The sequence below is a fragment of the Plecotus auritus genome (assembly GCF_963455305.1).
Source record: "Plecotus auritus genome assembly, chromosome: 2".
NCBI lineage: Eukaryota > Metazoa > Chordata > Mammalia > Chiroptera > Vespertilionidae > Plecotus > Plecotus auritus.
The window spans coordinates 15,595,288-15,736,669 of NC_137771.1; the positions used below are offsets into that span (position 1 = coordinate 15,595,288).

Consider the following 141,382-nt stretch of genomic DNA (forward strand, 5'->3'; position numbering starts at 1 on the left):
AGAGTCAACACGGCCCCTTGGGCTAGGCCGTGAAGGGGCCCTGCGCCCCTGCCACGTGAAGGCAAACGGCCCGGCTCCCCTCTGCTGTTGGGAATCATGAAGAAAGTCTTCGCCAAATCAAGAGCTGATACCAAATTCCAGACACTCTGTTGACTCGCCCAGTAAAGATACCACGTTTAGCCCAGTAACTGGGACTGGGCTGCTCCTGGCTAAGCTCCTGGGGATCTGCAATCCCCTCTCAGAGGGACCTTCCCTGATCACCTAGTGTCACTTGGTAACTCCCAGGCTTCCTCCATCATATTCTCCCATTTTATTTTTATTACCAGAGGCCCAGAGCACGAAATTCATGCATGGGTACAGTCCCTGGGCCTGGCCTGCGATCAGGGCCATCTTCCCTGGCTGCTGGCAGCTGGCCCCGCCTCTGCCACCACCCACCACCACCCACCACCACCCACCACCACCCACCCCCGGTTCCCCATTCACCATCAGGCAATTGGAGCCGGCAGGGTCGGGGTGGGGGGGCGGAGGAGTGGACCAAGAGGTTGGCTGTTCTTGCCCGCTCGCCAGCCCTGTCCCCCAACTCCAGTTGCCTCTGTGTGTGGGGCAACCAGCGGGGTGGGGGCCTTGGCCTGGTGCTGCCCGCGTCTGCCACCAGCCCCCTTTTCCCTGTTCACCATCAGGTGATCAGAGCCTGCAGCCAGGGGAAGGGACTGAGAGGTTGGCCGGCAGGCTCCGATCAGGCGATTGGGGCCTGTGGGCTAGGGGCAGCTCCTGCGTTGAGCATCTGCCCCCTGGTGGACAGTGCATATCATAGCAACCGGTCGTTCTGCCATTTGGTCGATTTGCATATTACCCTTTTATTATATAGGATTATTTTAAATTATTTTTAATTTTTTATATATTTTTTTATTGATTTCAGAGAGGAAAGTAGAAGGAGAGATAGAAACATCAATGATGAGAGAGAATCATTGGTTGGCTGTCTCCTGCACGCCCCCTACTGGGGATTAAGCCTGCAACCAGACATGTGCCCTTGACTGGAATTGAATCGGGACCCTTCAGTCTGTAGGCCACACTCTATCCACTGAGCCAAACCGGCCAGGGCTCCCATTTTATTTCTTATAGCTCTGATTACCATCTGACATCATGTCACATATTTATTTGTTTGTTTATGGTCTTTCTCCAATGGGGGTGGAAGCTCCATGGGCTGAAGACTTTGACATAATTACAGCTGCACCCCATGCCCCAACACTGTAGAAAGCGCTTCACCGGTCTGTGTCAGATGAATAAAGGAGCAGGCCAAGGTTCTTTCTCTGGAAGTAGACAGACAGGCATAAGAGTGCTTTCTGCAGAGATTCTAAAGTGGAGGCCATTGCTGAGGGTCACTGGGTGGGAGAGAGCAGGTCAAGGTGGGCTGTCTTCCAGGTGCTGAAAATCCCCTCGGCCCCTCCCAGCCCCTCACTGGCCTTTTTTTTTTTTTTTTTTTTTTTTTTTTTTTTTTGGTTGGGTCTGGCGCAGACCTCAAGGAAACATAACATTTTTAATAAAACCTCAGAGTCAACAAAGCTGAATGGTCTCGGGTGACCCTCCCTCCCGCCCCAGCTGTTGACTTTAGAAGTCAAGAGGTTGGGGTGTTGCCCAATTCCTGTGTAGTTCTGGGAGATATAAGCTAAAAGGGCCTGGCCCATTTTATATGAAAAAAACAAAACAAAACAAAATCGCTGGGTCCTGGAAAGATTCCACCGCCAGCCAGAATCAAAGGTCCATTCAGAGCGACAGAACTCTTCACATTCGCTGCTAATGAAAACCAAATTTCTCGTCCCTCGGAGCATTTCCAGGGGCTGCAACTGGAGGGGGCTGCCGCAGAGCTCTGGGCCACCCCTCCGCCACCCGGAGGGCCCCACTGTGCTAAAATAGTTTTATGATAATATGGGGCTCGTATTTTTCTAATTTCAGGCGTCGGTGATTTAGGACTGAGTTGTTTTCATGGAAAAAGAACTGGAACTTGTGCGAGACGGGGAAAGCCTGCCACCTCGGCAGATATCCCCACGGTGTGCGTTTCCAGGCTGCGGGCGCCCTGCCGCACAGAGGCCGGGCCTCATTCACGGGGCGTCCCCAGGAGGGGCCCAGAGACAGTGATTTCTGTATTTTGACTTCAAAATGTGTGAAATCTTAGAATCACAACTCAGAAAGGCAAACATCACTCTCAGAAGCAGAGAAAGAGCCATAAAGACTTGTGTCTTTTCTGCTTCCGCTTAAAAAAACATTTTCTTATTTCTCTCTCCTTTCTTGCTTTTTCCCCTTGATGATTTGTCTTTATAGCAAATTAGAGGCCCAGTGCATGAATTCATGCATGGGTGGGGTCCACCAGCCTGCCCTGATTGGGGTGGGAGGGGCCGATGGGGGGGGGGCTGGGCCAGCTGGGGGGAGGGGCCATGGTCGAACTCCCAGTGGAGGGGACAATTTGCATATTAGTCTTTTATTATATAGGATATAAGTCATGGGAAACAAACTCAGGTGTGCAAGAAATATCACCTTTTTCCTAAAGTTAACTTAATTTTTACTTTAAGCCTCTAATACCTTTAGCTAATGAGAAACTTAAACTCAACTTCTTCAGGTATTGCTCTGCCCTTGTTAGGATTGAGAGAAGATTCTGTTGTTATTCCTCAGTTTTCTCATCTGTAAAATGGGGATAATGATAGCCCTTAATGGGCTGAGTTTAGAATGGTAAAATTTTCAACATGGGTTATCTGGGAAGGCTACCTGTAAGAGGTGACATATCAGCTAGTGAGTTGGCCAAGCATGCTCTTGAACTCCTCTGCTTGGATATTTATCAAGATCTAGTAGTTTAATATACTATACCTCTAACAAATGTGCTGATTTTAGACAATTTGGAAAATACCAGGAAATATACTGTAAAGGACAAAACAACTATAACCCATCTTCCTAGTGATTTCATTCTAGATTACTTTTATTTCTATTTTTAAATTATATTAATTGAGATATAGTATATGCAATGTGTACCTCGCTAGAAAAAAATGTTTATTCCTATGAAAATATTTATATATGTATAGAAAATAAAGGTCTGGATGGGAAATAAAACATACCCCAAAATACTAACAATTTTTATTTTTAGAGGGGTGGGATTATGGGTAATTCTTCTTGTTCGCTTGTTGGCAATCTGTATTATCTACTTTTTATTCCATACTAATGTATTAGTATCGTTTTAACATGTAATATGTAAACTTGGGCACCTCAGACTCAGAGTCTTACCATCATTATGTCTTTGGGTCCCGGGGGAGAGTTGGAGGCTGGACCGGACTAGGAGCCCTGGACCTTTTAGACGAGATCGGGCGCGTTCAGGGTGGTATGGCCGTAGACGAGCCCTGGACCTTTTAGTCCAAGAGGCTGCACGTGGCCTCAGGTGTGTTCGGGGGTTGCCATGAAGCAGGACACGAAGCTTCACTACCAACCTGTGGGGTAAGGGAGCCAGGGAGAGGGCAGGGCTGTTGTTACTGCACAGTCAGAAAGAGCAAAAAATATTATCAAGACCTTGTCCACATGGTTCCATCAGATGCCAGGAACTCTGAGGAACGGAGAGATGCAAACCTGAGGTGGGGGGCACAGGGTCCTTCCTGTAAAATCAGTGCTAAAGGTGCCTTAGGAACGCTTAGCTCCTCTCCACGTCGTTTGCACAAGCTTCATCCTCCTTTGCTTGGACCATTGCAGTAGCCTGTGAACAGGTCTCAGCTCTGCCGAGCGGCCCACGCTCCACAGTGCCACGCAACCCCTCGGACACATACCCATCAGAACGTGCCTCCACTCCACAGCTGGGCTCCGCAGCGCCCCCGGACCAAATCCAAGTCCCTCAGCTTGGCCTCAGCCCCCATGACCCGAGCCTGCTCGCCTCCCTATCCCATCGCCATTATTCCACCTTCCCCACCGTCCTCTCCAGCTCAGCCACACTCCGTCCCTCCAGGCCCTGAGGTTCCCTCTACTGAGAAGGCCTTCCTGCTGCCTCTCTGTGGGGTGACTGTCTACTCACCTGTCCACCTTGTCTCTCCCACCCCGTGTATCCCGGCTGAGCATTGTTTTCCTGTCTGTCCCCCTGTGGGCTCCTCAAGGGGAAGGCTTTGACTTCTGCGCCTTTTCTCCTGCGATCTGGCACCTGGGGGTGGGGCGCGGCTTGGGTCTCTGTTTGGTGAATGAGTGGATGAACTCTGGCCAAGGCCTCGCAGACACCAGGCCCACAGAGCAGAGTGGGGTGGGGTGGCTCAAACAGCTGCCACCCATCAGGACATCCACGAGGCACACCGTTCCCAGCAGCAGGCATGGGCACGGAGGGAGGGTGGCTCCAGAGAGCTGGCCCTCGGCCGGCCCCTCCCTCCGCCCAGGGCTTCCTCCGAGCCGGCTCAGGGCGGGCTCTCTCTGCGGGCAAATATAAATATATAAAACAAACAGTGCGTTAGCTGCAGAACTAAAAATAGGAAGCCTGGAATCCGGCCGGCTCCGCCAGCCACTGGACCACACAGTGCGGGTGCGAACGGTGGGGGGATATGGCCCCTCACCTCCTCCCGGCTCCCCTGCCCTCGTGGGGGGAGGTTGGGGCACCCTGGGTTTCCATAAGGCACAGTTCATTTGTTATCTCTGGCTCCCCTCACTCTTGTCCGTCTGACAGCTCATTTCATGAATGACCCCAAAATGAACCAACCACGGAGGCGCGTTCCCTGCTCACATGGCCAAGCTGGGTGTCTGGTGGGGGCGGACAGCTGCCCCCCTGCCGGCCATGCTGGGGGGATCCGGTGACTGTGTTTATGGGGTGCATTCTGGGGCAGAGGAGGAGTGAGGCAGGCCAGGGTCTGGCCCCGCACTGGGACAGCCCACAGCCGTCTCCTCGGCCCTCACAGTTTCCTCTCAGAGTCCAGGCCGAAGCCGTCTCCATGGGAGAAGCCTAGCAGTGCAGGGCTGCTCTCTGAGGTTGGGGGTGAGGGGGCAGGTCCATCTGGGGGCCACTTCACTCCTCAGGAGTGGAGGCCCCCCTGGGAGCCCCAGGGCCTGTACCACCTCTCCCAGTCTGTCTCCAGCCAGTCATGGGCTGTGGGGTGTTGGGGGCTGTGGGGGGCTGTGGGGCTGTGGGGGTGTGGGGGCTGTGGGGGTGTGGGGGCTCAGGGGGCTGTGGAAGCTGTGGGGGTTATGGGGGCTGTGGGGGCTGTGGGGGCTGGAGAAACTTCAGTCACTGCCCAAATCGAAGCGACTCCTAGAGCCGCTGAAATGGAGAGCTGGGTCCGAGGGCCCCTGGGCGCTGGAACAAGTGGCCTCCTCACCTGCCCGGCCGCTTCATGTCTAAGCTCCTTCCTGCTGGTGGCTCCGGGAGGCTGGGGTTGCTGGGCCAGGATGTGAACCTTCCCTTCAAGTGGAGTAAACCCCTGCCTGAAGCAGGACCTTGAGGGAGCATGGGACCGGGCTGCAATTCTGCTACACCCGTGGCACACAGTAGGTGCTCATGTAAGATCTGAATAAAAACGAGTCTGGGAGAGGGACAGGCCCCACAGCCACACAGCTAAGGAGGAAAGAAAACCCTTCTTCCACACTAAGACCTTTCCCCAGCCCTTCCAGGGGCTGGGAAGTTCTAACACCTAGGCTGAATTCTGGCTGAATTCTGGCAGCCCCTTCTCACCCTTGTCTGGAGGGGAATCCACTCTCTCCACCTGCTGCCACCTGCAGGCTGCTGTGGTTACTGCAGTGCTTCCCCCCCGAGAGCCTCAAACTGTGTGACCTGGGGTGGGGGTGGGCGTGGGGGGTCGGGGGAGAGTCCCCGTCTTCTCTGGGCCAGTTTCCCTGAGGAAGCTGGGTGGGCTGGTCTGCGCCTGGTGGGGTGAAGGTGATGGAGCTTTGAGGCAGGGGCTCTGGAGAACACACCTCCTCTCCCATCAGCTGTGGCATCAAAGTGTGGCTGGGGGAGGGGCTTGAACGGTGGTCTCCTCATAATCTCCATCATCCCTACAAAGTGCCCGCAGATAAGCACATAGATGGAAGCAGAGTGTCAGCCTGCAGACGCGGCTCCAGGATCAGCCCTCTCACCCAGGCAGACGCTGCTCAGAGCACATCCCAGAGAGGAATTCTGCAGCCATGGCTGGTCCCTTGGGCAGAGGGGTGGGGCGGGGGGGGGGAGGGGGGGGCGGGGCGGTATTCAGCTGGGGAAAGGGAACTTCCTGTTGGGTGTTAGGTTTCAGGCAGAACAACCTAGGGATGAGCTTTTGAAGTGGGTACTTTCAGTGGAAAATAAGGTCTGTTTTATGACAATTCCCCTCCACAAGTCCCGCTGAGCCAGGCAGGGTGGCAAGGCCTCCTGCTGGCAGGGTTGTGGGGGGCTGCCAAGGCAGGTCCCCACACCACACACCCACAGCCCCCATCAGCAGGCTGCGGTCCTAGCCCAGCCACAAGCAACTCCAGGGAGCTGTGAAGCCAGATGACACCCTCTCTTTGCACCTCAGTCTCTTCATCTGCAAAATGGGGGAGCTGACCCAGCTGCTCGCTGTGCAGTTGATTGCTGCCAAGTCGCCGCTGTTCCAGCCAGCGCGGGCCCCACCAAGCCTGCTTTAGGCTCCACCTGCCTCTGCCCTCTCCCCAGCTTTGATTGTGGGAACACACTGTGAGGGGTGGTTTCTTCCATTCCCTCGTGAAAAACCACGGGCCACTCGAGAGGGAGAAGGGGTGGTGGCACCCGAAGACCTGACATTCCCCTGGCACCCCAGCCACACCAGGAGGCCTCACTGGCCGCACCTGCCCGGGGCGGGCTCAGTGGCCATACCCAATGGAGCGGACGCAGGGAGGCCAAGGCGCTGGGGGTCTCCTCAGCAGGGAGCTTAGTCCTATTCCTGCCCAGGATGAGGCCCTGCCCCATTCCTCCTTGGCCACAGTGCGGGGGTGGGGGCGGGAGGGGCAGGGGGAAAGGTCTCCATCCTCCCTCACCCCCTGCACACAGCCCTAGGAGCCTGGCATTGGATCCTTCAACACACCTCAGTTATATTATAACAAATCAGTCAAAATTCCATCTTACAGTTAAATAGTACAGAAGACAGACAGTTTACTGTACAAGCAATTTGTGCATTAAAAACAAACACACCAAGCAAATTATAGTGCAAAGCATTTTCCACCCCTCCCACCCTCTCCCAGCTCTGGGCGGTTTGACGGGAGATGTGAGTGTCGCAGGTACCAACACCTCAGCATGACAATATGTCACAATGGATCCACACCCAACAACAGGCTACAGCGAGATGGTGTCCGACCTCGGTCTCCTTGCGCTTCCTACGTCCGTGTGTCCGCCGAGCATCACTTTAAAGTAGCCTCGTCAACAAGGACCCACGTCTACAAGCCCAGGCTGTCTGTACCCACTGTGGGCCTTAAGACTCAGCATAGCTGCTGTCACTTTAAGCCAGGGGGTGGGGGAAGGGCCCATTTATTTCCTGTCCCGGCCTTTACCAGGGCTTGGAGGTCAGGAAGGGGTAGTAATCTGGGGTGGGACTACAAAGTGCTGGGCACTGGGAACCCGGGGGCCAGACAACCACCACAGAGAACGGGAGTGAAGATACGAAGACAATGGATTTGTAGCTGCTTCCTGAGAAGGGATGGGAGCGCCCCTGGGTGGAGGGAGTCAGCAGGACACCCCAGCAGCTAATTTGAAGAGATGGAGACTGCTTTTTCCAGTGAGGGCAGGACAGAGGAACCACAGCAGGAGGGGTCTGAATAGTGAGCTCACCAGGACTTCCTAACCTGCCACAGGGTGTGTGTGTGTGTGGGGCGGGGGTGGATGGGCAGGCCAGGTGCTATGACAGAGACACATAAGGAGCCTCTAGTAGGGGAGAGTTCCCATCCACAGAGGATGTGGCTGAAACAATGGCGGAAAACAACATGCTGCCGACTCCTTGAGTTTTCTTGCCCTTTCCCACGTCGCCTTTCTAGATCTAAAGAACTCAGGAGCGGAGTCCATGCAGCCTGCACCCTGGGGCAAGGCTCGCTTCCCCACCTGTGAACTGAAGGGGCAGCCCGGGGAGGGCAGGGCGTGCTGAGCTGAGGCTGGGAGCCCTTCCCCCTCTCTGTTCCGCCTTCACCTGGCCACGGCTCGCCCCCCTCACAGTCCACTCACCGGGACGGAACACCCAGAGCATCCTCTTGGACAAACGTCCAAGAGCCACGGATGTGAGACCCCAGCATCTCAGCGTGTTTCCCTCGGTCCCCACCAGGGCCCGCCGTTGGGGGATGTGGTGGGGCGTGGCCGAAGGAATGTGGTGACCGCCTGAGGAGGTGCTGGGTTCACACCACAGGCTTCACCTGTAAGAGGCCGCATGTCTGAAAATGCTGGGAGCTTTTCTAAAATCACTTTAAAAACTAGCCTTTGAAGATGGCTGTGGACCAGGGTTGGTTAAGCGGAGAGCTGTGTGGCAGAGGCCTTCCCAGGAGGCGGGGGTAGGTGGGGGTGTGCACAGCTGGGCCAGCTGAACCGAGTGGGACAGGAACGCTGCTCTCTGAGCCCACCCCAGTGCTTTCTGTTAGAACCGATCTGGCCTCTGTGCTCTCTCCAAAAACTGCAATTCTGAGACCAGCCTCGGGCGAAGGAGGACCCATGGCCCCACCCAGAGCGCGGTGGGTGGGTGCCCTGGGCTGGGAAAGTGCACAGAGCAGGTGCCTTCACTGGTTTCAGGAACCTGCTGCCACAGGCTGTCACACTGGGCCTGGGACCCACAGGCAGCTGGATGGGGACGGGGCTGCTTAGCTGTTAGGAATTGTGGGGGGACTGGCTAGGGGGTGCTCTCATCCCATTTGTGCCAGTGATCTTTTGGAACTCTGGACGGGCCCTTTCCCTAGAACCAGAGAACTCAGACACGGGAGTCCATGCAGCCTGTACCCTTGGGCGAGGGTACAATGAGGGGTACCCCTCTGAGGGTGGGGGACCTTCCAGTTCTGCCTCAATTTGTGTAAATGCGGAGGAAGGGCTGGGCCCATGAGGTGCAGGGTCTCTGAGGGGGGTGGGGGTCGTGGGGAGGCCTTTCCAGGGCCCTGCGGGTAAGAGGCCAAACTGTGTGGGCAAACGCTGCCCCTCTGGAGCAGAGATGGTCTCTGTCCTCGGAGACCCGGGTCCTGTGACAACACTGGGTGCAGCCAGGTCACTGGGGCAGGAGACAGCGGAGGGTGCCTTTCCCACAGGACAGTGGGATGAGATGACTAGGATCTGGGCTCGGGGTAGAGGTCCAGGGGCTGGTCCTGACCCCTCTGTACAAAGACACGGCTGGACTAGGCGCTCTTGGAGCCACCCACCAGCTCTTGGCCCGGGACCTGTGGACCCTGGGCCCATAACTGCCATGGGCATGGGCCTCGTTCCTCCTGAGCCTCGGAGCTGGGCCAGCCCCTGGCCGGGAAGGTTCCTGGGTCCCTGCCTCCACTGGGAGCAGTCCACTTAGACCCAGGAGGTCAGTAGGGCCTCCACACAGCCTCGTCCATGCGGCCCGGCGTGCTCAAGGCAGTGGGCGAGTTGCTGTGGCTGCCATCGGCCTCCACGCCGTCGCTCTGGCCGCCCAGGCTGGGGTTCATGAGGTTGCCCGCGGCCACGGAGGCGGCACTGCTGGTGCAGGAGGCCAGCATGCGGGTGGGCGAGCGGTCGCCCCCGCCGCTGCTGCCGGCCACCATGGAGAACTGGTAGGAGCCAGAGGACGCACCGTAGTAGAGGTGGTAAGGGGACGGGTTGGTCTGGAAGGGCCCGCTCTGGTTCTGTGGGGCCCCAGGGTATGGTGGCGGGAGGTAGGTGGGGTGGAAGCGGCTGGTGGCTGGCATGCTGGCCACGCTGAGGCTGCTGATGCTCGTGCCTGAGGGCGTGGCACTGTAGGGGAAGGCCGCTGACATGGTCCCCGGGTAATGCATCCTGGGGTCCGGGAAGCGGCTGTCCGTGAGGGTCTGTAGCGCTGGGAAGGAGCGGTCGAACTGGCGGGGGTCGGAGAAAGGGTTCAGGTCCGAGGTGCCTGGGGGACAGCAAAAAGGATGATCAGTCGCAGCTTGACACCACCCCAGCAGACTTCTTCTTTTTTTTTTTTTTAATAGATATTTTTAATTGATTTCAGAGAGGAAGGGAGAGGGAGAGAGAGAGAGAAACATCAGTGATGAGAGAGAATCACTGACTGGCTGCCTCCTGCACATCCCACACTGGGGATTGAGCCTGCAACCCAGGCATGTGCCCTGACCGGGAATTGAACCGTGACCTCCTGGTTCATAGGTCAACGCTCAACCACTGAGCTAAGCAGGTGGGCCCTAGCAGAATTCCTTAAGAATGTCCTTGATTAAGGGGGTCAAATACAGGGTGACAGAAGAAGACTGGGTTTTGGGTAGTGAGCACACAATAGAGTATATAGATGTATTATAAACTTGTATGCCTGAAATGTATCGATCTTATTAACTAATTAGAGGCCTGGTGCATGAAATTCGTGCAAAAAGGGGGGCCCTCAGCCCAGCCTGCACCCTTTCCAATCCCGGACCCCTTGGGGGATGTCCAATTGCCGGTTTAGGCCCGATCCCGGGGATCAGGCCTAAACCGGAAGTCGGACATCCCTCTCACAATCCTGGACTGCTGGCTCCTAACTGCTCACCTGCCTGCCTGCCTGATTGCCCCTAATTGACCCCCCTGCCGGCTTGATCGCCCCTCACTGCCCGCCCTGCCGGCCTGGTCGCCCTAACTGCTCCCCCCGCCAGCCTGGTTGCCTCTTATTGCCCCCCCCTGTTGGCCTGGTCACCCCCAACTGCCCCCCTCTGCTGGCCTGGTTGCCCCTAACTGCCCCCCTCTGCTGGCCTGGTCGCCCCCAACTGCCCCCCTCCCCCCACCGCCAGCCTGGTCACCCCTCACGGCCCCCCCGCCAGCCTGGTCACCCCTCACAGCCCCCCCGCCAGCCTGGTCACCCCACGCAGCCTGCTGTTCAGTTGTTTGGTCGTCCCTCACTAACCCCCGTGCCAGCCTGGTTGTAGATAGCCATCTTGTGAGGGCGTGAGGGTCAATTTGCATATTACCTCTTTATTATATAGGATGTTATCCCAATAAATTTAATTTAAAAAGCAGCTCTGGCTCTGCTCTTACTGCCTTGGCTGCTTGGGGGGTGGGAGCCCTCCTGACCTGATAATGGTCCTGCCTGGGAAGCAGGTGGGCAGGTGCCCGGGGCCGAAGGCAGCCACAGGCGCCTCCCAGGCTGATAGAGAAGGGGGAGGCTCTTCTCTATCTTCTGGAATCCTCTTCACAGCCTGGCAGTGCAGAGGCCTGTCGAGGGGGTGAAGGTGGGCCCCCAGCAGGGACAGTATTGGCCTGACCTGGCAGCTTCTGCCTCCCTCCCTCCTGTTAAGAGCTGGCAAGACTGTGGGTATGGAGAGGGTCTGCAATGGCTGTGAGAGAGGGATTTGGAGCCTACTTTACAGAAAGGGAAACTGAGGCACAGAGAAAGATTAATTTTCTGGATGCTGCAGAAAGGACTCAGAGTATTCATGAGACCTCTGCTTTCTGCTTTGCTGGGCTGCTGTGCATGCCCGCACCTCTCCTGCCCGGTGGGGCTTGGTGAGGTTATGTGAGCTTCTCCCTGTGTGGTGGGGTTAGGCCCAGAGGAGATCTGTGTGCCCCCCACACATCCCCCCCTGGGCCTGTATCTCCAGGGCTGCCTGCACCTGCCTTGGCAGCAAAGTGAGATGGCAGCCAGAGCGGTTTGGTGGCCTACACCCTGCCCTTGCCAAAGAGACACCAGTGTCCAGCCCAGGTCCTGCCCCTGCTCCTCCAGTTTGCCTCCTCACTGGACTCCAAGACAAGCGCATCTGAGCCTCTGCCCTCTACGTTTGCATTCACAGGCCCCCAAAACTTCAGCATTCAAAGGGGCTCTGGGATTGAGTCTAACTGCCTCGGCAGGAAACCTGAGGCCCAGAGAAGGTGAGGTACTTGCCTAAGGGTCGCACAGAGCACTGGATCTGGCACAAAATCCTAGGGTTCCAGTCCTGACCCCCAATATGGATCTGAGAGGCAGCTGTCCCATCTGTGAGGCAGCACAGCACAAAGGTTACCTGTGTGGTCTCTGCAGCTGGGTATCTAATTGGCTTCTGACACTTACTTGCTGTGTGTCCTTGGGCAAGTCACTTAACCTCTCTGTGTTTCAATCTTCCCACATAAAAAGTGGAGACAGTAACAGATCCTAGGAATTAAATTAATGTGTGCAAAGTGCTCAGACTGGGCACAGAGTGGACGCCTGACGAGGGCTGGCGCTGCTGTAGTGGCTGTGACACTCTTGCTCTGGGCTCCCAGGACACCTGGTCCATTCAGGGCCCTGCAGAGATGATCCCCTGACCCTGAGCCTTCCTTACATCCTGGCCAAGGGGTGACTCTGGCAGCAGTGGGGAGGTAGGTGAGCCCCTGGCAGTGTCCCGAGGAAAAGTCTGTCTGGCCCTAACCCCTCTATGCCACCCCACCAAAGAGGATTCAGGGAGACCAGCCTCTGCCCCTGGGCAGCTCCAGGTTGGCACTGCCCACTGTGACTGGGGCTGGGCTGAGGACAGACAGCTGCAGGTGCCCTCAGGTCTCCTGCTTCCCAGATCTGCCTGAGGTGCTGTGACCTCAGGTGAGACCTGTAGGTTCTCTGGGCTCTGGGGTCCTCCCGACTCAGCTGGCGAGTGCTTCCTCAGCAGTGGGCTCGCTCTGGTCCTCGCTGTGGATCACAATGGAATGATGGTCCCTGCTCAAGGTGGGGGGCTTGCGGGGGGACAAGGGTCCTTCTGGAATGTCTGGTACCCTCCCTACTGGGTTCCTTGGCTGGTCAGTGCTGCCTTGAAACCTAAGGGGCCAGAGGTGCCTGGCTCCCCACCCTCAGGACCCCAGAGGTCTCGTTGGCATTGCCTGGCACCCCAAACATAGCCAAGCACGAGGCTGACCCTTCAGCTCTGAGCCCAGGAAGTGAGTGCTGTCCACTGACAGGAACCCCACTCTCAAAGTGAAAGACCCCAAACAGGGACCCCAGGATGAGACAGCAGGGCTGCAGCCCAGGAAACTCAGGCTGGGCAAGGTGGACCTGGTCTGGTGTGTGTGGCCCTTGGCGTTCACATGGGCTCCAGGCTCTGAGCAGGGCCTGCCCAGATGGCCTCTGTCCCCTCCGCCCCCCCCCCCCGCCCCGCCCCAGGGTGGTGGGGAAGTGTCTGCCCTTAGGACCCCTGAGGCTCCTGCCCCCCAGCCCCTCCCAGCCCAGTAGCCCCAGGAAACGGGAGCTGGATGGCTGTCGAGCAGCCAATCCCAACACTGGAAGGAAATGTTTATTTTCTTCTCCAAATTGCCCCAGCTGCTGCGTGGTGGCTGAATGAGCCCTTTGAGCTGTTAGAAGCCCCCATTGTGGGCGGCCACAGCTGGGGGGGGTGGGGGAGCGCCTGGGGCTGGGGTATGGAGGGGATGGGGCCTCGGCACTGCCTGCCAGTGACCAAAGCCGGGGGTCAAAGCTATTAACAGGCACCAAGAGAAGTGGTGGTGGGGTGTCTTGAGGGGATCCCAGGATGGAGTCTGAAGGCAGAGGCTGGCCCTACCAGAAGGGGAGGGCCAGTGAGAGGGCCCCAAACCCAGCCCTGCCAACACCCCTCTGAGGCAGGTACCTCCTTCTTCCCATTTTGCAGGTGAGAAAACTGAGCTCAGAGAGGTGAAGTGACCAGCCTGGAAACACACAGCCCGTGCCTGGCAGAGGCAGAGTTCCAAGCCCGGCCCATCTGATTCAAAGTTCACACTCCTTCCCTGTCCTGGTGTCAGGAGCCCTTCCGCTCACACCAAAGGGGCCAGGCCTGGGAGAGGGCGGCCTGGCTGGGTTGGAGGGCCACAAGGCGGCCTGAGCCCAGGGCTGTGGGTGGTCAGGGAGGGGCTGGGGAGCCCTGCCTAGGGTGCAGCAGCAGGGGAAGGACCGGGTCAGCTGCGTCTACACAGGCCCCACCTCTCCTCCCAGCCTCAGAGTGGAGGCAGGGTCTCTACCTGCTGCCTGGCGAGACCCGGCCCTTTGGGGCTGGACAGAGGGTGGGGAGCCTAAGGCACTGATTCCCCAGCCATGTCGTCACAACTGTGGGAGGGAGAGGTGGGCTCTCCTTCCATGGGAGCTGCTGAACAGGAAGGCACTATTCACCCCCACCTGTTGGATTCCGGGGCTCCCTGGCTGGGCCCCATCACCCCACTGGGCCCCAGCTCTGCCCCTGGCAGGGTAAGGCCTGGAGTGTTAGGCTACTGCACCCTGACAGACGCTGGCCTGAGGGAGACAGGAGCACAGCTTCCGGGCAGGGGTGGGCATGAGCCCCAGTGCAGAGCACCTCCCACTGCCTCTTGAGGTCAGGCCTCCGCCCTGCAGTGCCACACCCCGCCCTTCCTTCCCCGGCCCCAGAGCTGCCGAGTATCTCAAACTTGCTAGCCCAGAGGCTCGGAGCAGCTGGACCCGGGGCCCCTCCCCACCTCACCGAGGCCCAGCTTCTCAGGCCGGACGAGAGGGCCTTCTCTTTATGCTATGGGGCTACGTCAAGTCTGCTACCATCACCAAATGGGTTCTAACCAGGCCCTGGAGGACCGAGAAAGAACGACACCCTCAGTGCCTGGCGACAGCCAGCCCTCCCGCCTCTGTTCAGTACTGCCGACGCGTGCAGCTGTGCACACAGCCTCCTGTGGCCAGGCCATGGCTGACAGAGCCCGGGAAGAGTGACTATTCATCATCCAGGCATTCACTGAGCACTTGCTCTGTGCCAGGCACCTGTCTCTCCGGAAGGCCTGCCTGAGATCTAGCTCTGATTGTGCCTGCTGCACCCGTCAGGCGATGGGGATAGAGACCCCTTTTGGGGCCTCGGCCCAGCGGCCTTTCTCCCGTTTGGTAGGGACCCTGGGCCACGGGACCTTTCCTAGGAGAGGCTGTGTATCTCTCCGGGGCTGCAACATCCTTTACAGTTCACAAACTTTGAGGGCAGTAACAGCACTTGAACGTCACCCCAGCCTGGGCAGAGGCACCCCACTCTCAAATGAGAAAGCCGAAGCTTGGAGGGAGGTGTCTTCAGCAGGGACACGTCTGCCACAGGTTCCCTGGACAAGTCATACCCCAATTTCAATGGCTGCACTAGGAGATTAAGCCCCATTTCCCCGGGGAGACTGAGCTGGTCCTGGGGCCAGGCACCGGCATGGCACGTGGTGGGTGTCAATAGAGGCTGGCTGTGCGAACGAAGGCAGGGCCTCGGCCGGGCCAGGCCAGAGCATCACACACAGTGAATGGCCTCCGGATGGGCTTTTGGCCGGAGCCCCAGGACCATGTCCAGGTCCTGGTTCCCCCCCACCCCACCACTGTGCTGTACCTTGGATGGGGGTCTGGGCCTGGCTGTTGAAGTGGCTTGTGGTGCTGAGCGAGCCGCGGGGGCTGGGCATGCTCGGTGTCACCCGCATGCGCACCCGTTCCAGGTCCCCGAAGCGGTCGGGGAACGCCTTGGTCTGGTCCTCCAGCTTCTGCCGGTGCCCTGCAGAGCAAGGGGAGCCCATCAGCAGCTGGTTCCCAAGAGTCTCGGGGAGACAGACATGCCTCCTCCCCCGGGATGTTCTCCCCGAGGTCTAAGCTCTGGCTTCTGCACGGAGACCCTTAGCCACTAGCAACCTCTCCCTCGGGTTCTCCACAGACTTCCTGACAGAAAACGGCCGGGGGCGGCCACAGTTACCTCACCCCTGCCTTCTTGAGCAGGGCTACCCACTCTCATACAGCACACTGTTTGGCAGACGGGGAAACTGAGGCCACAGGCATGGGCAAGTGACTCCAGGAGGCTCCCATGGGGGATCAGGGAGAGAACCCCGGAGTGCTGCCATCTCCGGCCTCCCAGCGCCCCAGGCCCCACCCCCACCCCTGGGAGGCGGCCCTGGAATGAGACGGTCACTCCATCCCGCCCTGAGTCACTCGAGACCCACAGGCCTTCTCCTGTCAGGGCCTCAGGCAGAAGGAAATGATCGCCAGGTCACGGAGCAAAGGCCGTGGGTGCTTCGCCGAGGGCTGGCCTCCCACCTCTGACGGGAAGGTGGGGACAGGGCCCAGTGCACCTGGCCGCTGCACCTGGAGGAACTGCCAGCGTCACCTTCCGCCACGGCCCGTACAGGAGGGGCCCGGCCTCTGCTCCCAGGCCTCAGGGTGCTGCAGGCTCAAGGTGGCCACGCCCTGCTCCGTGCAGCCAACAGAGCCTCCCTCAGGGTCCTCGGAAGACATGGAGCTCACAGGGACCCCCCCCCACACACACACACACAGCCCGTTCTTCAGTGACCCACTTTACATTTCACAAGCAGGTCACAAACATCTACAAAGATAAACGCGTTGCAGACAGGGCCGTGGCTCCTGGGAGCCGCCCCAAGCCCCGTCCCGGAAGTCCTGTGTGGGGTCTTTCCTTCCAGCCTTCCGTTTCACACGCATGGAAACACAGAGCAAGTTTCTCACAGAACGTTCCGGAAGGGGCTCAGCCTGGCTGTGTCATTCTGTAATGTGCCTTTCTAGTAGTGCACCCCGGAGCGCCGCCTCAGTTTTCTCACCCGTAAAACGGGGAGGATAAGCCAGCCCCGAGAAAACAACAGACTTCCCACAAGGAGCCCGAGGAGGACTGCCCGCTATGCCGGGGGGTGTCCCTCGCTCCCGCGCTCACATTCACTGGGCACTGAGTTCACTCAGCCCATCTCCTCGGGTGGACGCTCGGGCTGTTTCCCACTTTCCTGCATTAGCCCCTCACGTGCGTCCCTGCTCACACCGCGTTCCCGGGTTTGTCCAGGCAGAGGGCTGAGCATTCCTGCGCTCTGCTGCTCAGCCCCGAGGAGGCTGGCCCTCCTGCTCCAGCGGCCCCCGCGGGAGGGGCCAGGCAGGCTGGTGCCCTTTCCCCTTTTACAGGCAAGAGAAACCGCGGCTCGGAGAGGTCACAGAGCGAGGAAGGGGGAAGGAGGCCCTGGACCCGAGATCCCTTGGAAAAGATTGCGGGGAGGATCCCAGGGAGAGGGCAAGGCCTGCCTGAGTTCTTAGGTCTGCAGTGATGCGCGGAACTTTCTAGACAGGGAGAGAAGAAGAGAGAAGTAGGTGGGAGTTAAAACAGAATCCTCATCGTCCTTCCTGAGGCCTGGAAAATGGCATCTTTGGGGAAAAGTGTCGACCACCACTGGGGATGAGGGGAGAGAGTCAGAGGCCTAGCAATGGGCCTCACTTCTGGTTTTCAAAATGGGGACCCCAGACCCCATGCTCTCCACACCCCTGCCGCACGCTCACATGGGCCTCCGAGAGCCCTCAGACACGGAGCCGGAGGCCTGGGAGCCACACTGGGCTCAGCAAGACGCCAAGAGCCAGGAAACCCACTTCCTCCTCCTCCGAGGCCCCAGGCCTGGAGCCCAGGGGACACTCGACAGCTGGAATGAAACCACGAGGCCTCCAGGCAGGGCCCCGCTGCTGCCTCCGAGGACCCTTGGTAACAACGGGGACAATATGGGTTCGGGGTGAGCTCAGCTGGTGCTGGCGCCTATGGGGGCTGCCTACGGGGGCTGGCAAGTCAAGTGACTGCGGCACATGGGATGGGTGCGGACTGGGGCAGACCAGAGGGGATGGGCCTTGTAAGGGGGTAGTTACCATCGAGTACAGCGACTGGTGCTCTGACGGAGCTGTGGGGGATATGGGCTCAGTGTTGCCAGAGCTTCTGAAACCATAAACCTGTTTTTATAAGAAATCTCCCATATTTTATATGTTGGCAATTAATCCAAATACTGAACAAAAAACAAACAAAAAAAGCTCCAAACTGGTCACTTTGTAGGATGTGTCCCGCCCAGGGGCTGCCAGTGTGTACACTCCAAGTGCAAAACTTCATTATCTGGTCAGTTGAGTAGGCTCAGCCACCGAGAACTGGTTAACGTGGTTTCCAGGGGGGTGCCGGCCTCAGCCCTGGGGGAAACACTGCTCTTGCTGCGGAGGCCACCGAAGATGGCAGCCGCGAAGTGGACAACTGGGGGGCGCGAATGGATTCAGAACAATCTCAAGGCAGGAAGCGGCGGGTGGACCTGGAGGCCGCAGGCTGACCTGACAGCAGTTGGGTGCAAAGGATCCGGGTGTCTTAGCCACACGCTTGACGTGAGCCAATGGGGCTACACAAAAGCTGGTGCAAAGCCTCAGGCCTTGTTATGATCCTCACGGCGAATAAAGTCCCGCTTCTGAGTCACACTGTGTACCAGGTGTTTACAGTGACTCTGTGGCCCAGCAGGAGGGGGGCGGGGTTCACAGCAGGCCGGGGGTCGAGGATGGGCCCTGCTGCTTGCAGCCTGGTGGCCTCACTAAAGTCACACTCCCTTTCCCCCACCCCAAGCTGCCGTGTCCCCATCATGGCACCCTCACAGGCTGTGGCGCTGGCCAAACAAGTTCTGTGAACGCGCTCCACCCACTCGGGTTCCTACCCCCGCTCACCCCAAGGGAGACAGGGTGATCATCCGCACGTGAGACCAGGACATGAAGGCCCAGGTAAGTCGTGTCTCTCTGTGTCTGGGACACAAAGCCAGGACAGCAGAGCCAGCACTATCACCCAGAACCCAAGAACTCCAAGTGTTCTTTCTCTCGACACTTTCCCTTTTGCTCCCATTGTACAGATGGGGCCACTGAGACCTCAAGGTGAGACCTACGCTCAGTGCTTGGTCTGGGATATAATCAGGTACTCTGCCCCTGAGCACATGTTTCCACCATGCGTGTCCTGCCTTCACACCGGGCAGACTTCCTGGAGGAGGGGTGTTAGCAGCACGTTGGGAATTGCTTCCTTGTTGCTGTGGAAGGCTGCAGGGAGGGGCAATGGGAAGCCACGGCGGCTCCACGTGGCCAGGGTGCCAGGGAGTCTCAGCGCCACGGGGCCCGGGCCTTCCTGTCGGGAGCAGAAGGAACTTCCTGTGCCCGAGGGAAGGAGATGGGGCTGCAGAATAGACGTCTTTCATGTGGCTGCCCACAGTGGGAGTGGGAGGGGATCTCTCGCGGTGCCTCTGTTTCCCCCTGCACAGGCTGCTCACAGAGCCCCTCTGGCTCGGGAAGTCTCTGATTTAAGATTGCAGGAATCAGCCGCCAGCCAGACTGGGACCCCAGAATGGAGAAGGCAGGGCTGCTTGCTCCAGGGCCCACCTACCACCACCTCCTGCTGCTGCCCCCGTGCCAGGGTTTCTCGAGTCTTCTCTGCCTCCACACTTCAGAGCCACAGCTCAGGCACAGCCCCGACCAGGAATGCTTTCCTGTCCTTTGGGGCTCAGCCTAGGAGCTTCTCCTCCAGGAAGCGCCCTCCTCCCGGCATGGAGCCCCAGCCCCTCTGCCGGCCCGAAGCAGTAGCCAGCAGTGGAAGGCAAGAGCAGCCGCGTTTACTGGGCGCTTCCCGACTCCCGTGTCTGAGCAGGTGACACCGCATCGTCCCACCTGGGAGGTCTGCCCCGTCCTATTTAAGGTGAGACACAGCCTGGAGATGGTCAGTGACACACTTCAGGTCCCCGGGAAGCACCTCCACCTTCTCTTCCTGGAGCCCATCCTGCAGGAAAGGAGCCTGGGCTATGAAACCAGGGGCTCCAGACCCAGTATTAGGGCCCAGCCCAGGCTCAGGCCAGAGGGGTTCTCTGCAGGCCCGGGAGGTTGGGCTTGGGGAGAAGATGACAGCATCAGTGACTCTCTCAGGAGCCCTGCCCTGCTCTGGAGCTCAGCGCGGACAGGCCGACTCCAATCACGCCCTGCTCTATCCCTCCTAGTCCCTCCTCTCCTCTGGCACTCAGTTTCCACACCTATAAAATGGTTATCAACTCCTGAGAGTGAGGAGGAGCTGAGGACAGAGCCCAGTACCGAGAAGCAGAGCACTTGGTGGGGGGACAGGGAGCACCTTGGCGCCCAGGACCTGGCTCAGGCTGCCTGTCTGCCCCCTGAAGCTGGGCTCAAACCACTGATAGCCCCTGCAGCGTCTCCAAGCCTGTGATGCTGCTATGCAAGACTGCTACGGTCACCCCATTTTGCAGATGGGAAAGTGGAGGCACGTCAAGGTCAAACCTAGAAAGGTCAGCACATGGCACGTAACTTGGCTGATAAGGTCTTGGGAGGCCAAGGCCTCCAAGAGAGGAGAGCTGGGCTGCCTGGCATTGAGGTGTGACTGGCAAGAGGCCAGCTCAGTGACCCGTCTCGGCTGCGTGGAGGGGGCCAGGAGGCCAACACAGGCAGAGGGCAGGGAGCAGAGGAGCTAGGCAGGGCCACAGGAACGGGGTCATCTGTGGGGAACAATGTGGGCACCCAGATGAAGCCACTCGGCTGCCTGGCCAGGCTCTGGTGCGGCCACAACCCAGACACAGCAGTCACTGTCTGCCCAGCTGAAGGGTGGGGCACCCAGGCCCTAGGCCCGCTCTGCGGCCTGTCAGGAGATTTACACCCGACTCTTAACAACCGCATGGAATCACAGGCGGGTGCTGGGCCCCGGGTGGTCTGCCGTGAATCGGCCCCCTGTGAGCAGATGAAAGCCGGTCGGTGGCTGGCGGGGGGCCAGCGGGCAGGGAGGCAAGCTTCTCCTTCCCAGGCCTGCCACTGGGGTTTCCAGCGGCCTGGGCTTGATTAGGGAGCCAGGGAGGTCTCAGGTTAACCCCTTCCCTTCTGCTGGCACGCTCCCCTGGGGATCGTGGGGTCTAGGGGGCTGGGGCCAGGAGCAGTTGGCTCTCCTCAACTGGGGCATCCCTCTGCCTCCCCTCACCTGGAGCTGAGGACGAAACCGGCAGCTTTAGCGCAGGCTGTGGGTGCTTTTCCTGCCCATGCCGCCTGGAGCCTCCAGCAGCCACAGTGGCTGCTCACTTCCTTCGGGCCCCTGCTCAAATAGCACCCCTTCAGGAGGTCTCCCCTGACCTCCACCCCTGCCATGTCTCATCCCCTACACGCTGCCCGCTCACCCCAGATTTTCTTTTCTTCATAGGACTTTATATTATCTGAAATTAAATCAGCTAATCATTTGTTTACTTCACTTATTCCAGGTATTTATCAAGCACCTACTAAGTGTTCATGTCTGTAGTCCAGGGTCTATACCAGTGCCTGACAAAGCAGAGAAACATCTTCACCCTGTGGAACGTATGTACGAGTGGGGGAGATGAGAAAGAAAGAAAAGAAATGAGTGAACTACACAGCATCTTAGATGGTGCTCGAGGTCAAGTGAAAGCCGGGAGGTATAAAGGGATTTGGGGGGATTGCTGTGCCTGTGATTTGAAACAGGGTGATCAGCAAAGGGCTCACTGCAAAGTTTGCGGAAAGACTTCAGGGAGGGAAGGAGTGAGCCATGAATCTGGGGGTTCCTGGGGGGGGGTGGTGGGGTTCCAGGTAGACAGGATAGCAGTGCAAAGGCCCCAAGGCAGGAGTATGACTGCCCACTTCAAAGACCGGCCAGCAGGCCAGCGTGGGGAGATGAGGAGGAAGGCGTTTGAGAGGAAGACAGAGGAGTAATGGGCACAGATCTGGTGGGGCCTTGTTGCCATGGTGATAACAGAACTGTTTACCATCTCTCCCCACCCCTGTGTGTGAGACCCATCTGCTGGGTTCACTGCGTGTCTAGCTTCCAGAACAGTGCCTGCCTCATGGTAGATGCCTAGGAAAATATTTGTTGAAATCCTCCCATGTACGTTTTTGGGAAGGGCCCACAGGCAAGCTGCCAGGGCTGCCCTCTCTCGGCCTCGGGCAGGATTAAGAACCTGGGCCCGACCCTTTCAGGGACCAGCACCTGCTAAGCCTGGAGGACGTGGAGCGCGCAGTCCCCAAACTGTGGTCCACGACAGAGTCGCCAGGCGCTGTCCTGCCTCCTGCCCAGATCCTGGATCCCGCTCAGCCACCTGCTTTGTAACAAGCCCCCAGTGACTGTGAGGGACACCAGTATCGAGAACCTCAGAAACCGAGGCCACACAGGCAGGAAGCCACCAAGCCAGCCTTCAAACCCAGCCGGCCACCTGGCTGCAGATGGGGCAGGCTCTGCAGGGCACTGGAGGGGAACGACCCGGCCACAGAACCCACAGCGGCCTCCGAGAGCTGCAGGCTCCACTCCGTGGCTCCCTGGACCAGCGCCTACTCCCATCCCACTCCACAAAAGGCTCAGCCTCACACGGGGTCACAAAGCAGGAAAAGGCCCAGAAAGAAAATCCTGACATAAGCCATGAGGGTTCCTGAACACTTCCTGCAGGAGGGCAGCTGTAAGCTGGATTAATGCCCCCAAGAACTCCCCAGAGGAGATGCTAATATCGTTCCCATTTTACAGATGAGCACATGAAGGTGGGAAGGCCCTTCTAAGCGGCTTGCTAGCCTGAGCCCCAGGCTGGAGCCCTGGGCGCACGGAAGCTCACCCTTGAGCAAGTGGCTTTGCCGCTTGGCCTGTCTCTTTCTGGGGCCATTAAGGGTCAGCTAACCAAGGCTTTGCACAGGGCCTGGCACTCGGGAGGGCTGGATGACCAGCAGTGGGGAAACTGAGGCCCAGAAGGTCACAGGCAGAAGGCCAGGCTGGGACTGGAACCCAGGGTGCTGGGGAGACCTGACCTGAGGGCTGGGTCATGGCCAAGGGCAGGGGTAGGGGCAGGGGAGGTGGCCAGCAGGTCCTCAGGGTGGAAGACCTGGAGAACTAACTGCCTGCCTTGCCATGCTCATGGCTGCTCTTTTCTATAAATGAGCTTTTGCTAAGGTTTTATTTGAACAAGTCACTTTAAAACCACTGATCTGGCCTGTGCCAAGGCCCAGAGAGGGGCACCATGTGCCTCAGGTCACGCAGCAAGCCTGGCCTCTGACTCCAGCTTATCTGCAGGCCTGGCTTTCCCTGCTTGCTGCCTCTTCCTGTGCCACCCACTCCGCCACCAGCTCACTCCAAGGGGCTGTCTCAGGTGTGGGGTACCCCGGGAGAGACGAGCAGGCAGGGGGAGGCCAAGTCTTCACCCTCATCCAGGGCCTCAGTGGGGGCCGGTGAGCAGCTCTGGGCCGGGCGGGCTGAACACGGAGGGCTCTCAGGGACTCCAGGGAACCTTCCCACCAGGCTCTAAGCCCGGCTAACATGCCTCTCCACCCTGGGTGCTCACTGTTTTGTGCCGTCAATTGTGGCTCCCGTCCATCCTGATTCTGCCCCTGGAGGCTCAGAAGAGAATATCACCTCCTTCAACAGAAACTTAGACCTCTATTACCATGGCCTGGGGTTCTCAGCAGCCACCCTCATGGTGGTGGTGATGGGAGCCAGGGAGATGGCCAAGTGCCAGAGATAACACAACACAATCCAATGACTCACATGAAGCCTCCCTCTCTGCAGCCAGAGGCTAGCCACCTGTGGGCACTGACCTCCAGGCCTGCAGGGTGGGGGGCATTATCCTGCTTCCTGGAGGGGGCAGCTGATGCCCAGAGAGGTCTGCAGCCTGTCCAAGGTCCCCCTGCCAGGCAGACTGGCGTGGACTCCGCTGCCTGCACAATGGCCGGTGACACACAAGGGCGTGCCCGCCTCTACCACCTGGAGATGCTGGGGAAGCACTGACCCAGTTCACCGATGACAAAGCTGAGGCCAAAAAAGAGACATGACTTGTTGGCGCTATGAAGCCCAAGGCCAGGGCATGGACACATCCATGTCCAATCCTAGCAGGAATCTGACCAGACGACGTGTCTGCTGGGAGCTGCCTGCCTTTGGGCCTGATAACCATGTGCAACAGCTCAGGGGAGGCCGCAGGAGGTAGTCCTGAGGGGCTGGAGAGGACTCCTCCAGGGCCAGCTCGGAGCCTTCCCTGGATGGGCCGTGCCTGATTCCCAGTGAGGGCACCCACGCACGGGGCCAGGCCTGGGTGCCCTCACTGACCACGCCCTGGTAGTCACACTCGTTGTGAGCCTCCTGGGCACTTGTTCTCCTGCCCCAGGCTTACTCCCTCCTGAGTTGGGATCAAAGGCTGTCTCTACGACCCTGGACGCCTCCCTGAAGCTAAGACAGTGTAAGGCCCCAGCCAGGATCTCAATGTCCCCAGGCCTGAATTCTCTCCTCACTGGGACTGGGTGACCCTTTGGCTCTGCTGTCATGAGGATCTCACATGAGACAATAAATGCAAGAGGACTGTCTAACCTGCAAGGGGCCACAATTACAAAGAAAGACAAGGACAGGGCAGCCCTCAGGGCACCAGCGAGTGTGTGTGAGGGGCAGTCCAGACAAGAGCTCTGCTCAGAGCTCAGGAGCAGCCAGTCCAGAGATGGCCAGCTGGTTCTCTGTTTCATTCATTCATTCATTCATTCATTCATTCCTCACTCACTCTTTCATCCAGTGTACAGAGGCCTCTGGCCCACTCTGTGGCAGCTGCCCCTCCAGTTCCCTAATCTGAATCTGCAAACCCCAGATCCTTCAGCAGGCAAAAGCAATGAAACACAAACTCTCTTTGATGCTAAAATGCATGGACAAGGGCTCCCTGCACACAGCAGGTGCTCAATAAAGATCTGCAGAATCAAATTTGCATTCCTGATCTTGACACTGGGCCCTGGGGTCAGCATGCCCGGCCTCTGGGCGCCTTGAGTAAGTCACATACTTAGATTCAAAGAGTTTCCAAGGAGGGGACCTGGCCTCCTTCAGCCACTGGTGGAGGGAGCTGGGGTGGAGCAGAGCACACCGGGCCGGCCTCCAGGTCCGAACACACACATATTCTCTCTCTCTCTCTCTTCCTCTCTCTCTCTCTCTCTCTCTCGCCTTTTCCAGCCTCTTCCTTTCTTTAAGGATGCAAGTCCATACTCCCCAGCAGGCTCCCAACTGCGGTCATCCCACGGGAGCGGGTCCGCTGACCCTGTTATCTCCCTGTCCCAGCCTCCTCACCGGCCTCCTGAAGTCCAGGCCCAGCACAGAGGGTTTGGGGCTTTGTTGGCAGGCACACAGTGTGTGGGGGTGCAGAGCAGAGGACCACACTCCCCCAACCCCCCAGGAGTGCTCCCAGAACCCAGTGCCATCTGTCTGGCCTCGGCTGCTGCCCTTCTCCCTTTGGACCCTCCCTCCCCCACCCAGGGGACTCAGTGGCTCTGGCACTTACGTCTGGGCTCCCGGGGTCCATCCACAGTCACCTTGATGGCTCGGTGGTAGGTGGCCACTTGGGTGGGGTTGGTGAACACGGTGATGGTCAGTGTGAAACTCTTCCCTGGGGGGAGCGGAGAAAAGGCAGGAGGTTGGTACCTGGAGCCACTCACAACGCGTTGGTCTCCCCAAGAAGCCCCCTAACCTTCCAGAAGGGGCAGGTCACTCTCTTTGGAACCCGGGCAGAAGATGGGGCTCTGGGTGAAGTTCAAGCTGCTGGGGTTGGCATTCAAGGCTCCAGGAGGTCTGGCACCAGCTTTATTTTGCCTCCACCTCCCCACTCTGCTCTGGCTTCCCTGGCTTCTCCCTCTCTGTTTCTTATCCTGTTTGTGTTCCTTCTATGCAGAGACCCCTGTGATTCTGGGGTGGGGAGCAAGGATGGAGATATATATATTTTCCCCTGAAAGTAATTAATGATTTTTATAGAGAATTATGAGAACATAAGATATAAAAAAGAAGAAAATGCCCATAATCCCACTAGCCAGAGATAAACACTGTTACTAGTTGGTATTTTCTCCTCCGATCCTTTTCGTGTGGGTATGCACTTTTAAAAAGTTGCAGTGATTCCAATATATACTAATAAAAGGGTAATATACTAATTAGACCGGGAGACCTTCCGGACAAAGCTATGGTGGCGGGGCTGAGGCAGAGGTGGTTAGGGGTGATCAGGCCGGGAGGGGAGGGCAATTGGGGGTGATCAGGCCAGCAGGGGGGTCAGTTGGGGGCAAGCAGGCCAGCAGGGGGGCCCAGTTGAGGGCGAGCAGGCCGGCGGGGGGGGGGGGCAGTTGGGGGTGAGCAGGCCAGCAGTGGGTGGCAGTTGGGGGTGATCAGGCCAGCGGGGGGACAGATGGGGGTGAGCAGGCTGGCAAGGGGGAGGGCAGTTGGGGGCGAGAAGGCCGGCGGGGCGGGGGGGCAGTTGATCAGGCTAGCGGGGGGGCAATTGGGGTGAGCAGGCTGGTGGGGGGGCAGCTGGGGGAGAGTAGGCCAGCAGGCAGAGTGGTTGGGGCGATCAGGCAGGCAGGCAGGTGAGTGGTTAGGAGCCAGCAGTCCCGGATTGCAAGGAGGATGTCCAACTGCCGGTTTAGGCCCGATCCCACAGAGATCGAGCCTAAACCAGCAGTTGGACATCCCCCAAGGGGTCCCAGATTAGAGAGGGTGCAGGCCAGGCTGAGGGACACCTGCCCTGTGCACGAATTTTGTGCACCAGGCCACTAGTGTGTGTGTGTGTGTGTGTGTGTGTGTGTGTGTGTGTGTGTGTATTTTGTACCCTGCTTTGTTTTTCATCTAACATCACATCATAAGCACTTTCCCATGTCATTAAAAATTCTTCATAAACTTCATTTTTAATGGCTGCAAAATATTTCAACTCATAGGAGCCTCATCTTTTATTCATTCATCTCCCTGCTGCTGATTTCTTATGGTGTGTGTGGCTGGGGCTGGAAAAGGGCTGATTTGGGAGATGCAGACATTTCATTTGTAGACACAACTGTTATTTCCAGGACTCTGTTCTATTTTTAAATAGACATTTGGCTCCAAAGTCTCCATTCAAAATTCCTTAGAGGGGAAAAAACTTTTAAAATAATTTATTTTTTTACCATTTGAAATAAAACGAAAATGACCTTCTGCTTATAAGAGTCTTTGTCTGCATCTCTGCTTACTTCCTCAGCATGGTTTCCAAGAAGTGGTGCATGAGTTCATCGCAGCAGAGGGCTGGGACGTACTTAGGGGCCCCGATCTCTCTTGAGAGATGGGATGGCTCTCCAGAGAGCCATCGTGATTGGCGTGAGGCTGCGTGTCACCCTGGCGCCATCGGCATCGTCTATTGAGGTGGAAGATCTTTTAAATGCTCCTGACTGAACTAGTCTTTTTTGTAATACTAGTGAGAATGAAACTTTTTATATGTTTATTATCCGTCCTAACCCAACACAAATTATGGCTTCATGTTCTTTTATAATTTCGTATTAAGGTTTCAGTGCCTTTAAAACATCATTCTGTAGCCCTAGCCAGTTTGGCTCAGTGGATAGAGTGTTGGCTTGGGGACCGAAGGGTTCCGGGTTCGATTCCGGTCAAGGGCATGTACCTCGGTTGCAGGCCCAGGCCCTGGTTGGGGCTCAAGCAGGAGGCAACCAATTGATGAGTTTCTCTCACATCGATATTTCTCTCTGTCTTTCCCTCCCTTTTCCACTCTTTCTAAAAATCAATGGGAAAATATCCCCGGGGTGGGGCGGGGGGGTGGGATAAAACAAAAAACCATCCTCCGTAAGAAGCTTGCTACACCTCCCTGTCCTATCTGTGGCGATCAGCTGCCCAGTTCGCTGGTCTTTACATTTCGCTTCCTGGCTCTGAGCGGGATGGCATTTTCACTTCTTTCTCTGGTTTGTGATTTCTCCTATCGTTTTTCTGTTTAGGCAGGTTGCCCTGGGTAACAAGGCCGATAAAGGTTTGCCTCTGATAAACTGTCCTCTTTACTTTCTACATCTAATTCTTTGATTCTTCGGGGGATGACTGCTCCGTATGGTATAAGGGAAGGATTTTTCCTCAAAGGGCAACCCCAGTTTTCCCAGCACCTCCCTGGAATGTGAGCACCCCCTGCCTGCCTGTTCTCCGTTACCATCAAAGCCTCCACACAAATGAGATTGGGAGGATGTGGGGGAGCTTCGCTGATCCCCGAAGTCAAACTTGGCCTCTGTCTGAGCACCCCTATCTCTGGATCCCAGTTATAAGCTTGGAGACTCCCAGGGGGCAGGGTCATTGGCCCGGGGCACCTGTGTCCCCCAGGGCGGGCTCAGGGTGGGCCCGAATGGACCCCTCTGCTGACCCTGTGCCCCCAACGACTCTCCAAGGCCGGCGGGTGGGTTTGATAGCCCCACCTCACAGGTATGAGATGAAAACTTGGCGAGACTGACAGCATGCAGTCCTCTTTGCATGGTCCTTTCTGAGTGCTGTTGGTTCAGTGCTTCTAGTCCCAGACACAGGAGACTCCAGAACCAAGGTCACCTGCCAGGCCGCTGGGGCCACACCCAGGGACCCATGGGCTCTGAGACATCCGGGCTGGGAGGATGTGGCTCAAGGATAAGTGACTGGAACTGGAAAGGGTGGGTTCCTCTGGGAGAATTTTCCTGAGCCAGCCAGCTAAAGGCAGGGATGCAAATGCCCCAAACGGTCCCTGTCCTGGAGGCCCAGGTCAGAGGGACACATACGGTCCCTCACTCTCAGACCACAGGGGCACTTCCCGTGATCTCTGAAAACAGGACGTGCAGAGGGCTAGGGAAATGCCAGGCAGGTGGGCTCAGGCTCCCGGCTCACCCTTTCCAGGGGACCCTCCTACTGTCTCCCTCACTCTGAAGTCACTTCCCTCCTGGGCACCCCTGGCCCCAACCAGTCAGGCACTCTTGGGGGTCTCTGGGCCTCTCTGTCCATCACTTCCTTGGTCCACAGGGCACCAAGTGCTGAGGAATTTAGGTGTACAGTAGCCAGAGGGCTGCCAGGCGGGTGGGGCCCAAGCCCCTGAACCCCCCTTAATCAGCTCACCTCCCTCAGGTCTCCACTGAAAAGTCATTCTCAGTGAGGCCTGCCCTGGTCACTTTCTCTAAAGGAGGAGTCTTTCACTTGACATTTGCAGCTTCCTCTAGAAATGAGCGTGCCCGAGAACTGGGGTAGGAAAGAAAAAAACAGGCAATTGTACTGTCCCTAACCTCTAAATGAAATTTAGCATCTCTCTCGAGTCTGAACATAGGCAACAAGCCGCAAAGCGTTACAGAGGTCCCTGTGACCTTGTCACACAGACGTCACAGGTATTTGCGTATCACATTACAGACACTGCAGATTTCTCTAAATATCTTCTATGCTCGTCACAACTTCAAAACCATGGTCGTCATTGCTAGATCTTATTATTTAATATGCTAACTAAGTGGGCACATTTATCACAATTTTAAAAGACAGCCTGCTAATTATGTTTTAATATAATTGGTTCCCAATGTAATCTTTTATATTTTATTTTGTTCCTTGAAAAACATTATCCTGAGGCTGTCAAAGGGGTCCACGGGGTGAAAAAAGATGCAAGCAGCTCACCCAGAAGGGTCATAAACCTTCCCTCGCTCCCCGCTTGAATTTCCCCCAAATGCTTATTACTTCTAATAATTCATCTACTTATTTATCTTGTCTCCCAGTATTAGACTGTAAGCTCCCTAGAGACCAGAATTTTTTGTGTTTTTCATTGCTGTTTCCTAAGCCCGTAGGACAGCATCTGGCATGTAGTAGGTGCTCAACAAATGTTTGTTAAATGAATTAAGGGCAGAGATTACTGCTCCCATTTTATAGATGAGAAAACTGAGACAGAAGGGCAATGAGTAGACCAGGTCACATAGCATCCAGGCAGACCCCAGGAAGGTTAGAATGTGATGGAGACAGCCCCTCTACACAGATACTAAGGGCCTGCTGTGGGAAGCCCCTGTCCCCATCAGGCAGCAAACCACAGGACACCCGAGGTCACCAGCCCTCCTCTACAGCTTCCTCTCAGTTTCCAGGCCTGGCACTAGCCCTCCCTGGCACTCCCAGAGAGGCGGGAGCGGGCAGGAAGAAAGGGAGAGGCTGGGACCTGGGAGCAGGAGTGGGAGGGCGGAACAGGTAACAAGAGACAGGGACTCCTTGAACCAGGGGTGAGGAAAAGCTGCCCCTCTCTCTGCCTAGCAGCAAACCCATCCATCATCTCTCTTCTCCTCTTGGAGGAGGAAGCTGAGAAAACAAAGGAGGTGGACAGCTTTGTGCAGGACCGCCGCCCCTCCCCCCGCCCCCCCCCCCCCCCCCCCCGGGAAACTTGCAACCAGCCAGGAGTCTGGGAATTGTAAATCGAGGCACTCCAAGGGCTGGCAATTGGAGGGGGAGAAGTCCTAGTGTGGAAATAGCTGTCCCCTGAGGCTCTGAGTGGCCCCAGACATTCCAGAAGCACCTGGGGCCCTGAACCAATCAGCACACACAACTGGGGCCCGGCAGTGTGACCTTGGGCAAGTCCCTGTCCCGTCCCTCTCAGCCAGGGCTCCTGTGTGAGATGCCCCTACCATAGGGCTCACGGGTAGCAGGAGGGGACCTGTCTCGGGAACCTCTGGGTCTTCTCAACTTTGGCCAAGAAGCCATCTATCTCTTCCCCACCAGTGGTCCCCCTATGCCTGCAGCTCACACCTTTCACCCCAAATCTCTCTCTACACACTACGGCAGGATTGGGAACGGAAGCTCTTTTCACTTTCACCTAGGCCCGCGGCCGCCTCCTAGGGGGCTTTTGGGGGATTGTGGTTTGTGATTCTCAAGAGGTGAGGTTGTGGGGGGGCGGGGGGAATGTCCAGCATTGCACAGGGCCATGAAATAGTCATTCTCTCTGTGCATGAAAAACTTGCTGATAAAGATGATCTGAGCCATGAACTTAACTAAATTTTGCATAAAACAAGGTAACTTTTTTTGTACACTTTTAACGTCTCTTGAATTTTCCAGGAGGAAAGACAGTCTTAAAAAAATTTGTTCAGAACTTTACCAAGAATTGCTCACAAGTTCAGAAAATCACGTCATTGACGGCAGTGCGGGGTTCAGACTTTGAGTCATGTACACCTCACCTGCCGCCTATCAGTGGTGGAAGCACCCACCCATCAGACGCTGTGGTCTCGCCCAATATTTACATATTCAAATAGATATTTTACTATAAATCACTTTCCCCATTTTTCATTAGGGCTATGGAATTATATAGGCTTTGAAACTGCTTACGTAGGTGGGCTACGTTATCTGCATTTCACTGTGAGATGGGAAAGGGCGTTACAAATTACTGAAGGGGGTGCTGTGTCTGGGAGGGTGTGGAGCTGGCTGGGCCTTAATCACTGCAAGAGACACCAATGACTTGGTTTCCTTCCCTTCCTTTTCCTGTTTCACACCTTCAGGCTCATCCTGAGAGCTCGGTGCTGGTGGTGTGTGCATGTCTTTCCTGGAAAGGCATCTTCCTGGAATTAAGAGCAAATCATGGAGTGAAAGGCAAGGAAACAAGCAGAAGTTTACATCTGGTTCCTTGGACCCGGCAGAGGTCCGGAGAGCCAGGGGAAGGCTCTGGGTCCCAAATCCCAACCTGTCCCCACTCCTGAAATGGCCCACACTGTCTGTGTCAATCACTGACTCGTTCTCTCCGAGGGAATTTCCCACTGGGCAGGATGGGCAGAGCCAACGCAAGGCTGCTCGCCACCGGAGCCCTTCGGCCTCCTTCCTCACAGCCACCGCCTCCACTTCTCCCACTCAAGAATTCACACCTTCTGGGTTTCCCCCGCCCCCGCCCAAACCGCACCAGAATCAGAGAATCAGTGACTGTCACCACTCAAAGGGACTTCAAAGATCTCTTCTGGTCCCAGGCATCTGAAGTAACAAAATCTCTAACAGGTATCCAGCTCTCGGTATTTGCCAACGGAGGCACTTGTACCAAGTTCCTTAGCCCTGACAAAATCCCATGAGGTAGGTACCACATGATCCCCATTTTACAGACGAGGAAACGGAGGCACAGAGACATTGAGCCATTTGCCCAATGCCATCCAGCAAGTCACCGGTGGAGCTGGGACTGAAACCCAGGTCGAATGTTTCAGAGCCCAGGCTGTTGAATACCATGAGCCTCCCAGGCCTAGAAGTCCCGTCGACTTCCACAGGCATCAGAACCCCAACTGAGGCCTCTTCCTGCTTCCCAGGACCGCTGAGACTGGTGAGAGGAGCTCAGGCTCCTGCATCTATTTTCCAGAGCCACAAGGCAGCCTCCGCTGTGCCTGCTCTAAGAGCGTGCTGCCCAACGGTGCTTTGGAAATCCATCTCCCTCCCAGCAGGCCCTGCGGGTGGGCACAGCTCTGTGGGCATACATGCCACAAGGAAATCATTTTCAGCAGCAGAGTGGCCAGGCAAGGTCTCAGGTAACTCAGAGAATCATCATCTCTTCTCTGTCTATATTGCACCTCCCAGAAGAGAGGGTACCATGCCATGTTCCTGATGCCGTGCTGGGCCCCAGGGACTGAGCTTCCCTCCTGCCCGGCCCCGAGGGGATGCAGCTACAGTGGGCCCCCCTCTCTGCCACCGCCACCTGGGCTGACAGGCTGGGCCACCGCCCCACAGCCGAGCTGCATCTGAGCAAGCCACCGCCAGGCAGTGGCAGCGAGCGACTCTCCACTCAGGGCTGGGGCTGGGATTAAGTTGCAAAAGGCTTGAGATATTGGGGATGACAAAAGGGGCTTGGAGACTAATTAGGAGCAGCAATGAAAGCTTAATTCATAAAAGCAAACATTTTCCATCCATCAACCTGCAACCAGTTAAGGGCAACGTTTGAAAGAAATCTGTGCATGGGGAAGGGAGCCAACAGGAACAGGAAATGTTTGAAAGAATGTAAACTATTTCAGTTTCATAAAAAGTAACAAGTAAACAGTTATTACATGCAAATAATGCCCTGGTTTTAATTAATGCTGAAAAGTCAAAATATGTTTGACATTTGTATGTATACATTGAACGGTTGAAGAGGAAAAAATGGTGCCCAGATGCCCACTTCCGAGCGGGGCTGGCAGCTCAGAGGGAGCTAAAACCTTGAGAAGGTCTTGTTTATTGGTGATGAAAAGTACAATTCTGCCTCGGCCTCTGTGGAGACTGGGACCAGAGGGAACCTAGCTTCCTTTCTTAACAAAGCTGGATGGGAAGGCCAGGTGCTCAGGGAAGGGCACTCCCCAATTTTCAGCAGGCTGGTCTTAAAGGGCCAGCGAGCCCTCAAGTCTCCATCCCCCCCTGCCCGTGCCCCTCCCCCCCAATGGCAGGGTTTCTAGGACTTTTGCATCCAGAAGTGATGGGTTTCAGGTCCTCCTACTCAACGCCCCTGGTGGCAGCCGCAGCTGTGCCTGATCCTGCCTTCCTTTATACTGCCCCCCAGGTAGGTCAGGCAGGTAGGGTGGCACATCGGCCTGACTCTGGGGTGGGAGATGGCAGCCTCTGAGCTGCGCTTTCCAGTACTCAGCATCCTGTACTGCATTCATTTCTTTTCTAAACCACGTTAAGGCTCAAAGGGCTGGGGAAATTGTGGCTTTGGGAGACCACAGCCGCGGAGAGGCAGCCCCAAAGTGTGGGGGAGATTCTGCCCCAGTGGGGAGAGTGGCTGGGGTGCTGGGTCCCTGAAGACCAAGGATTTGGCCTCTAAACCGCCTGCCGAAAGACCAAAAAGGCCCTTTTGTGAGCCTGTTCATCTTCCCCCAGCATCTTTTGTGAGATCAGTGCACTTAATCAGGAAAGGGGATGCATGGTGGGCTCGAGGAGTTAGGAAGCCCCAGAGACTGGGGGGAAATTACAGCTTTTCTCCTCACATCTTCAAGGGGGTCTGTAACACCCTAAGGGGTTGCAAACCGCTGTTTTAGACAGAACTGGGCATGGACCTGTTTCTGGGGCTCCCACTGGGACCCCTCATTCTCAGCTTCCTTCTCCCCAACCTTTGCTACGGCCAATGCTGGGCTGGCGCAGTCTCCCTCCCACTCACCTCGCCCACTGCGGCCCACGAAGCGAAGGTCGTTGAACCTGGCCACCTGGTTCTTCATGACGGCAGAGGCATTGCGCAGTTCGGCAGAGTAGTTCTCATCGTTGCCTGCCATCACCGTCACCACCGTGCCATCTGGCACATCCCCCAGTGCCACCACCTGAGGGCATGGGGCAAGGGGACAGCTTAGAAAGGTAGCGGGAGGCAAGGGAAAGGGGGGAGGGGCTGGGGCAAGCAGCTCCCCTAGGTCCCAGGCGCACTGCGGATTTCTCAAATGTGGAGTGGAGCGGAGGTTTACAAACAATAGAGACACCCCCCCCCCGCCAAAACACACACACACACACACACACAGACACACACACACACCTCTACCTTCCGTACCAAAATCCTAGATACATCGGTTAAGCCATGCCCTGGGAAATCACCCCTTCCATTCAACTAAATCTAAGGGAGAGCTGGGCGCGAGCTCAGTCACTACGATATAGGGTGCCGTTTCCTTCTTCCCTTTGCTTGTGAGCAAAAGAGGAATCAACATTGCCTCTAGCAACCAAGTCTCTACGTTAAAAAAATACCATCAACCACAATAATTAGGGGACTCAAATAATGCAAGAGCCGTTTGGGGTATGATATTTGGCCCCGAAATGTGGCCTCAGCCCAGTGTGTCGGCCTCTGCATAGCCTGAATTCGTTATGCAGGGAAAATGCAAAATGCAAAACAAACTGTCGTTTTGAGAGGGTTTGTCCAGAAAACCCCTTTAAAGTGCCAGAGGGGCTTTTGATAGCAGGAGGATGCACCTGCTGGGAATTGCGGGATGGGGGTGGCGGTGCCCCCTAGTATCATCTCCCCCCAAGCCTCACTCCATGGCACAGCACGGAGAGACACATGCCTTTTGAAAAGGAATCAGCCTGCAAACACAGTCACAGCCATTTATTTGAACGTGGCCACCGCGTGCAGGGACGAGAGATCCAGATGGTAAAAATTTCAAGGAGAAAATGTTTGGGGTCTGATTAAAAAGGCCAGATTTCCTGTCAACATCCTGTCTTCTTTTAATTTCAAAGATTCCTTTTAAGCTCCAAGTGACAGTAAAACCTCCGATCTGAGGATTAAAGTCACACGGGCCTCCGCCTGCCCCTCCCCAGGAGATTCTCCCCACTGGTGTTTTAAGATGTCACCCGGGAGACCTCAAAGAGCCACTCATCCTTTTTTTTTTTTCTTTCTTTCTTTCTTTCAATTTGGAGTCGTCTTAATGGGAGCAAGGACGGCCTCCGCTGCCAGAAGCCGCTGCTCCCAGCCACCTCGGGCACCGCCACCCCCCGCGCCGGCCCTTCCTGCCCGGCCCTTTCTCACGGCAGCTGCGAGAGGTTTAGGGGAAAACCAAGTCGTTTTCGTTTCATCTCGCTGCCCCCTTAAAAAAATGAAAATGAAACAGTCGCCTACTCCCTGGCAAAGAGAGGATCCTCTGAATGACTGGGGGCTGCCAGGGGTGGGAGCACCCCCAATCTTTGCCCAACATTTGGGATCCCCGCAGCAACCGGTTAGGGACAGTGTCTCTGATCCCGGCCCAGAGCCGCGCGGCGTAAAATTTCTGAAGCGGGAGGTTGAGGGTGTGAGCAGGAAGTGTTTCTGAAGCTGTGCAGAGGAGGGGTGCCGGCAGTGCAGGGGAGGCCTATCCGCCCTCCGCACCCCACCTCCGTGTCCTCGCCCGGGTCCCTGGGCTCCTCTTCTCCCCTCCCCACAGGGCTGTGTCCGAAGGATCCGGGTTGGAGGGGAGCCCCATCGGCCCGCTTCCCTCTCAACGTTTCTCCGAACGGCTCCCCGAAGGTGGAGGGGGCATGCCTCCCTAAAAGTCACCAGTGCGGGGTGCACCCAAAAGGAAACGCCTGAGTCTCCGGGTGGAGCGCGCCCTGAGACCGACAGGGTTGGTGGCCCAGTTGCCTGGCTCTGGCTTCGGGGTCGCGGGCACGTCCCCTCCCCTCCGTTCCCCGGCCCTGGCTCCGGCAGCTGAGACGCCCGGCGCCCCAGGGGCCGTGTCCTCCCTCCCCGGGCCCCGAGCTCACCTTAAAGGCGACCGGCAGCGTCTTGTTGCAGCGCCAGTGCGATGGCAGCACCGAGCAGAGGAAGTTGGGGCTGTCGGTGCGCACGAGCTCGCCCGCGTGGTCCGCCAGCACGTCCACCATCGAGCGCACCTCGGGCCGGGCGCGCCCGCCGGGCCCCACGGCCGCCTGCACGCTCAGCGTGCCGCTGTTCTCGCCCATCTTGCCGCCGCCGCCGCCGCCGCCGCCGCCGCCGGGGAAGGCCGTGGAGGGAGGTGTGAAGCGGCGGCTGGTGCTCGGGTCTACAGGAATACGCATAACAGCGGCCGTCAGGGCGCCGGCCGGGCGGCGGCGGCGGCGCGGCTCCCCCGGGGCAGCCGGCGCGGGCGCCTCCTCCGCCGCCGCTGCCGCCGCTAGAAGCGGGAAAGCAGAAGCGCCCGACCCGGGCCTCGGGGCCCAGGGGGCGGCGCCCGGGGACGCCCCGCCGGGCCCGCCCGCAGCGAAGCCTCGCAGCCCCGACGGCCGCGCAGCCAGCCCGCTAGTCCCGCATCCTGGGCGCGCGGCCCCGGTGCGGCCGCCCTGAGCGCCGGTCCCGGCAGCTTCAGCCGCGGCGGGGCCCGCGCCGACTGTGCCGCCGCAGTCTTCCGCCCCCGCAGCCCGCTCGCGGCCGCAGCCCCACAACAAATCCTCAAGAATCAAGTGGCGGTGCCGCGGCCGCCCGCGCGCGGGGTTAGTACCCCGGGCCCGTGGGGCGGGGCCGGCCGGAGCGACGCGTCGTGCAGCCAATCGCAGCCCCCATCGCGGGCACCTCGGCGCTCGCGGGGGGAGGACGGGGACAGCCGAAGGCCGCCCCACCCGGAGGGGCGGAAGGCCCCGCCCCGAGGAGGACGCGCGGGGTCGGGTGCCCCCACGCGATAGCCCAGGGCTCCTCGAGGGTTCCGGGGTACTGGGCCGAGGCTGAAAATGTGTTTAAAACACCCGAGTCCTACCGAAGGCTCATTTGCCACTGTCTCCAGGGCCGCGCCTCCCTTTCTCTCCCCCTTCCCCGCTGCTTGCCTGCGGTCGGGCCTCCCCAACTCCAGCTGCTTTCGGCCTGTGCAGCCTGCACCCCAGCGGGGAGCCGCGGGGGCCCCCAGGCGGGTGACATCGCGCGGGGAGCTGCCCCCAAAAGGCTTCTCACCGCCCCGCCCGCAAATGATTTTGACCCAGGAGCTTCCATAGCACAGGAGATTAAGCGCGCACCAGCGGCCTCTGCAGCTCTCAGCCCCGTGCGGCTGTGATCCCGGCCGTGGAGGCCCCGGTGTCAACCCGGGGACAGAGGGAAGGGTGCCCCCACGGGCCCGCATCCGGCTTGGGGGCGACTAACCGTGTTCCTCAACGCTCTCCTGCCACACAACTGTGAAGATCGCGCAGGCCTCGCTGAGTCTTTCTTCGTTGTGGAGGCCAGCGGCTTGTTGAAAAACAGAATGGGCCTGGAAAATGCGAGTGCTTTTCCCCGATCTTCCCCCGCCCCCCAACACCAGTCCCCGTGCTTGTAACTACGGTCCTGTATCGTGGAAAAGGACGCTAGTTTGTAGCTAGAAGAAAACTTGTGCGGAGAACGGGAATGGCTGCAAAGTTAAGGGCCCAGGCTTCCAAAGGAGGGAATTTACTTCCTCCACGTGGATGCAAACTGGCTCCCGCGGGTCCAAGCCCACGTCTTCCCGGACGGTGCGCTCCGGCCGGCCGCGCCAAAGGAGTGCAGGCAGCTCTGCCGAGGGAGGTCTGCACGCCGGCCCTCGCTAGTCGCTCCCACTTCCCGGCGCGGCCCAACCATTCCCGGGGCTTCACGTCAAACAATCCCTTCCTCTCCTGCCTCCGCAGCCAGGCAAGCGGGCCCAGGGACCGGCTACAGAGGAGAGGGGAATAGGAAAAGATCAAGACCCATTCACTCTGGATTATCGCGCAGATGCGCTCCCTGGAGTGTGGGGAACGAACTCGTGCTGGCTGACCCCGCCGTTTTGGAGACTGGGATGAGTATTCGTTGCTCCCGGCCCTCCGACAGGTGCAAAACGACGAATTTCCAAGCCTCAGGAGCAAAGCAGGGTAGACTCCGACGGTGACCGAAAGATCCCGCCCTGGATCTGACCGTGGCCCAGTGGTGGCCATTTCGTCGTAGACAAACGAAATCAAGCCCAGTGTGCACTGCAGAGCAAACGGAATCTGAGCCAACCTCGACCACCCGGAACGCTGGTCCCTACCACTCTCGGAGCCTCCTGTCAGGTCCTCGGGCCATTTGGAAAGCAGAAACAGGAGAGCCCTTTACTGGACTTTTTAGAGAGCCTACAGCGAGGCCCGCGCGCTCTCGGGAGCGCTGGCACTAGGAGCGGGACGAGAAGAAAGCGAGGGACCTGGGCCTTGGTGCGTCCGGCCTCTCCTCTCGGAGCTTCCCAACGCAAGGCCCACTGCGTCCTAGCCAGGTAGCCCGGGCCAGGGAGGGCGGTCGGCGCGTGCTGCCCTGGAGCGGCTGTGGGGCCAGGACCCCTTCATATGAAGTTTGTGAATTCAATTTGTCTATGGTTTCGGTTTGCACCCGTGCCCTTACTTGCCCCTCCGCCTGATTTCTCCCTCTCATCCGAGGGGTGGTTTACAAATGGGTTTCCTGAGAATGGGGCTCCTGTGGGCCTCGGCACCTGGCACAGGACCCGGATCAGCACCAGCCCTCGGAGGGCGCTCGCTGAAGGTGCGTGCGGGAGCCAGAGGACCCCAGTTGTTGGCGCTTGGGCCCCCAGCCGGAGGTCGCCAGAGCCGGCTGAGCTAGAGCAGTTCCGGGAGCCACCGCTAGTTGGCGCCTGCACTCTGCCAGCCGCGGAGTTGCCCCGCAGGCCTGCGCACACATGTGCGCCAGCTGCGGTCCCGGTGTCCAGGCGCGGGGGTCTTCTCCTAAGAGCTGCCCTTTCTGGACAGACGTCTCGTCCGACTCCTCGCCGTCTGTGCTGCTACGTTTCGAACAAACCAAAGGCTTTGAGTCTTACTGAAGGCTGCCCTCCCCGCCCCCATGGACATAACACTTTGGCACTTGCGCATTCTGCGTTCGCATCTCAGAATCCGAGGGTCCCTGCACGCTCTGATCATCAGAACATTCTTCCCCCAGAAAGGCAGCCCTTTCCTGTCCTGTTCCGGGGGAGGGCGGGGGTGAGTAGGGCGCACAGAACAGACCAATTTCGACCTACTTCTTCCCCATCATGGACTAACAGACCTAGGGTTCTCTCTCCCTCTCCCCACTACTTCTTCTCCCCTCTCCCGTCTCCTTCCCTCTCTCCCTCCTCTCTTCCTCTCTCTTTACCATAGAAAGATAGTTGGACAGTTCCTACTCCCCTACCCGGAACACGTAGATACCCTCTCCCTTTTCCATCTTGTATGGACAGCCAACTCTTCTCCCCCTTCCACTAGACTGATGGGCAAACACCCTGCTTTCTCTCAAATGGCTCTCACCTAAGAACACCCTAAGTCGTCTGCAGCAGGGTGAGGAAGACAGGAAGTCTGGTCCTACCTTAGCCAAGAGCTGGGTAAACAGGGACCCAGCCTGGGGCCTGCAGAGCCCTGGTTCTGGGGGCCACTCCTTCCCCCAGTGTCCTTCACCCCTGGGAGAGGCAGCGTGGGTGAGAACGACCCTGTGTCAGGAAGCCTCCTCCTGTCCCCAGAGACTCGGTGTCTAGGAGTGGGCTCTACATGCTGTCCTGGCGCTTCTGAGGGTAGCCCTGGTTCCTGGAGAGTCCTGGTGCTTGGGGAGGGTGAAGGATCCCCCATATGTGCCAGACAATGAACATATATGCCCTGGAGAACCTTCTAAGAGGCCCCGTGGTTGTGGGGGGAGCTTGGGTCTGCAGTTTCACTGCCTGAGTTTGACTTCTCCCCCCACCTACTATGATCTAGAAAATTGCTGAAAACCCCTCTGAGCCTCAGTTGTGTTATCTGAAAGTGGGGATAATAACACTGGCCTCCTGGTGTGTAAGGTGCTTAGCACAGACCTGGGACATAGGGGGTGCTCCATCCATGCGAACCGTCTGTCGTTGTTATACTGTTAAAATAAGACCGAATCACTCCTTGTCGGGGGCCTCTGGCAAGTCCCCTCCCCTCTCTGGGCCTCACTCTTCCCATGGTGAAATAGCCAGTTCTCATGTTCAAAGCCTGCCAGTCTTGGGGCCTAGTCCCTGGCCATCCTGCCCCCTTGGCTCGCCTAGGGGCTGCCTGGGGAGGTCGAGACGGTGGCCTGGCTCCAGACAGAGGCAGCCTGCAGGAGGCCTTCCAGCACCCATCACCAGGGCTGCCTGTGGAGACTGACAGTTCACCTTCCTTAGGCTCAGACCCTTGTCCTAGAGACCCACTGGCCCCCGTCCCTTCCCCCTTCCCCCTTCCCCCTCCCCCCACAGGCAGACATTTTTCTAAGTAGGAACTGGCCTCAGCTGATGCTGTCAGCCCCCTCCCCCTCGGCCCTCCCCAGGAGGCATCTATTCCCTTTATCCACAGCAGCCGTGGGCAAACTACGGCCCGTGGGCCGGATCCGGCCTGTTCGGCTGTTCTATCCGGCCCGCGGAGCCGAAAGAGTGGAGCGTTCTCTTGCTCTCCCCTCCGCTCCTTTACTTTGAATTTATATTAGTTCACACAAACACTCCATCCATGCTTTTGTTCCGGCCCTCCGGTCCAGTTTAAGAACCCATTGTGGCCCTCGAGTCAAAAAGTTTGCCCACCCCTGATCCAGAGCCTCACAGGAGCCCCAGTCCAGTGACCAGTGCAGAGGACTGTCTCCCGGAAGCTCGCCATTTCCCCCTCTCTGGCCTCCACACCTAAGCTCCAGAGGGATATGGATCACCGAGTCACCCTCCTGCCTGGTGCCCTAGAACTCTGGGTGGGGCATGGCTGTGCCTCGCTGAGCCAGTTTCCTCTCTGCGAATGGAGGCTGCTCTAATAGCTCCATGTTACAAATCCGAGGGATTCAAGGCCCCATCTAGGAGGGGAGAGGCATTGAGTTTCACCGGATCTAAAATCCCATCAATTGTTCCACATGAAAGAGAAAGAAAGGCACTATTGCTAATTGAACCAGCGCTCACCGGCTCCTGGTTTCAGATATATATATTTATACATATATAAGTATACATGTATATTACATATAATAGATGTTATATGTCATATGATACATAAAATGTATATAAAGCTAGAAAGGGTAATAAAAACCCATATTATGTTTGAAGAGTTGTTGCCTCCGGGTTGGGGGCCCTCACCCCAGAAAATCCAGCTCAGAGCCATCCCTCCTGGGCAGCCTCTGGAAGGCTCCAGAATGTTCCAGAATGTTCAGGCAGACAAGTGTGCTTCTCAAATTACAGAGTGGATTTGTGTGTGTGTGTGTGTTTGTTTGGTTTTTTGGAAAGGGCCAGACTCTGAGGGGAGGAGGGGGAGCTGGGGAGAGCACTGTGTGTAGGATACAGCTGCTGGCTCTGCCATTGACGGACTGTGTAACTTGTGCATCGCCCTGGCCGGTATAATGGGAAAAACAATGACAACCGGGTTTGCTGAGGTGTCACCGTGTCAGGCACTGTTTGGGCTTTAAGTCCCATCCTCACAGCAGTTGGATGTGGTAGGTGTTAGACCCGTTTCAATGAAGAGGAACATTGCTCAGGGTTTTCTGGGCTAGGGAGAACCAGAGGGTTTTCTGGGCTAGGGAGAACCAGAGCCAGGGTAAAGCCCCATCGGCCTCACCCTTTGGGGAGCTGCGGCACCACCTGGCTCTGCACATCCTGCCCCTTGATCGAGAAAGTAGTGGAAAGAGCCAGGTAAACAGATGTTGAAAGTGCTCAATACATGTGGTGGGGGGACTAGAGGCCATAGGATCGGCTGGGCAGCTGCAGATGTGGAAATGAGCTGACCCTTCAAACGGCGTTGGGAGACAGGGAGGGTGCTGCGGGGATCCTCTGCTGGGCCCTCCCACCGGGTGCTCTCCTTCAGCCTGGGAACCGCCTGCGGAGGTAGACTCAGCTATAGTCCTACTTTACAGGTGGGAGCACGGGAGGAAGCGAGATGGAGACTGAGGTTGGGCAAGGCCAGGGGGCTGCATGGCGTGGCCCACAGAGGGCTTTCTGACCTTTGCCTGCCCAGACCCCTGCCCACCAGGGAGAGAAAGGGCTCCTCGGAGTGGCTGTCATCTCTCACATCCCCTCCAGTGGAGGAAAGACAGAAGGACTTCCAGGTTCAAAATGCCTCCAAGCCTTAATCAGGCAGCAAGAATAGGAGCCAGTCAGAAGCCGATTTTTGGAATAGGGCTGGAACCACAGGAGTAGAATCCCGAACGCTCTCGGGTTTTTTTCTAACAACAGTTAAGCTCTCACAGCATGCCAGGCCTCACCCCACACTTTATACTTATTTATGCCTCAGAGTAATCTTATGCGAGAGGTACCATTATCACCCCATTTTACAAGAAAAAAAACCCTGAAGACAGAGAGGTTGAGTAATTTGCTCAAGGACACACAGCTGGGAAAGTGCGGAGCTGGGATTCCAACCAGGCAGCCTGGCCCCAGAGCCCACGTTCCTGACCACCACGCTCTGTTCTCATGGATGAGAATCAGATGCCTGAAGTTGCAGTCATGGAATAGAATTAGAATCCTGGCAGGAGAATTGTGGGCAAGATTCAGAATTGTCAGACTCAACAGGGCTCTGAGATATCACATCCAAATCTCCTGTTTATCAACTGGCGGAGCGGAGGCCCAGGGAGGGGAAGGGTCACACTCCAGGTCGCAGCCCAGGCCAGGGGCAGCGTCTGGAACCCCCTCCTGCCACCTCCTGCCACCTCCTGCCACCTCCCCCGAAGCCTTCGTCTTCAGCGCAGGCCCTCCTCACCCCACCGCCCACCCAGCGGCTGCGGGGCTCAGCCAGTCCCATTAGGGGTTTTCCACCTCCCCAAAAGGTCCTAATGACTGTCAGTCCTTGTGAAGCCTTAATTAATCTCAGAGGCCGGTGGCTCGGAGGAGACCGGGGGCTCGGGCCTTGCGCAGATGAAGATTACGGCTCCATTTCATGTGGTGGCAAAGGAACGCCTCAGACATTCCTGCCAGCAATAAAAGCCACATGGCTTTCCAGCGTCGCCCTTGGAAAAGAAAAAAAGCGCAGCCCGCTGCGGAAAGAAATCAACTATGTGCTGTATGCATGGCAGGAGATAAAAACGGGCATAACGAGGCGGGGAACAGTTGGGCTTTTATGCTGCCTCCGATGGCCACGGAGAGGAGAGCGGAGAGCGGCAGGGCCCAGGGCCCGGCTGCCACGACCCAGCTGCGGCCCTGGGGAGGAAGTCCCAGTGGGAGGGCCTCAGCCCCTTCCCGGGAGCTGCGCTGGAGCCGCCCCAGATGTCCCACAGGCAGGGCCAGCTCCCGGCCTGGCCTGGGACCCAGGAAGCCACCCAGGGCCCGGGTCCCATGCTTGGTTGAACACTCTGCCCTCACTGCCTTGAATTTCTTAAGACTTTTTGAACAAGGGGCCTGCGGTTTCGTTTTGCACTGGGCCCCCCAAATTATGTAACCGGTTACCCCATCAACCAATGGCCACATGTCTCCCGCCCCTGCCACGTGCCCAGGCCTGGGGGGTGGTGTTTCTGAGCACCTGCTTTGCTTACTTGGTCTGAGATGCACTTCCAACAACGTTGTGAACTGAGCAGCTGTGGAAACTGAGGCTCAGAGAGGCCTCCAGGCGGCAAGAAAGCCCAGATTTGGAGCCAGGGACTGAATAAGTGTCTTACCCACTCCACATTCTGCAATATCCCATCTTCGCCATTTCCCGGGCGGTGCGGGGGGTGTGTGTGTGTGTGGGGGGTGATGCATGTGTCAGGCTTTTTTAAATTCCCAAATGACAGAAGGGCTAACTGAGGCCAAGGAGGCAAAGGGCCCTCAGTGCCAGGCTGTGCGGCAGTGAACCTGGGCCTGGGCCAGGTTCCATAGGGCTGGGGAGGCGTGTCCCAGTTTTACAGTCGTTTGTTCCACTTAGAAATTCGTTAGCTCTCCCTATGTGGCTCCGTGCCTCCGTCAGGCCCGGGACGTAGCAGGAGTCCTGGCCCCTGCTCTCCCCTCTCTGAATACCTGCAGGTCCTTCTTTGTGACTTCCTCTGCTCTTTCATGCCCAGTTTTCCCCTGCCACTCTCCTTGGTGGGGGAAGCAGTTGCTTGGGGCTGAATGGAGCCTAAGGACGGTCATGACCTGTCACCTGCACTGAGCCTGAGGCTCATGGACCTAGCTGCTGGGTGGCCCTGGGAAAATCCCTTTCCTCTCTGGGCCTCAGACATCCCATCAGGGAGATAAGTGCATTGGACACACTTGCTCCCCCAGTTCTAGAATTCCATGCTCATCGATGGCAGGTCTGGGAGAACTGAGGTCCAGGAAAGGTTAGGGACTTGCTCAGGGTCACACAAGATGCTCACCGGCAGTGGGACCGACTCTGAGGGACTGCCTGCAGGCCCAGCTCTTCTCTGCAAAAGCCTTGGTCTAGTCCCGCTCCCTCATGCCCAGCCCACCTTGGCCTCCTAGGCACCCTAAGCCCCCAAGCCTGGGATCCATGGCTAAGGGTCCTTGGTAGGAACTAAAGACTCACTTTAGAAAAAAATGTGCCTGATGATAGCAATGTCTTTTTTCCCCTCATTCACATTCAGGCCTCTCCAAGCCTCAGTTTCCTGCATCACTGTTTCCATAATAAAGGCCCCTTTCCCACTGGTTATAATTCGGCTAGAAAATGGGGAGGAAGCATCAGACTCTAAGCTCTGAGGAGCAGGGGAGGGAGAGAGTGCTGGGAAGCCAGGATGGGAAAGGCCCCACTGGACCCCTGGCACACAGGGTGTGCACACGCTCACACATACACACACACACACACACACACACCTCTTCTCATGGGCACACCCACAGCACACATGCTCGTGGGCATACCCTCTCACACACACTCACCAGCGACTCATACACTTCCATGTGGACAAGCCCTCACGGAGGCCAGCACTGTTATGATGCAGCCACACATGTAAACACATGTAAGCGTACGTGTGGACAGACACACTCGTAAGGAGACATGCACAGATGCAGACACAGGTAGGCCTTCATTTAAGGCTGTGTAGACATACACACGGGCAGAAACACACACACACACACACATAGGCAGAGGCACATGTACAGGCAGAGGCACACGTCAAGGTCGTGTAGACAGACCAGCCTGTGGATGGATCCACACACAAACTCCGAGGCAGGTGCAGAATCAGGGCTAAGAGCGTGGATCTGTAATCCAGGTCGGCCTGGGCAGAGTGGAACCCTGGCCATGCAAGTTTCTGCTTCTCCTTCATTCAGGGGCATTGACTTTCAGGCAGCTTGTCAGCCTCAGGTTTCCAGACACTTCCCCAGCAGCTGACTTTTAACCTTTCTCTCCCCTCCTCCTCCCCAAATGTCTAGGAGGTGAGGAGAGCCTGCCCTCCTGGTCCAGAGAAATGTGGCTGTTACAAGAGGGTTGCACGTAGGGTTCCCTGAGAAGGGGGGTGTGAAGGGGCTGCTGCCATGCAGTGGGAGCTTTGAAACAATAGTCGTCACAGTTCGACAACCCCTCTGTTAGGGCCCAGGTGACACCTCCAGGGACCTCAGCATGGGGAACAGTATTGAACCATGTCACATGATGAACTGTTAAAGCACCTGGGGACTCGGTCCTGGAGAAGAGCAGGCCTGGAGGCTGAGAGCTCTCCACTCTCAGATCCGTGAAAAGCTCCTCGGTGGCAGGGGACCACATGGACGCCGAGGATGGAACTAGGGCAACATACGAGGAAAGAAGCATTGAGAGCCAGCCAGAGAGAGGATGAGACACATCCCTCCAGAGGCAGAGAGCTTCCCGTCACGGAGATGGATCCACGTTGAGGCCAGGATATTGTACAGGGAGTCCAAAGTGTTGGAAGGGCCAGGAGGCTGGACCAGATGCTGGTGTCCAGCGCAGGGTTGGCCCTTAGCAAACATTTATTGATCAAATGAGACAGTGAAACCAAAGCTCCGTTTATAACCCGATAGTCTGCAATTCAGTGCATAGCCGCTCAGAGTTCCCACCCTGGAGTCTTTACCTTCTAGCTGTGACCTTGAGCCTCCTCAAGCCTCAGTGTTTTGTGTGTTTTTTTTCCATCTGTAAAATGGGGAGAATGAACCATCTTTCGTGCTCTTCTCCCCCCCCCCCATAAACTTCTTCAGCAGCTCAATAGCTCACATCCCTATTGCTGTCCTTTAGTGCAGCCCACCATGTCTGCTCTTGTAAATAGAAAATGACATTGAAAGCAAAGAGCATACACACATGCATAGACCGGGAGAGTGGTCCCCCCTCCCCCCATTGCAGGGGGAAGGTGAAGAGGGAATGTGATTTGGGAGGGGAGACTGGTGGGAGTCCTAAGGTCCTATCAGAGGGGGTTTTAAAAAAATACATTTTTATTGACTTCAGAGAGGAAGGCAGAGGGAGAGAGAGAGAGAGATAGAAACATCAGTGATAAGAGAGAATCATTGATTGGCGGCCTCCTGCACGCCCCACACTGGGAATCGAACCCTGATCTCCTGGTTCATAGGTTGACGCTCAACCTCTGAGCCATGCCAGCCAGGCTGGAGGGTTTTGTAAAACTAAGTGGTGGGTAGATGAAGATCTGTTTTATTATTTTTCTCTAAACAATCTTTATATTTATACAGTTACTACATTTTACAATAAGATATTTAAAAAGGAAGACAAAAGATAAAACATAAAGAAAGCTCCCCTCCCCCAAACCTCTGAAGAAAGAATGGACAAAAAAGCTTACATTTGCATAGTCACAGCCGCGCCTCGGTACAGCGAAGCTGTGAGTGCTTATTCTTGGCCAAATCACTGTTTCAACCAGCTGGTCCTGTCCACCAGGTCACTCTCCCCGAATCATCTGGTGGCCCTTGAAGCCATCCTCATTATGGCAACCCCTTATGCGGGGCATTCCTGGGTACCTGGCCCCTGCTGAGCAATGCTCCCTATGAGCCTCTTAAATCTTACCAAAGCCTTTCAGGTACATCATTGGACTAGTTTATAGGTGAGGAACTGAAGTTCATCCAGTAAGTCTCCTGAACCCACCTAGGAAGGGGCAGAACTGGGATTTGAACCAAGATCTATTGATGCTGAAATTGTGCCCTGCTGTCTGTAGCAGGGCCAGGCCCCTCAATTATAATAGCTAATGCTATCTACACTTGACATGTATTAACTCATTTAATCCTCTCGGCCACCTTATGTGTAAGGCACTCTTATTATCCCTGCCATTATAACACTAGGAAAACTGAGGCACAGAGAGGTTAGTATCTTGCCCCACTTTACACAGCAGGTGACTGTCAGAGCTGAGCTTTGAACCTAGGCAGCCTGTGCTGCCTGACCTGGCCCGTGGGGAGCACAGACACCATGGAAACAAGACACAGCTATTACCCAGAGTCCACAGATGACCCACAGGCACCAAAGGTCAGCAAGGGTGGATGGCTGGGGTGGAGGCATGCAGCTAGGGAGATCTGCTCCCATAGTGACGCCAGCCCTATGCCATGAGCTGTGTCCCCTCCTTGCTGACTAGGCCTGTGGCCCGTGGGGAGGTGCTGAGGATGTGGGCAGAGCCGAACAGACACTAGAGCAGGCTCATAAATCGCGCCTGGCATGTCTAGGCCACAGGCTCAGACACTGGGCACTCTTTGTCATTTGCTGTTGGCATGACTTTGTCACTGGCAGGAATGTGACGTTCATCACGTGTGTATCTCTGGCTGAACTGGCTTCCGGAAGGGGATCATAGGATGTGCTCAGACCCAGGGTCGGGGCTGGGCCCTCTGACTGCCCCATTTCTGATCCTCAGTCAAATCAGGGTGACCTTGAGGGTCTCAAGGTCTTTAGCTCACAGGGGCCTAGCCCCCCTCAGGAACACAGGGGGCGGTGTTCCAGTCCTGTCCCCTGGGAGCCCTGTACTTGATGGGGGAAGAGCTGGGATGGGCCGGAAAAGGAGAAATAAGACACACATGGAGGAGGAGGCACCAGATTCATTCAGTCAACAAACATTCATTGAGCACCTACTATGCGCCAGGGGTTATTTCAGGTGCTGGAGTTACAGCCGTGGACAAGGCAGCCATGGCGCTCCGTGGAGCTTGGATTCCAGCAGAGACGGCAGAAGAGAGAGAGGAGGCAGATAAATAAACACGCCAAAACTCGACAGCGTCTTCCGATGGTGAGAAAACAGGCTGAGCAAAGGGATAGTGAGTGGCTGGGTGGGTGGGTGTGGCGAGCGGGTGGTCACTAATACTTTGGACAAGGTGAAGGTCTCAGAGGAGCTGACATCGAAGCTGAGACCGGAAGGTTGAGAAGGATGTGGGTAGAGGAAGGGCGAGGGATCCGCCGGGAGGGTCCACTGCTTGGCGGTGGGAACTGGCTTCTCCCACAGGCTTTCTTCCCCCTCCTCTTCACCCACCATGTCTAAAACTTTCTTCTCCCTTTTATCTCTTTTGCTTCTCCCACAATAGCCCCAGATGGGGTGAATTTTTAAAAAATCCTCACCAGAGGGTATGTTTTATTGATTTTTAGAGAGAAAGGAGAGGAGGGGGGAGAAACATTGATGTGAGAGAGAAATATCGATCAGTTGCCTCCTGTATATGCCCTGACTGGGGGTTGAACCTGCAACCTAGGTATGTGCCCTGATGGGGAATCGGACTGCCAGCTTTCAGGGAACGGGACAACGCTCCAACCCACGGAGCCACCCGGCCAGGCCAATGGGGTGAATTTAAGTAGCCCACTGGCTGCTGAGGAAACTGAGGCAGAGATGGGAGGGGCTCATAGAGCACCACTTGGTGTCTGGATGCCCGGTCCCCACCATGACCTGTAGCTGCTCTAGTCACCCCATCATCTAGCATGGTCTTCACCCGCCCAAGCCCAGGCAAGCTGCAGCCAGAACGGAGTCAGGCTGTGGGCACCGCTCCGCAGGGGTCACGGGCTGGAAACGTGGGCTGCTGGGCAGGGCCTGGGAGGGGCTGGGCGGGGGTCCAGAGCGGAAGGCGCCCAGCGCTGATTGGAACAAGGTGGCGGCACTGGGAGCCCAGCCGGGCTTCATTGATCTTGCCCGGTGTTCCAGCCACCAGGCGGGGCCAGTGCCGGGCAGGCTGCCGGCTTTCCCAGGTGTGGGGACACCCTGGGGGAACGGCTTTTCATGTGGTTATGGGGTAGGTCTGCCACCCAGCACGTGGGGGAGGCCAGGGCGTTGGGGGCATGCTGCAGTAGGGGGGTCTGGAGACCCGGAATCCCACAGCCAGCCAATGTCAGGCTCCTGGAGACAAGGTCACAACTCTGGGCTCCGAGAATGTTCGGATCTTGGTCGTCAGAGCTCACATTTATCTGAGCGCTCACTGTGTGCCAGGCTCGGCTCTGAGCACTTTCTGGGGCTTAGCTCCTCGTCCTCACTCCACCCTAGGAGGTGCGTTCTATGATCATCCCCACTTACAGACGGGGAAACTGAGGCTCAGCAGGGTTAACCAACCTGCCTAGGGTCACCCAGATATGAGGTTTTGTCTGGAATGTAAGATCCCTAGCTCAGAGAGTCTGAGAGTGTGGGAAGCACTGTGGCCAGTGCTGGGAGGACCTTGAAGATCCTTGAATCCAACTTGCTCGTGCTGGAGAAACAGGTCGGGAGGGGGGCGGGGCATGGCTTCTCAGGTCACAGGTGACCAGTAGCCAAGGGGAGTCCAACATCAGGACCCAGGACTCCGCCATGTCATCTCGGGAGCTTGGCTGGACCCTGAATGCAAGGTCCCTGCGGGCACTGGCCCCCTTGACCCTCAGCCAAGACCTAGTCTCCTACGGGTTACCAGCCTTCCTGGTTGGCAGCCAACAGTTTCCTGCCAGCACACTGGAAGGTCTTTTAAACCTTCAGTCCTAACCCCTCATGTTGCAGGGAAACCCTCTTCCTTCTCTTCTTGCAATCAGGGGAATTTGGCCTTTGATGTGAACACTCTTGGAGTGGGTGTCAGCTTAGCAGAACGGGATGGTGCTGAGGGCAGGGGTTGGGGCCGTTGAAGGCCCGGAGTGGGGCAGGGCTTCTCCGATTCTTCCTTTCCATCAGCCCTGTGGGGCTCTTCCATCACCCTGTCCTCATCCCCTTCCATTCTCCCCTTCCTTCGTCCTGCTCTAGCCACACTGGCCTCCTCTCTGGTTCTCGACACACCAATCACACCCCCATCACAGGGCCTTTGAGCATCCTGTCCTCCTCCTTCTTCTTCTTTTTAAAATATTTTATTGATTTCAGAGAGGAAAGGAGAGGGAGAGAGAGATAGAAACATCAATGATGAAAAAGAATCCTAGATCGGCTGCCTCCTACACGCCCCACACTAAGGATCAAGCCCCCAACCTGGGCATGTGCCCTGACTGGGAATCGAACCATGACCTCCTGGTTCATAGGTTGACACTCAACCACGGAGCCACATCAGCCGGGCTGTCCTTATTAGTCTGTCTGCATGGCTCAACTGTCACCTCATTCAGGTCCCTGGACCCCCTATGAGATGCCTTCTGTGAGCTTCTGTGGTAGGCAGAATAATGGTCCCCAAAGATGTCCACATCCCAACCCCTGAAACCTGTGAATAGGCCACCTTCCATGGCAAAAGGGACTTTGCAGGTGATGAAAGGACTTGGAGATGGGAGGATGGCTCTGGATTATCTGGGTGGTCCCAGCATATCATGAGGGTTCTTACAAGTGGAAGAGGAGGCAGACCGAGGGAGATGTGATACGGAACACTGATCGGAAAAGCAGAGAGATGAGGACTTGACCTAGAGTTGCTGGCTGTGAAGACAGAGGAAGAGGCCACCAACCAAGGAAAGTGGGGAGCCTTCAGAAGCTGGACAAGGTGAGGAAACGCATTCTCCCAGAACCTCCAGAACACAGCCCTGCCAACACCTTCATCTTAGCACAGAGAGACTCACGCAGGGCTTCTGAACCCCAAGCTGTGAAGTCAGGACTGTGTTGTATTAAAGCTTGGTGATTTGTCACAGCAGCAACCGGAAACAAATGCCCCCTTCCCTGGTTCTGTTTCGTCAGCACGTTCGTCACCGCCTGATAGTTACACTTTACGTAGGGATTGTTGTCTCTTTGCCCATAAAGGAGGGTAGGGGTTTTGTTCTGTCATTTGGTATTTCATTCCCGGTTAGAGTTGCCAGATGTATTAAATTGAAATACAGAACACCCAGTTAAATTTGAACTTCAGATAATCAGCAAACACTTCTTTTTTTTTTAATGTATCACATAGTCCCAAATGCCGCAATTATTCATCATTTGTCTGAAATTCAAGCATTCTGAGTGTCTTGTCTGGAAACTCTATCCCCGGTGCCTAAAAAAGTGCTTGGGCTCATTCTAGGATCTCAATAAATATATCTGTTGAAATAAATAAATGAACAGATAAACACTAATTTCTAGCTTAAAAATCCTTTTGGCTTTCAGAATGCCTGCAGGTCTACGTGTAGATGATAGCAAATAATAAAAGCAAACACCTTCATAGCCCTCCGTACACACCAGACACTGGTCTGTGTGCATTACAATTATTTACTCGCTCAGTCTTGCAGGGACCCAATGAGGTCCTTAGGCCATTTTCCAGATGAGGAAACTGAGGCCCAGGAGGTTGGGTGACTTGCTCAGTCACACAACCAGGAAGCAACAGAGCCAGGCAGTTCAAGACCCTCGGAGAACCTGGCTCACAGGACATTCTAGCTTTATCTCCGGACACACTCCCCTGCACACAGCAGATTCTTCAAAGGCCCATGGCGCCTCTGCAAGGGGAGCCCTCCCCTTCTCTGGCTGCAGAACTCTCGCTTGCACACCAAAGCCCTGTCCTCGTGTCCCTTTGCTGTGAGACCATCTCCGACACTCCCAGGAAGATTTGGCCCCTCTCTCTGCTACCCCCACGGCCCCTTGTTGGAATGCATTTTAAGGACTTGCTGTTGCGTCCTTTTCTTCCCCAGACGGTGACCGCCCTCTGGACAGACATGGGTCACTTTCAGGTCTTTGGCCATAGAACGTAGAACTGAGCCTGGCTCTAGGGGGGTTTCCAGGAACCTTTGAGGATGAACAAATGAGTGAATGAGTGAGTGAGTGAGTGAGTGAATGAATGGACATCTTTCCCACTCTGGGCCTCAGTTTTAGAGTCTATGAAAGGGGGAGAACAATCTCTAACAATTCCGCCCCCCCCCCATCTCTTAAAACAAAACACATTGTTTTCTGATTATAAGAATAATACACATTCATTAAAGAAAACATTGGAAAATAATAAAATTATGAAGAAGAAAATTAAAACCACCCATAGTCCTGCCACCCAGAACAGTTGTTAACATTTTGGTTTTTAGCCTTCTGGTATTCTTACTCTATGTATAGATTTAATTTCTTCTTTCCCTTCCCTCCCTCCCTCCCTCCCTCCCTCCCTCCCTCCCTCCCTCCCTTTATGATGTTGGGATCATATAGGATATGCTGTTTTGAACCTGCTTTTGAAATGCAACGTATAGTATGCATCTCCCCATGTCGTGAATCCTGTTCCTCATGGCAGGGGTCGTGCCTGCGCTGACTGGGCATGATGGGGATACAAGTGGGGAGACCCCCCCACAACACTGCTGGACCATTGTGGGGTTCCCTCATGGTTGGCTCTTTAGAGTGTTCCTGGATTTCAGTCACGGAGACACTGCCAGGAGCACCCTGGCATGGATGTCTCAGCCACGTCCCTGATTCCTCCCGTAGGACAAGTTCTGGGGGGGCCCAGTGTGGGCCTTGTTGGGCTCTGCCGCCCCACTCCCACCAGCAGCCTTGGCCTCTTGGGCTTGGCAGGAAACCGCGGAAATTATTTGACCTCCTTTGAAGAAAAGCCCCATTTACACCCAAGGCCTCCCTGGTTCCATCTTGGCTGAAAATATCCATTTATTCAGCCATTTGTTCACATTATGGTCTCAGGCTCATGGTTTCCGTCTCAGACACTCGGTTGCAGCCTCAGAGAGGACCACAGACGGAGGGTGCTCGTGACCTCAGGCCTGTGTAGTCATCACACTTGTTCATAATTCATCGAGCGCCCCTCGTACCAGGCCCTGTGCCTCTCAGGGTGTCCTCACAGTCACCCTCAGAAGTGGGCTGCCTCAGCTTGCGGATGGGGACACTGAGGGTCTGAGAACTAAGTGACTTGGCTGAGGTCACGGAGCAGGGAAGCAGGGCCTTGGGACCCGCCCCAGGCTGGGCTGACTCGGCGAGGCGAGCGGCTGACTCTCCCCCCCCACCCCGAGGGCTGCACCTGCTCAGACCACGGATTCTGCCCATGTAGATGACCGAGCTGTGGGCGTTGTAATCTGGGGGTGCAGCGACCCTGACCCGTTACATCTGCTACCCAAGGGGGACACAGTTCCAGCATCACCGGGCAGCAAGGGCTGAGCTTTGTCTTAAAAGCTGTCCCCCGTCCTGACTCCACATGTGTCCTGGGAGGTCACTGTGCCTCATCTTCTCCATCTGTAAAATGGGAGCTCAGGGACTCAGGTGGTCGCCTCTTGGGCTTGCGGCGGCTTGAGCAGAGCCGTGGTGATACTAAGCGCTGAGTCAAAGGGAGAAGAACTCTGTCAGACAGGCCACCTCACCACAGGCAGCCAAGCCTGGTCTTTGGGGGGTTGGAGTGGGCAAGTCTCAGTCCCAGGCTAGGCTGGGAGGACCTGACAACCCCAGATGGAGCCTGCCCCCCTACCATCCTCCCCAGATGGGAAGCTATTTTTTAACCGGCCCCACAGGAAGAAGAGGCCAGAAATTAGTTCAAGGGGTTAACCCAGGCCCCTGGGGACCCTTCCTATTTGCATCCTCTTTCCTCTACCAGCCAGAGAGCTGTGTGGCCTGTGCCTGGAGACCCTCGGAGCCTTCCAGAGCTCCCAGAACATCAGCCTGTTGGAGCTGGAAGGTCCCGGGTTGGCCCAAGTGTGATGGGTGAGGAAGGGTTGGCCAGGCCTGCCTTTCCCACTGCTGTCTCTGCTGCATGCTCCCACAGGGCAGGTCACATCCTTCTCCACCTTCCTGGGGTGACCCTGCCCCTCCCAGCCTCAGTTTCCCCACCTGAGGCCTCTTCCAGACAGAAAACCTCCCGGGGCAGGGCCTCCACAGTCCCATCGGTCCTGGGTCTCCTCCAGCAGCATCAGCCCAGTGGATAGGGGCCCATGGACAGTGTCTGGGTACCCCCAGGAAGAAGAGGGACTTCCTGAGCAGAGAAGCGGGGACCAGCCTGGGCAGGGAAAGCAGCTTCAGCCTGCGGCCTCCCTCAGACCACACCACCAGGTGTCCCTTGGTCCCCACAGGCAGCGGTTCCTGAAAAGTTGGTTGTCTGTCGCCGTGGGTGCAGCCTCTGATGTGTGTTATCCTGTGTGAGGGTGTGTGCTCTCATGCGGGGAGGGGTGGGTGAGCATGGGGGGTTGGTGGGCACAAGGTGAGGGCGGGACCAGACTTTGGTTGCTAAGCTGGCGACAGAGGCCCCATCACACCCATTGTTCCTACCCAGAACCTCTTTTGTGGTGCTGGTCTAGCCTGGAGGTGGGATGCATAGCGGGGAGGGGTGTATGCAAGGGAGAGGCATGTGGGGGAGAGGAGTGTGTGCAGGGGAGAGGCATGTGTGGGAGAGGGGTGCGTGCAGGGGAGAGGCATGTGTGGGAGAGGGGTGCGTGCAGGGGAGAGGCATGTGTGGGAGAGGGGTGCGTGCAGGGGAGAGGCATGTGTGGGAGACGGGTGCGTGCAGGGCAGAGGTGCATGTTGGGAGGGCACAGAGCCCAAATGCTGTGAGGGCCTCTAGAAAACTGGAACCCCAGTGAATGCTTGAGGGGAACTGACTTGCCTCTTCTTATTTATTGTCTATTTAAAACAATACTGTTAATAAATAACATTAATTGAACCTCACACACACATACACACACACACACACACATGCCCGTGTGATACAAGTAATATGAGCACAATGAAAAAACCTTGGAAAACACAGAAAAACACTTAAAAAATGTTGAAGCCTGAAATCTTAGAGCCAGAGTGAGTATCTTTGAAGGGGTAGCGGGTGTTCAGGGTCTTATTCTCTCATACTGAGCATTTCACATGGGCTGCCGGCGGAGCTGAGCACTTTAAATATTGCCCTGCTTACTTCTCCCCATTGTACAGATAAATAAACGGAGTGAAAGGGAGGGGAAAGATATTCCTCGGGGAGTAAGTGGCAGAGCCAAGATTTGAACTCGGGTCTGGTAAGCTAGCTGTTCTCAGGCCCAGGCCTTGGATCTCTGGGCGAATGTGTTCCCTTATTCTTCCTCTTGCAGTATTTACCGAGCACTCCTATGCGTCAGATCTGGCTCAGCCCTGGGTACTCAGCCGTGAACAGACAGACACAGCCCCAGTCTCAGCCCCCAAATGGCCACAGACCGAGCCCCACCCTTGACCACAGCTTGATTCCAAATCCAGGTTGTGGCTGATTAAGCTATGATCCCCCTCCCCCATTCAGCAGAGACCTCTATGAGCTTTTCATGGGCCACGATGTGTCTAAAAGCCAAGGTCAGGCAATCCACCTTACTAGGTCCATGGTACACATGGACAGGGAGACCATTCTCCACCCCCTCAGGCCCATTACTCTGGGCCAAGACTCCTGGGGTAGGGGCTGAGCTGGGCCTGCCCCGGGCCGCCGACCAGGGCAGGCATAGAAGCTCAGCTCCCCTCTCACATTTGGCCAAATGCACCTCTGCATGGGCTGCCTGGGGAGTATGATCTGGTGCATACCCCAAGCAGCCCCAGGCAGCATTGCTGAGCTCAGGGCAGCCACTGGGGGGCTTCCCTGCCCCCAAGTCCTCAAACTGGGTCTCCTCTTCCTGACAAAGTCCCCGAGACCCCAGGACACCGGGGAACTGAGACTCCTTCACTCACTTGGAAAAAAGCAGCAGGGCGGGTCTGGTCTGGACTCCTTTCCCACCTGCACCGTGTCTTTGGGGGCCCTGCATGTTCTCCCCCATCCTCAGTCAAGACCAGCTACCTAGTTGGCGGCACCCAGTGCAAAGTGAAAATACGGGGCTTCTGGTCAAAAAGAAGGAAACAAGCCATTTGCGTTCTTCCGCTGTCCCCAGGCCTGCCTCAGTGTTCTGGATGCCGCACTTCCTTGGGACTGGGATACTTGTGGAGTGAGTGCAGACCCTCACAGACACCTGGGTCCCCGCCCCAAACTGTGGCAGACGGGTCACCAGTCCCTGTCTTCCCCAAACCCGCTCTCACGCCCAGGCCCTGCCCACGGTGGGGGGTCACTGCTGCATCAGACATCACTTCCAAAACACCAATCCAGAGATAAAATTATTAGGATGGCAACTGCAGAGCTTTGAACCCAAGTGTGGGGCCCCCTTCTGAGCTTGGAGCCCTGTGACACCCCCTGGGTTGCAGCCTGTGGACCTGGTCCGCCTCGGGGAGGGAGCCGGCTCAGACGGGAGGGCCAGCCACCGGCTCCCAGCCTGCAGGGGGTGTGGTGTGTGCTCAGGCATGTGTTCAGGAGCGGCATTCGTGCACAGGGCTGTGCCCGTGGGGTCCCCGTGGCAGGGTGAGCAGAGCCTGGGTTTGAACCCCAGCTCCACCACGTACAGGCTGTGTGAACTCTGGCCGTGGGTTGTGAGAATCAGCAGTGATGCATATAGGGTGCCCGCCTTGATGCTGGCCCTCGGTCAGTTTCAGAGGTGACTCGGGCAGAGGAATGCCCTCCCCCAGGCCAGCATGGGGGCCCATGAACAGGGGCAGAGGCCTCTCTGTGTGCGTGTCCCTCATCACAGGCGGGGGACCTGAGAGGGGACTTCCAGGGGACTTCAGCAGAACGCCCAGGGCAGCAGGCCCTGGACATGATACTGGATCAGACAGAACCTGCACTAGGTGGGAGGGACTCCCGGGAGACCTGGGGGGCCCAGGGGTTAGGGCCCCCACCAAGGAGCTGCTGTGAGAAGGACAATGAGAAAGAAGCCCTTTGCCGTGGGCCTGGGCAGCCACGGGCGTGTTGCCTGGCTTCTTGGGTGCTCTCCAAGCTCAGCCCTGACCATGTCCCCTCTCAGGGCCTCCGTTTCCCACACTATGCTCTGGCGAAGGAGGCAACCACCACACATCAAGGACCTGCTGAGGGACCATGCATGTGGTGTGCAAATCTCCCCTCTCTTGCTCCTCACATGATTACTGGCCCACGTTCCCCATGAGAAAGCTGATTCTGATTGGCCAGGCTCCTGGAAGCGCCACCTTCTTCCCAGGAAGGGGCCCGTGGGAGCCAAGGGATGGCTCCCTGATCCAGGAAAACCTGGATGAACTCATGAACTCGATTAGCTACTGTGCGTGGTGAGGCACCAGGGCCCCGGATGCAGGCCACGCAGGTTGTTGAACTTCTCTGGACTTCAGTTTCCTCGTCTAGAAAAGGGTCTTAATCTTAGCAATCCGTCTTACAGGGCCGTGAGGGGGAAATGATCAAAGACACGAGAAGCGCCTGTGCCTGCCCTTGTAGGAGCCGTGCAAGTGTTGACGGTTGCTATGACTATTTAAGATTTGAGTTGTCACAATTTCTACTTCCTGGACAATTATGCATTTACTAATCCCAATTTTGTACTTTTCCTTTTTGTATTTAGGACCCAGGATATTTCCTTTTCAAGTCTCAAGGCTGTTTCTTAGGTCCTTGGAAAGGTAATTCTCGATGCCTGTAGCTACGCTGGATTTCATAGCTCTCCCTAGAGCAGCTTTTCCCAAAGTGGGCTCCCCGAGGCACCCCAGCCCAGGGGGAGAAGCCTACGTCCATTAGCATATCAGAGGCTCTGAAAAGTTCTGCAGCAAAACAGCCTGTTGAACAATGCTCGGTACAGCCATTCCCAGTCTTGTTGGGCCACAGAGCCCCTGAGTTTCTGCTTAACACCTGATAACATCTGCTGAACACACGTTGGGAGATGCCCCCCTCACTTCCTTGTTTCTAGGAAATGGCAGAGAGGAGCGAGAGCTGCGAGTCCCTCCCTTCGCAGAGATAAGAGGCTCCCTTCCACAGAAACCATCTCCAGAACACCACGCTCCCATGGCTCAGCTGGGCCCCTGCGCTCCCACCTGCACTGTCTGATCCGGTCCCCACAGCAGCCTGGGGAGGTCACTGGCATCGATATCCCCATCTTACAGATGAGGAAATTGAGGTTCACGGAGGTTAAGTGGCCACACAGCCAGTAAGTGGCAGATCCGGGAGACAAAGCCACAGCTTCTGATTCTAAATGCCACATTCTTTCTGCTGTACATTCATAGGAAAAATAAAAATAGATCCCATTCTGCCAGGGTCAGTCCTCCCAGGCGAAATGCTTTTAAAAAGTCTGAAGTTATTTTCTCCCCCATAACATTGACTGTGTCAAACACGTAACATCTTCAGTAGCTTTCTTCTGGTTGCTAAAAGCATCCATTCTTGTTGTCTAATAAGACTTTTCAAGCATGTCGAGTTGGCAAATGAGAAACTCCATAATCTCACCCCAAGAGGTAACCTGGGTCAACAGTTGGACAAGTACCCTTTCCAGATCCAGCACGGTAGCTGTTAGCTGCGTGTGGCTATTTCAATTAAACGAATTAAAATGAAACGACGGAAAATTCAGTTCTGGGCCGGCACATTCCAAGTACTGGGTATTCACACGCTGCAAGTGGCTGCAGTATTGGGCGATATGGACATGAAACGTTGCCATCCTCACAGAAAGCGCTATGGGACCGTGCTGCTCTGCGGGCCCACGGGCGCAGTGATTATTAATAGTCTTGAAGAGGTAGTGGATACGTCATACGTGTCTGTATGGCCCCACCCACGGAGAGAAGAGGGCCTCCGCTGGCAAAGGCCAGGCCCTCGGAAAACTGGCCTGGAAGGAAATACGCCCCATGCTAGTGGTTTTCCCTGGGTGCTGAGATAACAGACTTTCATTTTAAATTGCCCAGGCCCTTCCGGTGGTGAGCTGCAGCCCAAATGCAGGTGTGGCGGGATGTTGTGGATTATATTTCCCCCAGTGTTCTTGCTTTTCTAAAATCTTCAAGGTATGATTTTGCCCAAGGCTTAAGTCATTATCATTATTTTTTTAATTGTGGACTCATGAAGAATGGGAGCCTGCACAAGTCAAAGACATAAAGACCAATGAAGGAAAGGCAGACAGGGGTTTGCTTTCAGGCCCAGGGCCCCTCCAGCCCAGGGCTGGTGGAGGCAGGACCCTTTCTGGGCATACAAGCCGAGCAACCGCACGGGGCCCCTGGCTTAGAAGAGCCCCATGCTCCATCTGCTGAAACCATCCTGGAATTCTTAATGTTTGAACCAGGGGCTCTGCATTTGCCTTTCGCACTGTGCCCTACAGATTGTGCTGTGGGCACTGGTCCTGGGATTGTCCTCAGGATGGGTCCCATTTTGACGGCTCGAACCGCTGCCCTTGTCCTCGTCAGACCACAGACGTGCTCGCCCGTGGTGCACGCCACACACCCGAGAACAAGTGTACTTTGGCTGCCCGGATGTGTGTCTAGAGAGTGATAAAAATAGGGCTTGCAACTGGTGCAGGAGGGCCCCTGTGGTCTCTGTTCACACACACACACACACACACACACACACACACACACACAGAAACACGCATGCGCGCATTCGAGGTGCACGTCTACACTGGCCTATTTCAGAGAGCAGCGCAGTGCATCCTGGGATTCTCTGCCCCACATCACTGCCCAGCTCAGATCCTGCCTGGACCTCCACTGCCCAACCTCCAGGCCTGGCCCACCTCCTCCCCAACCTCTTCCATACCTCTGCCATGCCATTCACTCTATCTGGGCCACCAATGTTTCTTCCTTCTCAGATGTTCCTATTCTAGACCTATATCAGAGTCCACCCTTTCTGGGAAACCTCTGGAGGTATTGGAGAAGGGCTTAATGGTGCTTTGGTGGCTGGCATACAGGAGGATATGAATCACCTTCCTGGAGGAACCAGGGAGGGCTCCATAGAGGTAGTGAGTCTGGGCCTTGAGAAAGAAGAAACGTCTGCCAGGTAGAAGGGAGAGTTTTGTTGGGTGGCTTGGAAGTCAGACAGACCCTGGCATGAATCTGGGCTTTACCTGTTACTAGTTGCATGAGTTACTTGCCTTTGCTGAGCCTCAGTTTGCCATCTATGAAATGGGGATATTAACAATGACACATACTGCGTGGATTATTGTAGAGGTTTAGTGAAAAGAGATATGCTTACAAAGGAACCAGTGCCTGGTAAGTCGTCAACAAATATGGTCCCTTTCTCCCTCCCTCATGGCCTTTTCTGCTCTTAAATGTTAATTTCATCAGGTTACGCATTCCTCTGAGCCTATTTGTTAATTCATCTCTGCAGAGGAGGCATCTGTAGAAGGCCCAGAAGGCTGAGATTCTACATGGACAGAAAGGGCACAAGCCAGAGGTGTGCTGGCCTCTCTCACTGGGTGCTTTCCTGAGACAAACTCTCCACTGTCACTAGAATGTCAGCTCGTGGAGGAGAGCCCTTGGTCGGTTTTGTTTGCTCCCGGATCCCCTGTGTAGAACAGTGCGTGGCATGCAGTCGATGCTCAATAAATGTCTATTGAGAGATCAGCAGCACCAACTGGCCTGTATCACATCCTCAGCCCTGAGCACTGGGAATGTGAGAACCCAGGGAGACCAGCCCTTTCCAGGGAGACTGTCTCCAGATTGGGGGCACATTGCAAGTCACGAGCATTTCCTGAGCACCTGCTGTATGCACGGCAGACCCTTGCTCCACAGCCCGATAGGGCAGGGCTGGGAGTAAGAGGCAGACACAGCGACTTGGGAAGAGGAAGGGGGAGGAGGGCTGGCCAGCAGGGCCCTGGATGAGCAGGAACAGGCCCAGCTGCAGTCCCGAGGGGAGGCCTAGCTCACCTGCTCCTGGGAGGGTGGGGCTGCCTCTTCCACTTACTTTCTTTGAAAAATACAACAGTTTTCCCCCTAAATCTACAAGTCATACACGTTCAGTGTTTAGAGGTTCGGAAAACACACAATCACCGAAAGAATTAGAAATAAGGCACTAGTGCACGTGTAGCCTTAACTATGATATTTTAGTGTTTTCCTTCCCGTCTTTTTTCTCAGGTGGCCTGTTCTTGTCCCCTTGGGAAGGGATATGGCTGCTTGTAGAGGAGGACCAGGCGCTCCCCTGGGCCTCCTACCACCCCAGGATGGGGCTCCTTACTCCAGCCATTCTGGGCGTGACACGTCTTCCTAAGACAGGAGGCCCGCAGAGCTGTGGGGGGCGTGTCAGCAGGTCTAGCCTCCTGTCCCACTTCCTCCATCGGGGAGAGCAGGCCTAGCCTCCGCCCCTGCTTTCCCATGGGGCGGCGGCAGAACGTAGGTTCACTGAGGGAGGCCGAAGGCAAACTCTCAGGGAGTGCTGGCCCTCAGCCACCGGGCACCAGGCAAGCTGAGTGTGGCGCATGGCCCTCTTTTCACCCCACCTCGGGTCTATTCGAGCGCCCCTGGATTCCAGCCACCTTTCCTCCCTTAACAAAGGTGAGCAGACCAGGTGCACTCAGCGTCAAGAACGCATGAGAGAGGCCCTGCGTGTTGAAAAAAAAAAGCCCAGATGGGCAACGCTTCGGTCCAAAGGGGCCGAGTGCTCACGGCGGTATTTTAGTCACCATGTCACAGTGAAGGATGTTTTGAGGGGGGCCCGATTTTGGTCACCTCTGCAAATCATAAGTTATGGCACCCGCCCTTTCCGCCCACACGTAAGTCTGAACCTTTTGCCAAAAACATTTTTCCCAGACGCAAAAGAAAACCCCAAAGAGGAACCTAAACCTTCATGCTGCTGTACCGATTGGACGATTGGACGTGAGAGCGCAGGCTCTCACCAGCAAGCGTTTCAAAGAACAAGCCGGACGGCGAAGGGGGAAGTGAAGGGAGAAGCTGGAAGCCTCCGCGGCTGCTCAGTCGTTGGTTCATTCATTTATTCGCCCATTCATCCTCCCTCCCTCCATCCTGCTTCCCGGGGCTGCCCTGCTGACAAGTGGGAGGTGAGGGGTGTGTGAGGGCAGGGTGGGCCCTCCGAGGCCTGGAGGGGAGAAGGAGAAGGGCCTGGGAAGCTCCCCGAAGGGCTGGGTTCGGGAGGAGAGGGCCAGGTTCCCCACCTTCCCGATTCTGCTCAGAGGCGGAGAGCCTCTTTTGCCAGGAGGAGGGCGAACATAGAACAGTAAATTATTAAAAAGTGACTATAGCATTTCTGGAGGGCTTGCCTCTGCCTCTGCCTCTGGCCCGGTAGAAGCACATAACGTACATTATTGCATGAAATCCACCCAACAAGCCTTGAGGGGGAGACTGTTTGTTCTCCCCATTTAACAGATGAGAAAACTGAGCTCAGAGAAGGGAAGCACTCCGTCTAAGGCCACGCAGTGAGAAAGCAGTGGGGCCTGGGTCTCGTACAGGCATTTCATGTTGCCTCCTCCCCAAAGAGCACCTATTCTTCCCCGCCATCTCCGGAAGCCATTGACAAGGGGCCTGGCAGTCCCTCTACAGTCTCCCCTGTGCCCACCAGGGGCGGGGGGGTCAGTATTGGAGAGGGAGCAGGGGGGTGAGCCAAGGGAACATCTGCCAAGTGGCAAGCGATCAACTGGAGGCATGCCGAGGGGCCCAAGGGGCTAACCATGCTGTGTGAGTGCTCACTGCCTACCAGGTGCCACCTCAGGGCGCCCGGGCAGGTCACATTCACTCTGTGCAACCCCCTTTGAGGTCAGTGCCCCGGCCTCACCTCAGAGAGGAGGAAACAGACTCAGAGGGGAATTAACAGGTCGGGTCACCCAGGTATAAACACCTCAAGTCTGGTCCGACTCCACAACCACGTGCCAAGCAGAGGGTGGAGCCGAGGGAGCTGAGAAAAGTCCGCTTTCCTGTTGCCGAATGCGACCCCTGGTTGGAACTCCGAGCCTCTCCTGAATTTGCTCACGGTTCCTGATTCTTGTGATTCTCAAGGCCTGACAGAGTCTCACTCCCAGCCCCAGTCCCAGTTCCTGAGCCCTGCTCTCCCCCCTCCCAACACCCCCGCCTCGCCCCCGCCCCCGCCCCCCTGCTATGTCAGGTGCTTCCTCCAGGAGGTGCTATTTCAAGGCCGGTGAGGGAGCCTGGCTTCGAAATCCACCCAGGGCTAAAGCCAGCCCCTCCCTCCCCTGTGTACTCAGCACTGAGGTGGGAACGGCTGGCCTGGCGAGTCCCCGGCTGGCCCCAGGACTGGAAGCCGGGAGCCAGGGCTCCCTGTGGCCGCCGGTGGGCCTGGGGAGACTCCTGCCGAAGGGTGTGGAGCTCAGTCGCGGAGCCTGGGTGAGACTCCACCACTCTGAGGGGTGGACTTGAGGAAGGGTCTGCAGATGAGGCGTCCCCAGGAGCTGGAGTGAGAGCCGGTGTTTCAGCCGCCCACCGAGCCCTGAGCCCAGGCCTCGCTACCCTGTGATGGAGGCGTCTGGACGGGCTGGAGTCAGGGCCCGTGCTCTCTCCTGCCTCTCAGAGCCTCTGGAAGATCAGGGTTTCAGGCCCAGTTGCTAGGGGCATCATCTCGCGGCCCCCCTCCCCTCTGTAAACTGTCCCACCCCCTCAGGTAACCGAGCAAGCCTCCGCTTTGATGCGGCCACCTCAAGGCCGCACCGTCAATGGGCCCTCTATGTGCCCAGTGGGGCCGCTGGCCGTAGTGGGCGCGGTGAGCCTGGACACACAGTCCCACTGTGTGGGGCCCGCTCCTGCCCGCCCAGACCCTGTGGCTAGTGGGGGGCTCTCAGGAATGCCCTTCCAGCCTGGGGGGCTCTTTGGACACGCAGGGTGGTCCTGGGAGACGGATGTGTGCAGGGCGGCCTAAGGAGCTGCCATCAAAGGGTCCGGGCAGAGGTGGCGCCAGGCGAGCGCCATGGTGGTCGTGCGATGGCTGGCGGTCGGTCCATTCACCTCCCAGGGTTGGTGGGGGATGGGGAGGCTGCCATGGACGCGCTCAGGTGACCCACCATGTTGGGGTGCCCGGGACTCGAGACTTTCCATTCAGAACCGGGAGTGTCCCTGCTGTTGGCCGCTGCCTAGAGTTCAGGAAGGGGCACAGTGACTGACCCTCTGGTCTGGACAGCTTCCTTCCTGAACAGTGACCCCTGAGTCAGACCATCCAGCGAGGTCTGCGGGGCCATTCTGTGCACCCCTGCCTCCACGCAGGCCTGCCTCACCCCTCAGAGGCCATTCTCCATTTCTCCCAGGCACCTTCCGGGAGGAGCTGCCGGCGACTACCCAACAGCTGCTCAGAGAGCCTTGGCCCGACAGCAGAGCCACCCCCCAGTACCCCACCCTATGCCATGCCCTCAGCCATCCCAGGGGGCACTCAGAGTCTTTACTGCCTCCATGCCTCTGCCCAGGCCATTCCTCTGCTTGGGACAGCCTCCCCCCTACCCCACCCCCACCCCCAACTGTCACTTCCTACTCTGCAAGGCTCAGCCAAGTGTCACTACTCCAGGAAAATTATTCTCTGCCCCAATGTGGGTTCGTACCCCTCTTTGATCTCCAACCCACCCCCCATAACATGTATTACACCCCAGTGCCATTTCCAGTTACCCATCTCTTTTCATACCAGCCCATGAGCTCTTCAAGGGCAGGGCCTGGCCCAGTCCACCTCACTCGTACCCGAGCCCCCAGCACAAGGCCAGGCTCAGAGTAATGGAAACACTGACTGAGCGCTTACTCTGTGCCAGGCAGCCCACCCATTTCATTCTCTCCAGGGCTCCGTGGGGTTGGTAGAATCATCACCCCCATTTTACAGACGGACAAACAGAGGCACACAGAGGTGAAGTGACTTGCCCCAGGCTACACGGCGAGTGAAAGCAGAGTTAAGACTTGAACCAGGAGAGTCTGATTCTAGAGCCCAAGCTTGAATCTGGCCACTCTACTCCTTCATAAGCTTTTGTGGAATTAATGAATAAATGAACACCGGGTTTTCTAGATCCTGCCCGTGGTAGTTGAGGGCCATTGTCTCTGGTTCTCTGTCCTGGGGAGAGCACTTTTGTCTCTGGGGGTGAGCTAAGGCGTGTTGTCAGGGGGACCTGCTGTGAGGGGTCGCCCCAGGGGATGCAGAGAAGAGACTCATGGGCCTTCAGGATAAAGGTGCTGGCCCTTACCGAGCTGTGGACGGGCCCACGAGGAGGCATCCTAAGGCCATTGCCTACATTTGTCAGATGGGGAAACTAAGGCCCGAAGAGTGGAGGGGACTTGCCCATAGATCGTCACGGTGTGGCCAAGCCACAGCCATGAGGTCTCAGCTTCCCCATTTGTCAGGGAGAAGAATAGGTCCCGCCTGTCCCGCCTGGGAGAGGCCTGGGAGCAGACATGGGAGGAGGATGAAGTGCTGAGGACCCAGCGGCTCCCTGGGCCACCCTGCTCTCCCAGGCCTTCCATCTCAGGGTCTGGAATTCTGCCATCCGTCTGCCCACTCGTGGCGTTAAGCCTTGCTCTCTGCTGTCTCCTCCTCACCCTCTGCTGCAGGGAGGAATCCACGCCTCTCCACCTTTTCCCAGGCCTCCTCTCCACGGTGAGCTGAGGGGAGCTCTGGTCCCTGACTCAAAATGAATGCTCCTTGCTCTCCCGAGTTAGACAAACCTGGGGGGGGGGGGGGGGCGGGGGGGGGCGGGGGAGGGGAGGCAGTTGTTGGATGTTACTCACAAGGAGTCAGACCCGTCAGGGGACCCAGGGGTCTGCCTTACTGCTTCTGAGACGTGTGCAGGGTGGCGGCCTCAGGAGCTGCCATCAAAGGGGCTGGGCAGAGGTGGCGCGGAGAGACCCCTTGTCACTAGCTGGGTGTGAAGGCAGGGGGATGGGTAAGATGCTAGAGCGTCACCCCCCAGTGCAAACAAAAGAGCAGTCGCCTCCCTTTGGTCTGTGGGGACGCAGGGAGCAGGAGCTTGGTGGTGGCGCTGGCGACCAGGCTGGTGGGGGTGGGGGCTGGGGGAATGAAGACAGGGAAGGCCACACAGGGCTGGCATCAAATCCAGCTCACGGTTCCCCTTTTACCCACGAAAGAACGGCAGCCCAGAGAGGTGAAGTGACTCAGACGGGGTTACACAGCACATGGTGGCAGAGGCAGGCCGGTCAGTGGTATCCAAACCTGCCCACGCTGTGCGTCAGAATCAGCCTGGGGGCCTTTCAGAACCACCCACGCCCACTCAATAGATTCTGATTCCACAGTCAGAGGTGGGAGCTGGGAATCCAGGAGGCTGACACTCTCTGGGTAACGTCCCAGACCCACTGGCTCCATCACTGCCTACTGAGGGACAGGAGTTTCTGCTCACTCAGAACTCAGGGGGCTGGGAACTTGGGCAGGAAACACACGGACTTCTTTCCTTTCACTGACCTCTGCCTGAAATGTAGCATCTTTTCAAACCACAGGGTCTTTGTCGCAGGGAAAGCACAGATATCCTGCAGTGTCGTTAGGGTTGTCACAGATGATCTCGACCTACTGTTTACGCTCCTCATGCGTCACCGCTGTGTCGCGGCAGTCGCTGGAGCTCTGTGAGATCTCTTCGCTCCCCGTGTAACTCAAGGGTCATGTGGTCACGATCTCGCAAGCATGCTTTTTTACAGTCTGCTAGCTACCTTTCCAAAGGTTGGGTTTCCTCTGTAATCCTATGGAGGTTATTTTATGCCTTTAAAAATGCAATTCCGAGGAGCCTGTAGACTTCCTGAGACTCCAGAAAGGTCCGTGGGCCAGAACAGGTTAAGGACCCTGCGTGGGGCAGTGTGGAGCCAAGCTCGGCAGGAGCCAGAGCTCAGATCTCCGTGGGGACCGATGGGCAGCTGCAGCCCTGCGAGGGAGGCAGGATCCGGGAGACAGATCCCTGACGTGAGCTGTGAGCGGAACCTGGGGAGGAGACGTGGGCAGGACAGAACCGCTCCATGAATTGCAGGGAAAGCCCGAGACCCCAGACCCAGGCCTAGAAAACACATCCATGTCCCTGTGACCAGGGACCCGCCTGCTCTGCCAGGGCCTCCTGCCTCTGGCGCACACTGGGCACCATCCGCCAGCTCCCCCCTCCCTCTCCCTGCGTGTCGCGTCTGCCATCTCCCATCTCCTGGGCTACACGGCGTCAGGAGCCCGTTCTAGGTGGGTCAGCCCTTTCATCCGTCTCCCAGTGCTCCTTTGTTTTAGACTCTACATTTCTTCATCTTTCTCATGGAGGGGGAAATAAACACAGATTACAAAGACCTAGCAAATGGTTTTTATAAACTCTTATTTTCTTGCCACAGAACTGCCTTTAATTAGCTCCAAGGACTACAAAGGGAACAGCGTTATAATAGGAGCAGCTTAAAGGAAAGAGCCCACGGCTCTTGGCTCCTGGACGGGCTGCTGCTGTCAGCAGCCACCAGCAGGTTTGGTGGGAGTGCCCCCTCGGCAGGGACGGCAGGCCCCCCTTTCCTCCCACTCAGCACAGCCTGCCTCAGTTTCTCTCCAGGGAGGAGGGACAGGCCTGCCATCAGGCAAGCCCTCTGGACAATAAGCACCCGAATGTGCCTTGGTCCCTGCCCAGAGCCAGCCGCCCAGGTCCGGTAGCTAGCAGCGGGCAGAAGGGCAGACGAACAGTCAGACTGACTTTACCATCTCAGCCGGGTAACAGCAACACAGCCCCCCACACCCTATCAGCCCCTTCGTTTGGGAGGGGAGCTGATCTCCACGTCCAGCCCAGAGGCACTGCCTTCAGACACAGTCCATTCCTAGCCTCAGATCTTCAGCATGTCACAGCCAGAGGGGCCTCTGTTTTTGGCACAGAGAGGTTAAGTAACTTGACTAAGGACACTCAGCAAGACAGCAACTGAGTTGGGACCCAAGCTCAGGGACTCTTGACCCCTAATCTCAGGTGCCTCAAGCCCTTCTGGGCTCCTGCTTGGGAAGGGGTGGGGAAGGCAGTAGGGGGCTGTCTGAGGTCACAGCACATCAACCCCACAGACCAGAAAGAATCAGAGAAAGGCTCCCCCTGAGTTCCAGCCTCAATCAGAGGTTCTACATTGGGGGTCCTGGACCCCTATCCTTGTTGAAGGACTCAACCCAGACATTTGGGTCTCCTTGGGAATGAATGGAGGCATAAGCTGCCCAGAAACACTTTCTCGTCCTCTGTAACCAAGTTTGCACACCTTCCCGAGGCCGGCTCCCCCAACGCGAGGCCGTTTCAGTGCCATCCAGGGCGACACGGTTCTCAGTGAAAGCCTGCAGCCTCCCGCCCCTCCCGCTGCTCCCTCACCCCAGGGACCATCTGGAGGACGGGGGAGAAGGTCCTCAGGGGGGTCTCAGGCAGGGGCAGCCTGGCTGCTGCCTGCCCCACGGCTCTCAGAAGCTGGCCTGCGTCCGTGGCTGCCTGAGCCCAGGTGGGGGAATCCAACCTCTCCGGAGGGCCAGAGGCTGGGGCTGCAGGACCCAGGAGCCCCGTGAGGGAGGCAGGAAGCCACGGGTCACAGGGACACCCCCCAAATCCTCTACCCCAGAACCCTCCAAGATCTGCCCTTTGAGGTCTTGTGGTATCCATTGCCCCCACCACCAACTGTCCCCACCGGCTGAGGACAAAAGTCTACTTGGCTCCAGGAGACCACCCACCCCTCTTCCCACCTCAGATTTAGGTAGCGGATTTAGGTGGACAGGCTGTGCCCTTAAAGGCAGCCGGGATAGTCGGTGGAGGGATGTGATCTGGGGCCTGGCCACAGCTCCCACCCGCTAGAACCAGCCCAGCGCCCTGGGCAATAGTTACTCACCGCGGATGAAGGTCGGCGTGTAGGTCGGGAAGGAATCGAAGATGCTGTTTGATGCCATGCCCCGCGCTGAGGAAGGCGAGAACTCGGCCCTTCAGGGGGGTGGGTTGGGATTGATTTGGTTGGCTGTTGTTTTATTTTTTCCTAGCTACTTTTGAAAATAAAGGGGTGGTGGTGGTGGTGGTGTTGCTTTTAGGTTTTTTTGTTTTGTTTTGTTTTGTTTTGTCTCCCCCCCACCCCCCTACTGTTACAAAAAAGAAAAAAGGAAAGAACGCGAGAGTGTGTGTGAGCGAGAGAGGAAAAAAAAATCCCCAAGGAAAGTAAGTTTCTGTTTGTACCCAAGAATTTGGATTCTCGGTCCCACAGGAATGTCTAGCCACAAATTTTCAACAGAAGCGTATGCAGAGTGTATCATTAGATGGCGGGAAGGGGCCTCGGGCAGCCAGGGCGGAAGAGCTCGCAGGGCAGCGAGAGGAAAGCACACCAGCACCAGCGCCACGGGGAATGAATGAATGAGGCTCAGCCCCCGACAGAGCCCAGGCTCCAGTGGGTGCGAGGGTGGCCCGGGGGTGGGGAGGACCGGGAGCCAACCAGCTCCTGCGCAGGGCCCCGAAGGCAGCCGAGGGCCTGGCCTTGTGGTTCTGTGGTTGAGGGACCAGGCCTTCACAGTGTCAACCCAACCTCAGCTCACAGGATGCAAGAAGCCAGCTCGCGGCCTTGGCCCATTGGCTGGGCGGTGGTCACCTGGGCCATGATGTCACGGCCTCTTAGAGGATCTTGTGGCTGCCTTTCTGTCTTTTGGGAAAAAAAAAAAAAGAAAAGAAAGAAAGGGAAAAAGAGAGCGAAAAGTGATGGCTTTTATTTGTGGGGCTGGCCTCAGCACGCAGCCCAGAAACAGAACTGAGAGCAGTTGGCGTGGGGGCGGCAGGGCGGTGGTTTGGATCCTGTGGGAGACTCCTTTTTAATGAAGGCCAGCGATGGCCTGGGCGGGCGAGGAGCCCCGCAGGGCCCTCACCGGGCACTGGGAGCCTGGACCCATGGTGGGGGGGCAGAGGGCTTCCCTCCCTGCCCCGCCCCCCCCCCCCCCCCCCCCCCCCCCCGTCCTGGCTGCAGCCGACACCACCACTGTCCACCACCACTATTGCCAGAGAGGCGTCCACATGTGTGGCTGGGTGGCACTTCAGGGGGGTTTTATGGGAGTTGGGATTAAGTACAAATGGGAAACACATGAGCGGCATCTCCGGCGCTCACGCCTCCCGCGGCCTGCCCACCGAGAAAGGGCTTCCTCGTGAAAGCTGGCAGCACGGGGGCCTCGGGGCCTTCCGGGGAGCTTGGGTCCTGGGCCCGGCGCGTTATTTAAGGCCCTTTGCTCATTTTGCTCTCCTGTGCATCCCCGCTGGGTTCCGGCTCTAATCTGTGCCTGGGCTTTCCTGCCTCCGGGCCTTTGCTCATGCTGTGCCCCTCAGCGTGCCTTTCGTCAGCCCCTTTTTGAGTCCTTCATGTCCCAGAGGGTTTGAGGCCCAGAGGGACTCAAAAATAGGCAAGACGTGGAAGATGATTCAACCCTACACTTTGATGTTCCCAGAAGCTTGGTCAGGCCTGGGGGGAGGGTGGTGGCTTATGCTATTTCCCTTGCAAGCTCTATTCTCCCATTTCACAGGCCAGACCGCTGAGGCCCAGGACGTTGAAGTCAGCTTGTCCAAGGCCATAGAACTCTGAGTGGGACCAGAACACCAGTCTCTGACGTGCCAGCCACGGCCTCAGCCATGACCACAGCACCCTTCTGTGTCCTCTAAGCTAAGTCCTGAGCCTTCAGAAACCTCCTGCAGCCGGCACTGTCCCAGGGCCTCTCCAGGGAGCCCACACTTGGGGCTAGGCCCCAGCACCAGCCTCAGGCTCATGGTGGTCTCCAAAGGCTCATGGAGCAGGAGGCGCATCTGGGAGGAGGAGGGGCTTGTCTAAGGTCCCTCAGTCGCCGGGTTCTGCCCACAGCTGCATGGAGCCCCCTGGGAGCAGGGCACCTGGGTCACTTGCTGTCTGTGCCTCACATGGAGCTCCATGAAGGCTGTCTTCGGACCCTGAATGGCGAGATGGTGGTGATGGGGTCCTAATTTGTCCAGGGAGGAAGCAGGTTTATGGCGAAAACCATGGGGTCCTGGAGCCACATTTCTGGGTTCCAGTCCCAGCTCTGCTGACTCCCAGCTGCAAGACCACGGGGCAAGCCACTTCCTTTCTCGGCCTGTTTCCTTCCCTGTGAAATGGGGATAACACATTTCTCGGAGGGACAGGCAACTAGGTGAGGACACCATCAGCGTCAGTTTCCTTGCCTGAGTCTCAGTGACGTCATTCGGGCCCCGTTATGAGTCAGCGCAGGTAAGGAACCATCACAGCCATAGGAGAACAGGCTGTCCCCATGCAAGCTCGCCAGCTGGCCCGGCCCGGGCAGGGGGTGGGCTTAGTCACACGGACGGTCAGAACCTGCCAAGGGGCCTCGCCTCCTGGTTAAATGTGGAGCGTTTGGAGTCTGCCATGTTGTGGACTAGATCAGAGACCACATGACTGGGAAGACCCCCTTTAACAGAAGCAGAAACTGAGGCCCCTGGAGGGGCAGAGACTCGCTCCAGTCACAGTGAGTCAGTGGAACCCTCCTTCCCTGCCACCCACCCGCCCCCCGCCCCAGCCTCCCCCCTGGGGCCCTGCTTCCCAGCCCAGGAGTTCTTTCCACTTCACCAACACCACCTCCAGTTTCTAACATACCACCCTACGCACTTTGCTGGTTTTTCCACACGTAAGAGTGGGCCCCCCATAACACCTATAACTTGGTTACCCCGAGGGACTCTCCCTCCCTGGGAAACTGAGTCCAGGCCTAGGAACAGGAGGGGCCCAGGGGCGCATCGGCCCAGGGGTGTTGAGTGCGTTCCTGGGGCGAGGTAGCAAACACGGACTGGTTGCCGGGGTTCATCCTTCCCTCAGGAGGCTCATCATCTCCACTTGCCCCCTCAAAAGCATGTGCCAGACTTTGAACAAACCCCTGCAGCCTGCCTGGGAAGCAGAAAGAACATTCCGGAAGCCTGACTTTGGTGCCTATGAGTTAGATGGTGAGCAAGAGGCTTTATTCTTCTGAACCTGCTCGTGACAACCTGTGGCAGGGGGACAGTCGCAGTACCCACCTTCCAAAATTGCCAAGAGGACTAAGTGAGAACGTGCCCTGAGTGCGCCTGGCGCCCTAGAGGTGCCTTTCCTTCACCTTCTGGCTGTGCCTTCTCTTGGCAGGCAGCGGGCAGCTGGGTCCCCCCTTGTTCTCCATTGGAAAAAATTATCTGACCCCACGGAAACATCTGAGCCAACTAGATTAGGTTAATCCCAAAATCTGGTTGAATAAGAGAATCACAAAAAAAATAGTACTTGTGTTCCTTAAACTTTTAATTTTAACTTTAAACTTATAAACGTGCCGTACATGGCCTTCCTCTTGTTCGTCTGGCTTAAGTCAGCCCGATGGCATCTCCGACAGCTGCCAGTGTGGGCTTCTTTCGCGTGGAACATGCACGTCAAGTGCTTGTGAAGCAATCAGCATCCGGTAGCACCTGGAGTTGGCTGTCTCCCCCAATCTTTTACAATGTCCCGCCCGCACTTCATTCAATTAATTTTTTCTTTTTTTAAAAAAATATGTTTTTATTGATTTTTTACAGAGAGGAAGGGGGAGGGATAGAGAACTAGAAACATTGATGAGAGAGCAACATCGATCAGCTGCCTCCTGCACACCCCCCACTGGGGATGTGCCCGCAACCAAGGCACATGCCCTTGACCGGAATCGAACCTGGGACCTTCCAGTCCTCAGGCCAACACTCTAGCCACTGAGCCAAACCGGTGAGGGCTAATTTTTTCTTAGTAACTTGCCTTGACTGAGTCTTTCCAATGTATTCCACCTAGTTTCCATGGAAACAGACACTCGGGTTTTGTATCGTATCATCGATAATGGGCCCCGTCAGGAAAAGAGAAGCCACGTTGAGTACTGGAAACAGAAAGTTAAGTCAGGGGTTATAGGCAACCCAAGTGATGGAAGAGTACTTCCCCCCAAAAGACGGCGAGGAGCCCCGAGATTCGCCACGGCAGAGTCACTGCCACCTTTGGCAAGAGGGACGCAAGGAGCGGCGGTGTTGCCAGAGACCCCCAGCGGAGGAAGGATGTGGTGGGAGAGTCTAGCATTTGCTGGAGCCACAGAGGAGACCCAGCCACTACAGAGGTGCCCCGGGGACAAAGAGTGAAGGGGCATCTCTCTTCCTCCCATCCGCCCGTCCCTCCCAGTGCCTCCCGTTGGTCAAATGGAGCTGGAACCAGCTGACTATGTGAAATCAGACCCCGGAATTATAGAGCTAAAAGGGGGGTGGGGTAGAATGGATCTGAGGGCAAGCTGGCCTCGGACTGGCATAATATCCAAAGAAGTTCTGTAACCATGAAAACCAAATGGGCATGAACAGGCTTGGAAGCAAACCCAACTGGTGTTTGACGAGTTGACCGCTGAGGGGTCTGGTGGGAGCAGGAGGTACGGGTCCCTGTGAGGGACCTGCGGGGTTCCAGAAGAGACCTGCTCAAGGCCACCCAGTTTGCAGGCGGTGGAGGCAGGACTCAAACCCAGCCTCCCCCTACCTGCTTTCTGGCTCCTCTCCCCTCCCCACCCCCCAGCCTCAGCCTCTCTCTTTCCTGTTGTTTACTTTGAGAACTGCTCACGGTGCCCCCTTCAGAAGCAAACCCCACCCCTCTCCCACTCCACCTTCCTGCCTCGGCCCCTTCTCCAGGACCCTCCGCTGTTGGCCTCACTGCCATCCCAGGGTAGCTGCCGCCTCGCACACCGCAGTGGCATCAAGGATAATCTGAAGACAGCTTTAACCACTGTGCCTGCCTCACCAGGGACCCCAATGGCTCCATTCATGGCCTCTCCTCCTGCCTGAAATCCCACCATTAGTCACATTTGGGTTTGGATGCATAAATCCAAATATGGGTTTAGTCATAAGTCTTCTGTTAAAAAGACAGGGGAGCAACGGAGCCATTGAGGGGGGTTAGCCAATAGGGGAGAAGAGCACAGGCTGGGCTCCCCTCCCCCCAGGTCCCCCTCAGTGGGCATGCTGCCTCTCTCTCTGCAGACTTTCCCCAATTCTTAAAATCATGATCCACGGGCCCCTCCATGCCACTACCACTACACACAGAGCAAGCCAGGCAGACAGACTGAGATGGGTCTGCCCATTTTACAGCCAGGCAGACTGAGGCTGGCAGAGGGAAGGGCCGCACACAGTCACCTGGTGAGTAAGGAGATTCAACGGCAGGTCGGCTGCTGCCACACCCAGCCGTGTCCGTGTCCGGGACATTTCCCTTCTCTCTCCATCGAGGGGAGGAGCTGAGCCGTGGGGTTGGGTGAGCCGGGTTCCGATCCCAGCTTTGGCACGTCCTACCTGTGCAAGGTCAAGGGGGCCTAGCAGAACCTCGCTGCACTTACCTGCAAGATGGGGACAGGCAAAGTCTTCTCTTCTCCCAGGGCGTGCGGTGGGGAGGGAACTCGCAGGGCAGCAGGCCCGCAGCCGGGTAAGCTCTCCTGCTGCTTTTTGGTTGCTGATAGCCTGAGAGCCCTGGTGTAAGGGTGTGTGTGTGTGTGTGTGTGTGTGTGTGTGTGTAGGGGAGAAGGGCAAAGCTGGGCAGTGGGAGGGCATGTGGCTGATTCACAACTTCCAGGGTCCTTGGTGCCCACCGCAGTTGTCCTCCCACCCAGTCCCACCTACTGAGCGAGGCCTGACTCTCTGGGCTCCCGGAGGCTGGTGCCAGCACAGGGCTGCGGGAACCTGGGTCCCGGCTGTAGGACAGGGCCCCGGGGAGGCCAGCATGTCCTCCCTAAGAGCCTGGTCAGCCCAGAGGCCTCCCTGTTCCTTTGAGACCTGGAAAGTCTTGCCCATCAGACACTCCCTCCCTCAGAGGCCAGGCCCCGCTGAGGAAGAAAGCAACCCCAAGTGGCAGCTCCTTTTGGCTCATAAAATGGATCTTTCTCTGGGTCTTCTGGTGGAATAACCTATTTTTAGCATCAAAGAACTCTGCTAGGGGCTTAGACCTGCTGAGGGACCAGCTTTGTGTGACCACAGGCCCGGTGGGAGGGGGGCACTCCCCAGGGGTGGGGCAGGAGGGCCGCCACCCACAGGGCCAGTGGGGGGCGGGCCCTTGGAGGCCAGACTGGCCCAGAGCTCCTTCCCTTCCATTCAGGGTTGGGGGCCGGGCCTGTGCCTCTGCTCCCGACCTTCACCCCATTTCCTCTCAGTGCATTTCCCCACAGACCTAATAATAATCACCAAAGCAAGAATCGTAAACGAGCACTCACCATGTGCCAGGCACTCTTCCAAGAACCTCGCATAAACCAGCTCCCTTCGTTCTCACAGTAATCTGATCTGTGAACAGATGAGGAGACTGAGACTCCCAGGGAACTGACTGGCCCAGGTCGGTTCAGAGGGGCGGCTCAGGATTTGAACCCAGGCAGTCCATTTGATCATGAGTTAGTCCCACTTCACAGCTGAGAAATCAGAGACTCAGGGAAATGGGTGAAGTTGCTCAAAATAACCTTGATCCCAGATGGTGAGGCCAAGGTCCCTGACAAGGGGTGTGACCCAGGACCTCTGTCCCGAACACTCCCCCCCCCCCCCCCCCGACTCCTGGATTTCCAGGGCGTGGCACCTATGACCTCAGCGAATGCTCCCACAAAGGGTGTGTGTGTGTGTGTGTGTGTGTGTGTGTGTGTGTGTGTGTGTGTACTATCCTTCTCCCACCTCTCATTTTACTTAGGGGGAAACTGAGGCTCCAAGAGGAAAAGGGACTCTCCTGAGGCTGCCGAGCTAGGAAGTGGTGGAGTTGGGATTTGAGCCTCATCTTCTGGAGTTCCTGAAGCCTTTGCTACAAGCTGCCAACCCAGTCCCCTCCTCCCACTGCCCCAGCCCCTGCTGCTTTCCTAGGGGAGGGTATATGTGGCCGGGGGGAGGGGGGTTTGAAGCTGGGCTCCAGGACAGGTGTGAATTGGGCTGTACTTAAAAAAAAATGATTTGGTCTTAATGTCCCCCCCACCCCCCTGCGCTTTCTGTCTTTCATAATGACCCTGTTTGCAGGGGTGTGCCGCCGGCAAACCTGCTGACCCAGGCAAAAGGAAGGGGGTGTCATTATGTGGTTGGGAAATGGTGGGGCGTTTTGTATGCCACCGATCTAGCATCCCAGGAATTTCAGCAGCCCTCAAGAAAATTAGAGAATTAGCTACTATGCGGGCCCTGGCTACCTCGTCACTGTGTGTGTGTGTGTGTGTGTGTGTGTGTGTGTGTGTGTGTGTGTCACGCGTGTGCGCGCGCTTGCGCTTTTCTTGACGGTAAACTAGGACGCTTTCAGATCCGCACGTGAGAAGCAGCACTGTAGGAAGAGGAGCTGCCTAGGGTACGAAGAGAGCCCGGCCAGCGAGGCCACAGGCCACTGCGGACACGTGGGAGAACCGGGCTCAGAGAGGGCAGGAGCTTGCCCGAGGCCACACAGCTAAGGGCAAGCTCAGTATCACCTGGCTTGTGGCCCAGTGCTCTTTCCAAGGTGCCAGGCTCTGTGTGAAATCAGACTAGTTCTCCCTCCTCTCCGGGTCACTTTTCCTCATCTGTGAAGGAGGGGTGAGATCATGGTCTCAGTGTGGGTTCCCCGAAGACAGACCTGAGTCTAAGGAATAGGGTATAAGCCGTTTATTGGGGAGGCGATCCCAGGAAGCAGGGGCGAGGGAGAGGAGGACGTGCCACAGGAAAGGGGAGGTATCCCATCCAAGGTGCCAGGAGCAAGCCGCTGACTGCCCTGGGCAGCCGGAGCTCAACCCTCCTGGGGTCCCTCTGAGGAACTGGGCGGGGCACCACGCAGAACTGCTGCCGTGGGGCCACGCGGGTGGGTGTGTGCCCACCAGCTCCCATCTCTCATGGGTTGTGGGTTGCTCTAGAAATGATGACTCTACTAGCATTCTAGCCGCTCCCCCTGGGCAAAGCTCCCTCAGGGCCAGAGGACATCCTCAGGCCAACCTGTCCTTAAGGGGAACTGTCTATTCAGGTCTGTGATTTCTAAGGTGTCTCCCGGCTTCATCATTTCACAAGCATCTTCATCAACCCTTCCGAGGTGCCATGCCATCAGGAAGCCATGTGTTGGCAGGTGGGGTACAGAATCACGTCCTCACCCCTTGGGCCAGGGCTGCTTCTGTCCATGCTTCAGCGTGTTGGCCGCTGGTTCTTAAATAGTGTCTTTGGAAAGCCTGGGAGGCAGTGCCTTTGGGTGCCCCCTGAGGAGGGATGCGCCAAGGACTAGGCTGAATGGAGGGAGTGGGACTCTGTCCTCTCCACCACTTTCAACTTTGCGCTTTTATTTTAGCTTCCTTCCCCGCTCAAAGTTATACATGCTCCTAGTTTAAATCGTCAGATATTTTTATAAGGCCCTTTACCACTCCTCGGAGAAAATCACTTCTAACTCTTTTAACTATTTCTTGGAGTATTTACACCATTTCCCTAAATAACATGCTTACTAAGCTCATTGTGATTTTTCACTTCTGGACATTATGTATTTGGCTCTCCTGGAGGAGGATTTGGTTCCTTGGCCCAGCCCTCTCCTTACCATGCACCCTTTCTCTCTTTCCAGGATTGTAGTTATTTGGGTTAGATTAACTGCTGACCTTTTTACAACTGGATAAACGCTTTTCACAGCTGAGTCAAATAGTCTGCTCTGATTACACTTCCTTGACTGCATAGCTTTAGTTTTTCCTGGAGTTGTAATTTGTTTACCTTTTCATTTGCATAATTTTCTGTGTATTTAGCACTAATTCATCCCCAGACTGTCCAGTTGTTGTTCACATGTCCTATTGGGTAATTCAGTATCAGCAGGTATTCTATCCATTTTGTCTTTTTGGAGTCATTTCTCCTGGAATTCCCTTACCTGCTCCCGTCTGAACTGGTTGCTCTCCAGCCTACTGCCCAGCTGTCAACCTGATGGTCTCCCTTCACTGTCATCTTGGGACTTTTTTTGGTCCCTCTTACATTGGAGCCCTTGTTTCCTGGATTCTTTCTCAGTTTGCTTCCTTGTCTTGATGGAGCACATCTTTCAGAAGCTTCCTAAGAAAGGGTGCATAGGAGGTAGATTTATTTGCGAGTTTGTTACATTTGATGATACCTTTAGTTATACTTCATGGGTAGTTTGGCTGGGTATAGAAATCATGGTTAAATTAATTTTCCCTCCTTAAAGGTATTTTTCCATTGTCTCCTTGCTTCTTGTGCTGCTATTGGTAGGTCGGAAGACAATCTGTTCTTAATCTCTGAAAATAGCGTGTATTTTTCTATCTTTCTGAAAGCTTTGAAGCTATTTTTGTTGTTGTTGTTCCAAGTGTTCTGAAATTACACAATGAGATGCCTTTGTGTAATTCTATTTTTATTCATTGTTCTGGACATTTAATCAATCCTATGATCTGGACAGTTATGGTGATCAATCCTGGGTATTTGATCATTTTCTTCCTTCCTTTTTCACTGTTTTCTCTTCCTGCTGAGACTTGTAAAATTCTAAGTAATTTAAGATTCTAATGAATTCTAAAATTCTTATCCTTTTTATTGTTTATTTCTTTGTACTGTGTTTTTGGGAAGAGATACCTTCATCTTTTTCTTTTAGTGTTTCTACTGAGTTTCTCATTTCTGTTATAATAATCTAAATTTGTACTTTTTGCTTTTGTAATTATTATATTTCATAACTGCCTATTCTTATTATATAGGTGCTGTACTTTCCTCTTATCTCTCTGAGGATATCGATAGAATATTTTTAAAAGATTTAATCTCCCACCCAGCGTGCTTCCTTTAATTTACTTTCCCCCCTTTTATTGTGTCTTGTCTTTCCTGGCAGAGGCTTTCTTCATATGGCTAATGATCCTGGGCTGTCTGCCCTATTTAATAGCAGGGTACTGAACTCTGATTGGAAGCTCCGTGTAACTGTGTGGGACTGCCCAACTCTGAAGTTCATAGAGGGGTCTGGCTAGGTCATTTCCTTAGTCAGAATCTTTCCTTTTAGCCTGCTCGGATTCCGTGGGGTAGACTCTTCTGATCTGCTTGGAAGGTGTCACACTGGCTGCCAATGTTCTGGGGCAAGGAGGTTGCCATTGCATGAGTGTTATGTTCACTTGATCCTCTATTTACAGTGCCGTGGCCTTTGCCCCCTCCTGTCCAGGGACCCTCTGTTTTTCCTTCTCCAAAAAATAAACTTCAAATATTCTTCTGGGGTGGGGAAGAGTATCTGGGGGTCCAGCTGCTTCCTATAGACTTTCAAATATCCCTCCCGTTCTCAGTCACGTCTTCAACCCTGTTCTGGACAAGTCTCGTTGCCAATCCCTGGGTCTTTAGTGGTTTTGCTGTGTAAGGAGCTGAGATGCTTTCTTGGCTTTCCTCTCTTCTGTGTCTGTGGGTTCATGTCTCTTTGGCCGGCCAAGTCCGTGCTTCTCACACAGACGCTTTCCAGGTTCCTGCACTCTGTTGTTGTTACCCTCCCCCTGTTCTCTTTGACCTTGTAGACTTATGCCTTAGAAAAACCCAAAACCAAAGCACACATACACACACACACACCACCACTAACCAACCAACCAACCAACCAACCAACCAACCAGAACAACACTCTATAGATAGAAGGCAGCAGTAAATGCACACCTTCAATCTACCCCTGTCTGTTCCCTAGATTGTGGGGAAGAGTTGGTTTGAAATAAGGATTCCAGAACATATCTTGTTTGTATTTGAGAAGACTCATTTTTTAAAAGAGGTGAATTCTCCCAAATTTATTTATAAATTATATTAGCAATTCCAATGGAAACTCCAATAGGATTTTTAAAAATGTGTTTTTATTGATTTCTTTTTTTTAGAGAGAAAGGAAGGGAGATGGATAGAGAAATAGAAACATCGATGAGAGAGAAACATCATTGATCGGCTGCCTCTTGCACACCCCCTTCTGGGGATCAAGCCGGCAACCCGGGCATGTGCCCCGACTAGGAATCCAACTGTGACCTCCTGGTTCATAGGTTGACGTCCAGCCACTGAGCCATGCTGGCTGGGCCCCAATAGGATTTTTTATAGGACCTGACAAACTGTTTATAAAGCTTATGAAAGAAGAATAATAGGCCAAGAAAAGCCAGTTATATAACAGAGAAGCAAGAAAGGGTGGAGGTGGGGATGGGAAAGGGGGTGGGGTTACTCTGCCAAATATTGGGATCCAGGATACATTACAGTCATAAAGTCAGAGAGGTACCAGCATGAGACTATACACCTGGGCCCATGACACAGAACAAAGAACCCAGAAACCAATGCCCTAAGAGGGTGCATCAGTCAGGGTCCTGCTGGAAACGATGGAGCCCTCAAAGGTCTAACTGAGTAGTGTTTGGGGAAGCAGCTCTTTAGGGATGTGTGCGCAGGGTTCATGGAGCCAGCAAGGGATGCTGATGCGTCCCGGTTCTAGCAGCAACGGGAAACCATCACCCCAGGGCACAGGAGCTCCACAGCTCTAGGGGGCGGGCTGGCATGGGGAAGAGATGCTGACCAAACCACGGCTGGCCAGGTGGGAAGGAGCACCTCCTGCAGGGCCTCCCCGGCTGAGCCCAGATGGGAGGCCAGAGGGCACGGAGACCAGCCTACGGGTGCCCAGGGCAGGGTAGAGAAAGGCAGAGAGCAGATCTGAGAGGGGATGGAGAATAACCAACACACATGGAAATAGCCAAGAACATATAGGCACTCCACTCAAAGGTCCCACAGACAATGCACATGTCACCGCTCCCCAAGTGACTTCATCAGATCCCCTTTCTCTTTCCATGGATGGCACTGCCATCCACCTGGTCACCAAGCTGGACCCTGGCTCACTCTCCACTCCACATTTACTATGTAACTTACCTTCAGAATAACCCCTACACCGCTTCTTGTCTGGTGGTCTGAGTAACTCATCATGGCTGACAGGTGTCCAACAACCTCCCATTTCCCACAGGAAAGCACTGGTCTTTCCCTCAACCTGTTCCTCCCAGCTCCAGCCTTCCAGACCACATGTGGTGTCTCCGTCGCTCTAATCAGCTTCCCATCCCCTCCTGTCTCCCCCCTGCTCTGCTTCCTGTCCATGGAGAAGTCCTCTATGAAACCACTCCTGCTCCAGGCTCCTTCCCCTCTCTGCTCACAGTTCTAGCTGCTTCCGTTCCATGCCAGGCCCCCTCCACTGGTCTGTGAGTTTCAACAATAGGAAGTGTGCCCCCAGCTCCCCGAAAAGGCATCACAAATGTTTGTTGAATGAATATCTGATTGAGTGACCAAATTAGGGATCAAAGGTATGCCCTCCTTTTCCGAAACACTGAAGACAAGGGAGTGTGGGCAGTTGGGCTTGACAGTCAATGTCATTTACTCAACAGCTATGTGGCCTGCAGTTCCCATGGGTCACCCCCGTGCTGGTGCTAAGGATACAGCCGTTAACACAGCAGATGTGATCTCTCTCCTTGTGGGACTGAGTCTGATGGGGGAAATAGCTTCCAACAACCAATTTCACAAATTATTATTTCATTTTAGTCATGAAGTGACATTTAGTCATGAAGAGTCAGGGGTGGAGGCAACTAACTCAAGTGTGGGGCAAGGTCTGTGCAGCGTGGGCCTGGTGGCAGGAACAGCGTGGGCCTAGGACTGGAGAAGGGCATGAGAGGGAGAGGAGAGGCAGAGAAGGTAGGCGGGGCCAGCTCTGGGTGGGGGGCAGGGTGTTGAAGGCAACCGGAAGAAGGATAGAGAGGGTTGGTAAGTCTTGGAGTGGGGGTGTCACATGATCAGATTTGCATATTTTAAGTTTTCTCTGGAGAATGAGTTGGGGGACTGAGGACTGGGGTCCCTAGACCTGTGCCCCCTCGCATAGCATGGGTGCCAAGGACTCTCAGTAAAGGGTCCTGTCCCTGGCGTGGGAGGTGCCCTCCAAGTTTCTTGAGGGGCTGAGGGGAAGTTGCCCTCCATCCCCAGCTCCCACCCCACCCCTGTCCCTCAAGCACAGATGTTTGATTTCCCCCTTTCAAGGAAACAGGATGGATCGATTGAAGATGCTGAAGTTGCCTTCCTGAGGCCTGGGGCAGGAGGGGAGAGCTGACAGGTGGGGGGTGAGCTCTGTTCTTGGTGTGCACACTTCACCTTCACACGTCTTATCCCTCGTCCTCACCTCCACCCACTGACCAAGGTGTCCCCATCTGTCCCCATTTAAAAGGTGGGAAACGGAAGGCTCAGGCCAGGCCAGTCAGTGACCTGAGGGCTGGGGGAGGAGGGGCTGCTTCACAGGCCTGAGCACAGGAGCCGGCTCTGGCCCCGGGGGCTCCCTCCAGCCTGGGCCCCTGCCTGGGGCGCGGCCTGAACCGGCCCTCCTCTCCCTGTAGTTAGGCTCCTCTCCCTCCCTAGTGACAGAGGTAACACGTGTTATATGTGGACAGTTGAAAAGACTACAGAAAAACTGTAAGTTACCCCAGTCCTATGACGACCCAGAATTAAATACTGCCAAATTTTGCTGTATTTTTCTCCTGAGTCAGTGTCTGTCTTTTCCCTTCTCCCTCTTTCTTTCCCCAAATGGCATCACCACGCCTACATTTTCAGGAATCTTCTTCCATATGGACAGATACTGTTCTACAACAGGCATTTCTACCTGGAGGGCACACCTTCGAGGGGTCCGGGGGGCCCTGAAAACCCCAAGGAAAACCATGCAAGATGTGTAGTTTCCAGGAAGAGGGTCTCTGCTTTTATAAAATTCCCAAAGGAGCCTGGGGCCCAACTAAAGGTTACGAACCCCTCCTCCACCCACAGGCCCATATCAGAGATGGGAGCTATGACGGCGAAGGGCCAATCATTTGAGCCAAGAATGACTCTGGGTTTGCGGCCTGGAGCCTGGGTGGCTGGTGGTGAGGAACACAGGGGTGGAGCCTGCTAGGTGGAGGGCCTATTCCACACCTGGCACTCTTTTTAAAAATATATATATTTTATTGTTTTTTTACAGAGAGGAAGGGAGAGGGATAGAGAATTAGAAACATCGATGAGAGAGAAACATCAATCAGCTGCCTCCTGCACACCTCCTACTGGGGATGTGCCCGCAACCAAGGTACATGCCCTTGACCGGAATCGAACCTGGGACCCTTGAGTCTGCTTGGGACCCTTGAGTCTGCCTGGGACCCTTCAGTCTGCCTGGGACTCTTCAGTCTGCCTGGGACTCTTCAGTCTGCCTGGGACCCTTCCGTCTGCAGGCCGACGCTCTATCCACTGAGCCAAACCGGTCAGGGCCACACCTGGCGCTCTTGCCTGGAGTGCACAAGCTCTGGGGCCTGTGAAGCTCAGAGTGGTGCGGGGTCCAGGTTGGCCCTGCCGTCTCTGAGAAGGCTTCCCGGAGGAGGAGCCCAGCAGGCAGGGAGATGCGCAGCTCTGGAGCCCAACAGAGAAGACAGGAATGTGGGTACCACCTGCCCACACACAGCCGTGGAAATGTTGGGGTAAAGAGGTTCACCAGCTATCTGGAGATTCAAGATCTTCAGGGATTTTTTTTTTCACCTCCCACCTGCCCCAAACCTGGCTCCCCCAGAGGACACCGCCTCGTGCCGCCCCCCCAGAGAGCCTGCCGCTGACCACTCTCCACTGTCAAGGCTGTTTCCAGATGCTGCCCTCTCTCCTCCCATGGAACCCTCTGCTCCTCTGGGCCATCTCCTCCCCGGAACCCTCCTGTCTCCTGGCCACACCCCTTCAGCCCTTCCAGCCCTGGGCTTCCGGAGGGCCATTGTCCTCTCTGCCCCAAGACTGAAAGATGGATAAACGGACGAATGGATGAGTGAATAAATGAGTATGGTCTGCCTTCTACTGCCCCTCCCCACACTCACCTGAAATCACACCTAATTAATTACCAACATCCTGGTCACCAAAACCCAATGGTCACATCTCAGACTCTCTCTGCAGCAACTCACCCCATTGATGATACCTTCCTTCCAAACCCTCCCCTGGACCAACCCCTACATCCCCAGTCATCCCTCTGGACTCACCTTCCCTCCCCATCCTTCACTGAGATGGCAATAGTGTTTCCAAGGCAGAGAAGCCAAAAATAAGAGAGAAATCAAGACACTTCCCTCATCTGCTCTGTCAGCTCTGCACATTAAGGCACACAGATAAGCATCTTGTCTTGTATGTGGTCGAGGTGTCAGACGGGCCGGCAGCTGTCTGCTTCCCTCCGTGGTTCTCGCTGCTCAGCTGGGCCTCAGGGAAGCCAGGGGAGGCATGGGCACATGCCACTCACTCATGGAGCCTGGGCTGGGGTGGCATCCTCAGCCCCACTGCAGCCCCAGGAGATGCAAAATGCGTGGCTCTCTCCTGGTCTACAATGTCTCCTGGCTCCCTAGGACCCACAGCACCACCTCCACGCTCCTCAGCCTGGAGCCGGAGGCCTTCCGGGTACTCCTCTTGCTCCTTCGCATCACGAATCGCACTCTGGCCGGGATGGAATATGGTCTGCACTTTTCAACCTCCAGATCATTCTTCACAGGGATTTCTCCTTCTGGGGTCCCTTCCTTCCTTCTGCTAGTTGTTGTCAATTGTCTAAATCCTGCTCATCCTGCGTGGTCCAGCTTCAATGCCCCTCCTCCTAGAGGCTCTGAGCTGCCAACCTCATTCTTCTGTTCAGTTGCTGCTTCTGTCTGCCCCCCAGCTCCTGGCACAGTGTGGTATGTGGCATGAGCATCAGTAAATGCTTTCACTGAATTTTCTGTCCTGTTCAGATTTAGCTTGCATACATTAAGCACTGCCACATGCACATACTCGGCCTCACTAAATCTGCATGAGGATGTGGTGATGTCCGAACCACTGCCCCATGTTCCGTGTCAGGAAAGAGAGGCTCAGAGATACTCAGGAACACCCCATAGTCACACAATCAACAAGGACCAGAGCTGGGATTACTCTGAGACAGCGTAAGTTCAGAACCCCGATTATTTCGACTCCAGGCCTTGTCCTTCCAGCTAGAACATCTGTGACTCTCCCGCCAAATGGGGTCTTAGAGGAAGCAGAAAGGAGTGGTCTGCTGCTTCCACACGGACTTTGATTTCAACCTATTCGTTCTTTATTATTTTTTCTTATAACAAAAGAAATGTGTGTTCAGGTCTGACGTTTCAATCCAGTGTTCTTCCCAAGACACTCCACTGTCTCTGTTGCAGGTTGAGTCCTTGAGCCAGAGAAGGACATAAAGGTCACCTTCAGTCAGGACTCTTGATTATTTCAAGCAACAGAAATCCAACTGTGATGGTTAATTTATATGTCAACGTGGCTAGGTGATAGTACCCAGATATTTGGTCAAACACAGGTCTAGATGTGGCTGGGAAGGTAGTTTTTAGATGAGAGTAACACTTAAGTCAGTAGCCTTAAAGCAGATTGCTCTCCATAATGTGGGTGGGCCTCATTCAATCAGTTGAAGGCATTAAGAGGGGCGGAAAGAAAAAAAGCCTGATCTCCCCTAAGGAAGAGAGAATTTTACCAGCCAACTGCCTTTGGACTTGAGCTGCAACATTAGCTCCTTCCTACGTGTCCAGCCTGCTGACCCACCCTGCAGATTTGGGACTTGCCAGCCTTCAGATAGAGTGAGCTGATCTATCTCTCTCTCTCTCTCTCTCTCTCTCTCTCTCTCTCTCTCTCTCTCTCTCTCTCTCCTGTGTTGGCTTCATTCTTTTTTTCTTTTTCTTTTTTTTTGGCTTCATTCTTGAGCAGGCTCTCCTCAAGAGGTGCAAAAAAAAAAAAAAAAAAAAAAAACACAAAAAAAAACTGCCCACAGTTCTAACATTTTCTAAGCTTAGCAAACCATAAAAAAGGGAGGGCTTTAAAAATATATATATTTCTAGCAAAAGTTCTGGGGTTGACACTCATTGGCGTGGCTCAGAGCATGTGACTATTCCGGAGCCAACTGCTGAGACTCTGGCTGACCAGGAGGCAAGGTGGCCCTCTTTTCTGTGGTCTGACAGTGATGCCTACGTATTTGCTTGCTTCCTGCCTTGAGGCAGATCCAGGGAACGGAATCAGCCTGAAATCAGAACTGCAGATCTGGAGAAAAAGCAGCTAGTGTGAGGGAGCCAGGGGTTCCTCCGAATGGGGTCAGGGTGGAGCTAAGCTTTCACCATTTCTTTGGGGAAAGTTTGGCTGAAATTGAAATCTCCAGGGAACTGGCTCCTCCCCACCCCTCGTGAGACTCAGGAGTCCTTTGGATCCTGCCTCTGCCTAAGGCTTGAATCCCTTTTATAACTTTCCCGAGTGGTTGTATACCTCCAGGGACAGGGAGCTCATCACCCATCAAGGCAGCTCATGCCATTCCTGGCTAGCTCTGACCAGAAGAAAGGTCTCCCTTAAGTTGAGCTAAAGTCTCCTCTGGACCTCCACCCCTCAGTTCCAATTCTACTCTCTTCCTGCTCCCTGTTCTGGCCCCTCCTCCCTTCCTGCCCCAGACCGGCACTGTGCTAACCCCGCATCCGTACCAGGGTCCTCCAGGCCTCTCAGTCAGCCGTTCTACCAGCTGTTCTCCAAATGCTGAGCTGAACACACGACTCAGATTATCGCACGCCCCCTTCTGTGAGGTGGGCACTATTGTTGTGCCCTTTTTGTGGAGAAGGCAACCACGCCTCAGAGATGTGCAGGGGCTTGCAGGGTCACCTGACTAATATGGGGCTGAGTAAGAGGTCTTCTCGGACTCCGAAGCCCCTGTTCTTTGCCATCAGGCTACCCTGCTTTCAACTGTTCCTCAAATGACATGGGTTCAAAGCTCCTTGGAGCTTTCTCCTGGTCATGGCCCAGTGGGTCAAAGCTTCTCCAAGTGGGGTACCCAGGTTGGAATGGTATTGGTCAGGGCCCATATAGCTCCATATTATGGAAATAATTCTCAAATGGCTTAATTATTGTCTCATAGAGCTAAAATCCCAGGGGGGTATGGCTTCAGGTCTGGCTGGATCCAGAAGGTCAAACAATATTATCAGAACTCAGGCTTATTCTCCTTCTGCAGCTCTCCATAATGCTGTCCTCCACCTTGGCCTCATTTTCAGACAGGCCTCTCCCCGTAGTAGCCTTCAGAAACCAAAGGTTTACATTTTATCCATTTGGCAATCCCAAGAGGAAGTGCTTCCCCTTCTCATAGTTCCAGGCAAAGTCCCAGGACTGGCTCTCCTTGACTTGGCCTGGGTCATGTGCGCGCCCTTAAGCCAATGGTTCGATGCAGGGGCCACTGCTCTGACTGGCCAGGCCTGGGTCACGTGCACATCTCTGGAGCTGTTTCCGTCCATCCAAACCACACGGACTGAAAGTATGTGTGTGTGTTGGGGCCGGGGCGGGAGCTCCCCAAAGAATAAAGGTGCTGGTTTCAGAAGAAGTGAGAATGTTGGGCAGTCGGCACAGACATAGAGGTTCACTTATGAACCAAACCTTCCCTGTTGTTGCTCTGGGGGTATGTGTGAGCATTGCAGGAAAGAACGTGACTCTCACCTCCTTCCCCTGGGGGCCCTACCTTCAGTCACGCAACCAAAAATTCCCGTATCAACTTTAGCAGCCCTGTCACCCCGTCAATGCACCTCTGAGCCCTGGCTCCCTGCCTCACACACCGCAGCCCAGGGCAGCCGCTTCCTGCTGCACTGGGGACCCAAGCCCAGCAGTCTTACACGTTTCCCTCTGACATCTGTCCGGTTACATCAAGTAAAAGCTCCACAGAGGCTAGAGGCTGCTCTATGCCTGTCTTATTCTCCCTTGTGTTCCTAGCATTGAGACCAGGGCCGGCCCATACAGACACTCGCATAACGCTTGCTGAATGAATGAAGGATTGTGGCTGCAGCCAGATGGGACCATATCACCACTTCGGGCGTCTGTAAGCTTGGTCCCTCCCTGTCAGGTTGCACATCACAGTTGAATACCAGCAACTACCACGTGCTGAACACACGTCACCCACCTCATGGCCAACTTCTCACTCAATCCTCCAGCCCCCCAGAGCCCTGTGAAGCAGCTGTTACTTTCTTCTTGGGCAGAAGAGGAACACAGGGCTAAGATATGAACCCAAACAGAGGGACAGGCTGGCCCGCTATCCCAGTGGCTGCCAGGGGTAATCGCGGCAAACACAGACCGAGTGGGTTGTACCTGTATCATCTCCGTTCTTTATTCTTTACAGCAACTCCGAAGGGTGGATGCTATTCTATCCCATTTAACAGATGAGGAAACGGAAGCTCAGAGACATCCAGGGACGTGCCAAGGTCACAGAGTGGTAAGCGGCTGAGCTGGGATTTGAATCCAGGATTGTTGGATTCCAGCTTCTTCACGGCCCCCCGGTGCTGCCGCCCCAGGCGTGTCTCCCCCACCAGCTGACCCTGATCTGACCACCACAACAGGCACCGATCTAGACACTGGGGATACAGCCGACGGGGAGGGTGAAGGGAAGGAGTCGGAGAGTGACGCAGGCCAGACCGGGCAGGGCCTGAAGCCCATGGTGAGGGTTTCATCTTCTCTTCCCAGGGCGGTGGGAGCCACTGCAGGGTTTGAGCAGAGGCGGGGCCTGATCGGCTCACGATCAGGTGATGTAGCAGGAGGGAGCATGGAGGACGGGAGGCTCCTCAAAGGAAAATCCAGAGACTGTTTTCCAAGGATGGGAGCAGGGGTGCTGAGGGTGCCCAAACCGCAGGTGTCCATTGCGGAGGGTGGCAGCCGCCTAGCTGTGCAGAGGAGGCTGGAGTGTGGGACGAGGGGCTGTTCTGGGGTAAGGCGGCCTGGTCTCAGTGACCTTCCCACCCCTCTTGCTCCCTGCACCCTGCCAGTCCCTGGAGACAGGCCTGCCGGATGCTGTAACAGTGCCCTGTCTCAGGTCCTCAAGGGCCTGACCTCTTTCCAGCTTTCCTGACCACCCCCGGCCACTCCGGCTCCTCACTGCTTCTGCACATGCTCGGCCCAGTCCAACCTCAGGGCCTTCGCTCGCCCCATTTCCTCCTCCTTGCATGTCCTCCTCACCGTCTCCATGTGCTACAATTCTGCCAGCCTGCCCAGGGGACCCCACTACATTGGCACTGGCTGCTGTGGGCCGGTCCCCCCACTTGCCCGTGAGCTCCTAGAGGGCAAGGGAACATGTTGTTTTTCTGCATCCTCATCACCTCGTCTGGGCAGGAAATACTGACTGAATAACCAATGGTGGATGAATAAGTTATAACTGAATGATGGAAGGGAGGAGCAAAGAATGGAGGGAGGGAAGCAGGAAGGAGGAAAGGAGGGAGGGAGGGAAGGGCAACCCAGTTCAAATGTGCCCTCCCCTGGGAGCCCCCTGGCTTCCCTGCTCCAAAGCCCCGTGTCATTTATGTCTTGGCATCATTCACAGATGTGCTCCCTCACCTCGCCTCCTGGGATCCCAGGAAATGAGTCTTATCTCTTGCCGCCCCATCCCCTTTCCATGCCCTCCCCCTGGCTTCATAACTGCTGAATTAAAGTGAATTAAAGGTCTTATAAACATACAGTGTCCTCCCTTACCAGGAAGCCAGGATTCTTCTACTGAATGAGTGGAAGGCTTATACCCATGTTCCTATAGCAGGGGAAGCCTTAGACACGAAGGGGACGCGGAGAGGGTAAAGGACAGGCTTCCATGTTCTCAGGGGAAGAAGTGGGTAGACGTTGGTTGCCTGTTGTGTGCAGGTACTTCATACAGACTCTAAGCTCGTTCCCCAGCATTCCTGTGAGACGGGAGTCAGTCTTCTGATGGAACAGGCAGAGAAACGGAGGATCGGGGAGGTGGAGTGACAAGACCCAGGTCACACAGCTGTTAAGAAACGTGGCTAGCATGGGACCCCAGGCCGTGGCATGCTGGTGGTAAACTGGCTCTCAAACCAACCAACCAACCAACCAACCAACCAACCAAAGCCCTGATTTGTAGTGTTTTCCCATTTCTGTGGTGTAAATACTCCCACCAAGACCAATTTCAAGCGACCGACAACAGGCCTGCAAAATTCCCAAATATTTCCCAATTGCCTCCTGCAAGCTAGCAGCGGCCAGCACCAGCCGTCTCCAGCAACCCCTGAAGGTCTGTCTCACCCCCAGGTGAGGCCCTGGACCAGGTGGGGGTGGGAGAACCGGCCAGCAGAGCTGAGATGGGGTGAGGGAGACCCTGGAGATGGGGTAGGGACCCCCACCAGCCTCACATTTCTCCATGCCTCTCTTGGTTGTGCTGACTCCCCTTCGCCCACTCTGCTGGCTACTTCTGATGCTTTCCCACACCGGGTCTCTCTCCCAGAAGCCTCTCTGCCTGGTCTCTCTTTCTGATTCTTTGTCCCTCTGATATGTTTATTCTCCCATTTCTGTCTGCAAGTTTCTCTACCTCTCCTTTTCTTGAACTCTCCCTCCCTCTCAGGAAATATTTCAAAGTCTGTTTAAAAAACAACACAGTGACTGACTTTACAGGTTTTTTTCCCCTCCTCTTGAGAACAGGACGTGAGAAGGCCAGGCTGAGTTTCCTGTGTGAAATGGTGTGTGGGGTTTCTGAGCAAAACAAGGGTCAGGCTGTGGTCCTGGAGGAGCCCAGGCCAAGATCACCTGGAATCACGCCTCTCACAGTGCGGCCCACGGGGTGCCCAGGCCACTCCCGCGCGCCCTGGGACAGGTGTTCCAGACATGTGCTGGGACAGAGCTGGGACAGGCAACAGAACATTCCACCCCACGCCACAGTTCCGCCCCATTTATTCAGGCTCTCACCACAGGGCATGAGGGAGCTCCCCCTGCCAGTCCAGGCCCTGCTCCACCGCTTCCCGCGGTGGGTGTGACCCAGGGCAAGTCACTCAGCCTCTCTGAGCCTCAGATTTCTCACCTGTAAAATGGGGATGAGGAGGAGGACTTCGGGGTCTTGCTAGTGAGGCTAACTGAAGTCTACCCTGTCCTAAGGCGAAACCATGATAAATTGGAATTCTCTTGATAGAAACTTCCAGTAACTGGCTGCACGGCCTTAGTTCCTTAACCCACCCGTGCCTCAGTTTCCTCACCTTTAAAGTGGGGTTTATAATTGGACCTACCACATAGGAGTATTGCATGAATCCAATGAGTTAATGCATGAAAAGTGCTTGAAACCATGCCTTATGCATAGCACGTACTTCATCAGTGTCAGCTGTTCTTACACCCCCGCCCACTCACAGCCACTGAGTGTCCCAGAACATTGTGACATGTCTCGGTTATATGTAAGGAGGCCTATGATGGGGACCGTCTCCATACATTCGACCTTCACCGGACATCAATGAGAGGCTCTGAACCCCGCGGGATGACTTGGGGGTAGTAACAGTCCCCACCTGCAGGGCGTGGCTGAGCAGCGTGGGCAGTGCTCGGCAGCAATGGCGGTGATTATTCTTTCTCTTCCTGGTGGCTCAGATGCCTCGTGCGTGAGGTGAGCACCGGGGTGTTGCCTCTCTGTGCCACATCCTGACCGGGGGTGGTCCAGCTCCTGGGGCTCAGAGGGACCTGACCACGCCCCCATCCCCAGGGCGGCACCTGACCCAGACCTGGCCACCCAGGACTCCCCTGATTGGTTTCTGGCTGGGCATGTGACCCAAGCAGGGCCAATGAGAGCTTGACGCTCTGTCGAGGCGCAGGAATCCAAGCAAGCATGAGGGCGGACCCCTGTTGTGCCTGGCATTGTTCAAGCAGGTTTATGCATGATGTTGATCCTTCTTAGCGTTTTTCTCCCCGTTTTGCAGATGGAAACTGGAGTCAAGAAGCCTCTGACTTGTGCCACTGACTCCCTCTGTGATCTTGGGGAGGCCCGCTCCTTTATTTCTCAGCAGTTACGTAAGTGGCAAGTACTGGGGATTAATAACCGCTAGCATTGATTGGCCCTCATTATGCGCCCAGAGCTGCTCTAAACAATTTACATCTGTGAGAAATGCTATTCCCACTTTACAGGTGGGATAACTGAGGCATCAAGAGTTCACACAACTGATAGTGGTAGAGCCGCAATTTAAACGCAGGAATCTGGTTTGCTGTCCATGCCCCTAAACGACTAACTATGCCCCCTCCCCTGAGCTGGGGCCTGCATCCTGCCCTCACAGCGCAAGGGTGGTGGTGGCCCTTGGCCCTCTCTCTGTGTTCCTGGTTAGTTCTGGCTTTAAGGAGGTAGAAGGAACTGTGTCCCAGATCTGTGAATCCAGCTGTGTGGAGCTTGGTGGTCTCGCCTCCGCTCTGAGCCTCCGTTTTCTTTTACCAATGAGATGGGTTCTCAGTGAAAATGCTGCACATTCTTTCCACCTCCTTGGAATGGCTGGCTCTTAGCACCTTCCGCCATCCCCCCCCCCCCCCCGCCCCCATGCTGTCCATTCCTCCCCTCCCCAAACCCTGGTCCCGCCTCTGAAGACCCACTCTTAGTATTCGTGGGCTGTATATCTCCTGGCCTCCCTCCCCTAACGGGGAGAGGAAGACAGCTGAGGCCGGTGGGATCCAAAGGTCCACGGTTGGTATAGATCCACCGCCCACCAGCCATGCAAGCCTGTCTGGCCTGGTGAGGGCCAGGGCTGTGTCTATTGATCGGTACTGTCAGCATGGGGAAAGCAGTTGTTTTCCACCAAATCTGAAATCGATGGAACTCAGCTTAGCAGATGAGGATGGAGGGTGTGGAGCCAGGAAACAGTTATCCTTGAGTTTCGAAAACAGTTTCCTTGGAGGGTCAGCTGGCATGGCAGGACTGCAGAGCATGCTGGGAAGCCCCTGAGGCCTGGGCACCTTCTCAGTTCAGGGCCAATCCAGATGCTTTGACAACTTTGTGCTTCAACTCTGCTATTCTCATTCAGCCCTTGACCCTGAACCTGGTAGTACAAGTCTGACAGCCCTGGGCTGGGGCCATAAGTCTGGTTGTAGCCCCAGCTCTGACATTGACCTGCTGTGTGATCTTCGGCTAGTCTCTGTTCCTCTCTGGGACTCAGTTTCCCCAAGGGTCAAAGGAGGAGGTCAGACCAACGAGTAGTCAGGATAGGCCAGCTCTGTCCTTGGTGATGGTGGTGACAGTATTCCCTCCTGTCTGGGAATATTGCACTTCCCAACAGGGTTCATGGAGTGAGCATGGCCTTTCTGGGGGGCCTAACTGGCCCATTTCACACCCTGGCCTTTGCCATCCCAGAATGTCAATTACTATCCTTTCTACACACTCATATCCCCTCCTGGCAAGTTCCCTTCAAAAGGCCTTATGATATCCAACCCCTAACCACCAGCCCCCATCACGAAGGCCCGTCCATGTCTCTCAAGGAGGCATAGCTCTCCGTGGGGCCCGGGACTGAGCCCTGGGTCTTTAGCTATCATTGTGGGAGTGGGGCTGCTCCCTAGGAAGGGGACGTTGGGAGTTGGGCCTGCAGACAGGCTCCTTATGATGGTCTTCGGAGCTGGGCTCCAGTATTTGCTGGATGAAAACCACTGGGCTGGTGGTCTGGGCTGGGTCCTAAGCCTTGGACACACCCTCGTTTCTGGCCCTCAGCGTCCCTGTCTGCAAAAGGGGCTCACTGAGCTGGGACAGCATTAAGGGCCCTTCCAGGCTGATGTTCTCACACGAGTTCTCTCTCTCTGTTCTCTCCACATTGTCTTGACTCTCATCCTTTCTCCTCTCTCTGCTGCTGATCCCCTCTTGACATATCCTCTTACATCCTATTGCTGACTCCTCATGCCTCCTGACCCGCACTAGCCCTTCTCTTCCCTGCTCCACTCTATATTTTAAGATGAACCTTTAAAACCACATGCCTGCTGGGCGGGGTGGGGGGGGGGGGAGGGCGGTGAGGGCATGTGCTGGGGGAAGGTCAATGGGGAAAAAAAGGAGACATATGTACTACTATTTGTAATACTTTAAACAATAAAATAAAAATAAAATAAAATAAAACATACTGAAATATTTATAGAAGAAATAAAATAAAATCACGGGCCTGATCAGATCCTACCCTGCTCAGCAACCTCCCTGGTTCCCTGGTGCCCAAGACATAGAGATCCAGTCCTCCAGGCTACATTCAAGGCCCTCTATGCTCTTGCCCAGCCCACTCCTCCGTTCCCATCCCCAACACTCCCCACCGTGCCGCCAGCTCTCCAGCCACAACACACTGCTTCCTCTTGTCAAGTAGGGCCCAGGCTTCCCCAACTCTGGGTCTTTGCTCTTGCCTCTCCATCTGCCTATAATGCCTTTCCTCCCTTTTCCTTCTGTCAAAAATCCTGCCCCTTCTTCAATATCAGCACGTAGGTCATGTTGCCATTGGACCTGCTGTGGCCCCTCAAAGCTCCCACAGCCCTGGCTAGAGCCTCTCGCACCCTGTGGGCCTGGGTCAGATTCGAGGTGGCCCCCACAATAGGGGATCTCTCCATGGCATGAGGCTGCTGTCTCCTCCCAAACTCTGGGAGATGGAGAGAGCCCTGAGGACAGGGCCCAGGCATTCCCCTTCATCACTCTCTTCGGGCTTGTTTAATATAGAAGAAAACTAGCTGCTTAATAATAACTTGTTGAGTGGCACTGGGCTGGGGTGCCCTCTCCAGAGAGAGCGTGAGTGGTCTGAAACTGGGTTGAGTTAAATAGGAATGAGCTGGTTTGGGAGGATTTTTCCTAAACCAGTCAGATTTAAGTTGAGTTAATTGGGCTGGATTAAGCTGGGGTCAGTTGGATTAGTCAAACTGAGTTAGTGGGGTTGGCTTAGTTGGTTTGGACTGGTTAGGGGAAGTGGCCTGTTTAGTTGCATTGTGTTGAATTACTTGGCCTGGGTTCCCAGCTGGTGGGGGAAACTGGGTTTGCTTGAGTTGGTAAATTGGGTTGGGCTGGACTAGTTAAGCTGGACTATTAGGCTGGCTTTGTTTAGGTTAGTTCAGTTGGGTTGGGTGAGTTGGGTTGATTTGGGCTAGTTTGGTTGGATTTGGCTGGTTAGTTGGATTCAGCTAAGTTAGTTGTGTTAGGCTGCTGAACTGAGGCTTAGTTAGATTGGGCCGATAATAACAAAATGCAATGGACTGCGTGGCTTAAACAACAAACGTTTATTTCTCACAGTCCTGGGGGCTGGAAGTCCAAGGTCAGGGTGCCAGCATGGTCAGATTCTTGGTGAGCGGGAGACCTTCTTCCTGATTTGCAGATGACCATCTTCTTGTTGTATCTTCCCAAGATGGAGAGAGAGCTCTGCTTTCTTCATCCCTTAGGAGGGCACTAATCTCAAGGTGAGGGCCCCACCTTCATGACCTCATTATCTCCCAAAGGCCCACCTCTAAATACCACCATGTTGGGGATTTAGGCTTCAAGATATGAGTTTAAGGAGGGGACACAAATGTTCAATCAATAACGAGTTGGGTTGGCTGACTTGGGATGGGTCAGTTGAGTTGGGCTAACTAGTTGAGTACGCTGGATTAGGTTGGCGGGGCAGTGCTACTTGAGTTGGTCTGGTTGGTTAAATTAGGCTTGGTTAGATGGACTGAGCTCATTACTTGGGTTGGGTTAGTTGGTCAGGTGATTGGTTTGTGTTGGTATGGGCAGGGTTAGTTGGGTAGAGTTAGTGGGATGGGATAAGTCATGTGGGTTTCAAGAACTGGGCTAGTAAATAGATTGGGTTTGTTGGCTTGTCTGGCTTGGGATAGGCTGTCTTGGCGGCTGGGTTACGGCTGGCCGGGGCTGGCCCGGGTTCCCAGCTGGTGGGAGATTAGCCACAGTGCTCCGAGTTCTGCTCAGTCTCCAGTGCTGAGCGGGATGGGTGGGTGGGGTGGTGGGCGCCTTGGCCACAAATAGCTGTGGGGAACACAAACAGTTTGGTGTTCAAAGACCTCAGTGGTGGCGGCTGTAACTTTCCACACGGCCCCAGCAAGCACGTCTCTAGGCCTCATGTTCGGGCCCAGCTGCTGCTTCCTCTGTTAGCAAACCACAATGTGAGGGGCGGGAGAGGTGGGGAGCATGGGGGCTCTAAGCCCCTCCTTGCCAGGCATCCCCCAGCCTACACGCTAGGTGTTCTCTGTTTGAGAGAGGGAGGTTGACCCCATGAAGGGTGTATTTCCTCTCTGCAGCCATGTACAGCTGGTGTGCCAGGCCTGGCAGGGGAGGGTCAGACCAGGAAGGACCTTAGGGAGGAAGGAGCAGAGGTGGGTGATGGTTAAACTATGGGCCTGGGAGAGCTCAAGGGGCCCTGGGACGTTGGTTTCTGCACAGCTGTGGTGGGAACTGGGCTGGACATACATTCATTATTCATTCATTCATTCAAAAACCAATTTCTTGACCACTCACTGAGTGCAAAGACCTGGCAGGCAGAAGTCAAAGGCAGGTGTGATGGCGATGGCTACAAAGACAGGCTTAGGCTCCTGAAGGGCTGCTCGACCTTGCCAACCCCTGTTTTCTCTCTGCCTCTGCTCAGCCCCCTCTGTTCTCCTTTGAAGGCACCCACTGTGAGCAGCTCAGAGCCCTCCTGTGCCCAGACAAGATAGACTCTGTGGGCAGAGGTGTGAGAGTGGCCAAACCCAGACAGCAGGCCCTGGCACTCACCACCTAACACTCCCTCCCCGGCCGCCCCTCCTCCGTCCCTGCCTCGGGCCTTGTACCACACCGCACCTTCCCACCCATGCCAGCCCGTCCTCGGGAAGGCAAAGCATCTAAAGCAAAGGGCCTCACAGGTTGTCAAGCTGAAGCCCACACTCTAGAGGTGAGGAAATTGGGCCCAGAGTTGGGGCGTGCTTTGCCTGGGATACACAGCACATTGGAGGTAGAACGGGGACTTGGGTCCAAATGCCTTGATTCCCCGAGGCCAGGAGCAGCCACAGGGCTCAGTGGAAATTCCGTGTATTTTCTACCTCAATAGCCCTGGGCTTGCTGTTCACCTCTCTGTGGCCGTGACTAAGTGTCTGCGTCTCTTAGCCTCAGTTTCCTCAGGGCCATGGTTCTCAGGCCTGGTGGGTTTGCCCCTCAGGGGAGCATTTGGAAACGACAATTTTCAGTCGTCACAACCAGGGCATGCGACTGGCCCCGAGTGGGCAGAGGCCGGGATATTCGTAAACACCCGCTAGTGCATGGACAGTCCCGCAACCGGGAGTGAGCGGTGCAAATGTCATAGTGCCGACGCTGAGCAACTCTGCTCTACGATGAGCAACTGTCCTGGGCCGAGGGGTTTCCCGGGACAAGGGACTTTCTGTCCTAAAGCTGGGACAGTCCAGGGCGCCCAGATGGTTGGTCACACTAGCTCCCTCCTCTGGAAAATGGCACCATCATTCCCTCCCCACAGGTTCTGCATGTCGAGGGCTCAGCACAAGGCCAGGCCCGGGTCTGCACTCAGAAACCCAAGTGGGTATCCCTGTGAAGGCGCATTGCCTACCAGGCTCCTTCCTCCTGAGGGTCTCTGCTCACTTTCCCTGGTGGACGCGACTTCTCCCTCCTCTGTGCCTGGGCCATCCCCAGAGGCTCTCGGACTGCACTCCTCCCAGAGGCTGTCTCGGAGTGGTCCATCGAGAGACCTCTCCCCACGGGGGCCTCCCATCACTCTGCCTGCCCCACCCAGCAGAGCACTGGCCCATCGGGGGTCCTGTTCACTGTAGGGGGTCTGAAGGTTAAGGGTCTTTCTTCTTCCTGGTTAGTGTAAGTCGTTGTCCTGCAATTATCTGACTCCTGCTTGTGCCCTAACTTGACGAGAGCTTCCAAGTGTCTGTGCCTGAAGCCCAGCTCGAGGCCTGGCACCGATGAGACGAGCAAATGTCCACTGGCCACATTTCACCAGGTGCCAGGTTCCACCCTCTGCAAGTCCTGGAGACACTATCTTTTCTCCCCACTCCTCCTGGCGTGCCTGGCATGGGGCTGGGCACACAGCAGAGGCCCGACCGGGCCTGGGTTCTAGCAGCCTTAAGAGATGTCAGAATGGAGGTCAGTTGATGTGGCAAGAGGTCTGCCGTATCCAATGGGTGTGAGCGCATCCTGGTAGGTGGCATTCACACGTAGAACATGTTTTCTTTATGTAAAAATGCACATTGTCTCTTGAGGGTGGAGGTGACTGTTGAAATTGGCAGGGCCTGGCCGCTTCCCTGCTGTGTAACTCTGGGCAAGTTTTTTTTTTTAACTTATCTGGGCCTCAGTTTCCGGTCTCATCGGGAGGATCTGATGAGATCTTGCTGTGGAGGGCCCGGCACGCTCAGGGCTCCATGGTGTCAGCCGCTCTGATCATTACAACTCTCAGGAGGTGCCCAGGAGCCGTGAATTCCTCTCCTTTTCCTTTCCCATCCTGCTCTCCTCCCACCTGCAGCTCCCTCCACCCAGGGCCTCCCCACCAAGTTACCCGGCTCTGAGCACTCGTGTGGTCCCTGGCACGGACCTGACATGGGACAGGGCCTGCGGGCTTGTCCTCGGGCACCTTGAAGGGGCCCACCAGGACCTCCATAGCCTCTGCCCCGGCTCCTGAGTTGCCCCTCCTCGTGCTCCGCCATGCCCACTGGAGACAGGGTGAGCCTCTGCCCAGGCTCGGGCAGGGAGGGTGGACTTATTTACTCTCTGCCCATGCTGGTTTTTCTGTACCTGAGGTGAAGGCCTGCTGGTTACCCAGGTTTCCGGCCCGGTGCTGGGGTGACATGTCTTCCAGCCACCCTGCCCTGGACCCTCCCCCCGCCCTGGACCCCCCCCCCCCCCGCCCACCCTACCTTTGCCACAAGCTTTCCTTCCTAGTCCCCTCCCCGGGCACCAGAAATCAGACTCAGGAGCCTCCAGGGCCCCTCAGTCTTCCTTAGCGAAGTTGGCACCCACCGCAGCTGGCCCGGTGGAGGTGGCCGCAGACTACACACTGGTCAGCTTTAAGAGCACAGCAGGCCACTGTCCTGCAGGCCCAGCCAGGCACTGATCTACAAAGAGATGCTTTCTGTGTCTCTGCCTCTGCCCATTGTCGGGGAAGCGCACCCTGCGCTTGGCTGGGGCAGGGGCCGCCTGGAGCGCCCTAGCTTTTGGCTTGATGACTCAGGAAGAAACAGAGCCACACCCACAGGCTTGGGCGGCGGGGCTGCTCTGTGGTGAACTGTCCTCCCAAAGACGCTTGTTTTCCAAATTTCAGTCATTCCGGTAACAACTTTGCAACTTTTCTAAACTCATACCGTACATAATATCCCTTATATGTGTTTTCTTAACATACTGTATGTTTTAAAACATATTCATTCTTTTTACTTAAATAAACTTAGTCTAATCCTAACAGATCTTACCTGTGGAATCAGAGGTTTGATTCCCTACCAGGGGTCCTCAAACTACGGCCCGCGGGCCACATGCGGCCCGCCGAGGACATTTATCCGGCCCGCCAGGTGCTGCTGCCTGTCCTGCTTAGCAGCCGACTCTTCCCGGGCCCGCAGTGCACATAGGAATTTATTCATAGTTTTTTTTTTTTAAACTATAGTCCAGCCCTCCAACAGTCTGAGGGACAGTGAACTGGCCCCCTGTTTAAAAAGTTTGAGGACCCCTGCTAGACTTTCCCCCTAAAGCATATTAAGTAACTGAAATAGCAAATGTTGGGTGGTGCACCATGTATTATCAGTCCTTCGGAGGGTTATCCCTAGGGGAGTCCCTGGGCCCATCTCTTGTCCTGAAAAGACACAGCCTGGCCCCTCTGAGCCACTTTCAACTACAGGAGCCCCCAAAGCTACTTAAAATCATAAGCATGGATTGGGAGCCGAACCCCATTCCACACAGCCGCGCTGAGTCCCGCGGAAGTTGGGAGGTCCAGCTTGGCTTAGCTCAGGAAGCAGGACTGATCATCGTAACCCCATGTACCAGCACGGCACTTGACAGTTTGCAGAGCCCAGGCTCAAACCTTCGCTCACCGTGACCAGCCTAAGCCCGCAGGATCCAAAAGGATGGAGCTGAGATGGATGGTCCACGTCACAGACTGTTCTCACCGGAAAGGCCCCACGGTTGTCTGGCCTGTCCTCGGAGAGACTGCTCTGTGAGGTGATTTTGGTGGGGCACCCTTTCCCATTCCTGCTCACGCTGTGATCACGACCAGGGCAGAAGTCTCAGAGGTTCCCATTTACACAGAAAGCCTCAGGGTCAGACCACAGGACTTAGCTGGAGTTTCATAATGTTTGTGGTAGACAGCATGCTAAGGTGGCCCCAAGATTCCCACCCCAGAATGCAGGCCTGAGTAATCCTGTTCCCTTGAATATGGGCGGAGCCTGTGAGTGTGACCTGGAGCTCATCAAAGGGAGTTTTCCTGGGTGGGCCTGACCTAACCAGAGGCACCTTTACAAGAGGGTGAAGTGTCAAGAGGTGCATGCCTGCTGGCCCGGAGGACAGCAAACAGCCACATTGTGACTTGCTTGAGGGCCGCCGTGTGGCCAGGATTCGGGCAACCTCTGGGAGCCGAGGGCAGTCCCTGGGTGACAGCTAGCAAGAAACAGGGCACCGTCGCGTGGGTTACAACAAACTTAATTCTGCCGCCACCAGTGAGTTTGGAAATGGGACTTGAGCCCCATTGAGATTTCGGCTCCGCCCATCCCTCGGTTTGAGCCTGTGAGACCCTGAGCAGAGGGTCCAGCTAGCCCGTGCCGGGACTCCTGACCCCGGGAGACTGTGAGATAATAAATCTGTCTTGATTTAAGCTGCTCAATTTGTTGCACAGCAATAGGAAAATAACACAATGTTTTTGTTTCCTTATATTTATTTTTGTACTTTCTTGACATTGGTGTGGACTTGGCTAGTGTGGAGATGGGTTTCCTTAAATTTTAAAAAAAGTTAAACGCATTCACTTGTAAAATAGCGTGACAGATTTCAAAATGGCCCAAATTCTTTGGCGCTCATGTCATCAAGAGGTGGCTCTATGTCTCCTGTCCTTGAATCTGGGTGGGCCCGTGTCTGTGTCCACCAATAGAGTATGATGAAAGTGACACAATGTGACTTTCATTTTAGGTCCTAAACGACCATAGTTTCTGCCTGGTTCTCTTGGGACAATAGCGTTTGAGAAGCCAACTTTCGTGAAAGGCGTCTGACTACCCCGAGGCCACCACGCTGCAGAGGGCACTGGTGCTCCAGTCGCCAGCCCAGCTGAGCTGCCTCCGTGGGAGTGGGCCCGCTGGGACGTCCAGCCCAGCCACACCTTCGGATGCGTGCAGCCCCGGCCGGCATCCGTCTGCAACTGCACAGGAGACCCCCAGTGAGAAGGGCCCTGCTCAGCCCTCCCTGAACTCCTGACCGCAGCATCACAAACAGAATAGCCTGGCTGTTGTAAGCTGTTACGTTTTAGGGTAATTCGTTATGCAGCAAGAGCAACTGGAACAATTAGTGACACATGCACGTGGTTCAGAAATCAAAAAGTACATGGCTGTCTGGGATCAGCTGTGGCTGAGGCCTGTTCAGAGGCTGGGGCTTTGATGAGTGGCTGCAGCCACTCCCCCCACAGCCTCATCGATGACAAACATTCACCCAGCGTTTACTGCAGGCCCTGCCTTGTGGGCAACTGAGGCATTGCTAACAGAGGCAGCTCAGAGGTGGGTCAGGGCGCATAGACGAAGCTAAGAAATCCCAGCATGGGGTGCACTGCAGGCCCATCAATGTTTCTTGCAATGAACTGGCTTGCAGGTCAGCCATGCTGAGTACTCATTCATTCATTCATTCACTCATACACCCTATGGGGCACTGTGCTGGACCCTGTGTTCACTGAATCCTGGCATTTGCACCCCCATGCTGTATGGAGAGTCAGACTGCCGAGTGAGGCCAGAAAGAGGCGGGAGCCTCGTGGGCTGGGGAGTCAGCAAAGGCTGTCAGTGGGGCATGTGTGAACGCATCATTATTTAGTAGCTAATTCCTTAAAGTTATGTGGTCAGTATATACCAGACACCATTCCAAGTACTTCAGAGCATTTCATTTAAACCTCCCCAAGCCAGCAGATGGTGTTACTATTGTCTCTGTTTTCAGGTAGGGAATCGAGGCTCTGATTGGTGAAGTAACTTGCAGGAAGGTGGCAGAGGAAGGACTGGAAGCCAGACCTTTCTGAGCCCAGAGCCCAAACCCTTATCTGCCACCCTGTTCCACCTTCCCGAGGAGCAGCAGGACTGAGCGCGCAGAGAGGACGCTCCAGATGGCAGGAGACGGCACCATCATTCCCTCCCCACATTCTGGGATTCCAGGAGCAAAGGCCTGGAGGCTGGCGTCTGCTCCCTGGAGCAGGGGAAGGGGAAAAGGAGGAGGGGGCGGGGGTAGAGCAAGGCCTGATGCCCATCAGCACGTCTGCATGTGGTTGTGATGTTATGGGCATGCCCAGGTCACCAAAGTCCAGTTCTCCTCCCTTCCTTCCTCCCTCCCTCTCTTTTTCCTTCTGTCTGTCTCTCTCCTGGATCCTGCCTTTCTTTGCAGGGATGATTTTTTAAAATATAATGTAAATGAGTATACACACACACATATATATATACATGTCTGTGTGTGTGTGTGTGTGTGTGTTTGTACATATATATTTAACTAAGTAAATGTCTGTAATCAAAACTGGCATCCCCCCACTCTAACCCGCCATCCCCAACTTGTTAAACGTATAGCGAAGCCAGAGTTGTTTTCTGGTTTCCAGCTTATGGATCACTTGGCCCCGCAAGGCCTTGGAGACAGTTGGGTTTAGGAGGAACATCCTCCCTGGAGGCCAGAGACACACCACTCAGGAGGAGGGGCCTTGAGAACTGGGCTAAGAGGTCAGGTCCTCAGGGCAGGGCACCGTGGGGTCCATCTCCACCCACCCTGAGACAGTCCCAGGCCTCCCCCTCTCCTGGGAGGTATGAATGTGCCTCATCTATTGGAGCTGGAGGGGTCCTTTGATTTCCTGCGCAGACGAGGCCCAGGGAGGATGAAGCACTGGTCCAAGGTCACAAAGTCGGAGTATGTGACGTAGACGCCCCCATCCAGGGCTCTTTTCTTGGCCATGGGCTAGTTCACGCTTAAGGCTCATATGAGCTCCAGAGTGTCCCCATGTCCGCCCACACCACTGAAGGATTGCCTGTGAGGAGAAGGAAGTGTCCTGAGCCAAAGGGTTGGAGAGAGAATGGTGAGGTTGCAGGCGTGGGCTTCCAGGCTTTCTCCATTTGGGGGTCACATTACTAGCGCACCAGCCTTGAAATGGGGTCTTCCTGATGCCTTTGAAGGGGGTGGGAGGCTGAGAGGAAGGGAGAACGTAAAGCGTATCTGTCCTTGGGAAAGCCACGAGACAGCTGACGTGGAAGAGTCAGACTGTCAGAGGGACGCCTGGGGCTCTGGGAGGAGCACTGGCCAGGGGTCAGAGGTCAGAATCTAGTGCAAGGAGGCCGCTGCCTTCCCCTGTGAGCTTAGACATTCATTTCATTAACTCCGGGAGCAGTTGCTGAGGATCTGCGTGCTTGGCCCTGTGCTTGGAGAGGGGGAGGGAAAAAATGAAGCCGACCTGGTCAGTCACAGGAGCTCATTGCTCAGAGGGGAGAGAACACTTGGGAATATTGTTAAAAGAGAAAGTTTGACTAGGACCGGGAGGGAAAGTACAGAGGGAAGCTGTGGGGCATTGGGTGGGAGCATGGGAGAGAAAGCAGGTCAGGTGAGACGTGGGAAGGGCGGCCAGGCACAGCACAGCGTGGCAGAGGCCTGGCGGTGGGGAATGCGGGGCCGGCCATGGTCCTGCTCGGCTGGAACAGAGTCCCAGGGAGGCAAATGTCACTTGGAACGTGTTCTTAGAACCAGGTCAGGGTGGGTCTCGAATGACCAGCTCAATATTTTTAATTTTATTCTTAACGCAGCAGGAGCCATTGAAGGTTTTTGAGTGAAGACATATCATTAGCGTGTGAAGCAAGAAGAGTCATTTTTCTGAAAATTTCATGCCTCTTTACTCCTTCCAGGCTCAGCTTCTTCATCTGTAGATTGAGGGAACTGCACTAGATTAGAGATGGCAAAGACCTGGCACATGAGGCATTACTTCCATGCCTGCATCCATGCAGGCATCACTAGTCAATCCCTGCGCTTTCTCCCATGGAGCTCAGTTTCGGTTCTACGGTCGCATGGAATTGGCCTGCAGGATGGTACCGACAGGCCAGCTCTCAGCCAGGTGATGAGTTGAGGCTAATTGAAGTGAAGGCAGCAGCACTTTTCCTCTCACAGAAGAGCTTTCCTGCCAGCTCGCCTTCGGATTGACTCGCCGCTGTTACTGGCTGCAGAGGGGAGAGGCTTACACAAGGCCAGAGCTTTTTGTGGAAACCTTTCCCGGGTTCCATCCCAGCACCAAGGGTTCACTCAGCCCCCCTTCTCAGCTGAAGTCCACTGTCGTCCCAGGCCGGAGGAAGGAGGGCTGATTTAGGGGCACCTCCAGCCTTGCCACTGTCCCTGGAGCTGCAGGGGGCTCTCTCCGGGCCCGGCTGCAGCCCTGGTGGTCCTAGACACAAAGTGTGAGCAGCTCCTGGAATTGCTGGCACAGGACAGACGCCCAGTTAGTTAGAAAAACATGTGGCTTACTCTTCCCTCTCGGGCCCCTCCAGCCGCCACCACCTTCTAATTCAATTTCCCTTGAAAAACAATGGTTTCAATGAAGGGGGAAACAAGATTTTCCGAAACTTCGTAAAGTTTTGCAAAATAATTACCCCCCAAACTGGCAGACTCCCCCGCCTTCCTCCTCGAATCGATGCCTCTAGGACAGTTTTACAGACCTCAAGTCCCAGCTGGATTTGCCACCCCCTGAAGTTGCCCACCCCAGATCAGATCCTGGGCATCAGCTGGGCATGGGGCCCCTGGGGAATCAAAACCCTCCCTTCCAGTGAGGACTGGCCTGGAAGGAGAGGAGGGAGGGGTCTGGCGTCCCCCAGGCCTGGCTGAGGCAGGGCCAAGCCCCTGGTGGAGCTCCTAAGCTGGCCCCACCATCATGGTGCTGGCAGTTCCCAGGTTACGTCCTTCTGATGCCTCTGAGGGGGATGGGAGCTGAGCACCAGGAGGGGAAGGAGTCTGTCTGAGGCCTCAGTGAATGCGGCAGAGAACAGAGCCAAGATTGGACCCTGGACCCCAGACCCTTCATCCCAGCTGCCTCGCCTGGAAGCTGTGGGTGGGCCTCTACCGTTGGGCCTGAGGCCTCCTGGGAATATGGCCCCTTGGTTGGTCAGTTGCCACCTTGGGTCATTGCCAACCCCTTGGGCAAAGTGGAACTCCTCCTTCTTGCTCCACTTCCTCAAGGGTGTTTAGCGAGGGCCCTGGAGTGGTCCTGATGCAGCGTTGCCCCTGCTGGCACTCATGGGGCTGGGCTCACCCCTCCATCAGGCACACGGGCGGGCAGGCAGCCTGCCAGGTCCTAACTGTCAGCCAGGAATGGAGAACTCTCTGCCTCTCAAGGAACTTGGGAATCTTAAGACAGTTCCCAGAACAGGCTTAGGAGCTCTTTCTTTTCCTTATAACGACATCCTCTAGCCCAGTGGTGGGCAAACTCATTAGTCAACACAGCCAAATGTCAACAGTACAACGATTAAAATTTCTTTTGAGAGCCAAATTTTTTAGACTCGCCCAGGCCGTGGTATTTTGTGGAAGAGCCACACTCAAGGGGCCAAAGAGCCGCATGTGGCTCACGAGCCGCAGTTTGCCGACCACTGCTCTAGCCCTAGGTTCCATTTGAGGAGAACCTCAGAAAGGGCACCAAACCCCTAATTCCCTTTAAATTTGGTTATTTCCTATTGATCTGCACTATAGAGTACATACTTTGTAACCAGAAAAAGAAGTCATTAAATTTAAAGAAAGATTGCTATCTAAATTTTACTTCTGTGAGTTGGTGGAGAATGGGCATGGGGGAAGAGCCCGCTATTGATGCTGCTCTGTGCCCAGGCTTGTGCGTTTAGAGGAACTGGAGATTGGCTGGGGTCCCCTCTGACCCTCTATCTTATCTCTTCTCCTCATGCTTTGGAGGGATCTCACTAGGTAAAACCTTCACCTTGGCTTCCTTTTCTGGCTTTGTGGCTCTGGGGATGAAGTCCAAATCCCGACCACAATCCCCTGGAGGGCCCAGCCTTGCCCCTTCATGCCCTCTCGTCTCACACCACGGTCCCCTTGCACCCATCTCCAGGTACACGTTCCCTCCCTTGGGCTCGCTGTGACCCCCTGAGCCAGCTGGCCTTTGCTTGTGCTGCCCTCTCTCCCTGCAGTGCATCCTTCATCTTCTCCTTCCCTTGACCATCCCCTCCCCCACCAGAGGCTCTCAGAGCCCCTGTGCCCGCCCCGCCTCCAACCCTCATTAAGTGGCAATTTGACCTTTGCTTACAGAGTGATCAGATAGAGCTGGGCTCCCCTGCTGGACTGCAGGTCACAGGCTACCTCTGCCTTGTCCCGGGACACTCCGAGCCCAGGAAGCCGAGGGCCTGGCACCGAGGAGGCATCAGGGAGAATTTGCTGAGCAACGACGTGACGGTCTCTATGCACGCGATGGCAGGATGGGAGGCTAACACCTACGTCGCGGGGCTCCCGGCCGGTGCTCCTCCTGCAGTGGAGAGAAATGGTTTCTGGTTAACCTGGATGGCAATGCCTTGGCCTCGCGCACGCCCACGAGCCGGGACTCGGGTTGTATAAAGTACAATCAGATGCTCCCTCTATTTTCCTCTAAAGAGTTCAACTTATGAGCCACAAGAGACCTCTTGACGCCTACTCACACCTCAGCTCAGACAGAGGGTTTTCTTTATTTTTTTTTTAAAGTATATAACAATGGAGGTAAATGTTCATTGAAAAAAATGTGAACTGTTACTGCAGTGTGGTGAGTACAAAGTGGCAACCCTGCTGCCATCTCCCTCCCGGAAGTAACCACGGCCACCAGCTACGTGTACACCCTCTACACATGTAGAATCGTAATGATCACAGATAACATGTCTGAGGTTTACTCTCCGCCAGGCTACCTTTATACATAGTGTCAGAATAGCCCCCTAAGACGGGTACTTCATTTCCACCCCCATTTCATTGACGGAGAAACTGAAACACACAGAGAGGTCAAGTAAGCTGCTTGAGGTCACACAGCCAGGAAGTGGCAGAGCTGGGATCTGATTTCAGGCAGCAGGCTGGAGACTCTGGGTGCTGGATGTGGAGACCTGTTGGTTTCATACGGTGTCTACACTGAGGTCTGAAGGCACAGCTATTCAAGTGTGGAGTTTGGACTTGAACCTTGGCTCTGCTCCTTCCTAGCTCTGTGACCTTGGGCAACTCACTACACATCTCTGCGCCTCAGTTTCGTTATCTGTAAAATGGGGATCACGGTAGTTCTACTTTCGGATGGTTGTGAGTCAGGGGATGGGAAGTGCTTGGAGCAGAGCTTGGCATGCAGTAGTCATCACTGCCACCCATACCGGGCCTGAGATGTTCTCCAGGCGTGAGGACACACACTGAGGCAACAGGCCTCCGTCTGGTGCAGGCGGCAGCCCCCTACCTCCTTCTCTTTACTGACATCACAACAGACGCCACCTTGAGCCAGGAGCCCTGTGAGGCCTTCTTATCATTTCAGTCACCTTGGGCCATAACAGCCCAGAGCTTGGGCGTCTGAGGGTCCTGAGCCCAGATCCGGGCTCTGGCACTTGCTGCCACCGCGCCTTGGACAGTGGCTTGACCACGCCGAGCCTCAGGGACAAGCGTAGGACAAGCGGGCTGTGAGCGAAACAGGCCTGGCTTTCTCTTCTGTGAACACACCGGTGCTCACAGCCTGTGGAATCGAGATGAACTGAGATGATGCACGATGCTTGGCCCTAAGCCCACCTTATGATCTAGGTCAGCGGTCGCGAACCGGCGGTCCGTGGACCACTGGTGGTCTGTGAGGTCTGAACGGTTGGCGACCGCTGATTTAGGCGATGTCAGCTGTGAATGTGATCTCATCTCATTTTTTTGGTTAATTCTCACCTGAGGATTTTTTTTTCCATTCAGTTTTTAAAGAGAGTGGAAGAAGGGGAGGGAGAGAGAGAAACATCCATGTGAGAGATTGGTTGGTTGCCTCTTGCATGTCCCAGCAGGGGCTGGGGAATCTAGCCTGCAACCTAGGTTCGTGCCCCTGACCAGGAATGGAACCTGTGACCCCTCAGTGTGTGGGCTGACGCTCTGGGCAACGTGATGTCCTTTTCTCCCCGCCACAGCTTCATGAGTTAGGACTTAGCAGCACCACTTACAGGTGAGGAAACGGAGGCTTCCTGAAGGCAGTGACTTGTTCAAAGCCATGTTCCTGGCATGTAATGAACTCAAGCAGGAACCAGGTCTGCTGGCTCTGAGGCGGCCACCCCAGCTGCGCTGTAGCCAGCAGCCTCCTTCACACCCCTCCACCCTCACACCAGGCACCTCCCACCATGGCTGTAAGTCCTCGGGCCCACAGGGACACTGCGGGCAGTGAGGAGGGGTGCGGGCCAGAGGCCTCTGCTGTCCAGAGAGTCTAGACCAGGTGTCCTCAAACTACGGCCCGCAGGCCGCGGCCCGCCAAGGACATTTATCCGGCCCGCCGGGTGCCGCTGCCTGTCCTGCTTAGCAGCCGACTCATCCCGGGCCCGCAGTGCACATAGGAATTTGTTCATAGTTTGTTTGTTTTTAAACTATAGTCCGGCTCTCCAACGGTCTGAGGGACAGTGAACTGGCCCCCTGTTTAAAAAGTTTGAGGACCCCTGGTCTAGACTCTCCAGATCTTGGTATTGGAGAAGTGGACATCCTTAAACAGGTTGGGCCCCATCTCTGTCTGACCCTCGTCGAATATGCCCGAACCAGCCTGGTCCCTGCCAGCCCAGGGGTCCTCCGTCCTCTGCTTGCACACCTGCCAATGGGGAGCTTGATGCCCCGGGGCCCGCTGCACTAGGGGACAGCACTGGCTCGTGGGACCACATAAGAACACGACGCAGGGCTCAGGCAGCTGGTGGGAAAGCATCAGCTCTGGGAAGCCCTCTGCATCCTTCCCTTGTACCAGGGACCCACGAGCAATGGAGGCCCACGTCCCAGAACTGTCATCCCCACGCTACCACACAGCTTACCCAGCCTTTCCTCTGCACGTGCCAGAACGGGCCCATGGGGCAACAGCCGCCTGCCTGGGATTGGCCGCTGACGGAGACACGGAGGCCCAGAGCAGTGCGGCGGGCTGCCCAAGAGCACACAGCAGGAGGTGGCAGAGCTGACACTGATCCCTACATTCCGGGGAAATGTCAGCGCCAAAGGGCCCCTCAGCCCTGGCTGCTCAGTTGACTCACCTGGGGTGGCTTTAAGTCAGTGGTTCCCAATGTGGGGGCGAACGCCCCATAGGGGAGCAATTTGGTTTTTAATGGGGCAACTTGAGAATGAGTTACTAACAGTGAATTTTTTTGCATTTCTTATGGTTCCCGGGGCCTCAGATACAGTATATACATATATATTGTGACATATTTATGCATTTCCGTTCTCTATTATATGTTTTGAAACTTTATTTGCTATTATTTCATATCACTTCATATTATTATTATTTTTTTAGCAATTTCTTAGGGATTTCTTCCTCAGCACTTCAACCGTCCTTTCAGTCTTTCATTTTTCTCTTTCAAGGATGCCATGTTCTTTGGAAGCTTGTTTAGACCAAGTTAATGGCCTTTAGGCTTCCGCCACGTGAATAGGCATTCACTTTTTGAATAATAAGAATTGCATGTCACAGGAGGGGCATCAGGATTTTAGAGATGCTTAGGTGGGGCATGGCCAGAAGAAGGCTGGGAACCGCTGGGTTAAAGGGGCACTGTATGTGTATGAAGTCTAAAAACTCCCCAGTGCCGCCAGGGTTGAGAATCATTGGGGGGCCCAAGCTCTCATCTTATAGGTGCGTGACAAAGGCCCAAAGAGGCCAAGCTGCTCGTCCGAGGTCACACAGTCAGTCAGTGGCACAAGAACTGGGTCTTGGGGTCCCTCAACCCAGCAGGACTCTGACGCTTTTCAAGGCTGATGCACAATGAATAACTGAATTTGGTTGGTCAATGTGCTGCCCACTCCCACCCCTGGCCACGGGCTCTCCCCCCACCCCCCAGCCCCGCCACAGGCCACCGCTGCCCAGCCCCCAGCCAGGTTTTCTCCAGATTGGCTGGCTCCTCTGCACTCAGAGGCAGAGGGAAAATCCACCAGGGGAAACGGTGGCAGGTGTCGGGTTGCTGCGCCTGTGTCTGTGGGTTTGTCTTCCTCTTACCTCTCGTGAGATGGGCTGCGGAGGAGAGACCAGTGCTCCTTGGGGAACAAGGAGGGGCCACACTTCTGCAAAGATGGTGGGGTGAGGGAGGCTGGGCACGACGCTGCCCACCCTGGGGGGCCCATGGCCTGGGCTACTGCAAGTGAGGGTGGGAGCACAGGGGGGACACACGGCTTGGTACCCAGAATCGAGGCTCAAATCTCACCTCTTCCATTTGCCGGAATGCAGCCTTAAACTCCCCGGTGAGTGGACACCCCTAACAAGATGGGGCTGGTGGTCTTTTGGCCGTGGCAGGGTTAGATGAGATGAGACGAGTGGGGAGGGGGGCGGGTAGAGGGTGGGGTGTGTGAGTGCCTGCTGATATCCCGAGGCCCCTATCTTGGGCCTGTCATGTGCTTGCACCTCACCCCTGGCCAAATCCCTTTCTATCCCTCAATTTCGTTCTCTGTAAAATGGGGAGGGTGACTTCTGGGGTCTCTTCCTGCCCAGTTGTTCAGGGCTGTTTTTTCACTGTTTCAGAAGGTGTGGTGGTCACGAGTTTGGAGCAGACGAGGTTGAGAACAACACCTGGAACCCCACCCTGGTCCTTTGGACACAGTCAAGGCAGGCAGTGCTAACTGTCCTCTAAGCAGCACGGGCTGGAGGGGCACCTCCCCGTGGGACAGGAGCTGGAGGCCCAGGCTGGCTTCTCCTCCCCAGCTGGGCGGTGTCTCCCTGGCCTGGAGCCTGCTGCTGCAGGTCTACCATTTGTCTGGACCTTTCAAAGCTCCCGTTTGTTGACCATCTACTGTGTCAGGCACCGTGATGTGATGTGACTTGCTCAGAGTCTCAGTGGCAGGGTCACGCCTGAGTGTGACCCTGAGTCTCTGCACTTGGCCGCACACTGCCCTACTTTGCTAAAATAGTGCTGATGAGGCCTTTTAGAAATGCTGCACTGTGCTCCTGGGAGTGGGTGGCAGTTGGTTAGGATCATGGGCTCAGGAGCCAAACTATCAGGGTTTAATCCTGGCTCTGACCTTTCCTGTGTGACCTGGCCCAAATTACTTAACATCTCTGTGCCCCCGTTTTTGCACCTGTAAAATGGACTAATGACTTCCTTCCAAGGAGAACAGTATGGGAAGGGAGGGGTGTGATGGTGGGGAAAGTAACTTTCAGTGGAGAAATCTGACAAACGCTACCTCAGCCAGGGGTCAAGGTTAACGTCCACAGGAAGAGGTCATGTGGATAGTATGTGCCTTTATATGATGTGATGAAAAAGCACTTTTCCTCGGTGGTCTCCTCGTCGGATCCCTTAACACCAGTCTAACTGTGAGAAAACAGAGAAACTCCAATAGAGGGATATTCTTCGCAGGGGTCCTCAAACTTTTTAAACAGGGGGCCAGTTCACTGTCCCTCAGACCGTTGGAGGGCCGGACTATAGTTAAAAAAAAAACTATGAACAAATTCCTATGCACACTGCGGGCCCGGGACGAGTCGGCTGCTAAGCAGGACAGGCAGCGGCACCCGGCGGGCCCGATAAATGTCCTCGGCGGGCCGCATGTGGCCCGCAGGCCGTAGTTTGAGGACGCCTGTTCTACAGGATCCCTGACCAACACATCTCAGAACTGTCAAGGTCATTAAAAGAAAGAAAGGTCTGAGAATCTGTCAGAGCAAGAGGAGTCTAAAGAGACATGGCAGCTAAATGCGATGTGGGGTCCTGGGTGGGATCCTAGAGCAGAAAAAGGAAATGAATAAAGTATGGATGTCAGTAATATCAACTCATTGGTGTCACACACACACACACACACCACGCTAATGTCAGATGTCAGTAACAGGGGAAATGTGTGTGTGTGTGTGTGGGGGGGGGGATAAATGGGAAGTCTTTGTACTATCTTCTCAGTTTTTCTGTAAATCTAAAACTGTTCTGAAAACTGGAGCTCGTTTTTTGAATGTAATTAATAACAGTTTCTACACCACATAGGGTAGCTACAAGGATAAAGTGAGCGGGTGCATGGATATTAGTTTGAATAGTACCTGCCCACTACTGAGCACTCAAGAAATGCTTGTCATCATTATTATCATGACATGAGGGTGGGGCCCCCGGTACCCACACTGGCCGGCCGGGAGGTCAGCAGGTCATGCAGCTACGTGGCCAAGGCTGGCTCCCTGCTGCCAGGAGTTTCTCCTGCGATTCCGAGAAGGCAGGTCTGGCTTTTCCATGGCTGGGGGTCTCGGTCAGCTTGTGCGTGCTCCCCAGGGGCCCAGGGTGGGCAGAGGGATGGAGGAGGCTGTGTATGGAGTGGGTAAGAACCCAGCCCATCCCTGCCAGCTGGTGACCTTGAGCAAGTGAAGGCACCTGGCTGAATCTCCACTCCCTCCCCCATAAAATGGGGTATTTGCCTCAACTTCCTGTGGCCTGGCATGGTGGCTGTTCAATCGTAGGAATAGGTCAGGGGCAGGGTGGCTAAGGGATCAGACAAGGGTCCTGGGTGGGAAGGATGCCCACGGCGGTCCATCGCTCAGCATCCCCGCAGCCAACCCTGCAAACTGCCCTTCTCGTGGCCTCCAGATGGTTCCTCTCCCCTCATGTGGGGTGAGACTGGGCTCTGGGCACAGGTGGACCCCAGAACTGGGGGCAGATGGCTCTTCTGGTTCCATAGGAAGTGGGGGGGGGGGTGCTGACTGGGAGCTGCTTCTCCCCAGAGGAATGAGGGGGGTTTGTCCTAGGGAGGTGAGAGACAGCCAGGTGCACACACCTGGAGTCAGGCAGTGTGGGTGTGAAGGGGAGAGCCCCCATCTCCTGCCTCCTGAGACCCGAGAGCCCCTGCTTTGCCCTCTGCCCCAGCCCTTCACAGTCCCTACAACTTCACCATTAGAAACTCTGGTTTTGGGGGTTCGAAGTCCATGTGGTGTTCTACAGTCAATTTATTGTCTTAGACTCCTCGGCCTTGAACACCAGCCGCAGACCAAGCCCTGATTCCTGACACACAGCCCCGGCCACACACCCAGCCCTGACCCTGGTCTCTGATGGACCCAATACCACAGCCACAGCATCCTGACCCCAAGCAGCCATGTCAGAGGCGTAGCTGTGGGTCCTGGGAGAGCCCAGGCCGCTTGCTGCTCTAGGCTGGTCTGTGGGGCCGGGGCCATTGTCCCCGAATGGGAAGGCCACCCCCGTGGCCCCAGGACAACCCGGACACACACTGCAAAGAACTCGGCTGGCTCTCAGGAGACGCAGCTGCAGCTGGGCCCCGCACCAGGCCCTGCGTGACCCTGGACACGCCCCGCCCTCCTTGGCCTCAGTTTCCCCTATGCCCCGTGGGGGGTGATGGATGATCTTTGAGGGCCTTCCCAGCTGACGGTAGGTGACTCAGGAGACACAACACGCTCTTGTGGGAGTGTTTCCAGCTTTTCTCTCACTCTCACTTCCCTAGTCGGAGTCTCCTCCACTCTCTTCTCCCAGCCTCACCCTCACACCCAGTGGTTACCATCAGCCCTTGGGCCACACAGCCTTGGCCTCAAAACCCAGTCACCACATCCCAGCTGGGGGACCTGGGCAAGGTTCTCAGCTCTCACCTCAGTCTGCTCACCTGTGAAACGGGGCTTCCGAGTGCTGGGAAGACTCGTGCAGGGGTGGGGAGGTTTGGGCACCGAGCCTGGCATGAGGAAAGGGTAACTCAGAGGCAAACATTGCACCTTGCGTTCCTGGGGTTTTCTCGGCTCCAGTGGTGATTTAAGCTGCTGTAACACCCCTTTCTTCCTTTCTCAGTGGGGAAACTGAGGCCTAGAGAGGCCACACTCCTTACCAACTGAGGAGCAGCAGAACCCCATGTTTCACCACCTGCCCCTCTTCCTCTGCGCTCCATGGAAGCCACTGGAATCCATCATAAGCCTGGGCCGGTCGCCGCTCCCTCCCCCCACCGAGCCTCAGTTTCCCCTTCTGCAAGAGGAGGGAATGAGAGCGGTGGGACGTCCCCTCCGGTGCCCACAGCTTCTCCCGCGCAGCTACCGCAGAGGACGGGAGCGTGCCAGGGTTGGAGGTCACGGCTGGATGGCAGGCCTTGAGAAACCTCTGGAATGTGGGTTTGAAAGTTTGGGGCCCGTTTTTGCTACAAGAGCCCCCCCCCTCCCCTCCTTTCTTTTCATGACTTTTCACCAACTGTTTCTTCCCTTAATCCAAACCATTGTTTTTCCAGGGTGAAATGTAAATCAAAGCCACATGCTTCCCCCAACACACGCACCGTTGCCAAATGGAAGCGCTTTCTGGGGAAAAACAAAGGCCCTGCTGAAAGGGGTCCTGTCTCCCCGTGCGGACCGCCGGGCAATGGGGAGACTCGGGGGCTGTGCGTCAGCTGCCTTGCCTGGGGTGGGCTCAGCAGGTTCCAGGTCTACATGTGTCTCAGACCCGGAGCAGAGGAGCGGCCTGGTTCCTCCACTGGGAGGGCAAGGGCCCTTTCCCTAGCCTGTGTCTCCATCTCATAAGCCATGGGCATGAGATGGTGCCCGGCCCCTGAAGGTCAGCCCCGCAAGGCTTGGCCATTTAGGTGATTAGCAGTGTGTGCTCTAGTGGGTAAGACATCTGGACTTGGAGTCTGGTTCGTGTCTGACTCTCACTCACTTCCTGTGTGACCCTGGACCGTTTCTTAACTTCTTTGAGCTTCGGTTCCCTCATTGGTAAGATGGGGCTCTTGCCAGACCTCTCTCTTGGGGCTGTGGTGAGGAGGGTGCTGGCGGATGGCCAGGGCGAAGCAGGTGGAGCACCAGGCTTCACGGTGCAACTCGCTGAAGCAGCTCCGGAAGGGGCGTCTCGATGAGGAAGGGGGGGCGCCAGGCACCGTATTGAGCGAGGAGGCAGAGCAGGAGGGGCGGGGCCAGGGAAGCAGGGAAATCTGGGTGCCTGGCATCTGACTGCAGAAGGCTCTGGGATGGTGGGTCACAGGACTTTGGAAAGGGCAGACTCTCCTACTGTGGGGTGTGGAGGTGCTGGGGTGGGGACACACAGAGGGGAGGCCTGGCCAGTCCCCAGAGGCCACTCTCCAGGGGTTTCCCCAGGCCTGGCCTCTGTTTTGCATAGTCTGGCTCTTCCAGGTGGGCCCCTGGGGTAGGGAGAGGTCAGGAGAGCAGGGGCACCCCTCCCCGCCATGTACCAAGAATTAATCCCCCTGGTGTATGTATACATAAGGCTTGGACACCTGTGGGTGAGCACATTCATACACAGAGATGTCCAGGCACACGGACTGAGACATACATCCAAGTAGACACACGCTAGGCCCACATGCAAAACAAAGACCCAGATAGGCCCAGGCCCAGGCACACATTTCCACACGGAGCAGTGAGCATGCATGCAAACACATGCACACAATGCACACACGTGCACACATGTGCACACACAGTCGCAATGAACAAGGGCCAAGGAGCACAGGCTCGCAGAGGACAGCTGTCTCTCTTCCCCTTTATTCCCTCCACAAGCACAAACTGAACACCTACAAGTGTCAGCCACTGTGTCAGGCCCCGGACACAAAACAGACCACTCCCCACTCCTGGAACTCACATTCTAGTGAGAGAAAAAATCAGTAACGGTGTTGAAATGGTGATTGTTCTTCACACAGTCACGTGACTTAGTTCATTTGATCCTCACAAGGACCCTCTGGAGTTGGGGGTATCTGCTGACAGATGAGGAAGTGGGAGCCTGCGGAGGGGCTGGGCCTGCCGGAGGTCCCAGAGCTGACAAGCAAAGCCTCACTCGGAACGGTGGGGACAGGGCTCTGCTTCCTCGTGGCGACTTCCATACTGGCCAGAGAGGCTCTGGGGATGTGCCCCACCTGGGAGGGGGGCACTGGGGCCTGCGGAGGGGCTGGCTGCAGCTGTTAGCCCAGCTGTGACTCTGGACCAGCCACTCTCTTCCCACTCCACCTGCGCCTGCTGGGAGATCAGCCTGCCCATTGTACAGAAGAGGATGGACAGCGCCCTTATAAGGTGGCAGAGCTGGGTATTGTGGGCAGGACCAAGGTCCCCTGGGCCTCAGGGTCAGACACAGAGAGGGAAGCACTTCCTGCTCACCCCAGGGTTCCAGCCGGCCCAAATCCCCCTCCCCCCAAATCGATCAGTCATGGAATCCTCCCTGACCCTGGTCCTGGCTGGACACAGGTCTGGCACAGGGGTGGAATGAGTGACAGACCTCAGCCCACTGGTGCCAGCCAGCCCCATTCATTCCAGGCTCAGCTCTAACCACCAGGCAGCCCGGCCTGTGTGCTCCATGTTGCTTCCCAAGTTACCCAGAGAGATGCCACCCAGCACTGCCTGGCCTGAGAGAGCCAAGCTCCTTCAGTGCCAAGACAACAGCGAGTGAGCAAGTGGAGCTGCAGACTGGCCCGCCTTCCCTGCAGCAGGGAGCTGTAGGGCATCGTTCCTTCAGCCCCGCCCTTGGTGCTGCATCGTTTCTGGGCCTCTTCGGGCTGGGCTGGGCGTGTGCAGGGAGGTGGGAGCAGGAGGGAAAGCGGTGGAGTGAGCCTCCCATTGGCAATCACCCTCCTGAGGAGGCAGCACCTGCTCTCAAGCCCTCACAGTGGGTCCCAGAGGTCTCTGTCATCTGATCAACCTGAGGAAAGCATCTAAGATGCAGATTCCCAGGCCCTTCCCAATCTGCTGAATGGTCGTCTCACGGCTGGGGTCCTAGAATCTGCATATTTTCAAAGCCTAGAGGTCTAGGTGAGAAGCCAGCACTGAGGACCCTGGCCCAGGGCTCTGATGACTCTCAGCTATGTTTCTGACTCTAGTGGGGTGCCGTCTGATTTAATCCTGAGTCCCTCCCAAGGACCCAGTAGGTGCTCAGTAAATGTTTGTGCTGATACTGGTGGGCTGGCCAGGTGTGTGGGCCCACAGAGAGGTCTACCTGGATCTCCACTGACCTTGGGCAAGTGCTTGCCCTCCTTGAACCTTGGCTCAGATGGCTTCTAAAGGCTGGCACTTAGCCACTGCTGGCCCCCAAGGCTGCTTGCCCACCAGGAAGGGGACCTGACTCCAGCCTGGGAGGGAACCTGACAGAACTCCCAGGCATCTCTGGGATTCCCTCAGTTTGCCCTCTGAAAACCGGGCCCAGGCCATCAAGACCTCCTGAACTAGTCACAGCCTGGACAGAGGGTATTCTTCCACACCTGAGGGGAGGAACCTTTGCCGGCCTCGGAAGCCTAGCCTGGGCCTGAGGGCTGGGCTGGAGAGAAGTGAGGACCCCCAGCCTCTCCCAACCCCTCCCGCCCACCCCCACCTGCCACCGCCACCGCCTGTGCAGAAGCTGAGATGGTGGGCGAGGAGCAGGTGCTCAGGCTTCCACTTCTTAGAATCCCTTCAAGGCCTGGGTGGGTGAGCTCATTTACGGGAAAGGGGGTGGGGGTATTGCTCTTCTCACCCGGCCTCGCTGGGGGGCGGCAAGTGCGTCAGCAGCCCCGGCTCCTGGCCTGCCTCCGGAAACACCGCCCAGGGCTCAGTCACGAACCCAGGCAGCAAGGGGGGCAGCCTGAGCATTGAGGGGGAGTCAGGTGACCTGCAAGGAAGCTAGGCTGGGGGCCTGGAGGCTGCACAGGGTGCAGAGTGAGGTCAACTTCCCCCTTCCCCGGCTTGTACCCCAACACACCCACTGCCCAGCTGGATGTCTCTCCAGCTGGCCATCCACTGCCCGCTGGCCCACCACGGGCTCGGGACCTCTGCTGGCTCCCCGGGTGCCCAGGAGGCCTGAGCTCCCATCAACAGCCAGCCTCCAGGGGCTTCAGGTCCGGGTCCAGCAGTGGGTACGGTGGAGACCCCAGCCAGGGCCTAGTGGGGAGAGCCCTGCCTCCCACCCCCCCGCCTCCCTCCCTCCTCCACTTCTCTGCAGCTATTTAAAGCCAGTGGTGGCGTGGGAAACTTCTTCAGATGTGTGGTTTCGTCTTTTTCAGCACAGGGACCGACCGGGCGTCTGTTCTCTCAGTCTGGTGACTCATCCAGAGTGAGAAAGGCCTTTTTGTTGTTTGACGCTCGCTCGAGGCTCTGTGGTTTGAGAACCTGGCCCGATGGGGCCTTCCCTCACTGGGACTCCTGGAAGGCCTTGGAAGTGCCCGGAGCGGCCCTCTTGTCTCATCACCAGATCCAGGGAGCCCCAGGGGCTGGGGCCAGGGGCTATCAGGCTGGGAGGGTGCCCATTCTTATAAACTCATCACAGCCACCACCTCTTCCAAGAAGTCGCCCCTTATTCCTCCAATAACTCAACCAACCTCCAGCTTAGTGACTCGGTCCTCTACCCTCAGTCTTCTCATCTGTGAAATGGAGCAGTGAATCCAAGCTTGCAGATCTGTGTGAAGATGAACTGCACAACATGTAGCATGTTGTCTGACACATAGTAGGTGCTCAGTGGATGGGGTTTATGAGTAATGAGAGTTGCTAACATTTGTTGAGTGCTTATTTTGTGCCTATCACTTTATATGAATGATCCCATTTAATCCTCCTAACAACTCTAGGAAGTGCTTGCTAGTATCATTCCCATTTTACAGATGAGGAAACTGAGGCACAGGAGTCAAGTAACTTACACATGATCGCACAACTAGTAAATGCAAAGCGAGACTCAAACCCAGGCGATGTGACATCAGAGCCCCAGCTGCCACCACTGTGCCGGCCTGTCCCAGGAGCTTGGCAAGTGGTGGCTGATGACGTTGGGACTTGCAGTGCTGTAAAGAGCATTTGCTTCTGCTCAGAGCCTTTGTACATGCTGTTCCCTCAACCCGAGGCACTGACTCCTCCCCCACTTGCCTGACCATGTCCTCCTCAAGCTGGGACCTCAGCTTGAAGGTCATATCCCCCTGGAACCTTCCAGGACTGGCTCTGCGGGTTGCCTCACGGCACACGGCACCTCTCTGCATGTGCATCATGGCTGCAGTTAAATCAAGATTTGTGCCATTTTCTGCCTCGGTCCCTAACCAGTGTCCCGGGAACCTGTCTGGCCCTGCATTGCTGCATCCCCAGGGCAAGCACAGTACTTGGCACATAGTAGGCTCTCAAGATTTTGGACTAGGTCCCACCAAGGTGTCCAGTGGCACAGCAGTCACCGGGAAAGTTTTCCAAGAACTTCTCTCTCCTAATACTGAAGTCCTTGGTGACCTCTGGGAAAAGCAGACCCTTGGACCTGCTGCTCGATAAGGGTTTGGGGTGACAGGATTGTCCCAGAGGGGTCATGCGGAGGACCTATTTCCCAGACAGCAGGTAGCCACCCCTCCAGGGACGTGGGAATCCCAGGCTATTTGCTTATGGCCGTGGAGCATGGTGGAGTAAAAGGGAGGAGTGTGGCCCGTGTCCCCACCACTTCCTGCCACCAGGCAGTGGCTGGGGCCCCAGGGGGTCCAGAGACCACCAGGGCTAGTGTGGGTGGTGTTGGTCACAGGGTGGGGCTGGGATTAGAGAGAGGTGGCAGGGGAGAGGTGAGTGCATAGTCTTGGGTCTCCAGGGCCTGGGGGAGCCATGGCCCCCTGAGGGGTGGGCCAGCTGAAGGAGCAGCAGTTACTTCTGGTGACGTGTGGTGGGTGCCACGAGTCCTGCCATGAATGCCGAAAGCTGTGGCCTCAGACCCGGATCCAGCAGCCGGGCCAGTGGGGGTGGTCGGCTTATCTGACCACGGGGCAGTCGTGCCAGCAGAGAGCAGAGGAGAAAGGACAGGTGACCCCAGAAGAGGCTGAGCCAGTGACCCTCCAGCTAGGAATCGTGGAGAGGACGGGAGCGGCCGCGCCAGCAGGCACCCCGCGGACCACAGAAGCAAGAGTTCTCTTTGACATCGAATGCTCTAAGTGCCCTGAGGATGCTCACCGCCGAAGTCGCTCTCCCAGGGGCCTCGAAGGCCTTTGGAGAGGCAGCAGCGGCCTGCGGAGGCACGAGGAGCACTGGCAGGAGGAACAGGAAGCTCGGGATGGCAGGAGAGTGGCCTGGGCGCCCCGGTGGAGTGAGGAGAGCGGGGGCCATCTGCGGTATAGGTGCCCTCCTACCCAGGCCCAAAGCCCTTCTCCCACCCTCTCCTGCCTCCAGTCCTCACCCAGCTGGGAGCAGGGACTGTTACCCACCCCCCAGCACCCCACAGATGAGAATGCAGGGGCTCAGAGGAGTCCGCGATTTTGAAAGCTGAGGAGCCAGGGCCTGAAGCCCAAGCCGCAGGCCCCTTCACACGGGTGACATCCACTCCAACACTCGGAGGCTCCCGGGAGAGGCGGGAGGACGGCGTATGGGGAGCGGGAAGCTGCAAAGAGAAAGAGGAGTGAGGGGTGGAGACGCCTGGCCCTGAGCAGGCCTCTTTCAGGCCTCGGCGCCCTCAGCTGTGCAGCCAGACACCCGGCCTCCACCATCCCCAGGGCTCTCCCAGCCCGTGGCTCTGCACTAGGAGGAGTGGCAGGTGGCGAGGGCGGGCGGTGGGTGACCAGGACAGGCGGCTCCTCTTTCAGGCAGCCATCACCAGCCATCACCTATCTGCTGGGTCCCTCAGGCACCCTTTGGCCCTGGCCAGCTCTGGGGTTTGAAATTTGGACAGAAAAGATGAAGATTTCTTCTCCCCAGATTCTGCTCTTGCATTCATTTGTTCACACAGCAAGCGCTTATGGAGCATCTACTAGCTGCCCTGAGCCGACCTGAATCCTGGCAGGTCACCCTCCGAGCGTGCTCCGTCTCTGGCCTCTGCTTGCCCCTCCTCTCTCCGACACTGCTAATCCCCACATCAGCCCGGGGAGTGGGGGACCTGGGGTGGAACTCAGAGGGGTTGTGATTGTTGCCCACTGTGAAGTCGACGTGGGTTTTACGGTTGAGAATCACACCCACATTGACCACCATGGGAAGGAAGACGATGGGGGCCTGACTCTGCGTGCGCTGGAAACACCGCAGGGTGGCGAAAGGTTTTCCAGGCTCTGACCTCAGCTCGAACAGGCAAGATCCTAATCACTGAACTGTCAGCAGGCGTCCTCCATGGCCCGGGCCCAGCTTTGCCAGCTGAGCAGCACCGGCCCAGGCGCGAGGCCCCACCGCCCTCGGAGAGTGCTCGGAATGAGTATTCGGGGAGCACTCGGTGCGCCTCTCCATGGGTTTACCCCTTTGGTTCTCAAAACTGTCCCGTGACAAGCGCTGTGATTCTCACTTTACGGATGGGGTTGCCGAGGCTCAGAGATGTCAAGTGACACAGCTGTGGCCACACGGCCGGAACTCGGAGCTGCAAAGCTCAAGCCTGGAGCCGCTAGGCCCCGAAGCCCACCTTCTCCCAGGCCCGTGATGTGATGCCTCAGGGGCACTGCGTGGCCCAGCAGGACCTGGGGCGGGTTGGGGGGGGGGGGCGGGAAGAGGAGCCTGTGGCCTGGGAGGACCAAGCACGGCCCACACCCCCAACGGGGGCTTAGAAAATGTCTATTGACAAACAAACCTGTTTTCATAAAAACAAAACTGGGCGGGGGCGGGGGCGACAGAGGTGCATAAAATAGATACCGGAATAAAATGCACCCACATGTTAATATTCTAGTGACGAGGATAAGGAATGAATTTTCTTTTCCTTTTCTGTGTATCTGTTTTCTCCAAATTTGCTACAAGAAGTTGGAAAAGGCCCCGGAAACAATAAAAGGAAAAACAGATGCCTACCCCAGGGCTGTCCAGCTGAGGGGCGGTCTGGGAGGGCTGGGTCTGCAAGACAAGCTCCCCAGTGAGGTCCAGACCCAGCGGCCCGGCTGTCCTCCCCAGTTCTCGTTCAGGGTCAGAAGACACACTTTGAGCATCTTGGTGCACATGTAGGTAGGGGCGACACAGGAGCTTTGTGGACTAGTGATCAAGGATGAAAACTTTGGGGTCAGGCAGCTCCAGGGTGCCCCAGCTCGACCTTTACCTCAGGGTACAACCTGGGGCAAGTCACCATCCCCCTGCACCTCCGTTTCCTCATCTGGAAAATGGGGCTTTGGAGGGCTGTCATGAGGACTAATTTAGATCATGCGTACAGACCATCTGCCAGTCCCTGGCACACAGTAGGTGCTCAAACAATGGTAGCTCTTGGCCTTTGGTCTCTTCTTCCCGGCCCCAGTGGCCTTTGGGCAAAGCCCTGGCACTCCAACGAGGCATTGGCTGGCAGAGGGTTGGGTCTCACCCCCTTGCTTAGACTCTCAGGTGCAGAGTCTGAGGTTCAGGGAGCGGAGGAGGTGAAGGCAGGATGGACTCCTCCCCCCGCCACACCAGCTGCCTCTTCCAGCCTCGGTGTCCCTGTGCGGAATGTGTGGGGTTTAAGCGCTCTGGGGTATCTGAGATCTGAGTCAGTGTCCCCTGCTTGTGGTCTTAACACCTTCCTTGTGGTGGCCTCTCCCCTACTCCCACCACGCCCAGCCCCACCCGGCTGGGCTCAGGACCCATGGAAACCAGGAGGAGCGACAAAGTTCTCCTTCTCTCTCTCCTTCTGAGTCAGCCCACCACACCACAGAGGTGACTCAGAGGAGACAAAGCTCCAAACCACATCCATCCATCCCTGGAGAGGGGCCTTCACCCAGCGCCCATTTTCCCAGAGTCCGCCCTGCCCCGCCTATACCTCTCAGACACCCTAGGAAGACCAGGTCAGGGGCCAGAGGGATGGAGGGATGGATGAGGGGGAAAGGAGCAGGAGAGGGCTGGGCCCCAGGCCAGGCCACGTCTTCCAGACCTACTCCACGACAGCCCCAGCCAGAAAGTCCAGTGTGGGAGAGCGAGAAATCCGGGGCGCCCCGTTACTCACATCTGTTCACTTTGCTCATCTGTCCAACAAACATTTGTGAAGCGCCTACTGTGTGCCAGGCACTGGGCTGGGCTCAGAGGCATGAGATAAATCAGAACTGGTGTCCGCTCCCCAGAGGTTCCTGGTCTGCTGGAGGCAACAAACAAGGAAACAAATAATTAATGACATGAATGAAAACTCTTTGACATGAAAATACAGACTATCTGCCAGTCCCTGGCACACAGTAGGTGCTCAAACAATGGTAGCTCTTGGCCTTTGGTCTCTTCTTCCAGGCCCCAGTGGCCTTTGGGATCTGTGAACACAGAGAGGTCACTGAGACAATAAACTCAGCGTTTCCTTTTCATTTAACTAGAGGAAGAAATCATGTATCTCCCCTGAGTGGGGTGGGTGGTGGGAGGCTGGGGAGGGGGAGTGTGATCTTGAGGGATGCTGAAAGCGCCACCCGCTGCCAGTGACCTCCCTGCCTGCCACGTGCCTGCCACTGTTCTTCTGGGAAGCGCGGTCCCTCTAAAATGCAGGACCAGGGAGAGACCCTCGAGAATGCAGAAATCAGACTTGGGTTCAAGGATCCCACTTCTAGGCCTCAGTCTGCAACCCCGCCTTCCTTTGAGACCCTAAGCCTTTACCCATCCACTAAGCCTCAGGATTCTCATCTGCGAGGGGGGGGGGGGGGTGTGGGAGGGCTGGTTCTGAAGATAATTATACTAGCTAATATTTGCTGTGTACCAGACATTGCACCAAATGCTTTGCATATGTTACCTCTTCAGTCCTTACATCTGCCCTGTGAGGTAAGTGCTATTAATAGCAGAAATCTCTTATCCAATGAGAGCAAGACAGGTGGTTTGTTAATAGAAGAAATATTTAAAGCAGGACATCTTCGGATACATAAAATAAGCACTTTATTGAACGTAATGCTGGTGCGTGTACATTTGTTAGGTGATCTTCTGATGCAGAGCCAAGGCTCTCTGAAACCGGGCCCCCGGCCAAAGTGTTACCTTGTGTTTCTTGCATTGAGCGAACCTGGGCAGCAGCCTGTGGTTCCCATTTGGGTTTCTTTAGATTGGAGAGGCTTCACAGATGCTCGGGAAGCGATCTATAGGCAGAATCCCTCGGGATTTCTCATCATTTCCCCGAGTTGTAACCTACAAACATTTGTGTAGGATTTTAACAACTCTTTTTCCTACCAGTTGTCTTTTGTCCTTGTCTTGCGCACACCCAACTCAACAGCACTTTTTTTTTCTTTCATCGGAACTTTCCAAAGCCCTGTCTTCGTTCTCAGGGACACAGCCCTCTGTCCTGCTCTCATTCCAGTCCCACGGGTGTAGGAATGACAGCGGGCAGCGACAGGTCTGGAGACAGCCCTCACGGAGCCAGCAGGAGACCCCTGATGGCACCCGCAGTGGCCAGCCAGCCTGGAGCATTCAAAATGCAGTGGCAGAGAGAGGCTAGCCTGCCTGTCAAAGGAAGGGAGGTGTTTGCGATCCAGAGACTCGGTCAGACGGAGGCCAGTTAAGGCAGTTTCTACTGTTGTACCCCCATTTTACCGGTGAGGACAGTGAGGCAATGAAGTCATTTGCCCAAGGCCTCAGTTGGCTTGGCAGGGCTGGGATTTGAACCTGGGCCTGTCTGGCTCTATGTTCTTTATCCCTACATTCTGCTGCCTCCTTAACATGTGAGATCCCGTGCGTCTCCGACTTCCATGCTAGCAGCACTAAAGGATTTTGTGATCTTCCACGTGGGATTCAAGGGGCATTGAAAATTTTTTAGTGTTACGCCCCTAGAAGGAGGATGATCGCTACTCTCATAAGGGATGAGGGCCACGTCTCCCTCACATCTGTCACCAAGCACAGGGCTTATGAGAGCCTGTGGAGCTGGATGGGAGCAGGCACAGGGCTGGGTGCTGGGAGCCGCAGACGCTCCCGCTGCCCCCGGAGAGCTTGGTCTCCCACAAGATCCTTCCCAAGTCTCTCACACCCAAGCCTCCACTGGCTCCGACTTCTCCGAGGGGCCCGGGGGGGACATCAAATGTGCAAAGGAGGCAGATTTTGGAGTCACACACATCTGAGTTCCGATTCTGGCTCAGCCACTTACTGGCTGTGTGACCCTGGGTCAACACGACCTCTCTGAGCCTCGGTGGGAATGTGAGGCCTCACCCCAGCCCTCAGTGGGCCGACACCCACGAGCGCCCCCGGCCGGGAAGGAGACGCGCCCTGGAGCCTCTGGACGGAGGCCCGCTGGCAGGGAGGGCCCAGCTGTGGACAGGGGACCGGGAAGGCAGCGCCGAGCAGCTTCCGACCAACCGTTGGTGGCTGTGGAGAGGGACGCGGTGAGCGGGGGAAATGAAAAGAGGCCAGACGCTGTCCAGGCCGCAGCACGAAAGGGGCGCCTCACTGAGCCACCCGGCTCAGAAAGGGGAAGGCGGCCCAGACCGGGAAGTGGTCGGCTGCTGATGACCACCTCACGGGGACCGCGCCAGCCCGGCAGGAAGTGGTCGGCCTCCCACCCCCACGCCAGGCCGCCCGGCCTGAGCTCACACTTGGGAAACAGCTGGGTTTGAAAGTCCCTGCTCTCCGGTGGGTTCTGGGAGCCGCGCTTTCTTCTTAGAAACCCAGCTCCAGCGGGGCCCCCTGACCTGTGGCGGGGGGTCTGCAGCCCTGGGTTCTCCTCCCAGCTCTGCCACTTCCTTGCCCTGAAACCTTGGCCAAGTTGCTTCCCTGTCTGGACCTGGTCCCCATGTGTCAAATGGGGTGATGATCCCCCACCTGCTACCTCAGAGGGACAATGAGAATTGACAGTCGGAAAAGGTCAGAGCTGGAAAGTCCCCGACGTCCTTTTACGGTCGAGGAGACCGAGGCTGGAGAGGGCAGGCGGTGGCTCGCGTTAGCAGTCACAGGGGCCTCAGCAGTGGGGGCATCTCGGGTTTTGGAAAGAGCACTGGACAGGGAGCCAGAACTAGGTTCAGGGCCTCGCTCAGCTCCTTCCTTGCTGTGGGGCCTTGGTCAAGTCATCCAGTCTTCCCGAGCCTTTTCCTGCACCGGAGACAGAGCCTTACTCCCCAGGGTTCCTGTGGGGCTCACCTGAATGATGCAGGTGGGGAGGCCTCGTACCCTGGAATGTGCCGTGACCATGAGCGGCTTCTCTTTTGTTGTTTTAAATAGATTCAATAATATATATATTTATTTCAGAGAGGCAGGGAGAGGGAGAGAGATAGAAACATCAGTGATGAGAGAGAATCACTGACCGGCTGCCTCCTGCACGCCCCCACTGGGAATCGAGCCCACAACCCAGGCATGTGCCCTTGACCAAAATCGAACCCCGGGACCCTTCAGTCCGCAGGCTGACGCTCTACTGAGCCAAGCCGGCCAGGGCCATGAACGGCTTCTTAGCTGAGGTTGAGCTGGGCCGGAGCCCGGATCTCATGCCTCCTGCTCTTTGATGGCCCCCACCCAAGTCTCCATGTGTAGGGAGTGGCATCCAGGCCCCAGAGAAGCCTCCTTACAGGCCTCTTGGGTAAGAGGCGACAAATCTCGTTCTCTGATTCCACTGAGTCACTGCTCCTGGGAGGCCAGGTGTGAAGAGCTCACCTCACCCACGTCAGTAGCCAGAGATGCTATCGCCACTGACACCAACCCCTAGTGTGTGTGGCTTTTACCGGACGACTCCACCTTTCCTGCAGGCCGAGAGGCCCTCCTGGCCCACCAGAGCCCAAGCAGCCCTGCGAGGGGGGCTGGAGGCCGCGAGAGACTGGACCAGACAAGGGCAGCGCTGACACACCAGGCCTTCCCAGTGCCGCCTGGCGCAGGTCGCCCCGGCCCCGCTGGGGCTTCAGGAGAGAGGGCCTCAGGCCAGGGAGTCCTGCGTGCCGGAGCCGGCAGAGAGTTGGAGATGAGCCCTTCCCGGGGGCTGAACTGGGGTCCGTGAATCTGCAAAAGAGCTGAAAACCCCACTCACACAGGGACTTGTGGTTGTGCGTGTGGTTGTGTGTGCATGTGCTTGCATGTGCGTGTGGTTCTATGTGTGTGCTTGCATTTCCTGAGGGCAGGGTCCAGGTTTCATCAAAGCTTCAAAGCAAACTTTAAAAGGCCAGGAGCAATGTGCTTTCTCCCCTTTCCCATTTTACAGATGAAGAAACCAAGGCACGGAGAGAGGAGGTGTCTCACAGCCCTGATAGGCAGGATGCGGCGGGGTACGTGGTACTCCTATTATAACCACCTTTTGGGGCTCAAAAATAGTCCCTGGGAAGTTCAGAGGGAATATCTATGCCATCCCCTGTCCTGGGATTTTGAGGGTGGCTGGGCTCACTCAGGACAGAGGAGGGTTAGGTTAAGCTACCACCACCACCAAGAGCTCCTACCACCACCACCAGCAGCAGCACCACCACCATCACCATCATCACCACCATCACCACTTCCACCACCATCAACTCCCGCACGGCCATCGGCATGGGATCTGCCTTAACGGCCGGGCTCTGCTTCTCCCTCGCCATGTAGTTAGGGTCTTCCTGACTCTGCTGTGGGAGCCAGGATGCCCAGCTCAGGCGTCACCTAGATCCTTGAGGGAGATGCTGCCCGAGGGCGGGGTGAAAACCAACGTCCGCGCTCTAAGGTGGTGGGGGGTGCTGAACTGAAATGCCCACTGCAGAATGGGCCCACCTGTCCTGACTCACAGAAGACTTCCTTAGAGACAGGTGAGCTCCTCGCCAGTTAAGGTAGGAAAAACGTGCATGTTGCTCCTTCTACCTTTCCACAAACATGTGCTTATCATCATTTGGTTGACACCTATCCAGCACTGAGTGAGCGCTGAGTAAGTCCTTTAGGTATAGGAACTAATTCCATCTTTGCAGCAGCCTTAGTGAGGGAGGTAGTAGTCTCATCCCTGCTTTATAGTTGGAGAAACAAAACCACAGAAAACGTCAAATAACTTGTCCAAGGTCAGACACCTAGTAAACGGCAAGGTCAAGATGTGCACCCGGGCACCCTCCCAGCAGAGTCCATGCTCTTAACCACTATACTTCCCTGTCAGATTGGAGAAGCATGGTGCGGGGCTGAGAAAACCCCCAGCGTGCAACCCCCTGCAAATGACTATCTCTTTGAAGGCATGGGCTGTCTCATTTCATTGCTGTCTTCTCAGAGCCTAGCACTGGGCCTGGTACACAGCAGGGGGCCCAGTAAGTGTTGAGTGCGTGAATCAATGGATAACTTTGGCCTCCAAAGCCACTTTGGAGGGCACTCACTGAAGCTGTCGTTATTCTTCCAGCCAACAGAGGGCAGCATGTATAACAAGGCGAGACCTTCCTCTCACTGCCAGGAAGAAGGAATCAGGAGGAAAAGGAAGAAACACTTTGTGGCAGGCATGAACACCGTTATTGATTAAAAACAAATTGAGACCAACGCCGGGTCTCACCACGTGATAGGACACGATGGCTGGTGTTCTTACTTTGATAACTGAGGGAACTGAGGTCCAGAGATGGAGAGGTTCCTACCCAAGGTCACATAGCGAGTGAGTGGCAGAACCACGCTCAGGATCCAGGTCTCCTGGGCTCTGTCCCCCGACGGAATGGTAGAGAGAGCTGACAGGCTAGAGCACAGACCAAGCCTCCCTTGTCTGTCAGGACCAGGTGGGCTCCAGAGTAGCAGACGCGAAGTTGCCAACCAGGGGCAGCCCTTTATGCACATCGTCAGGTTGCCCCCTGGTGGCTATAACTAGCAGGTACCCAGAAGCACAGTCACTGCTTTGTCAATCCATCAGCCAATAGAAGGCATGTCCACCTTACTGGACTAGGCCTGGCCTCAGGCTGTTGGGAAGAGAGTCAGGTTCCAGTCCCTCCAGGGTCTTACAGTTCAAAGGATGAGGTGGGATGGCCCCTGGAACAACACAGAGAGCAAGGGTGCCTGCGCTCCAAGGATCTCAGCCAACGGCCACGCTGTGCGCCCAGCACCGTGTTCAGGACAGTGGGTGCCCACGTCATCCTATGGGGAAGGTACTCATATTCTCCCCACTGACTGTTAGGAAACTAAGGCCCAGAGACAGGACATAACTGTGCTTCCTTCACACAGTTAGGAAATAGAGGACCTGGGAATTGAACCGCAAACTGGCAGATTCTATGTCTAGGGCTTGTTCCACTGACCCAGGTAACCGCTGCAGCGCCGAGTGAGTGTGGTCAGCTCAGACTGGAGTGGTCTTAGAAGGCTCCTGTGAGGAGGCGGGGCCCCACCATCTCAAAGGCCAGACCCAGCTCCTTATGTGGTTGCATCACCCGTTGATGATGACAGTCACCACAACAGCAAACACCATCGGTTAAGTCTCTAGTGCTGGGTGTGGTGGTTTCAATGCTTTCCATGGGCCATTTATTCATTCATTCGCTTCACAGACACTCAGCAAGCATCTCCTATGCTCCTACGTTGTAGGTGTGGGGATCACAACCGTGAACAAAATAGAAAAACATTCCTGCCTTCATGAAACCTGTATTCTGGGCAAGGGAGACAGATAATGAGTTAAATAGATAATTCCAATATATCGTGTGCCGGGTGGTGATAACTTCTGGAGAAAAATACAGTAGGGAAGAAGGGTGGAGAACGTTTGGGGGAGGGAGTGGAATTTTAATCTATGTGGTCAGAGAAGGTTCTCCTGAGATGGCATTGGAACAGGAAGCTGAAAGAGGGAGAAGTGAGCTATGCGGGTGCCTGAGGGAAGAGTGTTCCAGCAGATGGAACAGAGAGTGCAAAGGCTCTGAGGCAACTGTCTCCTTGGTTCATCTCGATAGGTCTTGAGTTATAAACCACTGCTCCCATTTCATAGATTCCCCTAGGGAGCACTTCCCAAGTCTGGTAGAGAAGTGGCAGGGCAGGTAGAGAAACTGAGGCCCAGCAAGGTCATGCCCAAGGTCACATAGTGAGTCAGTGCAGAGCTGGGACTCAGACCCTGGTCTTCTGCCTCCCATACCAGGGCTCATTAAAAGCTCTCTATTTTAAAGGGATACACCCCATCTGGCACCCTCAGAGATTAGTGTCCCCAAAAAACTAGGGCAGGAAGCGGGCTCCTGAAGGGCTAATCAACCAAGGAGAGGTGCTGAGTCCCAGCCTGATGGATGCAGGGCCAGAGTTAGTGGCCGTGGTCAGCCTTGGTGGGACTGCAGACGTCAGGAAGGCCCTGCTGCATCACCCGGTGTCCCCCAGGAGAGCTCTCCTACATAGAGGGGGCTGCACCTCAACCCACTGGCAAGGAGAGGGGCTAAGGGACATCAGTGACTCATCTTAACCTGACCAGCCTCTGCCAGAAACCAGGTCAGGCTATGGTTGGGGTCAGAGGTCAGCCTGGATCTGAGGTTTGTGGTTGGATCAGGGTCAGACAGACCATAGCTGGGGTCGATCTGTGGCTGGGATCAAAAGTCAGTCTGTGGTCAGGTCAAGAGCCAGGATATGGTTTGATTGAGGGGTCAGTCTTTGACAAGAACAGAAGTCAGTCTGTATTCAGATCAGGGCTCAGCTCATCAGCAGAGTCAAAGACCAGATTGGCCAAGGTCAGCGCTCAGCCATGGCCAGAGTTGCAGGAGCTCCCTGAGGTCACAGCCCAAAATGGACTACCTGCAACTCACATCCGAGTTTCAGAGTCTGCTTCTGGGTCAGCCCAGGCTAAGGTACCAGTACCTCACATACATCATCTCATTTAGCCTTGACAACCGTGAGAGGCCGGTCTTCCTGCCTCATTCCACAGAAACCAAGACTCAGAAGGTTTAAGACCCTTGCCAAGGATCGCTCAGCAAGGAAAGGGCAGATCTGGAATTCCTCCCCAGAACTGTCTGTCTCCAGGACCAGCACCTCAGGATGTTCTGCGGCCCCTCAGGGATCTCCTTAGTAATGCGAGGAGAAGCAAGGACTGAGTACGGGTAGAGGTAAGTGCTGGTGCCAGTGTTGTCACACAGGCGATGGTCCCTAAGCAAGCCAAAGGCTCTCCACTGGGGACGTGACACTTGAGCTGGGTGTTGAAGGGTGTGTAAGAGTTATGCAGGTGGTGAAAAAAGAAAATGCACTCCCGGCGGAAGAAACAGCATGTGCATCAGCCCGGAAGGTCCAGCGGGCTTCAGGCTGCTGGCACCACCCTTACCCCAGACAGGTCTATTGGAGTCTGGCCCCTGGACCACTGGAGAGGCAGCTCCTGACCACACCTTCCGAATGTGTGTCTGGATCTCTCATCAAGCAGTCGTGCCCCCTTACGAAGCTCCCCTCTCCTTGCTGTGCCTCAGTTTCCTTTGGAGGGAAGGGACGTTAGCCTGTTCAGTTCGCTCCTATGCCCACCACAGAAAGTGCCTGCCACGTAGCACGGTCTCAATGAGCGTGAGCTGTTCGTGTGATTCTCGCTTTGGTCCTACCATAGTCCAGCCCATGCCCCTTGGCCCCAAAGCCCAGCTGTTTAACTATCACATTATGCCCAGCGTGGGGCCCCAGGGGCTTAGCTCAGGCCTCCATGGGCAGAGACGGGCCTCCTGGTGGGCACTGATTCACATCCGCCATTAGTGGCTTCCGATTCTCTCCCTCAAGGAATCACCTCTGCCCACCAAGAACAGGCTTTTTTTTTCTTTAATTTTTTAATCTTCACCCAGAGAGGCATATTTATTGATTTTAGAGAGAGAGGATGGGGCGGGGCGGGGGGAAGAGAAAGAGGGGAGAGAGAGAGAGAGAGAGAGAGAGAGAGAGAGAGAGAGAGAGAGAGAGAGAGAGAGACATTGATGTGAGAGAGAAGCATTGGTATGAGAGAGAAGCATTGATTGGTCTCCTCCATATGTTCCCCAGTTGGGGATTGAACCTGCAACGCTTTGATGTACCAACTAAGCCACCCAGCCAGGGCAAGGACAAGCTTTTAACGGGTCCTTATTGCCCATTAAAGTAGCACAAAAGCTCCGGACCTGCAGCCTGACAGCCTGCCCCTCGCTTGCTTCTCTGTGATTTTGGGCAGGTTCCTCAATCCATGCCTCAGTTTCCTCACCTGTAAAGGTGGAGAATGGTATCGCTTACTCCAAGAATTGTGAGGGTTAACTAAGTGCAGAGTGTGGGCCTACTGTACGCTGGCCCATGGCTTCCTCTCGTTCTTCCAAAGGCCCAGCCCCTGCCCACAGACCGAAGGGCTGAGCACAGACTCCTTTCCTGGAGGGCTGGCCCCGCCCCTCCCACTGTCTCAGAGCCTTGCCCACACAGGGGTCCCACCACATGGCCCTCAATCAATACAGCTCACTGTGGCTTTGGGGTCTCAACCACTAGCCATGAGAGTTGGGCTGGTCCAGACCACAGGTCCAGCTGGGGCTGAGAGCCAGTGGAGGTGACAGTGGTGGGGAGAGTATGAGCGGGTTCCCAGGCCACTGTTGTGGGTGCACGGTAGGCCTTAGTCCAATGACACCAGTCCCAGAAGGTGAGGGTGGGGGAGGGGCAGGGCTGTGGGGAGGCAGAGGGCAGTGGTTCTGCCACCCATCTCAGCTGTGCCACCGCCTTGCTGGGCAACCTTTGCCAAACCACTTCTCTCTGAGCCTCATTTCCTTCTGTAAAATGGGGATGGCGCAGCCCCTGCCACCTCCGCCTCAGAACCATTCTAAGGGAAAAGTATCTGGGCTCTGTCTGACCTGGTCCTGAAGGCTGGGCCCTGTGCTACCTGCTTTACGTGGGGCGTCTCATGACAGCCTATTTTACCGATGAGGAAACTGAGGCTTATATGTTCCTAAGAGCTTTCTCTTTGGGGAGGTCCGTTTAATTGTGAAATGAAGCTCATTTCACAAATGGGGACACTGACGCTCAGGAAAGTGACCTGCCGGCCTAAAGGCTCCCCGGAGGAGTCCAGGTCCCAGGTTTAGAAGGAAGTTATTTTCTTCCCAGACCTAAACCTCAGCAAAGACATTGCCCGCCCCTCCCAGGCCCTTTTGTTCACTGACAGTCAATGTGGGGGCTGTTTTTTTCACTTTGTGTTTTTCGAGACTGTCACCAAAGGGGCAGCTGGGACCTTCTCTGAGAATGCTGGCTCCTACCCCCGGCAGGCCAGGTGTCCCTGAGAGCAGTGGCCTCTCAGCACGGCCGTGACCCCAGCAGGTTCTTTGGGGAAGGTGCTGTTGAGCCCCCTCCCCACCCAACTGCAGGGCTGCCGGAGCTTGGGACATCACAGCCTCGGCTCAGAGCAAGGCTGGCTCGCACCCCCTCATCCAACTGCTTTCTGCAGACCCGTCCGGGGTGAGGCTGGCGGTGCCCAGACCCAAACCCACAGCGGTGGGGGCTTCCCGGGAAGGCAGTGTTTCCTGGGCACTGGCTCTAGAGAGGACACTGTCAAAGACCCCTCCAGTCCCCTCGGCATAAATCCCTGTTACCCCAGGGATTTATGGGTTCAAGGAGACCCACCCTGAACCCATAACACTAAACAAATAAGGGACAGGGGAAGAGTGGAGAATTGCTGCTCTTTATTCAACCCTTAATAAACGTCAGGTGCTGCACTAAGCACTCTGAATACATGAGCTCCTTTTCACCCCAAACACGCCTATGGGGTAGGTGTGTGATCATCCCCACTTTATAGATGATGGAAACTGAGGCTCAGAAGGTTAAGTGACTTACCCAGGGTCACCCAACTAGGAAGTAGAGGGGCCAGGATAAGAACCCACTTGCTATATCAGCCCCTCCAGGCATGGCCCAGCAGCCCCCGCCGCATCCCCTCATTAGCCCTGGACACAGCCCGTCCTGCCCTCAGGGAACACTGTCCTACCCAGCAAAGTGGCAGCGCTGGCTGGGCGTGTGGCAGGAGGGCAGTGTGTGCTGTCACCACACCCCCCAGCCCCGTGAGCCCTCCCTCACGTCCCCTCCCCACTGGGACCAGGACTCCCCACTCCTGGGGCAGGGCTATTTGGGTCCCCTCATACCCCCACATCCCCAGCATCCCTCCTGCCATTCAGAGCTGGGCTCTCCGCCCAAAGATCCCCCCAGGATTCTCGTTGCCTCCAATTCCCTGGGCCACCAGCAGAGCTATTACTCATCTTGTTTCTATTATTCATTTATTCAGTGGGTTTAGGGGCAGTCAGAAGGCCCCGGGGACGCGGGAGTGCCTGGATGGGCGCAGGGCCAGGCCTGGCCTCTGTGTGAACACTAATGCCTTATCAGGGCTCGGAAAGGTCAGCATCGTGGAGGCCCGGGCTGCATGCGGCCACTGTGGTCAGTCCTGGGGCAGGAGCCAGTGTCCAAGGCCACCGCTTGCCCTGGCATCAGCCCCTGGTCATCAGAAAAGGCTGGGAGAGGAGGAACTGGAGACAGGTGACCCCCTCTCCCAGCAACCACAGGGACAGGCAGGGATAGCCCTCTGTGGAAGCCACACTGCCTCCCCCCACCCCCCCGCCCCGCTGCCACCACCACATACACATCATCTCCCTGCCCTCCCTCCCGTCCCTGCCCCTGAGTCATGGAGGCTGCAGGAGGGGAGGGAGGAGGACCCAGGATGTGAAGCTCAAATATGAACAGGCAGCCCAACTGGCGTGGCTCAGTGGTTGAGCATCGCCCTATGAACCAGGAGGTCAGGGTTCGATTCCCGGTCAGGGCACATGCCCGGGTTGCAGGCTCAATCCCCAGGAGGGGCCATGCAGGAGGCAGCCGATCAATGATTCTCTCTCATCATTGATGTTTCTATCTCTCTGCCTCTCTCTTCCTCTCTGGAATAAATAAAAACATATTTTAAAATAATAATAAAAGAAAAACCCACAAATATGAACTGGCAGCCCCAAGCACCCCTCCCCCATCACCATGACCATCACCCAGGTCCATTGAGCAACCACTCCTCGCTGCCCATTTATCTCTATTTGCCACGTGCCACCCTTTCGTGGGGTCCCTGTGTCCTGAAGGTACACAGGGTAAGAGTCACAGCCCCTTTCATCCTCTCCCTGTAACCCCGAGCCCCACGGAGGGAGCCCTGTTAACAGCTTGGCATCTGTTCTACGGACACTTTCTGTGCATTTAAAGAGCCTACATAGATGTTATTTAGATCTCCTGTGTAGGATCTACTTGACACAAATAGAACCATGCCGTACATACCTTTCTCTGACTGGTCTTCCTTCTCAGTAGCGTATTGGTCCATATTTGTGTATGCAGATCTATCTTCATAGTTAACCGTTGTTAACTGTTGCAGATTTTACACCGAAAAGAAAACAAAACAGAAAGGCTAAATCATCCACATGCCATAGCTTTTCTCTGAAGTACATGAATTAAGGAGTAAAGCCCCTGACCGGTTTGGCTCAGTGGATAGAGCATTGGCCTGTGGACTGAAGGGTCCCAGGTTCGATTCCAGTCAAGGGCATGTACCTTGGTTGCAGGCACATCCCCAGTAGGGGGTGTGCAGGAGGCAGCTGATCGATATTTCTCTCTCATCGATGTTTCTAACTCTCTATCCCTCTCCCTTTCTCTTTGTAAAAAATCAATAAAATATATTTAAAAAAAAAAAGAAGTAAAGCCCCTGAATATGGTATCTTTTCCCAAGATGACTGAGACCACACTGTATAGAAGGTGTGCGTTCATTCCAACATGCATACGTGTTTTCTGTAAAGCAGAATCACACTGTCTGAGTTGCCCTGTGATCAGCTTTTCTATTTCGCGGCTGTCTTGGTGATTGCTCCCGATTAGCGCATCCTGATGTTACTTGATTCTGTCCGACCTCTGCATAGCACTCCACCGCATGGCTACACCCTGACATGCCCACCATTGCCTTCTGATGGCATTTCACTTCGTTCCAGGCTGTTGCTGTTGCTGAAATGGTCAGCCCTCCATGGACCTCTGGGTCTGAAGTCTGAGGGATTGAGGCCAGTTTGGTGGGGGTGGGAGGATAAGGCGGGCGGTCAGAATGCAAGTCCGGATCTCCCACCCCACGCAGGCCCGTGAGCCTGCCTCCTCTGGGCAGAATGTCACCTGCCGGGGACTACCAGTAAACAGGCGTGCTCCTTTATCTGCTTTCAGAATTGCGTTGCCCACGGCAACCACCACCCTGGTTTGGAGTGAGCTGAGAGGCAATTGCCCTGCTGTTCCTCCCGAACCCCTTGCCCCCTGCCCCTTGGCATCCTTCCTGCAGCAGTGCGGTCACTCAGGGGAGGGGGTGTTACCACAGGACCCTATATAGCCCTGGCCAGTCTCAGAGGCCAATCAGACAAGTAGGGGGGGGGGGGCGGGGGGCTTCCAGGCACAGGGAAGCCACTCACCTGCTTTTCTGCCTAATGGTGCTAGACTGATGCGAACCCAAAAAGCTCTAAAATTGAAGCAGGAAAATTGGATCTTCTATTGACTTCTGTGACAGTACTAGCCACACCCAGCCCTGTTTCTCTAACAATACCTAGGTCTAAGAATTTTAATTCTCTGGTCTGTTTTTTTCTTCTATTTTTTAAAAATGTTTTTATTGATTTTAGAGAGAGAAGAAGGGAGAGGGAAAGAGAAGCATTGATCTGTTGCCTCCTGCACGCCCCCTACTGGGGAACAAGCACACAACCCAGGATCAGGGCCACAACCCAGGCATGCGCCCTGACCATGAATCAAACTCAGGGGCATGTGTCCTGCCTGGGAATCAAACCTGCGACCTCTCAGTGCAGGGGATGATGTTTAACCAACAGAGCCACACCAGCCAGGGCTGTTTTTTCCCCGACCCACACTTCTTGTATTCTTAGTCCTACTTAATGGTGTCTGTGGGGAAGCAATTAAAAGGGAAGCCAAACCTTTGGCTTCTGTAGATACTTTATTCCAAATGATAAAAGATAACAATTTAAGTTACAGTTTTGCCACCTTATCTACCAAGGGTTACTAGTGCCTCCTCATTTAATGATACCAGCTGGCCCAGCCTGGTCAGATAGCCAATCCTTAGAAGACAAGGTTCCATGTCCTTGAAGTCTGTTGTTTGCCATCACTTATTGTCCAGTTGTTATATTGATCATAATTCCTTAGTTGCAGTCCATGAATTTACTCTGGTTACTTTAAGCAGGAAGGAACTTATCCTATATAATAAAAGTGTAATATGCAAATCGGCCAAACAGCAGAACGACCGGTCGCTATGACACACACTGACCACCAGGGGGAAGATGCTCAACGCAGGAGCTGCCCCCTGGTGGTCAGTGTGCTCCCACAGGGGGAGCGCCGCTCAGCCAGAAGCCGGGCTGACAGCTGGCGAGCGCAGCGGCCTGCCTGCCTCCGAGGCAGTGCTAAGGGTGACTTCTGTGATGGCATTAGCCACACCCAGCCAAGAGCACGTGCCCTGGAAACAGAATGTGTGTGGTGGAGGGAGAGGAGGAGGGAAGATAAAGACGGGGCAGGGATGGGGTCCTGAGTCAGGGAGCAGTAACCTTTCCTTTGCCCCCAGAACACTTTGCAGGAAAAAGAGTAGTGGGAGGAGGGCAGTGTGGGAACCCCTGGGACCTTGGTTCCCACAGGTCACAGGGAAACAGCCTTGGGCCATTTTTGTGCAACCAGCCTACTGTGTGCAGGGCAGCGGGTGTTCTTTAAAGGGTATATGTTCTCTGCACATTAACACATGTTCCAGAAACAGAATCCCGATGGTCAGGACCAGGGACTTGGGGAGTAAGTAAGCGGGCAGCACCAAGCTGGCTCTGAGAAACACAGCTTCCCAGGCCCCCCAGAGACTCTCTGGGGTGGGGCCTGAGCACCTGTCTTGTGAAAAGTTTCCAAACTCAAGACCCTTAACTCCAACCCAACTGTGTCTTCTGGAGGCTTGGGAGGGTCAGTGGGGCCAGGGCTCCAGCGGGGGTGAGGACGCTGAGCCAGGGGGACCCAGGTTCATGACTTCTCCAACTGGGGCGCCGTCATCCTCACCTACTCTCCGTAGACTGTAGTCTCCCTGATGAAAGATATTTCAGTTGATCGTCAGGCACACCAGGCTTTTCTGTACCTTGAAGAAAAGCAGTGCCAGTTAAGCTAAGACAAACTATCGATTATAAAACGTATCTCAGTTTCAGAGATGTTAAAGCTGAAACGTGTGTTCTAGAATCCACCAAATAGGGGTATTTTGGTAATGCCCACCAGTGGCACCCCACAACGCTTAGGGACATTTTCTTACCCCCTTCCCCTGACTGCCCAGACCCCAGGTACTATGGCCCCAGCTCAGCTCTCTAAACTGTTCTCCCCTTCTCTCCGCCCTCGTCCTTTGCTGCCTTCTTTCAGACTGTATACCCCCACCACAGGGCCTTTGCATAGACTGCACGCTTCCCCTTCCTTCTCAACCTGCACATCCTGGAGACTGCAACTCAGTGGCCACTTCCTCAGGAAGGCCTTCCCGGGCCACCTTTTCTAGTCACACTCCCCAAAGCACCACCATTCGGCGGTCTCACGGCGCGTCCACCGTGCTGGTCTCAGCTTCAGTCTCACCTTGCACGTGTGAAAAAGTGATGGATGTTGGACTTCCTGACCGACTGTGAGCCGTGCAAGCAGGGACTGCCTTATGGGACTTGCTGTTGAATCCCTTGTGCCTAGTACTGCCCGGCACACAGTACTCTACATGTCCTGTCACCTGTCCCCTCCAACGTGGGCCTCCGGGATTCAGTGCCTCTTAGGGCCAAAGTCACAGAGAGCAGCCGGCAGAGAGCTGACGCGGAGTAGCGCAGTCATTGCATTACTGTCGCATGCTGGCCTCACTGGCTTGGTCATGGGGGAGGGGGCGGGGGGCAGCGGATGCAATGCCTGCAGCCTGCACGGCGGTGGCTCCTCTGCTCCAGGTTCCTCACTGAGTCTCAGCCCAGCCTGTTTGCTCAGCTGCCCTGTGGCACTCGGTTCTGCTTTCCTGCCCCTTCCCACCCACCTCCACCTGCCATTCACTCAGGAAACCAACCAGAGACAAAGGAAAGAGGTGCAGACCACCCGCCAGTCTGTCCGCCACGCCAGCAGGTGAGGAGGCACCCGGGACCTAACCAGGAAAAGACGGTTCTGGAAAAACACATTGGCAAGAGTCTGGGATTTGGAGTCAGGCTGCCTGGACTTGTATCACTGCCCAACAAGGGGCAAGTTCTTTCACCTTCTCTGAGCCTCGGTTTCTTCGTCTGAAAAATGGGGATAGCAAGGGCAGCCTTGCAAGGTGGTCTCGAAGGTTACATAGGCGGTGGGCCAGGCCAGGTGTCGCCTCAGTCAGCACCGGTGACAGGGAAGCGCTGCGCACACGGTCCCACGCGGCGGGAGTGCTGTGCTGCTGTTTCCTCCTGTCCAAGGGGGTCAAGGTCTCCCCCCCGGGGCCTGCTGAGCGCTCATCGACCCGGCTGCCCTCATCGATCTGGCTAGGGCACCCTGGGGATCCTCTTCTGCATGGACAGGGCACCCTCTGCCCCTGGGTGGCTGCCCTTTGCCAAGTTCACGGTCTGGAGCAGCCGGCCAGCTGGGCCTCCTGCTAATGAGCACCTCACCCTGCTCAGACCAGCTCCTCCCACCCGCCATGGATCCCTGGCCTCCCCAGGGAAGCTCCCTCCTCCACCCTACCTCTCTGGCGCGAGGCGGCTGCTGTCACTGCCCGCTCTGTGCTCTCCTGGTCTCTGACTGGGCCTTGTCTGCAGCCCTGGTCCCCAGCCGTTCCCCCTCTGCTGTGTGTGTTTCAGGGCCAGGGCTGTGGACAGATGGTCTGGGTTCAAATCTCGCCTTGGCCCCTCCCTAGCCATAATGGACCAAATGCTTGTGCCCATCCTCCCCAAATTCATATGTTGAAGCCCGAATCCCCAGTGTGGCTGTATTTGGAGGTGCGGCCCCTAAGGAAGTAATTAAGGTTAAATGAGGCCACAAGGTTGGGGCCCTGATTCAATAGGATTCGTGCCCTTATGAGAAGAGACACCGGGGAGCTACTTCTCTCTCTGCCCACGCGTGCGCAAGGACAAGGTCACGGGAGCACACATGTGATGGTGGCTGCCCACCAGACAAGAGAAGAAGCCTTAGAATAAAATCCGACTCACCAGCACATGGGCCTTGGACTAAGGCCTCCAGAACAGTGAGAAATAAGTCTCTGTTGTTTCAGCCACACGCCTATGGTTGGCATTTTGTTACAGCAGCCCGAGCAGACTCAGACACTAGCTTTGTGAACGTGGGCATGTCTCTTAGCCTCCCGTGCCTCAGTTTCCTTATATGTAAAGTGGAACATGAATGTGGGACTCCATGTGTTGAGGCTGTACAACGTGAGGCAGAACTCAGCCTGCATGGGGTCCACACCAGCAGTGATTGTCACTCTGCCATCCCCTACCAGGGGTCCTCAAACTACGGCCCGCGGGCCACATGCGGCCCGCCGAGGACATTTATCCAGCCCGCCGGGTGCCGCTGCCTGTCCTGCTTAGCAGCCGACTCGTCCCGGGCCCACAGTGCGCATAGGAATTTGTTCATAGTTTTTTTTTAAAACTATAGTCCGGCCCTCCAACGGCCTGAGGGACAGTGAAGTGGCCCCCTGTTTAAAAAGTTTGAGGACCCCTGCCTAAACACACCCTTCACCTGGAATGCCCTTCTCCCCTTCCCCCCGGGGCCCAGATCCTTCCGCTCTGCTAGTCCATCTCTGGGACCCTCACTGGCCCGCTGCCCCATCCCTGTCTCCCAGAACAGCTCAAGGCCCTCCCGTGCACAGGGAGCCTGGGCACTTTCTCTCCCCAGAGGTGTGTGTATCCTGTCTCCCCCAGCACACACAGGCCCAGGCTGTGCCTCTGTGCCTCCGTTTACTCCTTTCCCAGGAAACCAAGTGCAGGGCCAGGTGCACAGGGGGTGCTGAAGGGCAACAACGCCTCCGATTCCACCACAAGAAACGTACCCCAGGCTGTTCATTCCACGCGCACATACCCCCTCCACTAAGTCTGACGACTATGTGAGAACCTCCTGGCTCTGTCACCTCTAATCACAATGACGCTAAGTGCTGATGGACAGACGGTATCAATCCCTTATGTGCACAGCCTTGTGCAATCCTGCCAACTTCCTTCTGAGGGTGGTACGACAGCAATCCCCATGTGGCGAGGGGAGAAGGAACCCTGGCTCAGCGAGGTGAGGTGACTGTGGAAAACGACGAGCTGGCACAGGAGTTCCCTGAGGCTGACGCCAGAGCCCACCCTCCACCTCCACACTCCACCCACCGCCAGGGTGACCTCTCTCCCAGGCCAGAGCTCAGCCTGGAATCTTCTGAGAGTCTTGGCCCATCGCATAGCTTCTGCAGAAGCGCTGTCTCCAGCTGCCTTTCACGTCCCCTCCGCAGCCTTCACCCGCAAGAGGCATGAGAAGCTGCCTTGGGACGTTCACTAGTGCATACATGGAGGGATGCTGAGGACACCAGCCACCCATCCCCGAGCGCCCCTTCCCACAGAGAGCTGGGTTTCCCCTGAGGAACTGGGGGGCTTCCTCCTTGCTGACACCAACCGTGATGTAATTAACCATATCTTCCTTTTTCGCCTTGGCGGCTGGGAAGCTCAAAGTCAAATTTAGAACCCAACTTGAGAAACTGTCTTGCCCTTATGGGGTTCTTCTCCTCTGTGAGCTTGCCTCTGTTTCTATTTCTATGTTACTATTTCCTGACTCTCCATTTCTACCCTTCCTTCCTTCTTTCCTTTCCTTTCCTTCTTTCTTTTTCCTTCCTTCCTTCCTTCCTTCCTTCCTTCCTTCCTTCCTTCCTTCCTTCCTTCCTCCTTCCTTCCTTCCTTCCTTCCTTCCTTCCTTCCTTCCTTCCTTCCTTCCTTCCTCATCATGGGCTAGGTTCCCGCCCTGGGAGCCTGCTCTAGACCAGGGAGATAGACACCTGAAACATGTATCTATATATATAAAAGCTTAAGCGAGCCGAAACCGGTTTGGCTCAGTGGATAGAGCGTCGGCCTGCGGACTGAAGGGTCCCAGGTTCGATTCCGGTCAAGGGCATGTACCTTGGTTGCGGGCACGTCCCCAGTGGGGGGTGTGCAGGAGGCAGCTGATCGATGTTTCTCTCTCATCGATGTTTCTAACTCTCTATCCCTCTCCCTTCCTCTCTGTAAAAAATCAATAAAATATATTAAAAAAATAAAATAAAATAAAAGCCTAGCCGAAACCGGTTTGGCTCAGTGGATAGAGCGTCGGCCTGCGGACTGAAGGGTCCCAGGTTCGATTCCGGTCAAGGGCACGTGCCTTGGTTGCGGGCACATCCCCAGTGGAAGGTGTGCAGGAGGCAGCTGATCGAT

At 55.8% G+C, this 141,382-nt stretch overlaps 1 protein-coding gene across 1 annotated transcript; it reads right to left on the reverse strand.

The window, feature by feature from the left end:
• Positions 1 to 9,465: 9,465 nt before the first annotated feature.
• Positions 9,466 to 68,492, reverse strand: RUNX3 (RUNX family transcription factor 3; the record flags this gene model as incomplete). The annotated part of the gene is made up of 6 exons (XM_080654282.1): positions 68,420 to 68,492; positions 35,665 to 35,942; positions 33,611 to 33,767; positions 25,052 to 25,156; positions 15,358 to 15,516; positions 9,466 to 10,010 (listed from the first exon to the last, which is right to left on the reverse strand). Exons 1-6 carry the CDS (start codon positions 68,475 to 68,477, stop codon positions 9,466 to 9,468), a joined length of 1,302 nt encoding a protein of 433 aa, XP_080510408.1. The 5' UTR covers positions 68,478 to 68,492.
• Positions 68,493 to 141,382: the final 72,890 nt, after the last annotated feature.